The 136,422-nt window shown below is 58.9% G+C and overlaps 4 protein-coding genes and 1 long non-coding RNA gene across 9 annotated transcripts; 3 read left to right on the top strand and 2 right to left on the bottom strand.

The window, feature by feature from the left end:
• Positions 1-35,919: 35,919 nt before the first annotated feature.
• Positions 35,920-38,790, bottom strand: LOC141581916 (uncharacterized). The gene is made up of 2 exons (XR_012514738.1): positions 38,572-38,790; positions 35,920-37,154 (listed from the first exon to the last, which is right to left on the bottom strand). It is a non-coding gene; the product is annotated as an uncharacterized LOC141581916 (long non-coding RNA).
• Positions 38,791-38,877: 87 nt separating this feature from the next.
• Positions 38,878-85,058, top strand: SLC38A10 (solute carrier family 38 member 10). Of its 2 annotated transcripts, XM_003931654.4 has the most exons (17): positions 38,878-39,304; positions 45,197-45,314; positions 49,782-49,827; positions 50,879-50,972; positions 52,418-52,561; positions 53,572-53,696; positions 57,300-57,402; positions 57,946-58,128; positions 61,622-61,733; positions 62,899-63,005; positions 70,309-70,465; positions 77,384-77,539; positions 77,856-78,344; positions 78,901-79,020; positions 80,340-80,363; positions 82,990-83,166; positions 83,397-85,058. In XM_003931654.4, the coding sequence occupies exons 1-17, from the start codon at positions 39,206-39,208 to the stop codon at positions 84,518-84,520; spliced, it is 3,378 nt and encodes a 1,125-aa protein (XP_003931703.3). In that variant the 5' UTR covers positions 38,878-39,205; the 3' UTR covers positions 84,521-85,058. The 2 variants fall into 2 exon arrangements, with proteins under 2 accessions (XP_003931703.3, XP_003931702.3); XM_003931653.4 differs by lacking the exon at positions 80,340-80,363.
• A 3,459-nt stretch (positions 85,059-88,517) lies between these two features.
• On the bottom strand, positions 88,518-90,491 carry NDUFAF8 (NADH:ubiquinone oxidoreductase complex assembly factor 8). The gene is made up of 3 exons (XM_003931655.2): positions 90,358-90,491; positions 90,135-90,245; positions 88,518-88,799 (listed from the first exon to the last, which is right to left on the bottom strand). Exons 1-3 carry the CDS (start codon positions 90,439-90,441, stop codon positions 88,770-88,772), a joined length of 225 nt encoding a protein of 74 aa, XP_003931704.1. The 5' UTR covers positions 90,442-90,491; the 3' UTR covers positions 88,518-88,769.
• A 208-nt stretch (positions 90,492-90,699) lies between these two features.
• Positions 90,700-100,775, top strand: TEPSIN (TEPSIN adaptor related protein complex 4 accessory protein). 2 transcript variants are annotated; one of them, XM_039476398.2, is made up of 13 exons: positions 90,700-90,827; positions 92,551-92,623; positions 92,928-93,019; positions 93,197-93,290; positions 94,734-94,801; positions 95,097-95,175; positions 95,309-95,380; positions 96,271-96,474; positions 96,782-96,944; positions 97,098-97,211; positions 97,327-97,405; positions 98,279-98,413; positions 99,193-100,775. In XM_039476398.2, exons 1-13 carry the CDS (start codon positions 90,780-90,782, stop codon positions 99,739-99,741), a joined length of 1,770 nt encoding a protein of 589 aa, XP_039332332.1. In that variant the 5' UTR covers positions 90,700-90,779; the 3' UTR covers positions 99,742-100,775. The 2 variants fall into 2 exon arrangements, with proteins under 2 accessions (XP_039332332.1, XP_039332334.1); XM_039476400.2 differs by lacking the exon at positions 96,271-96,474.
• A 6,137-nt stretch (positions 100,776-106,912) lies between these two features.
• Positions 106,913-136,130, top strand: CEP131 (centrosomal protein 131). 3 transcript variants are annotated; one of them, XM_010342316.2, is made up of 26 exons: positions 106,913-107,142; positions 109,375-109,568; positions 116,038-116,132; positions 120,407-120,521; positions 120,766-120,893; positions 123,018-123,131; positions 123,862-124,020; positions 125,422-125,539; positions 126,030-126,140; positions 126,289-126,457; positions 126,858-126,952; positions 127,521-127,712; positions 127,925-128,101; positions 128,707-128,832; positions 128,931-129,056; positions 129,811-129,927; positions 130,845-130,947; positions 131,699-131,900; positions 132,973-133,080; positions 133,203-133,320; positions 133,447-133,521; positions 134,478-134,620; positions 134,736-134,913; positions 135,025-135,188; positions 135,753-135,813; positions 135,885-136,130. In XM_010342316.2, the coding sequence occupies exons 2-26, from the start codon at positions 109,392-109,394 to the stop codon at positions 135,957-135,959; spliced, it is 3,246 nt and encodes a 1,081-aa protein (XP_010340618.1). In that variant the 5' UTR covers positions 106,913-107,142; positions 109,375-109,391; the 3' UTR covers positions 135,960-136,130. The 3 variants fall into 3 exon arrangements, with proteins under 3 accessions (XP_010340618.1, XP_010340619.1, XP_003931705.2); XM_010342317.2 differs by having other exon boundaries at positions 126,024-126,140; positions 127,536-127,712; XM_003931656.3 differs by having other exon boundaries at positions 126,024-126,140.
• The last annotated feature ends 292 nt before the right edge of the window (positions 136,131-136,422 follow it).

Genomic DNA, 136,422 nt, shown 5'->3' with positions numbered 1-136,422 from the left:
CCAGAGTTGTGCTCATTGCTAATCAGGCCAGCTGGGAGGAGGGGACCTGAGTACATCAGAGCACCCCTGAAAAGCCGTTAGCACGAACCAGGTCTACGGGGTAGGGGTCCCCCATGCTAATCAGGCCAGCTGGGAGGAGGGACCTGGGTACATCAGAGCACCCCTGAAAAACCATTAGGTCTCTGGGCTAGGGGTTCCCCATGCAGTTCCGCAGCTCTGCAGTCCCAGTGCTCAGGTGTAGGAACGTGGGGGTATGGGGGGAAGGCGAGGGCACCTTAGAAGGAGTTCCTGCACTCACACCCTGGCCCAGGCAGGCGGTTCCCCTCTGGCTGTGTGGCCTGGGCCGGAAGGGGTCCCCAGGGCCTCTCACTGACCCCGGAAAGGCCCCTGTGAGTGAGACAGGGAAGGATGTGGGTCCTGACCGGAGCTCCGGCTGGGCGGGGGCTGCGCCCTTGGGGAAGGGCCTGAAAGGAGAGCCAGGAGGCCTAAGCGGGGCCCAGCTGGGATCCAGGCGGCCGGTCCCAACTTCGGAGCCCTCCTTTTGGGGACAAGTGACCGTGGTCTTTTAGGCCCACCAAAGGGTGCATGGTGTTGGGGACCTTGTCCCCAGGACGTCCCTGTCTACAAGGAGCTGTAGCCCCAAATCTCTACATTCCAGAACTCTGGCTTTGATGGGCCTCGTCAAGTTGGGCTGGTGGGAAATGGGCGGAGCTCGGGGGTCTCTGCTCAGACCCCAGAGCCACGGCTGGGGGCCTGGCAGAACCGTGCCAGTGTCCACTGCTCTGTCAGTTCCTTGGCGGGGCCTTCGGAGCCTGTGGAAGAAAGCATCAGTATGTGACCCTCAGAGGACTTCGGTGAAAATGCAGAGGCCCAGGCCCAGCCCTGGAGAGTAGAGCCTAGGAGGTGTCTTTGGGATCACCAGGACCCTACGTGGTCTGACCCAGGCAGTCCAATAACCATGCCAGGAGACCTGGGCTGGGCGGCAGGGTCAGTTCTGGAGGGTGGATCCCTCCTCTCATGATGCGTTCACTGAATGGAAGGACAGATGGGTGGATGGATAGAATGGATTGGGTGGATGGTGGGATGAGTGGATGGATGGACAGGTGGATTAGTGGACTGGTGGACGGATGAGTGGATGTGGTGGGTGGGTGGATGGGTGGGTGGGTCGGTCGGTGGATGGGTGGACAAGTGGGTGGGGTGAATAGATGGGTAGGTGGGTGGTAGGGTGGATGGAAGGATGGATGGATGAATGGGTAGATTGGTGGGTAGATGGATGGATGGGTGGGTGGATGGATGGGTGGAGGAGGGTGGATAGATGGGTGGGTGGGGGAGGTGGGCAGATGGGTGGGTGGATGGGTAGGTGGGTAGCGTGGATGGATGGATGGATGGGTGAGTGGGTGGGTGGGTGGATGGATGGTGAGTGGGTGAATGGGTGGGTGGACGGGTGAGTGGGTGAGTGGGTGGTGAGTGGGTGGATGGTGAGTGGGTGAATGGGTGAGTGGATGGTAAATGGGTGGCTGGGTGGGTGGATGGGTGGGTGGATGGATGGGTGAGTGGGTGAGTGGGTGGGTGGGTGGTGAGTGGGTGAATGGGTGGGTCGGTGGGTGGGTGGGTGGATGGTGAGTGTGTGAATGGGTGGGTGGATGGGTGGGTGGGTGAGTGGGTGGGTGGGTGGATGGTGAGTGGGTAAATGGGTGGGTGGATGTGTGAGTGGGTGGGTGGGTAGATGGGTGGGTGGGTGGGTGTATGGTGAGTGGGTGGATGGGTGAGTGGGTGGGTGGATGGATGGGTGGGTGGGTGGGTGGGTAGATGGATGGGTGGGTGGATGGGTGGGTGAATGGTGAGTGGGTGGATGGGTGGGTGGGTGGATGGGTGGGTGAATGGTGAGTGGGTGGATGGGTGGGTGGACGGATGGATGGGTAGAGGAGGGTGGATAGGTGGGTGGGTAGGGGAGGTGGATAGATGGGTGGGTGGATGGGTAGGTGAGTGGGCGGATGGATGGATGGATGGATGGGGTGGATAGATGGGGGTGCGTGGATGTATGGGGGGAGGAGGGCAGATAGACGGGTGAGTGGGGGGATGGATATATGGGTGGGTGCATAGGTGGGAGGACGGGTGGGGTGGGTGGGATGAATGGATGGGTGGGTGGGTAGATGGATGGATGAATTGGGTGAATGGGTGAATTGGTAGGTGGATGGATGGATGAATGGATGGGTGGGGGGTGGATGCATGGGGGGGTGAGGGGGTGGATAGATGGATGGGTGGATGGTGGGGTCTTCCTAGGCACAGAGCAATATCCTCAGTCCGTTACAGGCCCCACTGTCTGTTGTCAGCAAAGTTGACTCCACTAACTCCACAAGGAAATTTCCCCTGGAGAGCCAGAGATCAGAGCCAAACCCTGAAAGGGGAGAGATGGGTGGAGGAGGGGGAGGGACTTCCTGCTGCTGCTATGGGTGGGGACACATGGGTGGCCCTGGGTGCAGCCCGGCCGGGCCCCGGTCCCCCAGCATTCCTGTATGGGTGAAATGTGACATTGTGAGTCTGGAGGAGCTGGGGCGTGCTCAGGGAGGCAGGGGCGAAGCTCACATTAGGGGTGAGAGCAGGGCAGGGCCACTGATGGCTCCTAGCTTACTGCCACGGCTGGGCAGGGCTTCTCCTCTCACCAAAGGGCGGGTGAGAGGCTGCCCTTTGTTGTGGCAACTTACCTGTGACCACTCGGGCCCTCGGCCATGCCCACTCTGAGTGGGGCTGACCCTTCCCAGGGCCTGGTACACTTGTGCTGGCCAAGAGCACCAGCCGCAGGCACCTCAGGGAGACTGCCAACCACTTTGTCCCTCAGCCACAGGGACACGGGGCAGGAAGGGAGAGAAGGAAGAGAAAGCTGGCACAGGCGGCACCTGGACTTGGTCCGTTTATAGCACTTGGGGTCCCCATAGCTGCCCTGCCATGGAAATCCCATTCGAGATGAGGCACAGAGAGGGTCAGTAATTTGCCCAAGACCACACAGCAGGATTGGAACTAGGTGTGTCTAAGAAGCCTACCCTTATCTAAGACACAATATTTTGCAGATTAATTAAAATCATCATCCCAGCAGGGCACCTGGCAGGTCCCTCCTCCTGCCCAGGATAGTGCCCGTGGCCCCGAGCTAGGTGACCTGGCTTCCCGGGCGAGGCAGACGGGGGAGAGCAGCTTCTCAGGGCCAGGGGCTCACACTCCACCCCATCGCTCTGGGGCCTGCGTCGGGCCAGGACGGCGGGGCGGCTCTGCCTCTAGGACATCCCTGGAAGAACACGTCCACGTTCGGCGGCACCTGGCTGCGGCCCGGCGAGACGCACCCTGACATGCCAGTCCGACGGTGACGTGAGGCGGGGAACTCGGGGCTCCTGGCCCCCCCGCTCTCCCAGGTGGATGGGTGGATGGGTGGACGGGTGGCTCCCCCTCGAGGGCTGGAGGCCTCGGTGCACCGGGTGAGGTCCCCATCGCGGCAGGTCATGTCCTGGCCTCGGGAAAGCGCTGGTGGCTTCTGTGGATTTAAGGGCGTCCTGCAGAGACAGCTATCCCCGAGGGGGTCCCGTGGGATATGGAGTGAGGGCGTGGATGGTGGAGGAGGCCACCGTCTCCCGAGCGGAGTGGCCTCCCCGTCCACACCCCAGCCTCAGGTCCGTGAGTCCCGGTGACCCTGCCACTGGCACTGCTTCTCCAGCTCCAGGACCCTCCGTCACGCTGCGCCCTGCTCCACTGTGTCCCCAGCCTCCCTGACCCCTGGCTGGCTCCCTCTTCTCGTCCATCCCAGGCCCACACCCGGCTGGATGACTCAGATGCGCTGATAGCAGTTCCCTGACTCCTGGGGAAGCCCAGCGGTCCCCTCCTCCCCGGCCCCACCTGCTGTCCCGGGCTGGAGTTGGCCATTCCCAGGCCACAGCACTGGGGGCGTCGGAAGGGCAGTGCTGGCCTCTCGGGGAGACCTGGGAGCCGGGTGGACGGCAGGAGGCCCACGGCTCCTCCCGGTCCCTCTGGGCGGGTCCTAACAGGTGCCGCAGCCGCCCAGCGAGGCCCTCGGCTCTACAGAATTGGCTGTGGGCCCCATCCTGGGGCTTGGGAATCTGCTCTTTTTGGATGTTTTCACCAATATGGAATTCGTTCCTACACTCAGTTATTGATCTGAGTGAAGGGGACAGGCAGGAGTGGCTGCTGGGCTGGAGAGGCGGGAGCCATGTGCGTGGGTCCCCACCCTGCTCAGACGTCGGAGGCTGGCCCTGTGCCCGTGCCTCACAGTGGCTTCTGCACCCTGGGGCCAGAGGGAAGCCGGAGGGCGGGAGGGAGAAGGGAAGGTGCCCTCGTCCACCTCGGGCATGCTCAAGGCCCTTCTCGCCAGTTCCGGGCGCCTTCTCTCCTCACCGTCTGCCTGAGGTGATGGCCCCTACTGTTGCCAAGATCTGGGGCATCTCCTTGGGCCCTGCCAGCTTCAAACCACCAACTGCCTGGTGGCCAGAGCCCACTGTGAAGTGGCAGGCCTGCACCCACGTGGCGGCTCCCAGCAGGCACTCTAGGGCCTGGCCAGAGGAAGGGTCCCTCTTCTCCCCACCCCGCTGGGAGTGCCCCGGTGCCTCTGTCTCCCAGCACTACTGGCTGCCGAGGGGATTGACAGCCAGTCCCACCTTTCTCCTGTGCCCAACTGGACCACAGGGCCACCCCATGCCCCAGGGCGCCTCAGCTGGACGCCTGCCATCTCTGGGAGCCTCTTCTCTTGCAAAGGTGGCCGGTTGGCTCCCTGGCCTTCCTGCCTGACCCATGGACACTCCCTGTGGTTTGAGGGTCAGGCAGCGTCCCCAACCCCGACATCCGGAGAGAGTTCCCTGTCTTGAGCTGTGCTCCCTGTGCACTGCCCCCAACTTCCAGCAATCAGGGTTCCCCTCTGCTCTCCAGTCTCCACTCTAGATGCTCAGAAAAGCGCAACATTTAAAAAAAGGCAAAAGGGTGGGTGGGTGTTACAGCTAAGAGGAGGCAGACGGTGACAACGGACCACTATGGGGGACCCTGGATAGGATCCTGAACAAGGTTTAGGGTGGTACTGCTCTGGTGGGCCACGGAGCTGGCGGGGACCTATACACCCCACAGGCTGGACCACGGGGCTGTACGGTGCTCTGTGTGGCACTGCATCTCCTCGGCCACGGGGTTGTGTGGCACTCTGTGTGGCACTGCATCTCCCCAGTGTGCTGCTGGTGACAGGCTGCAGCTGTCAGATATTTGATGCTAGAAGGTTCAGAGTGAGGTGTCAAGGTGTCTCCAGCTGATACTCAAAGGATACAGCAATTTTACGTGAAAGGGGAGAAAGACATAAGACAGGAAGCCAATGTGACAAAATAGTTTTTAACAGGGCTGCTGAGTACAAAGTCGGTTATGTACAGAGATACATTTTGTTTGTGTAGATGTAAAGACACTTCCGTCCGGGCATGGTGGTCCATGCCTATAATCCCAGCCCTTTGGGAAGCCACGGAGGGAGGATGGCTTGAGCCCAGGCTGGGCAACACAGTGAGATCCCGTCTCTACAAAAAAATGCAGACATTTGCGGGGCATGGCGGTGTATGCTTATAGTCCCAGGAGGTCAAGGCTGCAGTGAGCCCTGTTCTTGCCACTGCACTGCAGCCTGGTCAACTGATCGAGACTCTGTCTCAAAATATTAATAATAATAAATACATTTGACCGTAGGTGCTGGAAGTGAACCCCGACTGACTGAAGCCGGGAGCAGGCGTTTGGCTGGGGCTTGCAGCAGGGAGGGCCGGGGACAGCGCCGTTCAGGCCCCAACAGCCACGCTCCAGGGTGGCCCCACCACAACTCCCGTGTCCCTTGGCTCAGCGTTCAAATTCCAGGAAAAGAGCCCCGATGGCCTGGCTTGGTCCAGGGCTGTGGCCCGTGGCAGGTCCCCAGAACCACACCTGCCGCTCCAGGGGCCCCCAAGGCCATGTGACCTTCGTGTGCACAAGATGGTAGAACTCATGACCTCATCCGAGCCTCCCAGCCACTGTGAGTACAGCACTGTCAGAGTCATTCCCACTCCGCGGAGGAGAGTGGAAGTGTTGGGTATGTAAACGCTGTGCCCGGGCTGTCCAACCAGGGAGTGGGGATCTGTTCCTTGCCTCGAAGGCAGTAGCCTCACACCAGAGCGCAGCAGCCCCACCCCGCCACCCGCCCCAGGTGCCGGGGCTCCACAGGCACAGGAACATTCCCCAGCATCAAAGCCCTCCAACCCTGGTGCCAGCCACGTCCTCACAGCACTTACGGACCAGAGCCAGAGGACACCTGCGGACAGAGGGCCTGCACCAGGCTGGGTACATTGCTGATGTCCGTGCTGTGTGCTGACAAAACCCAGACCTCAGGAGAGGGGTAAGCGGGCCCGGAGGGGTCGCAGCTACTCGGAGCCCGAAGCCGGGAGGAGCTGAGCCAGATCCCCCCACCGGGAGGCGGCTGTTCTGCACCACACAGGCCTACTCCCCGGCGTCACCTGGCTTTGCCAGGGCGGCCGACCCAGCCAGCCAAGCCTCCTCCACCTGCCCCACAGGTGACCCTGTGCCGCTGAGGACAAGGCATCCTGGGTCATCTCTGCTGATTAGAGTAGCCCTCGGCTGTGGTCTGGAGGCCCCCGTTCTGCCCCTGAGATCCCAGTTGGCCCATAGAAGCCCCCCAGGCTCCCCCAGGGGTCCAAGGAGGCCCGTGAGGCCCATGCTCGCCCAAGGTTTGCCTTCTGCCTCCTGTAATTTGCTTTTCTTTTTTTTTTTTTTTTTTTTTTTTTTTTTTTTTTTTTTTTTTTTGAGACGGAGTTTCGCTCTTGTTGCCCAGGCTGGAGTGCAATGGCGCGATCTCGGCTCACCGCAACCTCCGCCTCCTGGGCTCAGGCAATTCTCCTGCCTCAGCCTCCTGAGTAGCTGGGATTACAGGCACGTGCCACCATGCCCAGCTAGTTTTTTGTATTTTTAGTAGAGACGGGGTTTCACCATGTTGACCAGAATGGTCTCGATCTCTCGACCTCGTGATCCACCCGCCTCGGCCTCCCAAAGTGCTGGGATTACAGGCTTGAGCCACCGCGCCCGGCTGTAGTTTGCTTTTCAAATGCATGAAGGAGACCTCAGCACCAGCAGAAATATGACGTGGCCTCGTGGGAGCGTGGGAGAGCCGGGACGGGGTGGGGAGGAGCAGGGACCCGGGGACAGGGGCTCTGGGTTCAGCCACCAGACCCCATGGCCTCAGCTTCCACTGAGGGTCAGGAACTCCAGGCAGGGGCATGGAGCAGCTCAGAAACCTTCCTGGGCCCCTTCCCTGGGCAAGAGTCAGGCCAGGAAGGTGAGGGCTGGGCCCCGTTCTGCCTGGTGCAGAGAACATGGCCTCCCTGGCCGGAGCCTTCCACCCTCCTTCCTTGCCGTCTGCTCTTGGGCATGCCCCGGCAGCAGCACCAAGCCCTGTTGGTTCCGCATGCTGCTGGGTACCCCTTCCTCCTGGTGTACATTGGAAATGGCTGGCAGCTCGGGACAGGGGCCTCGTATTCTCTGAAAAGGATGGCTGGGCTGGACCCCGGGATTGACTCTCAGGCCCACACCATCCGAAGAGTCCTGTACTCTTGTTACCAATTCGGATGCCGGCCTGTGCCTGCTGCCTGGCACCTCGGAGCGGGCCTTTCTGCCCTGGGGGTGTGGGGAGGACCATGTCCCTCCCCGCCCAGGGTCACGCCTGCCTCCTGTCAGGACTGTGAACACTGCGTCCCCACCAGCTCCAGGAATACGCGTGGGGCCAAGCCTAGGGGGGCTGTCTTCACATCCCTCAACCCTGGGTCCCCACGGCAGCCCACGGCGTTGGCTTTTCAGTGGCCGGCGTGGCCGGGGCTGGGCGCCTCTGCATTTCGCTCTGCTCCCTCCCCTGGCGCCTCCTCTGCGAGGCCTCTGCGGGCTCTGGATGCCGGAGGTCCCTCGCTGGGCCCTCCAGGGCAGGTTCTGTCTTGCTGCTGCCAGGACCCTGCCCCTCCTGTCCTCCTGGAGAGAATGGCAGAAGAAAGCCGTGAAGCCGGATTGCAGCGGCCCCGCCACCCCACCAGGCCCTGCGGCAGGAGGGGTCCCCTGGGAAGGGACTGCCTCACTCCTGGGAGTGTTCCTGGCCTCTCTCCCAACAGCCACCCCTCTGCTGCAGGTAAGACGGAGATGCAGGGGGTGCCTGGGCTTCGGTGGGCTTAGGTGGGGAGGGAGGCTCCAGGTCTCAGGAGCCCATGGACGCTTGCTGACCTGATGAACTCTGAGAGATGAGTCACTTAGGTCTAGGGAGCTGGTGCAGCCTACCTGAGGCCACGAAGCCACTGGGCAGAGGAGGGTGGGAACCCCAGTCCTGGGCCCACAGTCAGCTCGGGTGCTTCCCAGGGAGAGCAGAGCCTGGGGCCGGTGAGCAGGACACTGGACGCCAGTTCCGGCCCGGAGAGGCAGCTGCTGTATCAGCGCTGCAGAGAGCGCCAGGCCGGCCTCAGACACCCTGCCCGAGGCCTGTGTGGGGGTGGAGGGCAGCCACTCGGCCACACCTGTCCCACTGCAGGCCCTGGGGTGGGGTTTCCTGTCTGTGCTGGAGCTGGGTCAGGCTTCTCACTTCGCCTGGGGCGATGGCCCAGCCAGCCGTGAGTCACCAGCCCAGCCTGCAGGCATGCCTGACAGACGGGCTAGACTGGCGGGAAGGGAGCTGGGCTGGGAGTCTCCTAGCTGGGCCTGGGCCAGCTCCTGCCTGGGAGAGGAGGGAAGTGGCCTCAGGCCTCCAGGAGAAGCTCCCACCTGGCCCAGACACGCCTCCCTCCTCCAGCGGCGCAAGTGGGCGGAGGGCCAGCTGGGCACCTGGGAGGTGGGAAAGGTGGGGGAGGGGAGGGGAGGGGATTTCCGAACCGTATTCACCCAGGCCTGGGCATCCCAGACCCCTTTTGCTCCACGCTGCTCTGTCATGTCACGGCCTTCTTTTCTCCTGGTCTGAAGTGTTAATATCTGCAAAATTGCGGACTTCATGTCTTGGCTTTGCTTTTCTAACACACACTAAAATAAATCATGCGTGTTTTACAGCGTGTTGGGCCATCTGTGGGTCACGGCAGGCCCTTTTGGCCTGGGGGCAGGCCATCCCTTCCTGTAGGGTCCAAAGAGAGCCTGAGTCCCTGGCTGGGCTAACCTGGGCAGGGATTTTCCCGAGGCGCAGCCCCAGAGCAGGGAGGCTGTGGCCTTGAGGAGAGGCTGAGTCCCCAGCCCAGCCTTCCTCTGGTCCCCAGAAGCAGCCTCGCCCGGCAGCCTGGGTCTGCCAACCTGGGGACAGTGTTTAGGGCAAGGGGACCAGGATGGGCCTCTCTCCAGCGTCACACATTAGCCCACACCTCTCCTGGAACTGCCCCCATCAGAGTCCCTTGAGGCTCCTCTCCAAGTCCCCTCCTCCATACTCTGTGGCCCCGGGTGGCCCTGGCCAGCCTCTCCTCCCTGGCCTTGCCATCCTCATACACGGCTTGTCCCTAAGCTGCCTTGGCTCCCAGGGTGCTCAGTGAGGCTGTGGCCGATGGCCATGAACTCTTACAAATCAAGGGAGACCCTCGAGGCCCCGCCCCCACCCTGGCCCGGAGCCAGGTGTCCATCAGGAAAGGGCTGCTGCAGCCCTGCAGAAAGGCACAGAGGGTGCCCTGTGGGAGAGAGCCCCACCCTGCCGCCCAGCGGCTGTGGATCGCCTGTGAGCTCAGGCTCTGGGCACACGGGATGCCCCCACCCCTGCCTGTCCACCTCTTGCCCAGTCCCTGTGCTGTCAAAACCAGTCACGTGATCAGCGCAGGGCACTGCATGCTTCCTACAGGGCTGTGAACTCTGCCCGTGCCAGCCCTGCCCCTGCCGTGGACGTCGGGGAGTGACTCGGGGGGCGGATGCACCGGGTGAAGGGTGGAGGCTCCTGGCAGGTGAGGGGGGGCTGGGACCGGCCCCGCTGAGATCCCTGCTGAGGTTGATCTGTGCGGTCTCCCCCAGGCAAGGCTGTGGCTGGGCCAGCTTTGGACCCCCACTGCCTGCCAGTGCTGGCTTTCGCTGCCGCCGGGATCACAAGTAACCCTCTGAGAGGCAGACGCTACTCTGTCCCCGGATAAAGATGAGGAAACTGAGGCACAGAGTGAGGCAGCTTCCGCTCAGATCCCGCAGCTGGGGAGGAGCAGAACTGAGGCCCTCCCGGCAGCCCCGGCCGCTTTGGTCCCCCTGCCAGGCTGAGTCCGGGCCGTGTGGTCTCAGAGGCCACCGCTCCCACCTCACTGCTCCTGGCTGTTCCTCACCCAACAGGCCCCATCTTGGTGCAGGAATAGATACAAAATTCTTTTCCCTAGAAGGTTAAACTCTGGATTGAAATAACTAGTGGGGTGTGATGGCCTCCCAAATAGTGGAGCATAGGCCTGGCGCGGTGGCAGGCACCTGTTCCCATATGACTCCGTGACGCCACTCCCGGGTATGGACCCTAGAGAACAGAAGACAGGGGCTGGCGCAGACACGGGAGCGCCAGAGTCCACCGCATCCCTGGTCACAGCCACCAGGAAGGAGGTGGAGCTCCCAGTGCCGTTGACCGATGAGTGGACAGACACACAAGACGTGGTCCAGCCACACACGGAACAGTGTTCAGCCTGGAAAAGGAAGGAAATCCGACACCCGCTACCGCGTGGATGGAGCTCGGGGGCGTTATTCGAAGTGAGGAATTCCAGAGAAAAAGGGACACGGTGTGGTTCCACTTCTGTGCAGCAACTAGGACAAGCCACTGGCAAAGACAGACAGTAGGTTCGGGGTCCCCAGGGACTGGCAGGGGCAGGGGTGGGGGATATTGCTTAATGAGTACAGAGTGTCTGTTTGGGATGACGAAACGTTCTGGAACTATTAACAGAGAGAGGGGCAGTTGCGCCACTCTGTGAATGGACTCGATGCCACTGAATGGCACACTTGAAAATGGTTCTGGTGGGGCCAGGTGCGGCGGCCACGGCTGTCACCCCAGCACTGCGGGAGGCTGAGGCGGGTGGATCACCTGAGGCCAGGAGTCTGAGAGCAGCCTGACCGATAGGGTGAAACCCCATCTCTACTAAAAACACAAAAATTAGCCAGGTGTGGCAGTGTGCACCTGGCGTCCCAACTACTCAGGAGGCTGATGCAGGAGAATTGCTCGAACCTGGGAGGTGGAGGTTCCAGTGAGCCAAGATTTCGCCACTGCACTCCAGCCTGGGTGACAGAGTGAGACTCCATCTCAACAACAACAACAACAACAAGAAGAAGGGGAAGTTGTGCAAGGCCAGGAGGGGTCTTCCTGCAGCGCCCGACAGGCAGGGCGACTCTCAGGGTCAGGCCCGTGGGCAGCAGGGGTAGCAGGCAATGCCTCCACTTGGTCTTTTTTCATTTTTAGAGACAGGGTCTTGCTCTGCTGCTCAGGCTGGAGTGCAGTGGCCCAACCATGGCTCATTGCAGCCTCGAACTGCCAGGCTCGAGTGATCCTCCCATCTCAGCCTCCCAGGTAGCTGGGACCACAGGCATGCGTCCCCACACCCAGCTAATTTTTGTATTTTTAGTAGAGATGGGAGTCTTGCTGTGTTGCCCAGGCTGGTCTCAAACTCCTGGAAGCAAGCAATCCGGCCACCTCAGCCTCCCAAAGTGCTGGGATTACGGGCGTGAGCCATGGCTCCTGGCCCACTTCGTTTCTTATTCAAAGGCTGGATGGAGAAGAAGGTGAAACCGTCAGGACGTGGAAGGCTGGGGTCAGCTTCGGTCTCCTCCTGCGCCCTCCTCTGCCTGCTCTCGGGCTGCTGGGCGGAACTGGCTGAGGCTGGTCGGGCGGCCTCCTTCCTCTGGCCTGCGTCTTCCACTTCTTTCCACCACCGGGGACCCCTCGGAGGTGGACCCTGGCCTCGAGCATGTGCTGGCGGGCATGGCCTCCCCTGTGGCTGAGGCTGAAGTCTCGCCTGGTTGTGGATTGGGTTTTGGGGGCCCCAGAGTGTAGCCTGAGCCGGAACCTGCTCCTGTTGCCACGGGTCCTACAACCCTGGCGGCCACGTGCAGGCATCACCCTTCAGTGTCTGTGCCAGGAATGACAGCTGCACATGTGTCATGAGATACGCAGGCTCACGTGGCACTCGGCGACAGCCAGGCATCAGGTGATATCAGTTGTTTGGGGATGGTCCAGCATCCCCCAGCATCTCAGGGTCCCCCAGAAGGAAGGGGCCTTGTCAGCCGAGGTTGCAGGGGTGTGCCTGGTGCCTCGGCACAGTCGGGTGGGCAGCATGGCTGGCCACTGTAAAGGGGAAGCCACGGTCTCAGATCGAGGTGGCTCCTGGTCGGAGCACAGGTCCCTGGCCATGCCACGAGGCATCTGCCTGCTGTCGTGGGGCACCCGTTGTGACCTTTCAGGTTTACTCTCCAGCTGTTTCCCAGCTGTGCCGCCTCGGGGCAGGCCGCCTCACTTCGCCCATCCTCACTGAAATCTCTCGAGCTGAGGTCATCCTGGATTAGTGTGCCCTAAATCCAATGACAAGTGTCCTCAGGAGAGAGGGAAGAGACGTCGGGGAGGAAGGCCTCTCCAGGACAGAGAGATCAGAGTGTTGCCGCCGCAAGCCAGCGACCACCGAGAACTACCAGCCGCTCCCAGGAGCTGGCAGAGGCAGGAGCAGATCTCCCTCAGAGGCTCCAGAAGGACCCAGTTCCATGCCACCAGGACTGCGGGCTTTTGCCGGTGGCACTGCGAGGCAATAAAGGTCTGCTGCTTGAAGCTACCAGGGTGGTGGCCACTTGTCACAGCAGCCCCAGGGCACTCACAGGTCACTCTCAGCACCACTGCTGCAGGACCAGGGACAGACGCGGGAAGTCGAATCACCACTGCGGAGTGACCAGTGGGTGCCAGGACTTCAGAGAGACTCACTGAGCAGGTGGCCCGGGCACCAGGTAGGGAAGGGTGGGCAGGGGGCTGTACTCTGGCCAGGCAACCTCCAAAGCCTGAAACTGGTTTCCCCTCCACAGTGGCGGCCACCGACAGCCTCCCAACTGTGCTGAGGTGGCAGGCCCCAGGCACACCCTTGCAACCTTGCTGGTGAGGCCCCTTCCTTCTGGAGGACCTGAAATGCTGGGAGATGCCAGGCCACCCCCAAACTCACAAGGAATGCATCTGAGACCCTATGTGAAGCCCATGCATGTGAAGCCACTGTTATGCCATCTTTCCTGCCCGTAGGCACCCCATTTACTCCCAAGTTCAAGCTCAAAGGCCGCCATGGGGGCCCCCTGGCTCCGGGAGAAGTCAGGGCTGCCTGCTGCCCCTGCACTCACCAGGGGAATGTCTGCTGTCCCTGCCCCTTGAGGCCTGGGCCTGGCTGCTGGCTCCCTGAGGAGGGCCTGTGTCCGACCCAGCTGGGTTCTGGGGTACAGGCCACTGGGCAGGGACCCGAGTGCAGGAGGCCCAGGCCCGGGGTCCAGGGCCAGGGTCCTCAGTGAGCTTCCGTTTCCTCCTCAGCTCTTCTGAGCACTGGAGGAATCACTTCAATCACAGTCGCTAAAGGCCTTGGTGGCCTTGAAGGCTGTCTTGCAGTTTCTGTGGGTGGACGCGCAAATGTTCCCGGCACCGGTGAAGAGGGTGACTTCAGGGTCACCATCTCAGGACGGAATGGTCAAGGTGGAGAGAGGACCCTGGATAGACCCCCAGTGCGGCCCCCCTCTCCCTGGCTGACGCTCTCGGGCCTGGGCCAGCTGTAACATGAGGGGCTGTTCCTTCTGGCTCTGTGTCCAGTGTGAAGTGAGGCATCACAAAGAGAGGAGGAGCCAGCACTTGTCCTGACAATTCCTGCCCCAACAGGAAACAGGCCCCGGCACAAGCCACCTGGCCTCGGTCCCAGCCCGGGCACCCGGGTTCACGCGCTGGGCTGCCCGGTCCCAGGGTGTGGAACCGATTTATTCGGTAGCTTCGCCGCTGATTAGTTGCAGGTGAGTGCATGGCACGTGGTTTGTGTTGTAACAATATTTTGGGACAATTAGATTGAAACCACATTGCTGGCGGCCCCGTTGGCGGCTGGCTGCGGCGCTGCACTTTCTCTGCCCTTTGTGGCTCCCGGCTGGCCGGGCCACCCCCACCCCTCCTGGGACCTCCCCATCCTCACCCCCACCGGGGCTCCAGACCCTCTTTCTGACCTCCAGCTGACCTCGGCCGTCAGTTGTTCCAGAAAACAGCTGCTGGGAGATTTCCCAGGGCAGGTGGGGAGGGGGTGACCTGGGGGACCCACGTGGGATTTTGAGGACGGACGCCCCCCAAGACGGTCTCCGCAAACCCCCGTCTCTACCCTCAAGGAAGGGCCCCCAAGCACCCGCTCCTCGGCCAACAGCCGCTCTGCGTCCACTGCATCCTGCCAGTGATCCCCGAGTGAGAGGGGCCAGCCAAGGCCAGATGTTCTGGGCCCAGCTCAACCACCGAGGGCTCGGTCCAGGGCTCCCTCGGCCCGGACGCCAGCGCCACCCAGAATCCCCGCAGCGGGAGTCCGGCCTTGCACCTGCCGCACAGGGACTGAAGGCTGCAGGCTCCCGCCGAAAAGCAAGGCCTCGCGGGCTGCCACTCACAGTGCCCCTCCCACCTGGGGCGGGCGCACGGCCCAGCGTGCAATCCCAGGAGGCTCCGCGCCTGTCACGTGACTGGGTTTAACAGCGCTGGGCCAATCAGCCTTCTCAGCAGCGGGACTCTGGTGCCAGCAGAGGGCGCTGTGGTCTTTGGTGCACCTGGTGGGGATGGGGTAAGGGTGAGGGTGGAGGTCAGGTCAGGGTCAAGGTCAGGGTCAAGGTCGGGGTCTGGGCCAGGACTGGACTCGTGGGCCCCGCTCCTCGGGCTGAGGATGAGGAGGAGGGGCCGGTACAGGGCCCCTGACCTACTCCCACCGGAGACCTCAAGTGCGGCTTCCGTTTCCGCGCAGGGGGCGGTTGACTGCCGGGGCTGTGCCGGGGACTCAGTGCCGGTGAAGGAGGGTTGAGCGGGGCGCAGGCAGCGGGCGTCCACCTGGGGAGCCCATGCTCGCCTTGTGGTCCGACTGCCCGCAGCCGGCGCCCCTGAGCACAGGTGCGGGCTGGTTTCCAGGCCAGCGTGTGGAACCGGGGCCGACCCACCATGGGGCTTCCTACGCGAGACCCTGTAAGGTGCGCCCCACGGGGAGGTCCAGATTGAAGCGTGAGTGAGACATGGGGCGGGGAAGGTTGTGGTCAGAGCGATGGGCAGAAGGGAGGCGGAATTGCGGCCCCTAGAAGGCGGGTGGGCACCGGGAGGGAGCCAGGCTTCCGGGAGAGTCCTGCAAGGGCGGCGGGGCATTGCCGACTGGAGCCCACCCCCTCAGCACAGGTCTGAGCTGGTCCCACATTGATTACTCCGATACCGTTTGGAACCCTCAAATATCACATCATTTCCAAGAGGCCCACAGTGTCCCGGCTTTGCTGGTGCCTTTCCTCACCTGTGTCTGTCCCTGGGGGTCCCGGCTGGCCGTGGCTCACGCAGCCTCCAAGACGGCTCCTGTGGTCGGTCCCTTTTCCCACCACACTGGTTTGCAATCTTTTTTTTTTTTTTTTTTAGGTGGGGTTTCACCATGTTGGTCAGGCTGGTCTTGAACCCCCGACCTCAGGTGATCCGCCTGCCTTGGCCTCCAAAGTGCTTGGATTACAGGCGTGAGCCACCACGCCTGGCCGATTTGCAATCCTTGTCCATAACGTAGGCACCGGGTCACCATGGCCGCAGGGGGTACTGGGAAATGCAAATGCAGCCTGCACCCAGGGAGAAGGAGCATGAATGGGGTCCCCAGAGCCCCGGTGGAACAGGTAGCTGGGCCTCACTGGCCAGGGTGCAACCTGGCTCCATCTCCCTGCTGGGCAGCCTTGGCCTCTGCCTACAGCCAGCTCTCTCCCTTTGAGACCCAGCTTCCTGCATGTGGGCTCACGGCCTGGGTTCCGGAGCTTTTGACAGACGGGAGTGCTGTGAGTGACAAAGTGCCTTCGGGTGCAGCATGAGCGTGGTCTTCCACCCAGACTCCTGAAGGGCTGCCGACCCAGTAGCTGCAGGACATGGCAGCTTCATGTCCTGCATGGCTTCAGTGCCGCAGGTGGACAGAGGTGTCTGTCTACACAGCTTTCCACAAATCCCTGAAGGCAAACGTGGCTGGAGTGGAGAAAGCCGGGGGCCGGGGAGGGGGCAGGGGGCGTGTGAGCCTGGGTACGGGCTCCATCACACTGGTAGCTCCTAAAAGTAAATGGGGGACTTAAGCCATTGTCACTGGGATTATTAAAGGAAACCGTGACGTAGCCCCAAAGCCACAACCAGGAAGAAATCTATTGCACAAAATGTTTGACATTTCTGTGTGATAAAGACATCGTCCTTTTTTATTTTATTTTATATATATATATGTATATATATATATATATATATATATATATTTTTTTTTTTTTTTTTTGAGACGGAGTTTCGCTCTTGTTACCCAGGCTGGAGTGCAATGGCGCGATCTCGGCTCACCGCAACCTCCGCCTCCTGGGTTCAGGCAATTCTCCTGCCTCAGCCTCCTGAGTAGCTGGGATTACAGGCACAGGCCACCATGCCCAGCTAATTTTTTGTATTTTTAGTAGAGACGGGGTTTCACCATGTCGACCAGGATGGTCTCGAACTCTCGACCTCGTGATCCACCCGCCTCGGCCTCCCAAAGTGCTGGGATTACAGGCTTGAGCCACCACGCCCGGCTATTTTATGTTTTTTTAATGAAACAGAGTCTCACCCTATCGCCCAGGCTGGAGTGCAGTGTCTCCATCCCAGCTCACTACAACCTCCGCCTCCCGGGTTCAAGTTAATTCTCCTGCCTCAGCCTCCAAGTAGCTGGGATTACAGGCACACACCAAGATGCCCAGGTAATTTTTTGTGTGTTTTTGATAGAGATGGGTTTTCAGCATGTTCGGGTCTCAAACTCCTGACCTCTGGTGATCTGCCTGCCTTGGCTTCCGAAAGTGTTGGGATTACAGGTGTGAGCCACCAAATGCAGCCAAAAAACATCATTCTTAACAAATGTCAAAACACAACACACTGGCCGGGCACGGTGGCTCACGCCTGTAATCCCAGCACTTTGGGAGGCCGAGGTGGGTGGATCACGAGGTCAAGAGATCGAGACCATCCTGGTCAACATGGTGAAACCCTGTCTCTACTAAAAATACAAAAAATTAGCTGGGCATGGTGGCGCGTGCCTGTAATCCCAGCTACTCAGGAGGCTGAGGCAGGAGAATTGCCTGAACCCAGGAGGCGGAGGTTGCGGTGAGCCGAGATCGCGCCATTGCACTCCAGCCTGGGTAACAAGAGTGAAACTCCGTCTCAAAAACAAACAAACAAACAAACAAACAACACACTAACATCAGCAGGGCAGACAATATCAGGTGTTAGTGAGGATGAGGAGGAACTGGAACTCTCATACTGTGGTCGGCGGAATGTGAAATGGTGCAACCGCTTCAGAAAGCAGTTTGGCCATGAGAGAAAAAATTAAACACACACCTACCGTGTAACCCAGCCATCTACTCCTAGTGTTTACCTCGACCTTATACCCAAGTGTTCATAACAGCTCTATGTTACGAACTGGAAGAAACAGCCCAGATGCCCACCAGCAGGTGAGGGGTGCACACACAGGACACCCAGACTGGGGGGCTGCTTGGCGATTGGGGGGTAAAACTGCGTGGAACAGCACGGATGAATCTCAAATCGCCATGCTGAGCCAGTGAAGCCAGTGTGTGCTGCTGACTCCATTTCTATGAAATTCTAGAAAGGGCAGAACTAATCCCAAAAGTAGACCCATGGTTGCCTGGGGCTGAAATTGGGTTTGAGATTGAAAGGAGCCTGGAGGAACTTTCTGGGTTTCTGAGATGCTGGGTAGGTTCTCTCTCTCTCTCTCTCTCTCTCTCTCTCTCTCTCTCTCTCTGTGTGTGTGTGTGTGTGTGTGAGTGGCAAGATCTCGCTGTGTCACTCAGGCTGGAGTGCAGTGGCACAATCACTGCTCACTGCAGCCTCAAACTCCTGGACTCAAATGATCCTCCCCTCTCAGCCTCCCAAGTAGCTAGTGTTCTGTGTCTTGATTGTGGGGGTTCCACAACTGTCAATATTTGTCAAAACTCATCCAACTGTACACTTAAAATGGGTGCATCTTCTTGTATCTAGAGTGTCATCTTGGCTGGGTGCGGTGGCTCATGCCTGCCATCCCAGCACTTGGGAGGCTGCAGTGAGTGGGTCACCGAGGTCAGGAGCTGGAGACCAGGCTGGCCAACGTGGCAAAACCCCGTCTCTATTAAAAATACAAAAATTAGCTGGGCATGGTGGTGGGCACTTGTAATCCCAGCTACCCGGGAGGCTGAGGCACGAGAATCGCTTGAACCTAGGAGGCAGAGGTCGCAGCGAGCCGAGATCACACCATTGCACTCCAGCCTGGGCGACAGAGCGAGACTCTGTCTCAAAATAAATAAATAAAAATAAATAAATAAAATATATCTCAAGAAAGCTAGTTAAAATTAAAACCCAAGGTTCTATTTGTCCCCTATCAGATGGCAAGGATTGAATGACCGACAGTATTTAGCTTTGCCACAGAGGCGGGGAAACAGGTCGTCATCCCCGGCCGGGGAGGGATGTGTACATTGGCACCCATTTGCGAGGCCATTTGGCAATATCAGTCATGATTTAAAATCTGCATAGCTTTCACCTGGCAATTTGTCTTCCAGGAATTTTATCTTCCAGAGGTTCTTGCATAAGGGCACAAGCTACTTGAATAGAGACGTCCTTTGCGGTAGCGTTTTGTTATGTAGAAAAGTCAGAAGCAAGCTGAATGTCCAACAGTACAACTGGCCAAATACGTATAGCTGACCAACCATCCCAGCGTGCCCAGGGCGATCCCGGTATTCGTACTGAAAATCCCAGGTTCTGGGAAACCCTGTAATCCCCTCTAAACGCACCAGGGTGTGGACAGGCAGAGAAATGCTACAAAGTCATGAAAAATGGCATGTGGGTCTCTGTCCCACTATAGAAGATGTTCATGGGATAGTAATGAAATTAAGCCAGACGCCAAGTTGTGAGTGGCAGGTATGGCAGGACTGGATTTGTGTGTGGATTCGATGCATGTAGCTTCCACCTCTCCGCATGCGCAGAGGGCCTGGGCGTGGGAACCCGGAGCAGGCGGTTCACAGACGCCTCTCTGGAGCCTGGGGTGGGAGGGGTTGCTACTTTTTGCTTTAAATCCCATTGTGCCATTGGCTTCATTTTCTTTGTGTGTGCATGGATTTTATAATTAAAAAAATATTTCCTAAAGGAAGTGCGACCTTGATCTGCAGTGAAAGGCAGGTGGGTGGGGCTGTGGTCACGGCCGCAGTAAGGCTGACTTGGGGGTCCAAGGCTGCTGAAGCCTTTAGCAAGGGAGGGAGATCGGAGCCGGAGGGGCATCCCAGAGGCAAGGTCCGGGGCAGGCGGCGGCCACGGACTCCTCCCCCGGGGTGGAGCCCTTGCCCGGGGCCAGCTTCTGGCAGCCGCTCTAGCCCCTCCTGCGGCAGGCAGCCCCTGTCTGGACCAAAACACCGCCAGCCTGGGATTGTTAAACAAATTGACTGGCTGGGCCCTGCGCCCGGCTAATTCCTGTGTCTTAATGAGTGGGAAGATGAGGTTTTATTCATCACTGGGGCTTTAAAAATTGCAGTAAAGTGGCCCACTTTATAAAGAAAAAATCAATAGCAAAAAGAAAACAGGAGTATGTAAATGGACAGGGTGACAAAAAGCAGGCCAATTACCCCAAAATGAGACGTAGTTATGGCTCCATTAACTCAATTATATTTTCAAAAGGATTTCTTACGAGGCCCCCACCCCACCCCACCCGCACACGCCTGTAATTTTTACATCAACTTCAAGCCATTAAATTGCATTAAATTATTTTGTGGGAGAGAGAGGCGTGTTTGGGAAGACAGAGCTGCGGGCGGCGCTGTCCGGCTCCAGTGGGGGGACGGGGATCAGGGCAGGCAGGCAGGGAGCCCCCACGAGGGCCCGTCCAGGGGGCAGGCTCCAGCAACTCAGTCCTGGGAGGTGAGAGGAAGAAGAGCCGTGGGCTCTCCTGGGTGTGGAAGACCAGGGCCCAGCTGGGGACAGCCAGGCACTTGGTCATTCCCGAGCCCCTAAGTCCCCATGACATGTTTATCCCCAGATGGTTCCCTACACTAATCCACACCACAGATGAGCAGCCCCAACTACGCCAGCTCACACGTGGGCACGTAACCTTGCTGGCTTCCTGAGTTTTTGTTTGTTCCATTAGAGTAAGAAAATTTAATTGTTGGAGCTAGGGAAAAATAAATTTGTATGAAAACACATCAGAATGGGGGACTACTCGGGTATGTTTGAGACTTATCCTTGGCCGGGCGCGGTGGCTCACTCCTGTAATCCCAGCACTTTGGGAGGCCGAGGCGGGTGGATCACGAGGTCAAGAGATCGAGACCATCCTGGTCCACATGGTGAAACCCCGTCTCTACTAAAAATACAAAAAATTAGCTGGGCATGGTGGCACGTGCCTGTAATCCCAGCTACTCAGGAGGCTGAGGCAGGAGAGTTGCCTGAACCCAGGAGGCGGAGGTTGTGGTGAGCCGAGATCGCGCCATTGCACTCCAGCCTGGGTAACAAGAGCGAAACTCCGTCTCAAAAAAAAAAAAAAAAAAAAAAAAAAGAGAGAGACTTATCCTTTTTCTTTCTTCTTCTTTTTGAGACGGAGTCTTGCTCTGTTGCCCAGGCTGGAGTGCAATGGCATGATCTCGGCTCACTGCAACCTCCGCCTCCTGGGTTCAAGCCATTCTCCTGCCTCAGCCTCCTGAGTAACTGAGATTACAGGCACCCACCACACACCCGGCTAATTTTTGTATTTTTAGTAGAGACGGGATTTCACCATGTTGGCCAGGCTGGTCTCAAACTCCTAACCTCAGATGATCCACCCGTCTTGGCCTCCCAAAGTGCTGGGATTACAGACATGAGTTGCCACACCTGGCCTGATGGGTATTTTTCATACCACCCCTTGCAGGCACAGAGTGAGTCCCCAGAACTCAGGGCTTCAAAGTGACACTGGGCATGACTCACTTGTTCAAGCACGGATCACCCTGCCCATGCTGGGGAGGCCGTGAAATCCCAGAGTCCATGCACAGCTCCTGGCCAGTTCTATAAATGTGCCCAGCCCTGAGGCAGTGTCTGTAACCTGCTTTTCCCTATCAGTCAGGCCCTGGGGAGCTCAGGCCTGCCCTACATAAGTCTGCACCTGGGCCACAACGGCCTGAGCAGTTAATATCATGAAGTTCAGGCAGAGTGGAGGAGGAGGAAGAGCTGGGATGTGGAGAAGACCCACAGACAGATCCCTGGGCAGAACGCTGAGGGCCATGTGGCGAGGGTCAGTGGCGGCCAGGGAATATAAACCCATGGTGATGGACAAACGATGCAGAATTGGGCTGAGCAGTGGGGCTGGGGGGACCCCGAGGTGAGAGCCAGGGCCCCTCCAGGGCTCAGGGCCAGGGAGCCAGGGCTGGCACAGTGACGCTTAAACCACAAAACAGAAGAAAACAGATCTGCCCATTCTGCCTTCTGGATGTCACACCTATGCGGCCAGAGGACCTGCACAGGACAGGGCCCAGGGCCCAGAGAGTGGGCCGACCTGGGCAGGGTGTGCAGGCCGGTTCTGCAGGGCTCCCCTACAGGGTCCCTAGGGCGCCGGCCCTGCCAGGGGCTTTAGGAGCAGCAGTGAGGGAGGAGGGAGAAGGCGGCCGAGGCAGAGGTACCCCTTCCGGCCGGCTCCTGCGGGGCTGATGGCTCTGCATGGCCGCTTCAGGTCCTGCAGCCTCCACGCTCGCAGAGCGCCCCAGACTGGCAGAGCCCATGCAGCCACAAGACGGTCCCCACTTCCCTGGCAGCCAGCACACCCTCAGACCCAGTTTGAGGGTCTGGGGCAGCAGACTGACAGGGTTAGGTGGGGAAAGACCACTTGCATGATGTACGCATGTGTGTATATGTATGTACATGTGTGTTTGTGTGTGCATGTGTGCGCACATGTATGTACATGCCTTTGTGTGCATGTGGATGCATGCGTACGTGAGTGCATGTGTATGTACGTTTGTGCGCACGTGTGTGTGCATGTGTGCATGCATGTGTGCACTGTATACACATGTGTGTCTACCTGTGTGCATGTGTGTGTGCATATGTGTTCATGTGTATATGGGTGTATGTGTGTGTTCGTGTGTGTATGTGTATGTGTGCATGTGCATGTGTGTACGTGTGTGTGTGCATGCATTGTGTGTGTGCATATGTGTTCATGTGTATATGGGTGTATGTATGTGTTCGTGTGTGTACGTGTGTGTGTGCAGGTGCATATGTGTACGTGTGTGTGTGCATGTATATGCACATGTGCATGTAAGAGACAATGATATGCCCTCAACTCTCGTTGCCCCCACAGCAGCCCCTCAGGGGAGCCATGGACCCCAGCGTGTGCTCCCAGGTGGACGGCGAGGCCACTTATAACAGCCCTCATCCATGCAACACCTTGGAGGATCCCGGGGCAGGACAGTTGGTGCCACGTGCTGGGCCCAGAGGAAGGTCTGGAGGTCCCAGGAGAGGGAGTAACACCTGGGACTGGGCAGGGCAGGGTGAGGGGAGGCTGCAGCTGGGAAGAGGAGAGACCTGGGCAGTTCTGGGTCCCCAGTGGCCTCAGCTGGGGGAGCTGGCGGGTGCTGGGGAGAGCGTGGGTGGGTCCATCCCCACAGCCCTGCCCTGCTCTGCCAACGCTCCTTAGCCTGTGCCTTGTTACCATCCCAGGCTTTGGGTCCTCCCGACCCTCCTGAGCCTGAGGGACCCCCTCTCAGCCCCCGGCTCTTAGGACAGAGCCTGGCTGTCCTCCCTGGCTGCCCGCCATCCCTGGGCTGGAGCGCCAGCCTCCTTCCCACTCCCTCAGCCTGTCCGTCATCTGCCTGCTCCTGCTGGCAAGTGGCCTCTTGGCCATGTGCTGAAAGAGCCGTTGTTCAGGAGGGGATGGAGGGGAGGGCTGGCTGGTCAGGCCTGGGTACGGGTCAGACCCTGGCGTGTGCCAGTGGGTGGACTCGGCTGTCCCCTGGGGCCAGCTGGGCCGCCCGCAGGACCCAGAGGCAGCGTGGGGCGGTGGGGAGGCCTGAGAGTGGAGAGGCCTCGGGGAGCTCAGAGGCTGCCCGCCTCTCAGCGCCTCCCTCCCCAGCTGAGCCCGAGGGCGGCGGAAGAAGCTGCATTTTGCCCGGTCAGCTGCTGCCGCCTCTCGTCCAGTGGAGACTCTGGGGGAGGGACACATGGGGCTCTCTATGCGACCAAAGAGGCCCTGGAGAAGGCGCTTCCCAGGGCAGCCGTCATGGCGTGGCCCCTGCGTGCCGTGGCTGTAACGCAGTGCTCCGGGGCTGGCAGGGCCTGGGTGGGGGGACCAGGCAGAGCTGGACACCGGCGAGCCTCCCCGGGCGGCCTCCCGAGCCTGCCGGCCTCCCTGGCCTCAGCCATAAGATGGGTTGAGAGAGAGCAGAGGCTCCCCACCGGGGCTGCGGGAGGAACATCTGAGCCGGAGGCCCACCTGGCTCTTCGCGGCCCCAGGAGGCCAGAGGTGCCTCTGCCATCAGAGGAGCCAGCCACAGGGGCCTCCCACCCTGCTCCCAGGCAGGGCCCCGGTGTTTCCAGGCCACCCGGCGCTGGGGGAGTTGCAGGTGCTGCGGTCACCTTGGAGGGGGTGCAGCCCGTCCACATCGGCTCTGTGTCCCCCCTCCGCGCCCCCACAGGCTGGTGTGGCTGAGCCCGGGCTTCTCAAGGTGAGGAGAGCGTCCTTGAATGTCCGGCCCCCGCCACCCAGGTCTGTGCACCAAGGTCACGGCTGTGCAGGAAGAGGGGAGGGGGGCGGGAGGTTACAGTCTGGAGGGAGGAGGGAGGGCAGGAGGGAAATAAAAAGAGATTACATTTTTTAAAAGGTGCGGTGCTCTCGCTGTCTGCTGACACCGCCCTGGTCTCCATCCATTTTATAGCCTGACGGGCCTGAGCAGCTGGGTCTCGTCCGTCAGGGGCATGCGAAGGGTGCGGTGGCGAGTGGAGCCCCCAAAGGAGTCCTGGATGGGGGCCACCCCTCCCAGGGCCTGGGTTCCTCTGGGGCTGTAGGGGCCTGCAGGAGGCCAGCCCGGGCCGGGCGGGGCTGCTGTGCGCAGGTGGGATGGATGGAGGGAAGCTGGCCCGGGGCAGGCGGCCACTATCTGGGCCCATCTATCCCCCTGACAGGTCAATTTTCTCTCGTGTTTTACAGGAGCTTTCAGGGCAGGAAATGTGATCGGGCAGCTGATTTATCTCCTTACCTGGTCTTTGTTCACAGCCTGGCTCCAGCCCCCCACACAGCTGCAGGCCCGAGGACGTCTCCCCAGGGGTCCCCACCTCGGCCTGCTAGGGGGACTGTGCTGAGCCCAGCTGCTCTGTGAGATGAAGATAAGAAGTCAGAGACATGAAGGGCCTGCCTGGGGCGGTCTGGCTTTCTTGAGAGGGCTGCACCTGGCTCCCTCCTCCCTCTCACCGGCAGCCTGCGGGTGCCGAGGATGAAGGGGCTGTGGGCAGGGGTGCGGGGATGGCGGAGGAGGGACTCCCATCTCCCCTGCGGGTGCCGAGGATGAAGGGGCTGTGGGCAGGGGTGCGGGGATGGCGGAGGAGGGACTCCCATCTCCCCTGCGGGTGCCGAGGATGAAGGGGCTGTGGGCAGGGGTGCGGGGATGGCGGAGGAGGGACTCCCATCTCTTCCTCCTCGTCCTGTTTTCCACCTGTTAGGTCGACTTTGGTTTCTAGGACTTCAAGTTCTCTCTTGATGGTGGCAGAGTCCTCAGATCACTGGTGCGGACAAGGCTGGCACGGGGACCTGCCCAGCTCAGCCTGTGCCCTCCGAAGGAGGCAGGTCGGGGGCCTCAGCAGCCGCCCTGGCCACCTCTTGAAATAGTGAATGTCCTTCATCTTCAGACAACAGGTTCTGATCTTATTACAAGGCATGGAAGTGCTCAGAACGGTTCAGCTTCCTATGCCCCCCACCTCTGCCAGGAGCGACCCCATCTCCCTCAAACAGAATTCTGGGAACCTGGGGCCAGGGGGTTCCTGTGCCTCCCCTGACAGCTCTGCATGAGTTTGCCACGCACTTGAGTGCTGGCCTAGGCTACCAAACAGGCAGGACACCAGCCCTGCCCCGCCCCAGCCCCGCCCCAGCCCCGCCCCAGCCCCGCCCCAGCCCCGCCCCAGCCCCAGCCCCGCCCCAGCCCTGCCCAGCCCACCCCTGCCCCACCCCGACCCGCCCAGCCCCAGCCCTGCCCCAGCCCCGGCCCCGCCCAGCCCCAGCCCAGCCCTACCCTCGTCCCCGCCCCACCCCAGCCGCAGCCCAGCCCCCAGCCCCAGCCCAGCCCCAGCCCAGCCCCACCCTCGTCGCCGCCCCACCCCAGCCCCAGCCCCGCCCCACCCTCGTCCCCGCCCCACCCCAGCCCCAGCCCCACCCAGCCCCGCCCCAGCCCCGCCCCAGCCCCGCCCACCCTCGTCCCCGCCCCACCCCAGCCGCAGCCCAGCCCCCAGCCCCAGCCCCAGCCCAGCCCCACCCTCGTCCCCGCCCCACCCCAGCCGCAGCCCAGCCCCCAGCCCCAGCCCAGCCCCAGCCCAGCCCCACCCTCGTCGCCGCCCCACCCCAGCCCCAGCCCCGCCCCACCCTAGCCCCAGCCCCACCCAGCCCCGCCCCAGCCCCGCCCACCCTCGTCCCCGCCCCACCCCAGCCGCAGCCCAGCCCCCAGCCCCAGCCCCAGCCCCAGCCCAGCCCCAGCCCCAGCCCAGCCCCACCCTCGTCCCCGCCCCACCCCAGCCGCAGCCCAGCCCCAGCCCCGCCCACCCTCGTCCCCGCCCCACCCCAGCCGCAGCCCAGCCCCCAGCCCCAGCCCCAGCCCCAGCCCCAGCCCCAGCCCCAGCCCCAGCCCCAGCCACACCGGGGCCAGAGCTCCTTGTGCAGAAGCCTCTGCCTGGTGCGCAGGTGTCCAGGACACACCAGTCGCTTGACTCCCCGTCAGGCAAACACACACATCAAGTCCTTGCAAGCCAGGGCTGTGCTGGCATCTCCAAGATGAGGGAGTCCCGGTCCTGACCACAGGGCTCCCTTGACAGGGGAGATGATAACTCAGCCGCCTGGGGGGCTATCGTGGGGTGTGCTGCCTCCTTGGAGACCCCACTCCTGGGCACGGGGTTCTGCCGAGACCCTGGCAGGAGGCCACCCACAGCTAAGTGGTCTCCTCGAGCAGCAGGAAGCCCCAGACCAGCCCTAAGGGAACTTCCCAAGGCTCGGCCGGTGCCTCTTGCTGCCATTCCCCAGGTCTTCTCCCGGCCCCTCTCCCAAGCCTTGAGCCATAGCTGACACTTCTAGAAAACTCTTCACTGAGTAACTGGCTGGCTGCATGGGTGGTGGGGAGTGCAGTTGCCCGGGGCCTGGAATTGGAGGGGCCTGTGGTGAAGGCTGTCCTGAAATTTTTAATAATTTTACCTCTGAACTTTTTATTTTTTTGAGGCAGAGTCTCACTCTGTTGCCCAGGCTGGAGTGCAGTGGCGCCATCTCGACTCGCTGCAACCTCCACCTCCTGGGTTCAAGCGATCTTCCTGCCCCATCCTCCCAAGTAGCTGGGATTACAGGTGGGTGCCACCATGCCTGGCTAAATTTTGTATTTTTAGTAGAGATGGGGTTTCACCGTTATTGGCCAGGCTAGGCTTAGACTCCTGGCTTCAAGTGATTCTCCCACCTCGGCCTCCCGAAGTGCTGGGATTACAGGCATGAGCCACTGTGCCCAGGCCGAATTTGTGAGGTTTGATTGGATGGCGGAGTGTGCCCACGAAATAAACAGATGTGGCGGCTGCCATTCTTCGAGGCCACATTTGCAGAGCCCGTGGTGCTCCGAGAGCACTAGATCCAGCGGCTTCGACTCGTGGGGGGTTCAGTGAGACGGGAATTGAGGACAAGGGTGGCATGCCCAGGAGAGGGGTGGGGCTGCCCTTCCGTGAGAACCAGAAATCACTCCAATCACAGAAAGGCCACTAGTGGCCTGAGTGGTTCATGCCTGTAATCCCAGCACTTTGGGAGGCTGAGGTGGGAGGATTGCTTCAAGACCAGCCTGGAAAATACAGGGAGATCCCATCTGTGTACACCCACAGGTGTGCACACACGCACGCACACACACCATACACCTAGCCAGGTATGCTGGCTCTCGCCTGTAGTCCCAGCTACTCAGGAGGCTAAGGTGGGAGAATCACTTGAGCCCAGGAAGTCAAAGCTGCAGTGAGTCATGATAGCGCCACTGCACTCCAGCCTGGGCAACAGAGCCAGACCCCACCTCAAAAAAAAAAAAAAAAAAAAAAAAGACAAGAAAACAGTTGAGTTAGTTTTGTGTAGAGTTATGCTCTTTGGAATAATGGAATCTGTGTGCATGTACCAGCTATAAAATACAAACTATGTGATCTCAGCAATTTTGCTTTTATTTGCTTTTTATTTATTTATTTGTTTATGAGACAGAGTCTTACTCTGTCACCCAGGCTGGAGTGCAATGGCATGATCTCGGCTCACAACCTCCAACTCCTGGGTTCAATCGATTCTCCTGCCTCAGCCTCTGGAGTAGCTGGGACTACAGGTGTGCGACACCACACCCGGCTGATTTTTGTATTTTTAATAGAGATGGGATTTCACCACATTGACCAGGATGGTCTCTATCTCCTGACCTTGGGATCCACCTGCCTTGGTTTCGCAAAGTGCTGAGATTACAAGCATGAGGCAGCACGCCCAGCCAATACTTTAACATTTGACATTTTCTTTACTTTAGAAGGACATCGAATAGCAAATAAACACCCTGGCTAACTTGGCCACGAAAGGAAAGGCAGGCCTCTCCTGCCGGTGCGTTCACGGAGCCTTTTCCTGCCTTCTGAATAAGGGGCCGGGAATTCTCGTCCTGCGGAGGCACCCCAGATTGTGTGTCAGGCCCTGCAGATGGCAGAGGGGACTGGTTCTTCCTCGTGGAAAGCCAGGCCTGGACACCTCTTGGGAATGGCCTGTTGGGGTGACCCTCCCACACATAGCCTGGAATCCTGGCCAGCTGAGCCTCCATCCGCTGAGAAATCAAGGTGACCCTGTGGCTCAGCCTTCAGGGGACGCTCGCCACCCAAGAGGGCCCTCTCAAGACCCCCTGTTCAGGGCTGGGGCCCCCGGGAAGGGTTGAGGCAGCTTCCAGGGCTCTGTTCTTCCCCAGGAGCTGGGCCTGGGAGCCGGCTCTCCTCATCTCCCCGCAGGCCTCTGCTGCTGCTCCTGGCCGCCATCCACCCCCCGACACCCCACCCAGATGCTGAGAGCAGGATACCTGTCTGTGTGGGCTTGGGAAGGGGAGGAAGCCTGGCGGAGGGTGGGGGGCTGAGAAGCAAAGGCTATGTGGGAGAGGATTGTGTTGATTAAGCGCCTATTGAGTGCCAGGCTGGGGGAGGGATTCTGCATTGATTAAGTGCTTACTGAGTGCCAGGCTGGGGGAGGGATTCTGCATTGATTAAGTGCTTACTGAGTGCCAGGCTGGGGGAGGGATTCTGCATTGATTAAGTGCTTACTGAGTGCCAGGCTGGGGGAGGGATTCTGCATTGATTAAGTGCTTACTGAGTGCCAGGCTGGGGGAGGGATTCTGCATTGATTAAGTGCTTACTGAGTGCCAGGCTAGGGGAGGGATTCTGCATTGAGTAAGTGCCTACTGTGTACAGTGCTGGGAGAGCAGTTCTGCAGTGATTAAGCGCCTACTATGTGCCGGGCTGGGGAGGAGTTCCACACTGATTAAGTGCCTACTATGTGCCAGGCTGGGGGAGGGGGTTCTGCATTAATTAAGTGCCTACTGTGTGCAGTGCTGGGAGAGGAGCTCTGGAGTGATTAAGCGCCTACTGTGTGCTGGACTGGGGGGGGGGCTTCTGTGTTGATTAAGTGCCTACCACATGCCAGACTGGGGGAAGGATCCTACATTGATTAAGCACCTGATTAAGCACCTACCGCGTGCCAGGTTGGGGGAGGGGGTTCTGCATTGATTAAGTGTCTGCCACGTGCCAGGCCCTTTGTGAGTTTCACTTAATTTCTTGCCACAGCCATGGGAGGGGAGCGGTTAACACTATTTCAGATGAGGAAACCGAAGCTCAAGTGAAGACGCTTGTCCAGTCCCGTGGCGTTGGAAGGTGGGGAGGGGACGCCAGCCTGGGCTGGGGAGAGCTAAGGCAGCTGAGGCTTGGAGCTTTGCGGGGCCTGGAGTGCTGTCCTCCCGCCTCCCGCCTTCATTCAGAGCAGCAGACCCTATAGCACCTGGGGCCTCTCCTGCCAGTTTCTGACCACGGGATGGGGCCTGCACAAGACATGAGTCTGGGTGTCAAGTGGGAACCGGCAGGGCCCAGCCAGGCCTGGCACACGGTGACTCTGCCTGCCCTGTGCGGCAAGAGCCAGCCTCTCCCAAACCTCGCTGTCCACCGGCGCCCACCACCCCTGCAGCCTCTGCTTCCTGCCCCCATGAAGGCAGCCTTCTCCCGGGGGCTGCTCCAGCCCTCCACCGGGGGAGCGAGTCGAGGGGCCTGGGACCCTACCTGCGTTCTTGTCTCTATCTGTCCTCGGCTGTCACCAGCTTTAATTACCCTGGCTCCATATCCCTAGCCCCTGCGCAGCTGGAGCGCCTCTAGGCGGGTGGGCAGGGCCCCTCGCCCGGGCATGCCACGGCATTCCTGCATTCCTCCCCAGGGCCCACAACCAGCCCTGCAGGCCTTGGGGTACAGGGAGCACGGGGGGCGGGCAGAGGGGGGCGAGGCTGCTAGATGGGGAGCCTGGAGACAGACCGCGGGTGCCCCAGGACTCCCAGCTGTGGTTCCTGCATCCCCTGCCACCCTGCCTCACAGCCCTGCCCCCCAGCCTGGCAAGAAGTCAGTGACTCATCATTCGGGCCCCTGGGGCTGCCTGGAAGGGCTCAGGGGCTTCTCACAGCAGGGAAGGGAAGGCCAGGGGGAGCCTTCCACGGTTGGGGGCAGTAAGCCACCCAGAAAGCCCCTGCAGGTGGGACCATCTGAGGTTGCAGCCATCCCCACCCCTTGGGGCAGGCCCAGCCTCTTGCTATCTGGACAAGCCCCAGCTGGGGTGCATCTTCTTGGGGAGACCCTCTGCTTCTTGGCTGCTGCCCTGGGAGGGCCAGTCCTGGGGAGCCCCCGCCCGGGCTGGGTGGGCCAGCTGCAGAATGGCAGCTCCCCCTGCAGGGGCCGGGGAGGAAGTGGGGGGTGCTGCCCACCAGCCCGTCCCCACCCCAGACTTCTCCCAGGATCTGCCTCCAGCTCTGAACGTGAGGGGCTGCCGCTGGTGAGTTTCTCTGGGGCCTGAGCGGTCACTGCCAGAGCTGCCCAAGCCCCTGTGTCTGAAAGGGCACCTCTCCACCTCTGTGTTTGGACAGTTCTCCCCTTGCGCCTGGAATTTTCAGAAAAGGAAGAAAATGTACATGAAAGCAGGCTTTTTTTTTTGAGACGGAGTCTCGCTGTGTACCCAGGCTGGAGTGCAGTGGCGCGATCTTGGCTGGCTGCAACCTTCGCCCTCAGGTTCAAGAGATTCTGCCTCAGCCTCCCGAGTAGCTGGGACTACAGGTGGGTGCCAACCACACCCAGTTAGTTTTTTGTATTTTTCGTAGAGATGGGATTTCACCATGTTAGCCAGGATGGTCTCGATCTCCTGACCTCATGATCCGCCTGCCTCGGCCTCTCAAAGTGCTGGGATTACAGGTGTGAGCCTCTGTGCCCAGCCGAAAGCAGGCTTTTTATCTTGTTGAATGTTCCAACACCCTCACTAGTTATATGATGGTCATGGGAGATTCAAGGGTAAGTTTCCTCCTGGTGGCCTGAGGGAGGCAGGGTACATCCTGCAGGGTCCCTATGAGGACCTGGGCTGAGGGTGGGTTTGAGCAGAGGCTGACATGGTCTCACCCTCTGGGTGCTGTGTGGGAACAGACATGGGGAGGCTAGGGCGGAAGTGAGAACATTACGATCCTGGAGAGAGGTGAGATAACCCGGATGGCGGTGGAGACAGGAAGTGGGGAGAGGTGGTCCAAATTATGGGTATCTGAGCATGGACCCAACAGAATTTCCTAACAGATTAGATGAGGGGTGTGATTGGAAGGGAGATATCAAGGATGGTTCCATACCAGCTGCAGGAGCTCCAGCCATTGCATCTGCATTCCAGGCAGCAGGAAGGAGAAAGGAGGGAAGGTAAAAGACTATTGAAAAGCTTTCAGCCGGGGCAGGGCATGGTGGCTCACACCTGTAATCCCAGCACTTTGGGAGGCTGAAGCAGGAGGATCACTTGAGGTCAGGAGTTTGAGACCAGCCTGGCCAACATAGTGAAACCCTGTCTCTACTAAAAATACAAAAAATTAGCCGGGCATGGTGGTGGGCACCTCCCAGCTACTCGGGAGGCTGAGGCAGGAGAATCGCTTGAGCCCAGGAGGTAGAGGTTGCAGTGAGCTGAGGGTGCCATTGCACTCCTACCTGGGTGAGGGTAAAAAAAAAAAAAAAGAGAGAGAGAGAGAGAGAGAGAGAGAAGCTTTCAATCGGGCGTGGTGACTCATGCCTGTAATCCCAGCACTTTGGGAGGCTGATCACTTCAGTGGATCACTTGAGCCCAGGAGTCTGAGACCAGCCTGGCCAACATGGCGAAACCCTGTCTCTACAAAAAAAAAATTCGCCATGCGTACCTGTGGTCCCAGCTATGACTGCACCACTGCACCCCAGCCTGGGTGACAGAGCGAGACCCTGATTCAAAAAAAGGGAGAAGGGAAAGGAAAAGGGGAGAAAGGGAAGGAAGAGGCCGGGGCCGGGCCTTTCGGGGGGTCATGAGGTCTGCCCAGCCTTCTGCTTATGCGGGTCAGGCTGCAGTCACAGGACCACGCCTGGTGCAGGCGAGGACGGGAAGGTGAGCGCTAGCTGGGCCACGCCACGGAGACCACAAGGCAGTGTGGCCGGTCCGGGTGTCAGCAGCTGCAGAAATGAGGCTGGGACACGTGGTGCCTGGTGACGCCAGGGGAGTGTGGGGGCCACAGGGGACTGGGCTCACCTGGACCTACCATGGGGGCTGGGGAGGGAGATGAACCTGAGGGGTGGGAGGGCCAGAGAAGGCGCATTTTCAGAGGTCGGGAGCCCAACAGGGACCCCCTCCAGCCATGGGACCACTGCCCTTGGGGCCGGGGGGTGCTGCCCGGGGGGGCAGAGGGCAGAAGAGGCCAGGAAAAGCGAGTGCCCACCTGCCAGTCCCCAGGGAAGGAACCAAGCCCAGGCCCCTGAACCAGAGCGGCTGCGCCACACGGGAGCAGGTGAGGGACCCTGGTGGGTGTCCCCATTCTCCACCTGCAGGCATCTGTGGGAGCGAGGCCATGCTTGTCCCTGCGCAAGCTTTAATGGGGGACATTCCTGTCGTTCTCCGACAAGTGCCGCACATTACATGGGTGTCATGAGCTGGGCTCCCTGAGAGTGCGCAGGCAGCTCAGGCATTCACGGGGGGCAGGGACAGTGAGGGGGCACCAAGGCCTCACACCCGGGCGGTGGCCTGGCCTGCAAGCGCCTGGATGTGCGTTGCGTGAGCTTCCCAGCCTGCAGGAACAAGGTTCGCAGACTGGGGAGTTTCATACCACAGACACCGCCTCGCATTTCACGAGGCCAGAGCCCATCAGGGTGGCTCCAATGCCAGGACCCAGGACTGTCCCGAGCCTCCCCCTCTTCCATGGGCTGAGGCCATCCTTGGCATCTGTTGGCTCTGGCCTCATGTCCACACGGGTCCTCCCTGTGCACATTGGTGCCAAAACAAAAAAAGCAGGCTTCGGCTGCCCGGGCCAAGCTCTGCCCACCCCGGCACTCGCGAGCCCTCCCACCTCCTTTGGGCATTCTTTTCTGAAGCAGGCCAGGGCTTGTGGGGGATTTCACCGCAGCTGGGCCCCGCATTTCTTTGGTGGGGTTTGCGGCAGGGCAGAGGGTGCCTGCATGCGGTGTGGGAGGAGGAGGAGCCTCATCACAGGCATGCCGGGGGTGCAGCAGCCTCATGCTGTCCGAGACTGAGGTTCCCAGAGACCGCAGAAGTCGGAGCCAGCCCTCCACACCTCTTTCCAGACGGTGCCCAGGGCTGCCATCCCTGTGACCTAATGGAAAGCTGTGGCCCTTGCAGCAGCCATGCCGGCGGTGGGAGCCCCAGAGCAGGCTCAGAGAGGGTCCAAAGCATGCCAGGGTGACATAGCCTTGGTGCTCAGGAAGCCACACCTGGCTCCCATGGGACAGTGACGTCCCATTAGTTCTGGCGATCGCACTCGTGTGTGGGTGTCGAGGCTGGAGGGTGGGGGCTGGAAGCCGGCATCGGTGCCTCCTCCCCTCCCCTCCTGCTCACACTTCATCCCAAAGCATTTAGGCCAGATGTGCAATACGCCATCCACCCACACATACACCATGCACACACATGCACAACACACCAACCACTCACACATGCATCATACACACACGCACAACCACTCACACATGCATCATACACACACACGCACAACACACCATCACCCACACATGCACCATGTGCACACACACCATGTACACACACACGTGCAACGCATCATCCACCCACACATACACCATGCACACACACGCACAACACACCAACCACTCACACATGCATCATGCACACACACGCACACACCATCACCCCCACACACCCCATGCACACACACACAAACCATCCACCCACACACCATGTACACACACATGCACAATGCACCATCCATCCACACATACACCATGCACACACATGCACAACACACCATCACCCCCACACACCATCCACCCACACACCATGTACACACACATGCGCAATGCGCCATCCATCCACACATACACCATGCACACACATGCACAACACACCATCACCCACACACACACCATCCACCCACACACCATGTAACCACACACGTGCAACGCACCATCCACCTGCACATATACCATGCACACACACGCACAACACACCATCCAGCCACACATGCATCATCCACACACTCAATGCACCATCCACTCACACAAACACAGCATCCACCCACATATGTACCATGCACACACACAAACACACCATCTACCCACACATGCATCATCCACACACATGCAACGCACCATCCACCCCCACACACAACACACCATCCACTCACACATATACCATGCACTCACACCATGCACACACACACGATGTACATAAGACACGCCAACACCCCACCCACACATGCACCATCCACCCACACACGCACCATGCACACACATGCACAACAGCATCCACCCACATATGTACCATGCACACACACAGGCACCATGCACACACACTCCCTATACACACACACGCACCCCCCACATCATACATGGCCATACCACACACAGTATACATACACACACATAGACACATGCACCCTACACACACACACACACACACACCATAGATATAACACACCCCACACATACCACACACACCCCCCATAAATACACACCTCCGAAACATCTCTTCTTGCTCTGTCCAGCGGGAACTGAGGAGCCAGGAGCACACCCAGCACCCAGATCTCAGCTAGTAACCCCCTCCCCTCAGCCCCTCCCAGAAACCAGGGCTCCTGGGAGAAGTGGCTGAGCCCAGCCTTGGCAGGAAAAGCACAAGAATGTCCACGGAGCCAGGAAGCAAGAATGCTGGGAGCACAGCAGGACACACGGAAGGACCCAGGGCCAGCCGAGGGGGCTCCCTGAGCATCATCTCAATAGCGACAGTCACGAGTCCTGACCACGGAGTAAGATAGGAACCCTGAGCCCATACTGATGAGACTGAAAGCTCAAGAAGCCCCAGGATACTGAGTTTGGAAGATGCCCCCACCCCTAGAAAGCACTCACAGTTCTAGAGAAGGGGATGCTGGGAGGAGAAGCCCAGCCCAGCAGATGACCGGAAGCTCACGAGCCTTGGGCCGCACGGCCACTGTGCACCACAGGTGGGACGCGGGGCCTCACTTCTGTGGCAGAGACACGTAGCCCGAACCTTCCCATGAGGGTGGCGGGCAGCATCGCGGCCCCCGAGAATGTGCACCCTAGTCCCGGAACCTGTGAATATGTGACCTCACATGGCAAAAGGGACTTTGCAGATGTGATTAAGGTTCCAGACCTTGAGACGAGAGATGATCCTGGATTATCTAGACGGGCCCCATCTAATCACAGGAATCCTCAGAATCGGAAAACCTCAGCTGGGCCGGAGAGGAACAGGTCTGGGTCCTTCCCATGGGGAAGGTAGGGAATGGGGCTGTAAGCAGGCGACAGGAGGACTTCAGAAGCTGGGGACGGCCCAGGGGACAGCCTGCATGAAAACAGGAACTGTGGACCTGTGACCCTAAGGAGCTGGACCCAGCCAACGACCACAGAGCAGGAAGCACTCTCTCCCGAAGCTTCCAGAAAGGAAGGCAGCCAGCTGACACCTCAGTCTGACCTCCAGAACCCAGCCGGAATGAATCTGTGTTGTTTAATCGGCTTAGTTTGTGACAATTTGTTTAAAAAAAAAAAAAAAAAAAAAACGACTGCAATGAAAAGACATCAAACCCCAATTGAAGGATATAGGGTTGGTTATCAGGCACCGAAATTCCTCAGAACAAACAGCTGAACAGGAAAAAGAGCAAAAGGAAGCATTTCACAGAAGAAAAATGGACAACAAAAACGTGAATGAACCATTAACCTCATTTGTAATTAGAGCAAATTAGAGCCACAGAGATTTCATTTCATTCACCGTATTGCTACAGCCGAGACCACACTGGACCAGCTGCTGTTTTTGTAAATAAAGTTTTATTGGAACACAGACATGCCCACTTGTTTACATATTGTCTATGGCTGCTTCTGACCTGCAATGGCAGAACTGAGTATTTGTGAGACCATTTGGCATTGCGAGAGACTAATGACACAACTGAATATTTGAAAGAGAACATTTTGCCTGCAGAGCAAAAAATATTTACAATCTGACTCTTTCTAGATAGTTTGCCAGCCTTTGATATAAACCAGGAAGAGCTCTTACAGCTACTTTGAAGAGCAATTTGGCAATATCTCGTGAAATTACAGGTATGCATATGCTTGATTTTGCGATTCCACTGCCAGGTATTGACCCCAGAGAAACTCTAACAAATACACATGAAGGAGGCAGGTATGTTTACCGCAACACTGTTTCCAAGGCCAGCAACTGGAAACAGCTCAGGTGCCCTCAGTGGGAGAGTGGGTGCGTATCTGGGATATTTAAGAAACGGAGCTCCACAGAGCAGCAGGCAGGGGACTCAGAGCACTGCAACATGATGGCGACTCTCGGAAACAAAGTGGAAGGAAAAAGAAAGTTGCAGAAGGGCACATATCTGTAATTCAGTTTTTTTATTTTGGAGACAGAGTCTCCGTCACCAGGTGCCAGGTTGGAGTGTAGTGGTGTCATCTCAGCTCCCTGCAACCTCCGCCTCCCAGGTTCAAGCAATTCTCCCGCCTCAGCCTTCTGAGTAGCTGGGATTACAGACGCCCGCCACCATGCCAGGATGGTCTCAATTTCTTGACCTTGCGATCTGCCCGCCTCGGCCTCCCAAAGTGCTGGGATTACAGGTGTGAGCCACCGTGCCTGGGCTCTGTAATTCAGTTCTTACAATCGTCCAAAGTAGAAAAGCGCCCTATCCCGGTACACTGCTGAACTAGTTAGGCTACAGCTTTGGATTCATGAAACAGCGGCCAAAATAATGGTGAGTAGTGCAAGGAGCGGGCTTGTCTCTCCCTCCCGGCACAGTGGGGAGGAGGTAGTCATGGAGGGGCACGGCGGCTTGGTTCCATGAGCTGTCCAGGGACCCAGGATCCTCCTAGCTTGGTGCTGCACTCTGCCATGGTATCACGCTGCCTGCACTGTCCGAGACGGCTTCCTCCCATCATGTCCGGGTTCCAAGCAGCAAGATGAAGGGAACAGCAAACACTCTCCTAAGAAATGCCCTAGACATTTGTCCCGTCGTTTCTGCTCACTTCTTATTGTCCAGAACCCTGCCTGCCAGGGACACAGGAAGTATATTCTTTATCCTAGGCAGTCATACGTGCAGGCCAATCCGTATTAATTTGGAAAATGGAATAAACTACTATCAAGAGACAAATGGTTGGCTGGGCATGGTGGCTCACCTCTGTAATCCCAGCACTTTGGGAGGCTGAGACAGGCAAATTGCTTGAGCCCAGGAGTTCAAGACTAGCCTGGGCAACATGGCAAATCCTCATCTCTACAAAAAAATTTAAAAATTAGCTGGGCATGGTGGCACACACCTGTAGTTTCAGCTACTGAGGGTCTGAAGTGGGAGGATCACTTGAGCCCAGGAGGCAGAGGCTGCAGTAAGATGAGACTGCGCCACTGCACTCCAAACTGAGCAACAGCGCGAGACTCTTTCAAAAAAAAAAAAAAGGTAGACCTTTAAAGAAAACAATGAATTGATAAAATCTGGATATGTGCGTATTTCATTTATATGAAAGCAAATGGGCTGGGTGCGGTGGTTCACACCTGTAATCCCAGCATTTTGGGAGGCCAGGGTGGGTGGATCATCTGAGGTCGGGAATTCTAGACCGGCCTAGCCAGCATGGTGAAACCCCGCCTCTACAAGAAATCCGAAAAATTAGCTGGGTGTTGGGGCGGGGGCGCCTGGAATTCCAGCTACTTGGGAGACTGAGGCACAAGAATAGCTTGAACCCGGGAGGCGGAGGTTGCAATGAGCTGAGATCGCACAACTGCACTACAGCCTGGGCGACAGAGCAAGACGCTGACTCAAAAAAATAATAAAAAAAGAATCAGCATCTATTATTTTGCTTGGGAATTTAATTCGTCTTTACCCTGGCATTTCCTCTTGTTCTTCTCCTGAGGGTGGGCACTGCCTCATCTGGCTGAGGAACTGGCCTCTGTTCTAAGACACCTGGTCCAGCAGGTGCTGCAGACACAGCCTCCCTTCCTCCGCCCTCCTCCCCAGCCCTCTGGTATACGCGCTGTCAGCAGACTCAGAGTGAGCTGCTAGGTGCCAGGAATCCACAGGTCCATCAGGACCCTTCTCTGTTCTCTTTGCTCCCCGGCCTCCATTTCTACCCCAGGAATTCTTATTTGTCCTTCAAGCTCCAGCCTAGAAGCCACCTCCTTCTGGAAGCCCTCCCGGGTTTCTCGGGTCATGAAAGCCTCCACCCCTCCTGTCCCCTCCCGGCATGTGCCTTGCTCTTTCCGTATGAGAAGGTGAAGTTCTCCACGGCTGCTGCTCTGGGCTCGGCTCTGAAGCGCACCGCGTCCCCTTAGAGCTCTCCGGCCTCAGCGAGCGGCCGAGCCTCTCTGTGCCTAGCGTGTCATCCCTACCTCGTAGGCGCTAATTCCTCAGAACAGGCTAATTTTCGGCTTCCCCCCGCCCGTGCCCCGGCACCGAGCACTCGCCCCCAAATCGGACCTGGGGGTAAAGACGGAAAAGGAATCCTCCAATCTGCTCCTCCCCGGAGGGCGCAGGGCCTCCTTTTCCTTCCAGTCCGCGACTGCCCTTCCACATCGAGGCCTAGCGGGGCGATCCTTTGCTGTCCAGCTCCAGCTGAAGCGGGTCCTTGGCCACAGCTCTGCAGGACCACATGGGAGCACCGGCCACCTGCGCGGCCGCAGGGTTCCCCCGGCCCAGTTTCCGCCCGCCCTTCCGAGCCCGCCTCTCATTGGCTCGCGTCCCACCAAGTCCCGCCCCCTCCGCCGTCACTTCCGGGCAGCGGAGCCCGCGGAAGGCGGAAGTGTGAGAGCCGCCGGGCGGCTGAGTGTGGCTGAGGTGGCCTTAGCCGGCTCCGCGGCTTTTCCGGATCTGGGCTCGGAGATTCGCGGGAGAGGAACGCATGGCCCTGAGGCGGCAGCAGAGCCTGGCGGAGTCCGGAGGTTGACGTCGCCCCCGCTCCGGCCCTCGCGGCCGCCTCCTCGGAGCAGCCTCCGGGGCCCGCGCCCCCGCCCGTCCCCGCCCCGGCGGTGTTCTGGACGTTGGGACCTGGGACCTTGGCCTCGGGCAGGGCTCCCGAAGCCGGCTGCAGCCCGGCGACCCTAGACCTCTCACCATGACCGCGGCCGCCGCCTCCAACTGGGGGCTGATCACGAACATCGTCAACAGCATCGTGGGGGTCAGCGTCCTCACCATGCCCTTCTGCTTCAAGCAGGTGAGTCGGGTGGGCCCGGGGGTCACCGCCCTCGCCTCCCCCGCGGAGGGGGCGTCCGGCCGGGGCCTCCCGGTGAGAGCGCCCGCTGGGGCGGGGCTTCGCGGGGGGCGCAGGCGGCCGCGGACGGGCGACCCTCGGGGTCCCGGCGCAGTCCCCGCAGCGAAGCCGCGGACGAGAAGCGCGCGGCGTCGGCCCCGGCAGCCCCCGGCAGCCCCCGGCAGCCCCTGGCCGCTCTGGCCGGAAAGTTCCCCACACTCGGAAACTGGGCTCCGAAGCAAAGCGTAACACGGCAAAACGACCCTCCGGTCAGTGTGTTCACGCGTTATCCTGTTTGTAAACACGCTGACGGCCGCCCCTGTCTTCGGAAGCACACGCTCGCGCCTCCCAGGCCTCGGGTGCAGGTGGATGCAGACATCCAGGTTGTACAGCTCAGATCCGTTTCACAAAAACTGCACCTTCGGCCGGGGCGGCGGCCCACGCCTGCGATCCTGGCACTTTGGGAGGCCAAGTGGGTCACCTTAGGTCAGGAGGTCAAGACCAGCCCGATCAGCATGGTGAAACCCCAGCTCCACTAGAAATACAAAAATTAGCAGGGTGTGGTGGCGGGCGCCTGTAGTCCCAGCGAGCTACTCAGGAGGTGAGACGGGAGAATCGCTTGTAACTGGAGGCGGAGGCTGCGGTGAGCTGAGATGGCAGCGGCAGCGCTGCAGCCTGGGCAGCAGAGTGAGACTCCGTCTCAAAAAACAAACAAAAAAACCCTGCACATTTGACCTAATGTGTTCAAACGTTACCATAGTTGAAAAAAATCATACACAAAAAGTTTAGTGTCATTCTAGCATTGAATAACACGTGAAAGAAAATGGCCATTTCTTTTTTTTTTTTTTTTGAGACGGAGTTTCGCCCGTGTTACCCAGGCTGGAGTGCAATGGCGCGATCTCGGCTCACCGCAACCTCCGCCTCCTGGGTTCAAACAATTCTCCTGCCTCAGCCTCCCGAGTAGCTGGGATTACAGGCACGCGCCACCACGCCCAGCTAATTTTTTTGTATTTTTAGTAGAGATGGGGTTTCACCATGTTGATCAGGATGGTCTCGATCTCTTGACCTCATGATCCACCCACCTCGGCCTCCCAAAGTGCTGGGATTACAGGCTTGAGCCACTGCGCCCGGCGAAAATGGCCATTTCTAAGTGGCATCTGTTTAATCCACAAGAAATCAACATTTAGTGCTTTGGAAAAGGGAGGCTGATGGAAACGTTACCATGTAGGTAGAAAAATGAAAACAAGATGTATATTTTGAAACAAAATGTTTAATTTTAGATGAGTAAACACTATGTTTTCCGTATTTATTATCTTTGGGATAAAAATATCCAAAAAATTTTTTTCAGCCTGGGCAACATAGTAAGACCCCATCCATAAAAAAAAAAATTTAAAAGGTAACTGGGCATGGTGGTGCACACCTGAAGTCCCAGCTGCTTGGGAGGCTGAGGCAGGAGGATCACTTGAACCCAGGAGTTTGAGGTTACAGTGAGCTGTGATTGCACGGCTGCACTCCAACCTGGGCAACACAGCAGGACCCCAACTCTAAAAAAAACCTTTTTTTTTTTTCTTTGATGAGGGAATTTTCAAGCCCTCCCGGAGATCCCTGTAGGCTGCTATGTGTGAGTCGTTTGCCTGATATGGTTGGTGAGCCCGTGGGGGGAGACAGGGCTAGATGCCTCCAGAGCCCCCTGGGTGTGGAGAATTCCAGCTTTGTGCCAGCCACCTCTGGGTGTTTCTGGAACCACTACATGTCCCAGTGTCCACTGTGACTTGCCTGGTAGCAGAACTGCATTTTGGGAGGTGGAGCGGTGGCTGGTCCTCCTGCAAATCAAAGGCTGTCATCTTTGTTTCTTTGTTTTTTCAAGACGGAGTTTCACTCTTGTTGCCCAGGCTGGAGTGCAGTGGCATGATCTTGGCTCATTGCATACTCTGCCTCCCGGGTTCAGGTGACTTCTGCCTCAGCTTCCCAAGTAGCTGGGATTATAGGCATGTGTCACCATGCCCGGCTGATTTTTTTTTTTTTTTTTTTTTTTTGTATTTGGTAGATAGGGTTTCACTGTGTTGGTCAGGCTGGTCTCGAACTCCTGACCTCCAGTGACCCACCCGCCTCGGCCTCCCAAAGTGCTGGGATTACAGGCGTGAGTCACTGCACCCGGCCCCAAAGCCTGTCAGCTTTGACACTTGTTGGTTAAGTGCCACTATGGAAGGGGCTCTGGTTTAGACACCTGTGAAAATACGTCTCAGGGCCCAGACACCCCAGCTGCCATGTGGTGAGCACTCGGCCCCTGCCAGAGCACGTGCTGATCAGCCAGGCATCTGCACAGACCTGTCGGGAATGAAGGACTAGAGACGTCCCTCCGCGTCCTGAGGGCTGCTGAGAGGGAGGCTCAGTTGCTCTGATCTGGCTGCAGTGTCCCCTCCACAGCAGCCTCCTCGGACTGGAGTGCAGGGAGAGGCCAGCAGGCGATTCGGGGATACGTGTGTTTAGTGTTCGGCAGCCTTGTCACTGAAAAACTTTGGTTTAGGGCCGGGCGCGGTGGCTCATGCCTGTAATCCCAGCACTTTGGGAGGCCGAGGCGGGTGGATCACGAGGTCGAGAGATCGAGACCATCCTGGTCAACATGGTGAAACCCCATCTCTACTAAAAAAATACAAAAAATTAGCTGGGCATGGTGGCGCGTGCCTGTAATCCCAGCTACTCAGGAGGCTGAGGCAGGAGAATTGCCTGAACCCAGGAGACGGAGGTTGCAGTGAGCTGAGATCACGCCATTGCACTCCAGCCTGGGCAACAAGAGCGAAACTCCGTCTCAAAAAAAAAGAAAAAGAAAAACTTTGGTTTAGTGTTGGCTTTTTGTTTGTTCTAGTAGTTTCGATACTTAAAAAAAAAAATACATCTATGGCCGGGCGCGGTGGCTCAAGCCTGTAATCCCAGCACTTTGGGAGGCCGAGGCGGGCGGATCACGAGGTCGAGAGATTGAGACCATCCTGGTCAACGTGGTGAAACCCCGTCTCTACTAAAAATACAAAAAATTAGCTGGGCATGGTGGCGCGTGCCTGTAATCCCAGCTACTCAGGAGGCTGAGGCAGGAGAATTGCTTGAACCCAGGAGGCGGAGGTTGCGGTGAGCCGAGATCGTGCCATTGCACTCCAGCCTGGGTAACAAGAGCAACACTCTGTCTCAAAAAAAAAAAAAAAAAATACATCTATATGGCCAGGCGTAGCGGCTCATGCGTGTAGTCCCAGCACTTTGTGGGGCCTGAAGCGGGTAGATTGTGAGGTCAGGAGTTCAAGACCAGCCTGGTCAATATTGCAAAACCCCATCTCTACCTAAAATACAAGAATTTGCCAGGTGCGGTGGCAGGCTCCTGTAATCCCAGCTACTCCAGAGGCTGAGGCAGGAGAATCTCTTGAACCCTGGGGTGAGGGGACAGGTAGAGGTTGTAGTGAGTTGAGATCACGCCACTGCACTCCAGCCTGGGTTATAGAGTGAGTTTCCGTCTCAAAAAATATCTATATATAGGCCGGGCACGGTGGCTCACACCTGTAATCCCAGCGCTTTGGGAGGCTGAGGTGGGTGGGTCACCTGAGGTCAGGACTTTGAGACCAGCCTGGCCAACGTGGTGAAACCCTGTCTCTACTAAAAATACAAAAAATACAAAATACAAATAATGCAAATACAAAAAATACAAACACACACACACACACATAAACATTTTATTGAAGTTTAACATACAAAAACGTGTACGCCCTTCAGATGTGCTGTTGACGAACTTTCCTATGATGAACAAACCCATGTGATTAAGGAGTGCCCCCTGTGGCCGGCCTGCCCCGGGGCACGCTGCTGACCCCTGGTAGCCCGCGGTGGTGCTGCCTGGTTGAACCAAGGCGGGCCCATCCTGCCGTGCGGGTCTCTGTTGCTAGTGTCTGGCTGGTGCTCCACTGTTTGCTACACTACCGTGTGTGTGTGTGTGTGTGTGTGTGTGTGTGTGTGTGTGTGTGTGTACGTACTTTACCCCCGTGAGGCGGGGAGCTCTGTGATGCCCTGAGGAGCTGGCCAGGCATTGGCGAGGGGTGCGTTTCTGCTGGGTGTGTTCCTGTGTGGAGTGGCCGGGCCTCAGGGTGTGTGCTCAGCTCTGGAGCGGCCATGTGGGGGCAGCGGTGCGTGTCTTTTCTGCTGGAGCCATTCTGATGAGTATTTGGTGAGATCGCATGAGTTTTTGTATTACTAGATTTACTTTTTTTTTTGAGACGAAGTCTTACTCCATCACCCTGGCTGGAGTGCAGTGGAGTGATCGTGGCTCACTGCAACCTCCACCTCCCGGGTTCAAGAAATTCTCCTGCCTCAGCCTCCCAAGTAGCTGGGATGACAGGTGTTTGCCACCACGCCCGGCTAATTTTTTTGTGTGTGTTTTTAGTAGAGACAGGGGTTTCACCATGTTGGCCAGGCTGGCCTTGAACTCCTGACCTCAAATGATCCACCTGCCTCAGCCTCCCAAAGTGTTGGGATTAGAGGTGTGAGCCACTGTGCCCAGCCAGACCTATGCGTTTGGCAGTTTTAAGTCTGCAGAACAGAGTGGAAAGTGCAGAGTCCGCTCCGACCCCATGGTCCTGCCAGGGTCACATGACTGATGTCTTGCACGAGTGTGGCGGTCCTTGTGTTTTAAGTGTCACCTTGATGGAGGTAGTAGACATGCAGGAAGGCAGGAAGATTCACTCTGTTTTTTTTTTTTTTGTGAGACCAAGTCTTGCTCTGTCGCCACGCTGGAGTGCAGTGGTGCAATCTCCACTCACTGCAACGTCCGACTCCTGGGTTCAAGTGATTCCCCTGCCTCAGCCTCCCGAGTACCTGGGATTACAGTCGCCCACCATCATGCCAGCCTCATTTTTGTATTTTTAGTAGAGATAGGGTTCACCATGTTGGTCAGGCTGGTCTCAAGCTCCTGACTTTGTGATCTGCCTGCCTCGGCCTCCCAAAGTGCTGCTTTTCCAGGCGTGAGCCTGGCTTGTTCAGTCTCTTTAGGGTACAGGCCACAGGCTTGCTGTATACCCACCACAGTCAAACACAGAACGTACAGCTCCATACCCTAGAGGGCCCCCACGTGTCCTTTGTCATCAGCCACTCTCTGCAGCCCCAGCACCTGGCAACACTGACCTGTTCCCTGGCCTACAGGTTTGCCTTTTCTGAGCATCCTGCAAATAGAAAGACACAGTTTGTACCTTCAGAGTCCCGCTTCTTCCACTCAGCATGGTGGGTTCGAGTCACATCCATGTCCCTGTGGGTGTCGCTAGTCATCCCTCCTTACTGCTGACTAATATTCCCATACTGAATGGACCGCACTTTCTTATCTATTCACTGGTTAAAGGACATTTGGGTGGTTTTTTTAATTTCTGCGTTGCGGATTGGCCTGCTGTGAACATTGGCACACGGGCTTTTGCATGAACACATTTTTACTTCTCTTGGGTAAGTAAATACTTAGGGGTGCAGTTCACCACCAGGTCGACAGGAAGTGTCTATTTAACTTATGAGAGCGGCGAGAATGGCATTTTTAATCTCTTCCTTCCAGAATGCGTTCGCTCCTTGTAGCTGTGGAGCCAAGTGGCTAGCCATGGTGCACGTAGGGCATGTGCAGAGAGCAAGGGCTGTCTCAGGACGTCAGGAGGTCTGCAGAGGCGCCCGGTGCTCCGCACAGCAGCCGTGGGTCCCTGGACAGGCGCGGCCAGCACACCAAGGAAATGGCCCTTTCAGTGCTCGGAAGCTTCACCCTAGGCAGGAGACCGTGATGGCGTGGGGCCTGGGGGAAGGGGATGCTCGTGAGGACCTCTGTTGACGCCGGTTCCTGTCTCCGCCCTCTAGTGCGGCATCGTGCTGGGGGCGCTGCTCCTGCTCTTCTGCTCCTGGATGACGCACTGCTCGTGCATGTTCCTGGTGAAGTCGGCCAGCCTGAGCAAGCGCAGGACCTACGCCGGCCTGGGTGAGCACCCTCCTGACCGCTGGCCTGGACCGGGGGCAGGGGCCTTACGCCTTTTGTTTATTTATTTCTCTACTTTATTCTTCAAGAGTTCCTTGGATAGCAGGGTTTTTTCTTATTTTAAAATGGAATGGCACCGAAAAATTAGCCGGGCGTGGTTGCATGTGCCTGTCCTCCCAGCTACTATTTGGAAGGCTGAGGTGGGAGGGTCCCCGGAGCCTGAGAATCTGAGGTGGCAGTGAGCTGTGATCACGCCATTGTACTCCAGCCTGGGTGAAATAGTGAGACTCTGTCTCAAAAAAAATTAAAAATTAAAAAAAAAGTAATGCAGTTTTAAAAAATGCTGGGCGAAGTTGCTCATGCTTGTAATGCCAGCACTTTGGGAGGCTGAGGCAGATGGATCATTTGAGGTCAGGAGTTCCAGACCAGCGTGGACAACATGGTGAAACCTCGTCGCTACTAAAAATGCAAAAATGAGCCAGGTGTGGTAGCAGGCACCTGGAATGCCAGCTACTCAGGAGGCTGAGGCAGGAGAATCTCTTGAACCCAGGAGGTAGAGGTTGCAGTGAGCTGAGATCACGCCGCTGCACTTCAGCCTGGGCAACAGAGTGAGACTGTCTCAAAAACAAAAACAAAAACAAAAACAAAAACCTGTTCCCATGATCACATGCTTCACAATTGGAGTGACACAGAAGGATATGAGGCTTCAGGCCTCCCTGCCGCCCTGTGTGCCTGCCCACTCCCACGCAGGTCCACGCAAGCTTCCTCTTCTAAACTCAGGCCAAGGCAGCCGTCCTTGCAGTCCTGGGGCAGACCTGCTCGCTCTGTGTTTCTCCTGGACACCGGACGCCTTTGCCCGGGGCTGCCTGAAGTGAGCCTGGCTGTTCTCCCCACTCGGAATCCCATGGAGGCGGCTCCCCGGGCCCAGGCTGTGGCAGGGACTCAGGCTCCTCTCCCAGGGCCTTTGTCCTCCTGATGCTGTTGGTGCACGTCTGTTTCCTTTAGTTCTTTCTTGCTTCGAGACCATTTCAGCCAGGAGAGAAGGCTGCCCTTTCTGCTTCACTTCACTGTGGAACGTTTTCTACGTCGTTTGTCTTCAAGGGCGCCATCCCTCAGCTTCCTGTCTGCCCACCGGCTTCTGGCCCGCTGTCTCCTGCCTGCTGCAGCCTCAGTGCCCCTCGGCTCCACATTCCGTTTTGGGGGAATCCAGCGTGGGTGTTGAAATTGCAGCATCCGTGTTCTCAGGAGGTGGCCCCGGGGGTTCCGGTGAAAATTCCTGGCCTTGTGATGAAGGCTCCGGACCCTCCAACCTGTGTGTGGCTGGGACATTGGGTCCTCCCTGCAAAAGGTCATTCTGGCCCTGGGCTCGCAGCTCCCATAGCAGAGTGAGGAGGCAGGGGTGAGGGGAAATGGTGTTTAGGGGTCCAGGGGGCCTGAAAATAACACCTGCGCGGGCCGCACGTGGGTCCTGCCTCCTGCCTCCACTTCCTCCTGGTCCCCTTCACGTTGCCACGGAGAGTTCTGCGTTTGTTTCTGCCCTCAGAACCGGGAGATCCTTTCCTGATGAGGATTTCCCTGGCAGTGTGTTTTCTTGTCGTCATTTGAGGAGGTGAAGTTCACCGTTCAGTCTGATCCTCAGTGAGATGGCCTAATTCAGCTTGGGATGAAACATGCCTACCGAAGCCAGGAGGCCAAGCGCGCGGGGCCCTTCCTGGGTCTGAGCCGTGGCCTGCAGAGCGCCCTTTTCTCCCCAGTGAGGTCTCTACGGGGCTTCTGTAGCAGAGACCCCAGCTCCAGTACTTGGCTATGTCCTGAAGAAGATGGGTGACCCACGGCTGCAGAGGCCCCCGTTTCTGATAGCCAGCTGTCTGATCATTCATCGAAAGTCCCTGAAGAGTCAAACCAGTTTGGCTGCATGTGAAAGATTGGAAGGAAATTGCTGGATAGACGCTCTTCTGTGCCCCCTGGCGCTCCCACCTGAGCTTCCCGGCTTGAACTGCATGGGGTGACCGCAGTTCACTTCCGCCTGCCGGAAACAAGAGTCTAGAACCCCACCTGGGTCTCAGGTTATGCCTTCGACACCAAGCGCAGTGGCCTGCTTTGTGAACTCCGGGCCGACGCCCGTGGGCCCGGCTGCTCTCGGCCGTGGTCTGCCCTGGCTCATCTGGGAAGGGGGGAGACCTGCGCTGGGAGAGGCGTCCCTGGGGAGGGAAAGAACTCCGGGGCTGAGGCGAGCCCAGTCTTGAGGAGCTGTGGGTTTGTGGCGTGATGGTTGCTTGGGTGGTTAGCCTGGGGAGGTGGCCGCTGATCACCTACCCCTCCCCGCTCTCCTCCGGGGCCGTGGAGGGTGGACTTGGCCAGCCTGGAGAGGTGTAGTTTTTTGTTGTTACTGGTATATTTCTTTGCTGTTTTCAGCAGTTTCTCACTGCTGCTTCCCTGCCCTGTGTATCTTCCGTGGACGTGGACTTTCCTAATTCCCTCTTCAGAAGATACACAGATACATCAGTCATTGGACCTCCTTCAGCTGTCGTGGCCCCTGGTGAAGCTGTTCTGAGCCCCAGACCCTACCCTGTTGAGAGTTATGACCTGGACCCCAGCATGCGTGGTCTGGCCTAGAAGCTGCCTCCCCCAGCAGCAGCGACCGTGCGGCCCCTACGTGGCCTCTGAGTTCTTGGTTGTGAGCAGCGGTGTCGTGGGTGCTGCAAACGTCCCATCGTCAAGTGGTCCAGGCTTCTGTGGCTCCTGTGCTGGCTCGGGGAGATCTGGTGAGGCCTGGCCAGGGTACCACCTGCATGGAGGCCGTGCCCTCAGCTCGCTGCTCACAGACGCCTCCACCCTAGCAGGAGCTGGCCGGCACTGTGAGTCTACACTCGGGGGAGGACCAGGTCCCCGGGGCCTCGCTGGGCGCTTCAGCTTCTTCCTCCGTTTCGTTGTGCCAGGCAAGGCGGGATGCGAAGGAGTGGGGTCGGTCTGACTGGGCCTGGTGTTTGAAGCTGGGGAGGAGAAGTTGCCGAGGGATTGACACTGGGAATGGTGGGTGTGCGTTAGCCCAGGTGGGGAAAAGAAGGTGCACGGGGCCGTGTCTCAGCATGGCGGGCTCTCAGAACGTTGTCCTGGGAACCAGAAGGGAGTGTGGCCCTGACTTCCTAGAGGGCCTTCCATTTTCCCTGCCAGCAGCAGGCACGTTTTGGAACCTTCTTGGGCAATATGCTGTAGAGACTCAGCTTCCTTTTGGAGAATAAAAAGGCACGTGACAGCCAGGAGCACCTCCACGTTTGGAGGGTGAGGTCGCCGAGGATGTGGAGGGCATTCTCTGGTGACAGCGGGGCCTGGGCTGTGGGCTACTGAGGGGACTTCTGGAGTTCTTAGCGTTCGAAGTTCTCCAAAGCCTGAGGTCTGCCTCTGGGGCCCCGCTTGGGTGTCCGTGTTGTGGGCTGGACTCCAGGGGTGCCAGGCTCCGAGCCGCAGGTCCAGAAGGGCCAAGGTGGGCCCCGGGGGTGGGGGTCTCCGCTGCTCCCCGGCTCTGGTGTTTAGCCACGCTGAGCTTATTCCTAAGTAATTTAAAGTAACAAGGAGTGTTTTTTGGACTCACTCATACTAATTGGACTGTGTGTTTCCTGCTTTCCAAAGCTAGTCAGAGGCCCCGCAGCCCATGTGAGGGAGGAAAGCCGGGGCAGGAAGCTGGGGCTGCCGACGGGGTGGGGCTGTCCTGCCACGTGCACCTGTCTCTGGGTGTGCCTTAGAGCCGAACTTCCTTCGCCCTCATCCAGCCGGGCTGTGGGGGAAGCACAGGGGTCACCAGACCACTGCTCAGGGCCTGAGAGGGACCCTGCTGAGTCAGCGCTGTTTCTCATCTGCTGCAGAGAATCCCCTTGTCAGGAAGGTTCCTCCTGTGGTCGGATGCCCGTCAGGGATGCGTGCTCCTCATCAGCAAGGCTCCTGGCTGTCCACATGGACCCCATAAGCCCAGGGTTCTCGTCCTCTCCCTTCCTGAGGCACACACTTGAAAGGGTGCTCTGTTTTTTCTGTAAATCACAACCAAAGGGACTCCCTCATAGTCCCTCTGGTGCAGGCTGTGGTGCTCAGGCACCTGGGGCTGGCACCGAACCCTCTGGGCACCTGCAAGCTCTGGCAACACCATGCGGTTCAGCCATGCCGGGCTGTGGGGTGCTCTTTCCAGTGGGCCCCCAGTGGTCACCGGTGGGGAGGATGGTGCATTGCAGGGACTTGTCTCTCTCTGTCTTTTAAAAAATCAGATTGAGTGAGGAAGATCCTTCTTCCTGTCCTCTCACTCTGTCTTTGTTTCTTGTAGTTTCATTTCCCGGGGGCCAGGATTTGAAACACCCCCTGCCTGGAGCACCTGCACCTTGGGTTTCTGTGAAATCTTGGCAGCTATGCTCAGTAGCTTTTTTCTGGATGTGCTTCTCACGCTGTTGGATTGAGTGTTCCTTCTCTTTTCTTTTGCACTAGCATTCCACGCCTACGGAAAAGCGGGCAAGATGCTGGTGGAGACCAGGTAAACCCAGCCCTCCTGCGCGCCTCCCTCCCCCGTGCCCAGACACTGGGGACCCTCCCAGCGGGAGTGAGCCTTTCACTCCCGGATTCGCCTATAACTCACGTTTCTCAAGAGTCGCTAAATATACAAAATTCCAATTTATTGTACCTTTCAGTGTTGCAAGAAAAATTTAAATATGGAAAACTCCAAGAACACGGAAAATAGGCCTCCCTCATTGTAGTTAATCTCTCAGCAGAGTTCCATACTCCGCCCCTGCCCCAACACTGCTGCACAAAGGTGGCGTTCCGTTGCAAATGTCATACTTTTCTTCCTTTGGAGTAAAATTTCCTGAGATGAAAAAATGTATGAGATCAAAAAATTGCTGGGAGATTGTACTTGTAGGCTTCTAAATTAGGAAATTGTAAACTCAAAAGAGCAGCCGTTTTTGAAAGCAGTGGATTATTCTTTTTTTTTTTTTTTTGAGACAGAGTTTCGCTCTTGTTACCCAGGCTGGCGTGCAATGGCGCGATCTCGGCTCACCGCAACCTCCGCCTCCTGGGTTCAGGCAATTCTCCTGCCTCAGCCTCCTGAGTAGCTGGGATTACAGGCATGCGCCATCATGCCCAGATAATTTTTTGTATTTTTAGTAGAGACGAGGTTTCACCATGTTGATCAGGATGGTCTCGATCTTTTGACCTCGTGATCCACCCGCCTCGGCCTCCCAAAGTGCTGGGATTACAGGCTTGAGCCACCGCACCCGGCCGGATTATTCTTTTAACTTGACTAACATCGTAGGGCTTTTTTTTTTTTTTTTTTTTTTTTTTTTGAGATGGCATTTTGCTCTTGTTGCCCAGGCTGGAGTGCAGTAGCATGATCTTGGTTCACTGCAACCTCCTAGGTTCAAGTGATTCTCATGCCTCAGCCTCCTAAGTAGCTGGGATTACAGGTGCCTGACACCACGCCTGGCTAATTTTTGTATTTTTAGTAGAGATGGGGTTTCGCCATGTTGGCCAGTATGGTTTTGAACTCCTGACCTCGGGTGATGGCATTTCCTGCTCCCTCTTCCCTGCAGCATGATTGGGCTGATGCTGGGCACCTGTGTCGCCTTCTACGTGGTCATCGGCGATTTGGGGGCCAACTTCTTCGCCCGGCTGTTCGGGTTTCAGGTAAGGATGTGTTCAGGTTTCTGGATTGTTGTTGAGATGCTGACGGCTTTTCTGAGGCCCTCCGTGGGATCCTGCCAGGGACCGAGACCAGGGCGCTGGTCGGGAGATGCTTCTGTCGAGCTGCTCTCAGTCCAGGGGCTTAGGGGAGTGCAGGGGCTTTGCTGGGGTCACATCTGTGAGAGGTGTGGGGGAGGAAGCCAGGCAAGCCGAGTCTGACGCTATGTGGATGAGGGCGGGGTGGGGGAGCCTCAGACCCAGGCACCGTGCAGAGCAAGTCTCTGCCAGCCCGAGCTGCCCATTGGAGGGCAGAGGTGGCCAGGCCATTGGGCATCTCTGGCTTCTGTGGTCACCCAGGTTGCTGGGTGGATCCAGAGCCTCTGCTGCGGGGGCTGTGGACTCAGCACTTCTTGCGGGGACCTTGGTGTGGCCTCCTCCATGCTTTCCCCCCGCCATGGACAGGCCACACCACAGAGAGGCCACCTGATGGACAGGGAGAGACACACCTGTCCCTCCCTGCTGGGGAGCACGGCCCCTTGCTGGGTGGACGGGCATCATGGCAGTTAGGGTGCTGACAGTGTAGAAAGGCTTTCAAGCCGGGCGCGGTGGCTCAAGTCTGTAATCCCAGCACTTTGGGAGGCCGAGGCGGGTGGATCACGAGGTCAAGAGATCGAGACCATCCTGGTCAACATGGTGAAACCCCGTCTCTACTAAAAATACAAAAAATTAGCTGGGCATGGTGGCGCGTGCCTGTAATCCCAGCTACTCAGGAGGCTGAGGCAGGAGAATTGCCTGAACCCAGGAGGCGGAGGTTGCGGTGAGCCGAGATCACGCCATTGCACTCCCGCCTGGGTAACAAGAGCGAAACTCTGTCTCAAAAAAAAAAAAAGAAAGGCTTTCAAAGGCCACAGTCGAGGCAGGGGTGTCCTCTCCAGGAGTGGAATGTACCAGATCTGTTCCGCGTCATAGAATATTCCAAGAAGTGTCCAGGGAGCCAGGCCCCCTCGTCGTCTTCTGAGAGTCTCCCCGTTGGGCCTCCCATTTTCTGTGCTTCGCCTTGACCTCAGTAGAGCTTCGGGCCTGCCCTGCCCGTACAGCACTCTGCACCTTTCCCACCCACCGCCCAGGGCCGCTGACTCTGACCCGCGACTGCTGTGTTGCAGGAGTGTTGCCTCCTGCGTTATGGGGCTACTGTCCCCTGCTCTGCCTGGTCTTGCTCTGGGCTGGGCTGGGCTCCAGGGAAGGGAAATGCTCAGTGTCCAAGGTTGCACAGCACCGCGGCTGCGAGAGCGGTTTCCTGGCGAGCGTGCCAGCCTCGGACCCGCCAGCGTCATTTACCCGGATGCCGTTGGCTTTTGAGCTCGGGGCGCTCCGCTCCGTGGCAGTGCAGAGAGCCGTGTGGTGAGCAGGCCCGCACTGTGGCCAAGGCCCTTCCTGGCTTCCCACAGGTGGGTGGCGCCTTCCGCACGTTCCTGCTGTTCGCGGTGTCGCTGTGCATTGTGCTCCCACTCAGCCTGCAGCGGAACATGATGGCCTCCATCCAGTCCTTCAGCGCCATGGCTCTCCTCTTCTACACTGTGTTCATGTTCGTGGTGAGTCTGCAGTGCTCGCGGGCGCCCACTGAACGGCTGCTTCTGACAGCAGGCCTGTGCCCGGGTCTGGTGTGGCCGCTCCTGGGAATGTGTTGGAATGAGCAGGATATGCCATGAAGTGCCATTCATCTTGAGGCCACTGGGCACCACGGGGCAGACGGGGCTGGGTGGACCCAGGTGCGGTTGGCTGGCGGGAGAGGCTGGGGCTCAGGGCGGGGTGGCTGTGAGGCTGGTTTCATGTCATCCACGCAAGGAGAAGGGAACACCAAGTCCACTTGCTTTGTGCAGAGATGTCTTAGGTGGGGTTTGTGACCAAGGCTCACAGTACCTGTGTTGTTACACAAGGTGGCAAACCATTGTTTTTCTAAATAAGAATTGATAACAGGATGGACTGGAAGCCAGCTGTGAACAGGAAACTTCCCAGAGCCCCCAGTGCATCCTCCATTCTCTGCCTGGGACCTACCCATTCCCTGGCGAGGTCAGAAATGACCCTTCTGGAGTGGCCGGAACCTGAGTTTGCAGCGGGTTTGCACCTGGACAAGGGCAGGTGGTCACAAGCCAGGATCTCCGGTGTTCCTCAGCTCTGCCAGCGAGGCCTAGCCCAGTGGCAGCACCTCCTTACTCTTGAGATAGCCGTGTCATTGGTGGGCGTCTTTTGGAAGATGTCCATTTCTGGCACAGTAGAGGATGGAGGGGCCTGCGCGTGCGGGAAACCACCCTCCGTAACTGATGGAAACTGGGGCTGCGTGCGCTCGGTGGTCTCCCTCTGTCTGTACCAAGCTGCCCCCTTGCCAGATCAGCTGCTTTGCTAACTGCAGGGTGAGCCAGGGTACTCTGAGGCAGGGGCAGGAATTCAGAAATGCGCGGTGTCCCTGCCTCCAGCTGGCGGTCCGGGGTGCCAGGGGCTGGGCTGTGGGTGGGAAGATCTGTGTTCCTCTCCCACTCCTTCCCAGCGGGATGCCGATTCCGCCTGCGTTCTGACCGTCTGTGCTCTCTCCCTGCCCCTGCAGATCGTGCTCTCCTCTCTCAAGCATGGCCTCTTCAGCGGGCAGTGGCTGCGGCGGGTCAGCTATGTCCGATGGGAGGGCGTCTTCCGCTGCATCCCCATCTTCGGCATGTCCTTTGCCTGCCAGTCGTAAGTGTCCCGCTGTGGCCCCTGCTGGAGGTGGGTTCTGTTGGGGAGAGGGCAAGCTGCTGGCAGACCGGACCCTCTGTCTTTCCCGTTTCCTGTGATGGCTCTTTGCTGGCTGCTGAGGTGATGTCTTGCTCAGTGATGACCTTTCCCCCTCCAGGTTGGGGGAGATGGTTATATCTTCATCGAGTGGTAAACCGGCTTCCTTCCTGGGATGTGTTGGGGGCTAGCTGGTGGGCGTCCCGGGTTTGCCAGATCCCCACAAGCAGAACGTTGGCTGTGGGGGATACAGCAACAGCCCAGCCATCTGACGGCACCGTCCCAAGCATGGTGCCAGGACTGAGCTGTTCCGAGAATATTTAAAAGGAAGTTGCAAAAACATTGACTTCAGACGGCTGCTGGATGCGTCGGGAGGCTGCATGTGTGCGTGAGCCTGCTTCTCTGGCACGCAGCGCTCTGTAAATGCAGATCGGGCTCTCCCATAATTCCAGCAGCATTACCTTCTCCACCAAAATGACAAGAGTGGGTGATTCATGCCTGGTTGGAACATGCTAACCGGCTGAAAAGAGAGGCGTAAATCCGGCGCGGACGGGAAAAGACCATCGGTGTGCGGGGGGCTGGCAGAGCAGCCCCGTCGCGTTAGTGGGCATGCACTGAGCCAACCGTAAACTAATGTGACAGATGAAATTTGTTCATACCGCTGTGTTTACACCCACACGCGAGATCCAAATCGTCATTTCCCACTTAGCATCTCTCTTGGCAGCTCCGTCTCCACCAGAACGCGCCCCAGTCTTGCTGTTTAATATCCATTATGATCGGGGACAGAAGCCGCATTCTTCCGCCGTGTACCTAGTTACCAGTTGCCCTTTGTGTCTGCGTGTTTGCATATTTAGAAATGCATCTGCAGCTGGGGTTTTGGTGGTGGCCACATAGTAGCCAGTGCGTATGGGTTGGGTTTGCTTCTGGAATCAGGTGCTGGGTTCTGAAGCACTGGGGTGTGCGGCCCGCCAAGTGCAGGTTTCCTTCTGCCCTCCCCCAGGGCGTGCAGGCCACGGGTTCACCCCACGTTCTCCGGAGCAGGGATGCCCTGCCAAGTGCAGGTTTCATTCTGCCCTCTCCCAGGGCAGGCGGGCCTGAAGATTCACCCCACGTTCTCTGGAGCAGGGACGCCCCTCCCTGTGGTGGCCACTGCATTGACCTCCCCATCCCTGAACCCAGGGATGTTTGCTGAGAGCAGACAGCTCTTCCCGCCCACAGCGTCACTGCACCAGCGTGCCTGTCTGCTGGTGTGGGTGGCTGGCCGTGCCATCCACCTGTTTGATTGATCTGGATGCCAGCTGGGGCCAGGCCTCCCCTGTGTCTTCAGTATCTGGCCCTTTCTGGTAAACATATACCTGGTTATGCAGAATGGTTGGTCTAGGCCCAGAGAAGTGGCTGCCGCAGGACTGAGCCCAGGAGGCCCTGGAGGGCAGGGTCTGTCTGGAGACCGGGGTCCCCATCTTCACCATGGGGCAGAGAGGCACACACCCGAGAGCTACACGCAGACAGCTGCACTGACTGTGGAAGGCCCTGAGCCTCAGAGGCTGCCTCACAAGGTGGACAGGCCAGGGATGCTCTGTGGGCCGCGGGCCGGCGCTCAGCACCTCCCCCCATCTGTCGAGCTCCTTTGCAGGTGACCAGGAGGTTTGGTGGCTCCTGCCTTGTTTCTTTCCAGGGATGATCCTGGGGGTTCCTGGGGTAGGTGGTCAGGATTGGAGAGGAGCCTGGGGCTTGGCCTTCCACCCTGGCTATGCCACGTGCCTGGGACGGCCCTTCCCACAGTATCCATGGCTTCCTTGGGGGGTCACTCCCTGCAGTGTGTGTTTGGGTCTGGGGGAAGCATGTGTCATGGGACTCCAGCACTGGTCCCCTCAAGCCAAGACCCTCTTTGTGGACTCAGCTCTGGCCAGAGGACAGTTTAGCACTGGGGAGTTCACGCCGCAACACGGCCTTCTCTTGGAGCTGTGTGTCTGGGGCCACGGAGACCTCTCGGGTGTTTCTGACTTCTCCACCAGCCTCCTGGGGCTGCATGCACGTGTCGGCCTCTGAGTTCCCCTCTAGCCTGGGCCGGGGGAGGGCGTGTGTCCTGCAGAGTGCCCTGAGTGCTGCTGATGGCACGCCACGCCGAGGGCAGCCTGATGGGATGGTGCGCTAGGACCGGGCAACAGGACACCGGCAGCTGCTGGCAGGGCCTTCTCACTTGTCCTCGTCAGTCTGCTGGGTTCCTTTTTGCTGGAGATGGAGTCCAGCTCTGTCACCTAAGCTTGAGTGCAGTGATGCGATCACGGCCCACTGCAGCCTCGAACTCCCGGGCTCCTTCCTCAGCCTCCCAAAGTGCTGCTATTCAGGCATCAGCCACTCCGCCTGGACTGGTTTGTTTTTTAACAAAGTCAGGATGTCTTGTTTTTCTTTCACTTTCTTCAAGGCGGTTTGGGATTTGGATCTGCCAGCCGCTCTGCTGGTCCGTTGACTGGCTGCTGGCTTTCTGCCCTTCCCCTGGTCCACCCAGCTTCCTTTGTGCCCTTGAGCCCCTGCCCCAGGATGGCCATGGCCACGGCCACCGAACATCCTCGGAGCGGCCCCCTAGACTCCCCACTCGTTTAGCTCCCGGCAGAGTGGCTCTCACCTGTGCTCTGGGGTGAACTGCCTGGCCCAGCTCCATCCTCTCCGGTTACACATGGATAGTCCATGGCACCAGCCTCTCCCGTCTCTCCCGCCCTTCTCCGGGGGCCCAGGTCCCCGTGCACATCCTTGGATGGGTCTGTGCCTGTGCACGGCTGTCACATCCTGGCTTGGCCAGTGGCTTGGGTCCCTCCCACCCCCAGCAGCAGCACGCTCCTGGCACGAGGCGTGGGACTGAAGCCAGTTTTCTCGTCACACGAGTGAGAGGCTGCAGTGGGAAGCGCGCCCTGGCCTTCTCCTCGTCTGTGCCGACTCCGAACCCGCCTGCGCGGAGGCGCTGAGATGGGCCGGCCCCTGTTTTGACAGCGATTCTCTGAACAGCTTCCTGCCGCTGCTTCCCCTGTAAACTAACTGCGTTGACTCTCGGTGCCCCCTTGCTGGCGTGGAGCAGCAGCCTGGTGTCCCGGAGCCTGCAGGAATGTTCGCAGGTCACACGCTCTGGGGGTGTCCTGCGTGGACGGCGCACGCTCTGGGGGTGTCCTGCGTGGACGGCGCACGCTCTGGGCGTGTCCTGCGTGGACGGCGCACGCTCTGGGGTTGTCCTGCGTGGACGGCGCACGCTCTGGGGGTGTCCTGCGTGGACGGCGCACCCTCTGGGGGTGTCCTGCGTGGACGGCGCACGCTCTGGGGGTGTCCTGCGTGGACGGCGCACGCTCTGGGCGTGTCCTGTGTGGACGGCGCACGCTCTGGGGGTGTCTTGTGTGGGGGCCACTGTAGCGCTCCTGTCCTCAGCACCATGACATCCTGGCCTGAGTGCCAGGACTCAGTGTTCGCGGAATGTTGCGTGAAGGAAGGTCAGAGGCTCCTGGCGGTTCCTGGGAGCAGCACCACTGGGGAATGCATACCTCTCTTGGGTCCGCTGTGAAATGGCCTGTTTTTATACAGCCAGGTGCTGCCTACCTACGACAGCCTGGATGAGCCATCGGTGAAAACCATGAGCTCCATATTTGCCTCCTCCCTCAACGTGGTCACCACCTTCTACGTCATGGTAAGAGCCTCGCCACGCCCTCTCCACACCTGTGTCATGCCAGCGCGATGTGCTGTGCTGCCCTGTGGGACCGCCTCAGGCACACCCCTGGCTCTGTGTGCTGCCAGCTCGTTCTCTCTGTTCTCATCCCGGTGTCTGGAGGCCGCGTGGGGACCTGGGACAGCTCCATCAGCTTCCGTCATTCCAGGACCAGCCCCATGAGCCCGGGTCCACCCTGGGCCAGGAAACTCTCCTGCCCTGAGGAGCCTAGCACCAGGGCTGCTCCCCGAATGCTTCAGCCCAGCCACTCTTACTGTCTCTCTGTACTCTCTGTACCTCTGTTAATTCTCTGTAGAAACGGCATGTTCCCTACAGAAAGCGGAGATTTTAAGAAGGAGGCTGAATGGTGGAAGGCCGTCTCTTGCAGAGCTTCACTGTTAGGTGGACTGAAGGCCATTCTTGTGCGCAGGGCACAGGTCTCCCCCCATGCCCTGTCCACTGTCACAGGGGCCACACAGACTGGGAAGTCTGTCTGCTACGCTGCCCTTTCTCTTCCTCCAACAGGTGGGGTTTTTCGGTTACGTCAGCTTCACCGAGGCCACGGCCGGCAATGTGCTGATGCACTTCCCCTCCAACCTGGTGACGGAGATGCTCCGTTTGGGCTTCATGATGTCAGTGGCTGTGGGCTTCCCCATGATGATCCTGCCGTGCCGGCAGGCGCTGAGCACGCTGCTGTGTGAGCAGCAGGTGAGACTCCCAGGGCGCTCTCCCGATCGTGATAGCACAGGCCAGGCTCACTTCCCATGAGCTCCCAGCTGTCCCGAACCAGAGAGAGAGCAGGAAGGTGGGGATTTGCTTCAGAGGAGTCCTGCAAGGCTGGAAGCTGGGGGTGCCTACAGGACCCAGATTGATGGGCAGGAGCTGATAACGGTGAGTCTGGAGACTAGCACTTGGAGTTCACTGCGTAGTTCTCATTACTTTTGTGTAACTTTGAAAAATTTTAACAATGTAACGAAAGCTTTTTGAATCATAAGAGAGGCTGAGTTTGATGTAGGCCATAGTGGTGGTGCCTTTGGTCCCAGCTCCTCGAGAGGCTGAGGTGAGAGGATCGCGCGAGTCCAGGAGGTTGAGGCTGAGTGTGATTGCGTCACTACATTCCAGCAGGGGCAACAGAGCAAGACCCTGTCTTTAAACAAATTTTAAAACTAGGCTGGGTGTGGTAGCTTACCCTTGTAATCCCAGCACTTTAGGAGGGTGAGGTGGGAGGATTGCTTAAGCCCAGGAGTTCGAGACCAGCCTGGGCAACATCGCTTGACCCCATCTCTACAAAAAATTAACAAAAATTAGCTAGGGGCCGGGCGCGGTGGCTCAAGCCTGTAATCCCAGCACTTTGGGAGGCCGAGGCAGGTGGATCACGAGGTCGAGAGATCAAGACCATCCTGGTCAACATGGTGAACCCCGTCTCTACTAAAAATACAAAAAATTAGCTGGGCATGGTGGCACGTGCCTGTAATCCCAGCTACTCAGGAGGCTGAGGCAGGAGAATTGCCTGAACCCAGGAGGCGGAGGTTGCGGTGAGCCGAGATCGTGCCATTGCACTCCAGCCTGGGTAACAAGAGCAAAACTCCGTCTCAAAAAAAAAAAAAAAAAAGAAAAAAAAAAAATTAGCCAGGGATGGCTGTGCAGGCCTGTAGTTCCAGCTACTCTGGAGGCTGAGGCAGGAGATCACTTGAACCAAGAGTTCAAGGCTGCAGTGCGCCGTAACCCTCCATCGTACTCCAGCCTGGGCTACAGAGCGAGACCCTGTCTCTAAAAAAGAAAGAAAGAAAAATTAAAAGTGAGGCTGGGTTTTTTACGTATGTAGGCAAGGCAGATACGTAGTTCTTGATAAGAAATTTTCAACTGTAGGAGGAACCAGGAGGCTGTCCCGGTTCTCTCCGTGCAGAGCTAACCATGGAAGGCACGCTGTGCTGTCCTGCGCCCCGAGCGTGGGGTGCAGTGTTGGGGGAGCCCTGCCCCATCCAGGTTCCCCACCTGCCTCCCCTTGGGAGCTCTGCCAGGTGGCCCATCCTCTTCTGTCTGGCAGCCTGAGATCTGTGAGCCTGGTCTGTCCTGTCAGCTGGGACTCCCAGTGGCTAGAGGCGCAAGTTCCTCTTGAACTGTTTCAGCCAAGGTGGGTGGAGTGGTCTCAGAGGACCCTGGGGAGAGTCCATCAGTCACGGTGGGGGTGGTGGGTCTCCCTGAGCCTTGGGAGCAGCAGCACCGGGCTCACTGTCCATGTGGCCAGGTACACGGTCACCACAGCCTGGTGGCGGTCATCTGCCTCCTGTGGACTTCCTCCAGACACGTGCCTTTGGCTTACAGCAGTGGCTAAGCACCAAGGACTGGGCGCCTCCCCCACGTGCTGGGGCTCCTCTCTTCTGAAGAGTTCAGGCGCCTAGGCACAGGCGAGGCAGGATCGAGGAGGCAAGGGCAGAGCCCATCATCTGGCCATGGGGTCCCCCCGCTCTTCCGGCCAGGCCCACTTTCACTGTTAGATGTTTTGTGCCTGAGCAGCATGTGTATTTCTGTACATGACCCATTTTTACGTTGTTGAGAAGGTGACAGTGGCATGAAAGGTGTTGTGAATCAAGTAGGAGAGCTCGCGCGCATCTCTCCACCCCAGTGGGGGTCTGGCTGTGTGTCCTCCGTCAGCGCTCGTGGCTTCTCTTTTCCCCGAGGTGCAGCCACGGCCATTGCACCTGCTGTCTTGTCTTCAGCCCGTGTGCCGTGAGCCTTTCTCCACAGTCCCTAGACGCCTGTAGGGGCTCTGCTCCCTTGCTTCTCTGCCTGTCGTGGGGGCCTGGGCACACTGCTCCTTCACCCTTGACCTCTCGTGGATAATTGTCTCACGACAGTCTTCGTGCTAAAGTCCCCTCTCCCCTTCTCTGGTCTGTTTCATAGGCAAATTTCCTCTTGTGTGATGGACCTAACCCTCACCTCCCTGGCCTGTATACAAATTATTGCCCTAAGGCCCATAGGAAATTCTGGCTCCAGCTCCCGCAGTCTATCCTGTGTAAAAGTCCATTCTGAAAATGGGATGCTTTGAAATTGCAGTTCCAGAAAGTTCTGCAGTTGTTTCCCAGCCCAGGGATAGTCATCATGGTCAGCTTGTCCTGTGTGTTAACTCATTTGGTCCTTACCATGGCTGGATGAGGAGATGCTTCTGTTTACAGATGAGGAAACTGAGGCACAGAGGTTAAGTCAGTTGCCCAAGGCACCAAGCTGGGGCTGGTGAGCGGCAGAGCAAGGATTTGAGACAGGCAGCCTGGCTCCTGCGTCCTGTACTGGATCACAGCCTGGGGCTCTGGGGCAGGTGGGGATGAGGCCATCTACCCTTGGCTCTGCCACCTCCTCCCTGTGCAGGGCAGTAGAGTCCTGGCTGCACCCTGGAGCCAAAACAGGCACTTGCAGTTTGGTGACGCCTCATCATGCCCTTCTCTCCTCTTCTTCCTGGACTTTGAAATTGCTCACTGCTTGTCGCACATCTGCTGGAGATGATGAGAACACGGCCATGTATGTGTGTGAGTGTGAGTGACTGTGCGCGCATGGGGGTTCTGCCTGCACCCTGAGACCTGTACGCAGGGGCGGCGCTGTGCAGCCTGTACTCTGCTCGCCATACTTCTGGGCACTTAAAAAACTCTTGTGGCATTGCTCTAAAAGCAAAAACGAAAACGGAAGGACTCGTTACTCACATTTCAAAACGAGGTTGTAAAATTTACAGCCTGTGCCTAGGGTGAGAAGCCCTGTTGCAGGTTCCTGTTCAAGTGGCTCAGCCAGATCTGACTGGGCTGGTCAGGCTCACCTGCCAGCTGAGCGTGCACCCGGCCTCCCGTGGAGATGTGCCTGGTGCATCTGGCCTCACGTGGAGAGTCCGGCCTCCCGTGGAGATTTGCCTGGTGTGTGCCCGGCCTCCTGTGGAGATGTGCCTGGTGCATCTGGCCTCCCGTGGAGATGTGCCTGGTGCGTCTGGCCTCATGTGGAGATGTGCCTGGTGCGCCTGGCCTCCCGTAGAGATGTGCCTGGTGCGTCCGGCCTCACGTGCAGATGTGCCTGGTGTGCCCGGCCTCACGTGGAAATGTGCCTGGTGCGTCTGGCCTCACGTGGAGATATGCCTGGTGCGCCCGGCAGAGCTTTTTCGGGCGTGGTGGAGGAAATCAGTCACGTCAAAGCCTTTTTGTTTCTATTTTCTTTTATACAGCAAAAAGATGGCACGTTTGCAGCAGGGGGCTACATGCCCCCGCTCCGGTTTAAAGTACTTACCCTCTCTGTGGTGTTTGGGACCATGGTCGGTGGCATCCTTATCCCTAATGGTAAGGCTGGGGGTTGCTCCAGTGCCGGGCAGTGGGACCCAGGGGCGCCGGTGTTCAACCAAGACCTGCACAGTCATGAGCTGTCCTCTCTGGTCTCCTAAAAATGTCTAGAGACTGTGTCATTGGCCCACAGAGAAGGGGAGGAGATAAAATCTGGCAGCTTGATGGAACAGCAGACACCCATTGACACCTGGGCAGAGAGGGACTGCAGTGCCAGGACACAGTCCTGACTTGTCAAATGACCCATCATAGAACAGCGCATTCTGTACCGTTGACCCTCGACTTCCGGTTTTCTTGGTGCTTTACCAGGGGGAGCGTTGAAGGCCCTGAACGTGTTTATGTTACCCAGATGCACCCCTACCTAGTAGACAAAGCAGAGCTCATTATCATCAGGGGAACCCGCATGCCTCCCCGCAGGGAGCATCCCTAGAGGTGATCTGTCTGGGCTCCTGCCAGGGGGTTGCACTCTGGTAGCATGCGCCAGGCCCTGGATTTTACAACCGCCCTAGGTTAGGTCCTGCCCAGCCTAGGGCCACTCATGGTGCAGCAGGTGGGAGAGGCAGCGTGGGAACTGGTTAGTGTGGAGCCCACATCTGGTGTAAGCAGAAAATCCCTAGTGTCTGCCTCTTTTTTTTTTTTCAAACAGAGTCTTGCTCTGTCACCCAGGCCGGAATGCAGTAGCGAGATCTTGGCTCACTGCAACCTCCACCTCCTGGGTTCAAGTGATTGATTCTCCTGCCTCAACCTCCCAAGTAGCTGGGACTACAGGCATGCACCACCATGCCCAGCTAATTTTTGTATTTTTAGTAGAGACGGGGTTTCACTATGGCCAGGATGGTCTCAAACTCCTGACCTCATGATCCACTTGCCTCAGCCTCCCAAAGTGCAGGGATTACAGGCGCGAGCCACCGCCCCTGGCCGTGTCTGGCTCTTTGAAGATGAACGATTAGAGAATTCTCCCCGGGAGCCCAAATACACTGTTGGAGGAATCAGCTGGCAGTTGGCAGGCTTATCTGGCACAGAGGGCATCTCTGCTCCCAGCTCATGCCTAAATGGCCTTTCCTTCAATGCTGACTTACTCACCCATATGCTGGGCAAAAGCTCAGGTTCCCTCCTGACTGGCACCCTTTCCTGCTCATCCCTTCCTGTCGCTTCTCTGTCCTAGTGGAGACCATCCTGGGCCTCACGGGTGCAACCATGGGAAGCCTCATTTGCTTCATCTGCCCGGCACTGATCTACAAGAAAATCCACAGGAACGCGTTTTCCTCCCAGGTAGGGGACGCTTGCGGGGAGGCCTGGACGAGGGCTGATTGGTATGGGCTGGGGAGAGGTGGAGGCAGAAGGAAGCCCCTGTTCAGCGTTTTCAGATGGGTTCTGTCCAGAAACTTAAAACCCACAAAAGGGACTTGGTCCAGTCAGCCTGGGAAACCCTGGGTTCACAGGGTGCATGGTCTTTGCTCAGCCGGCCTCACCCAGCTGCTCACCAGCTGTGCATCAGGCTTTCCTGAGAGCTGACTAAGCTGAGTTTTAAGCACTTTCCCCGTGGTGTTTTTGTGGTGACTGACTGTCCATGGACCTGCTGCCAACTCTGAGTCCCCTCCCCAGTCGCCCACCCCTAAGGCCACCAGCACTTTGGTTCCTGGTGTGACCCTCAAGGGGCAGTCTGTGCATGTGGGTGGCCGACGGTGCACGTGCATGCACATGGGTGTTCCTTTCATTGTGACACAGCTTCCTGCTGCTTTTGCTTCAAGTCCCTTGCAGGTCAGGTTGCTCCAAGCCGTGGGCACAGAGCTGCCTGGCTATTTTTAGCCGTTTCATGGTGTTCCGTGGCAGGAAAATTCCACAGTCTCAGTCTCTGAAGGAGTCACCTCTCCAGTCTTTTGCTTTTGCAGTCACAATTGCGATGAGTATCTGTGTTCATGAGCATCGTGAGATATTTGAGCACACATCTGTAGGAAGCCTTCCAGAAACAGAATCCTGTGTCAGGAGTGTGAGCGTTTACTGTAAACATGGTGGCTCTACCCAAGTGCCTGCAGCGTCGCTCCCAGCCCTGCTCAAGGCCTCTGTCCCCAGGCCCGGGACTTCTTCATTCTACCCTGGCGGGAACCTGGGCGTCTTTTCATGGGTTCAGAAGCCGCTTGCGTTTCTTTTTCTGTGAGCTGCCTGTGTTCTTCGCTTGCTTTTTATGGAGTTGAGCTTTTTTCACTGGTATATATGGATACTTTTTTTTTCTTTTTCTTTGAGATGGAGTCTCGCCATGTTGCCCGGGCTGGAGTGCAGTGGCGTGATCTCAGCTCACTGTAAACTCTGCCTCCCGGGTTCAAGAGATCCTTCTGCCTTAGCCTCCTAAGTAACTGGGAATTACAGCCACATGCCACCATGCCCGGCTAACTTTTGTATTTTCAGTAGAGACGGTGTTTCACCATGTTGGCCAGGATGGTCTCAATCTCTTTACCTCGCAATCTGCCCTCCTCGGCCTCCGAAAGTGCTGGTATTACAGGCGTGAGCCTCTGCGCCTGGCCTAATTTTTTGTATGTTTAGTAGAAACGGGGTTTCACCATGTTAGCCAGGCTGATCTCAAACTCCTGACCTCAGGTGATTCACCCACCGTGGCCTCTCAAAAGTGCTGGGATTATAGGCGTCGGCCACCTCTCCTGGCCTCTGTTGATACGTTTTTAAAGGGTATGCTATATATACAGCTACCATAAAGCCCATAATTCTTATATACAACCTGGTAAGTTTTTACAAAGTGAACCACATGGAACCACCCTCCAGAGCAGACATAGGACATCCCAGCACCCAGAGCTCCCCATGGTTGTCTCACTATCATCCCCCCCTACCCTGTACGTCACTGCCCATCTGTCTGCCAGCATTCCAGAATGATCCTGCCTGTCTTTAAGTTGGTAGATGGATTCTTACAGTGTATGTTAGAATACACGTCCATGTGTGTCAGCCACTTTCTCAGCATCTCGCCTCACTGCAGCCTCCACCTCCCAGGTTTAAGCAAGTCTCCTGCCTCAGCCTCTGGAGTAGCTGGGATTACAGGTGCTTGCCACCACACCCAGCTAATTTTTGTGTGTTTAGTAGAGACATGGTTTCACCATGTTGTCCAGGCTGTTTTCGAACTCCTGACCTCAAATGATCCGCTCGCCTCAGCCTTCTAAAGTGCTGGGATTACAGGTATGAGCCACTGCGCCCAGCCCCTTATGCAGCCTCCACCTCCCAGGTTCAAGCTATTCTCCTGCCTCAGCCTTCTGAGTAGCTGGGATTACAGGTGCGTGCCACCATGCCAGACTAATTTTTGTATTTTAGTAGAGATGGGATTTCACCACGTTGGCCAGGCTGGTCTCAGACACTCCTGACCTCAGATGATCTACTCACCTTGGCCTCCCAAAGTGGTGGGATTACAGGCGTGAGCCACTGTGCCCGGCCTGTTTGTTCTTTATTTTGAAAGTCAGAAAAGCTGAGGGTCTCTCTAGTCCTACATGAGGCTGGGGCTTTGGTCCCACTGCCCCAGAGCCAGGAGGGAGCTGGAGCAGCAGGCAGCTTAGAAGGTGCCTGAGGGTCACTCAGGACAGATGCCTGGGGCACAGGTGGCCACCTCACAGGGTTGCACCCAGAAGGCAGTAGTCCCCAAAGGGCCTGGAAGCTGGCTCCTGATCTTGGAAAGATGTAATGAAATGCACACTGTGGCTCTCAGACATGAGCCACCGGTGGGGCATCTGCCTGTAACCAGGGGACCCCCGAGGCCTGCTGAGGCTCAGGCCCTTGCTGGGTGGGTGCCTGGATGCTAACTGGGCTGCCCTGAGACCCACGTGGAGGCACGTGGTGCAGAGTAGCCAGAGCCCCGGCCCACAGCCATGCTTTTCATTCCTGGAGTGTGGAGGGCGAAGTGCCCATTCTACGTGTTTGGAGTGAAAAGTGGGTGTTTTCTCCCCACCTCCTGGGGACTTCTCTCTGCCTTGGAGTCAGCAATGCCTTGTGTGTCTGGAGGCCCTGATCACTCCTCCAGGGGAGGGTGTTACGATCCGGGCAGTGCGTGGCCCTTGGTCAGGACCCTGGATTTTCCAAGTTCAAGGGAGACGTCTGGAATGGGTTTGCATTCCTCCTGCGCCGCTGTGTTGATCTGACGGCTGCCGAAGTGAAAGTCACGGGTGCTCTGAAAGCAGGTGTCTGGCATGCCGGTCCCGATGAGTTACTGCATCCTCAAAGCAAGTTCTTTGGCTGTGCAGGAACCTGTGCCAGAAGGCACAGGGGAGAGGCTGAGCTGGGGCTCCAGGGGCTTCCCCTGCCACTGAGGCTGGGCAGCCACTGTGCTCCCCACAGCCCCCCGCCCCCCAGTTCCCAGCTGTCCGTCTGTGCAGAACTCCACTTACACCCTTATTTGGGATTCCGAGGGAACTACGGACCATTCTCTTGTCGACGTCACATGTTCCATGGTTAGACTGCAGTGGCAGGACGAGCACGGGGGAGCCTGGCCCTCACGCTGTCCTCAGGGCTGCAGCGCCCGCTCCACTCCATCATGTCTGCAGCCCAGTCCACGGGAGAGTTCTCACAGCTGCTTGGGGACTTCAGTGATCCCTGTGCTGTTTCCAGATGCCCAGCCCCCCTGCAGCATCTGCTGCTGCTGCCGAGTCCATGTTCCCGCCCTGGCCCCGGCACAGAGGCCCAGCACGTGACAGCCCGCAGACTGGATGTGGTCACTGCACGACTGTCCCCTCATGGACGAGGCACGGACACACACCAACACAGATGCCCATGTGGTCCCCTCCAGCTGGGTGGCGCTGCTGTCTCTGCCAGAGTGTTTCTTTTTCGTTTTAGACAGAGTCTCTGTCACCCGGGCTGGAGTGCTGTGGTGCAGTCTCAGCTCACTGCAACCTCTGCCTCCCGGGTTCAAGCAATTCTCCTGTCTCAGCTTCCTGAGCAGCTGGGATTACAGGCACGGGCCACCACGCCCAGCGAAGTTTTTGTTTTGTATTACTAGTAAAGGCAGGGTTTGACCATGTTGGCCAGGCTGATCTCTAACTCCCAACCTTGTGATCCGCCCACCTCGGCCCCCCAAAGTGCTGGGATTACAGGCGTGAGCCACCGCACCCGGCCACCAGGGTGTTTCTTAGAGGAAAGGCTGAGTGTGTGAACTGTGATGTTGTTGCCTGGGACAGCGGCTGCTCGTGCTCAAGGCAGTGGTCACTGGCGAATGCCCCACAGAGCCTGACAGCCTGGAAGTGAGCGAGTCAGGACGAGGAAAAGTGGGGATGGAACCTTCTAGCCTGTGGGTGTTCCCGGGTGTCACCATCTCAGTGTTCAGGGCTGCTCTGCCACTCTCACACAGGGGCTTGTCCTGAGCGGCATTTCGCTGGCCGTGCTGCGCTGCCTGGTGTCTGGTGGGGGCCCAGGGACAGCTCTCCTGATGGGGACCCCCTGGGGCAGGAGGCCGCAGCAGGCATGTGCGTGGCAGCGGGGCTTCCCAGACCCGCCTGTCTGGAACAGTCCTGCCCTCGTCCCAGCCCAAAGAGTCCACGAGGGCTCCCTGTGTACGGTGACCTTAAACCACCACTTCTCCGGTGTGTTTAGAGATGTTCTTGGACTTGGGGCTGAATTCAGGCCCCAGGTGCTTCCCTGAGAGGTGGCAGGCGGTGGGGGTCCCCGTTCCGCAGTTTCGGAGTCCCCTCCCCTGCTGACCAGCTTCACACTCGGCTCTCTGTGGGTCCTCGGTCAAGTGTGTTCTCCGTGTGCCTCTGCCCTTTCCAAGGCCCATTGGCCCTGGGTCTTCCGGGAAGCCTGCTGTCTTCCAGCATGGGGGAGGTTCATGTGTGTGATTTTAAGCTCAGAAAGTTGGGGGTTGAAAGAAATCATTGAAGTCATGGAGGTGTTTCTTTGGCCTGTCAGTCTCCATGGATATTTTAGATGAGGTCCACACTGAAAATAACCTAGCATAGGAGTTCGAGAGCAGCCTGGCCAAATGGTGAAACCCGGTCTCTACTAAAAATACAAAAATTAGCTGGGCATGGTGGTGCACACCTATAATCCCAGCCACTCAGGAGGCTGAGGCAGGAGAATCGCTTGAACCTGGAAGGCGGAGGTTGCAGTGAGCTAAGATCACGCCCTTGCACTTCAGCCCGGGCAACAGAGCAAGACTCCGTCTCAAAAAAAAAGAAAGAAAGAAAATAACCTGACATGAAACGACCAACCAATGTCTTTATCTTTGGGTCTAAAGTGTTGGAGGCCTGGAGGGGCTGCTCCTGCTGCGCTCCCTGGCGGATGGCAAACCCGGGGCTCTGGGGTTCCACCTGGGGAGTCGTCCACCCTGACCTGCCCATGTCCTGGAGCAGAGCTGCTTGCCCTTCCTATTTAGGTGCTCTCACCAGGATCCCCTAGTGATCGCCTTGGTGTTACAGGAAGTCCAAGTCGGGAGCTAAGTTTTTTGGTAGCTCCTCAGAAGGGAATTTGGGCCATCAGCTGGAGAAGTGTGAGAGGTACTTGGCGTGCGCAGCTGTGTCCAGTTAGAGAAACTCGCCCGGGATGTCCCAACAGGGTTCCCACAGTGAGGGGGGTGGTTCCCAGGCTTCCAGACAACACAGTCTCCTGTCTAGGCACCTTCCTGGTGGGTCAGATTAAATTTCCATCTGGATCCTTTACTCCAAGTGACCCAAGCCTGGCCTCTGCCCTGTGCTGGCTGGCACAGGCCTGTGTGGGAGGGCAGGGCCCTGAAGATATTGGTCCAGGGGCAGCTGTGGTGTAGGATGGGTCACAAGGGCTGTGAGGAGCCCCTAAGGCCTGCCTCTGATGGCCTTGCCGTCTGGCATCAGGCTTCCAAGCCATGGCCATCCGCGTCACCCACTGGCAGCTGGCCTTTCCACACCTGCTCTTTACATAGGCCTGATAGCCTTGGGAAATTGGAAGTTTCTTTTTAAAATTACCGTAAGACTGTGTTGGTCACCTTCCAGACACCACCATTGCTCTGGGACTCTTCCCTCCTGGGAAGATGTAACGTGGCTGAAGGGGCATCTCAAGTGGAGAACATGGGGCCAGGGCAGGGGCAGAGCTCTGTGGGCTGTCGAACCTGCAGGTCCTGCTGGGGCCTCCAGAACACACATCAGACGGTGTCCCCACATGCACCGGGGCAGGCCTGCTGTCGCCACAGGCTCCAGCCAGCTGTGGTTACTGCCAGAGGGGCCTTGGGCTCCCTGGGCATCCCATGAGCCAAAAGGCCCCTGCAGCCAGGCTTTCTGCAATGAGCCCACTGACCCTGGAGCCGCAGCCACACCTGGCGTCCGGAGACGCTGACACAGCCCAGGTTTCCGGGTGGCAGAGAAGGAGGTGGAGGAAGCCAGCTCCCGCAAGGTTGTCCTTCAGCCAGCTTCGGAGAGCATGGGTCCTTCCGTGCGGGGACCGTCTTCTCTAATTGCGTTGGACCAGGGAAGTCTCAGCAGTTCTTCTGAGCTGATTTTCTTTTTTTTTTTTTTTTAAAGAGCCAACATACCTTTCAGAAAGGGATTTTGAGTTCTGGCTCTGAGACCACAGAGGCGGAATGACACAGTCCCTTTGCTCTACCAGAGGCCACCTTGCCAGCGCGCCCAGGCTCTGCCGAACCAGGAGTTGGCGCTCCCCTGGGGAGAGCAGCTTGCGCTGAGCTGGGCCGGGCGGGAACCGCAGCACCTGCGGCTGTGGCCTTGGCCACGTGAATGACGGGAGGAGCGGGCCCAGCGCATTCACTAACATAGCAGGGCGGCAGGAGCTGGGCCACACGGTATAGAGGTTGTCAGGGTCACTGAGGCAGCACGCGTGATGCTTCTAATCGGCCAGAGGGGGCCTCCGGGAGGGAGGACGAGGTCACGCAGGGAGAGGCCTCGGCAATAAAGACTGCCTGGCGGTCAGCTCACAGAGTGACCTTGATGGGCACCACACCACAGCTATGGAGAGGTGGAGGTGGTTTCTGCCCCCGCCCCATGCATGGTGCCAGCTGTGGTGACTGGGGCAAGTCCTTCGTGCCCACGTGGGCTGTGTCCACTGCACAGGGCCGGTCCTGCGGGTTGTGTGGGAGCGCTCGCTTTGAGGACAGCATGGATGGGGGCTCTCAAGGTGGGCGGCCACCTGGAGGCCCCTGCTCCTCTCCCAGGCAGGTCAGCCCGGTGCTCAGCCTCTGCTCCTCTAAGGCTCCTCATGTCCCTGCAGCTTCCGGAAGCTGCGCTCCCTCCTGCTGGGCTTTCATAGCTGGCATGCTCCCACACATGGTTGGCCCATGACCCCAGCTGGCATGGAGGGCACATCAGCCACAGGTTGGATGCCAGGAGTGCCACCGTACTCTGACTGACAGCGCCACATTGGGGCTCAGGCCCTCTCTCAGTGGTCAGCAGCTTCACCGATAGGCGGTCCAGGTCTCCCCAGGAGTGGCCACCTGTCCTCAGGCAGGGCCGACTGCACGCCCGTTCCCTGATCGGGGGACTGTGTCGTGCCCACCCTCCCACCCTCCTCGTACCTCACCCAGTCCCTGCCTCTGCCAGGCCGGTTTTATAGCCTGGGCAGGGGTGGGGGCCAGCTGTGACCCCCGCCCCTCGGGTCTTTGTCTCCTCAGGTGGTGCTGTGGGTCGGCCTGGGCGTCCTGGTGGTGAGCACTGTCACCACGCTGTCTGTGAGCGAGGAGGTCCCTGAGGACTTGGCAGAGGAAGCCCCCGGCGACCAGCTTGGAGAGGCCGAGGGTCTGAAGAAGGTGGAGACAGTGCGGCTCTCAGGTACGCGGGTCTCGGGTACGAGATTCTCCCGTGTGTGCCCGGCCCTGGCCCTCGGAGCCTTCTCAGGCTTCTCCGAGACTGGGCGTCTCCTGGGTCCGGTCCAAAGATTGCGCTCATCTGTCCAGCGGCCTCTGTCCTGTGTGGGTGCAGCAGATGTGGGGGGCGCCAGCCTTGTCCGTGACGATGCTCTGTGTATGGAGGCTGGCTGTGGCGTGGCCTGTATGCGGGGACCATGGGACAGGAGGACTAGGGTTTCGTTTCTGAGTGTTGCTCACGTGCCGTTGATTTAGCTTTGAGGATAGAAGTTTTGAGCCAGTTTTCTCCTGGACGGTGTCGGCGACCAGGCCTCAGTTTGGTTTGCCGCTTCAGGTGAGTTACTACTAGTTTACCAGGACTGTGGGTGGGGTTATGACCGTGCCCCTCCTGCAGCTGCAGCCTGCTTTGGGAGGGGCCCGCGGTGCCCTATAACCTTGATGCCCCCAGCTGTGGCGAAGCCCCGGGGCTACAGAGATGCGCGTTTCATGAGTGTGGCTTTCCAGGGCACAGCGCAGCTCCGTGTGCCCGGGGGCTGCTGCATCCCCGACCCTCCCTGGCCTGGATGGGGAGTGTCACACAGGCTGGTACTGCAGCAGCAGATGGCCCCAGGCCCAGGCCTGCCAGGAGCTCTGAGCGGCCGGTGCTAGGCAGGCATGGGTGCTGGCACGTGGGTGCTGTCCACGACAACCTTCACGTTGGGGTCTTCGTCCCCTGGCAGCGGCTGTGTTTACGCATCTATACTGCCCGTGTCCACCACATCCAGCACATCTCTGCAGAGGCCCCTGCTCATGCGGATTCGCTGGGCGGCGTCTGCGTACCATCCTGGGAGCCCCAGTGGGGAGCAGCACTGGCTGTGTCCGGGGGTCTCAGGTGGCTGTGGAGGTGCTGGCCAGTGACTTTGCCTCGGGGTAGGGTCTCCACTTCTTAACAGAGAGGAGGAGAGGTCCCGTGGAAGGGACCCCTGGTGTTGGCTGAGCATCTCTCAGCTGTGGTGACCCTGGGGCTTGTGGCCATCTCTGTTCCGGGCTCCGCACTCCTGTGCCGGCAAAGTCCCGTCCCAGCATTGTCACCTCATACAAACTGCCCTGAGGGACACTGTCCCAGGGCCTCCCTGGAGCCGCTGTGCTTAGAGTTGCCGAGGATGCCTGCACTCGGGTGGCAAGGGCAGGCAGGGGAGCCCTGCCTTCTGGGTTTCCTGCAGCTGGCAGGGCAGTGCTTGGGGACAGCTGGGGTCACCAGAGAGAGAATGGCAGTGTTCTGAAGCTCCAGGTGGCCTCCCGCTGCCTTGCGCTGTATTTGGTAATTGGGACTGGACAGAGTGCACCTGAAGAGGAGGTGGTGGTTTTGCACCCGCCTCAGTGGGCACCCCAGGCAGGACCACGTCCTTGCTGTTCGTGTGTCTGGGCTAGAGTGGGTGCTGACATGGCACTGTTGGTGGGGTTGTGGTAGCCCAGGAGCTGGAGTCCAGTGTGCCGGGACGCTAGCCCTGGACAGTGAGGGGTGTCGACCTCGTCCAGTGGTGCCGGGCCACTGGGGACTGGACTTCTCGGTGCCGGCCAGCAGGGGCCCCCGTCTCCCAGTGCTGTGCGGCCTCCGCCTGCGGTCAGTGCAAGCAGCTGTGTCCTGTCATGAGGCTGCCCGGGCCTCTGGCTCACCTGGTGCCCTCTGAGGCCACATCTGGTTTCTATTTCTTCCATGAGGCTGTAACAAAACACATGGCCCCTCTCAGAACCACATGGTGCTTGTTTTGCGTGTCTCCAATTTTCCAGACCCCGGTGCCCCCGTGATAGATGGGCCGCCTTGTGGAGGCCGGGGTGGGGCCGAGGGGCCTGTGCTGATGCACGCTCCCTGTCGGACGGCTGAGCGGAGTTTTATTGGTCTCTTTGATGCTGCAGAGGCCAAAAATGGTACCTGCTGACTAGGTAAGAGCCCTGTGTGGCCCTGAGCTGTGGCTGTGAGTCCCACCCTTGTGCACATGTCATGGCGGCCACGCACAGCCTGGGCCCCACGTGTTGCCTTGCAGGCCGTGGCGAGCATGGTGGGTCCTTGCAGAGGCTCATGAAGACAGTTACCCATGAAAGCCAGGAGTCAGGGCACTCATGCCTGTAGCACCCTGAAGCTAGGAGTGGCCTCAGGTTTTGTGACATCTCCTTTCTTGGAGCTGCATGTCCCCTGTCCTCCAGATGCCTGCAAGCCCCCCGCTTGCTGCACAGGGTGGTACTGCAGGGCCCGCACCCTTCAGGACCCTCATCCCCGCTCCCCCAGCGGGACAGGCACAGCTGCACTTCTGCTTGGTGGGAAAATGAGGCCGAGCCTGGCTCAGAAGGGGCCCAGACTGTGGTGATACGGGGGGAATGAGGGTCTGCTGGGTGTCGACGGGTCATGCATGTTGGCACAGGGGCAGAGATAGCCACAGTCCTGTGCACTCAGGCCCAAGCGGGGGCACACATGGCCCCCACGTGTGGAGCCAGGTCACATGGCTCGACACAGGCCTGAGGCTGCAGGAGGCAGGGCCTTTCGGAATCCGGCCGGGTCCTGCACGGCCCGTATGGTTATCTCAGACAGTGGGACCAGCCCCGTGTCATCTCAGGACAGCCGCAGAGACATGGCATAGAATTACAGCAGGAGGAGAGGCATGGGGGACACAGCAGAGGCTGTGAGAAGGCTTCTCAGGGCCAGCGCCGTGGCTCACGCCTGGAATCTCAGCAGTGTGGGAGGCCAAGGCAGGAGGATCACCGGAGGTCAGGAGTTTGAGACCAGCCTGGCCAACATGGTGAAACCCCATCTCTACTAAAAATACAAAATTAGCTGGGCGCGGTGGCTGGATGCTGAGGTGGGAGGATCACTTGAGTCTGGAAGGTCAGGGCCGTAGTGAGCTGAGATGGCAGCCTGGGTGACAGTGGGACTGGGTCTCAAGAAAGAGCTTTCTTAGCAGGGCAGGCAGGGGGCGTTGTCCCCACAGTGAGGGAGAGCAGGGAGAGGCAGGTGGCCCTCGCCTCTTGCACCATTCAGTGCCCTGCTGAAGGAGTGGGAGCCTCCCACGTCCCCACAAGAGACTGCAGTGGTGCCCGCCGCGGCGGAGGCAGAAGCAGCGCTGAGGCGGTGCTGCCTGCTGAAGGCTGGACCAGCATGGCTGTGTCGCCAGCCCAGACACCCAGGAACCAGGAGCCAGATGGCCTGGGATTCCCCCTCACATTCGCAAGGATGAGACCATGAAGTCATTGGTCAGCTGTGTCCGGAAGACTGGGCTGGAAAGTGCAGCCCTTCATGAGCAGTGCTCTCTCATAGCAGCACTGAGGGAACATGAAGAATCAGCTGTTAGAAAGTTGCGTAAAATCAGGGACCAGCTTTTCCAGGTCATGTCGGCGGCCATTGTTCTTGCCTCTGGCCAATGCGGAGCGCTGGAATCCTGACCTCCTGAACTCGAGGCGGCACCTGAGTTGATGAGGAACTCCGTCGGCGGGGTGCCGGACCGTGTTGAAAAGTCACTGCGTCTGGGGGCAGTCTGACGTGACTGTCTCCATCTTTACTGATCACAGGGCACACGGAGCCACAGCGTGTCCACGCCAGCAGCCCACGGAGCCACCTTGCGGACTCAGGTCCAGACAGCAACGTCACTGGCTCCCCGCCTGTCTGCGCTGGCCTCTGGTCCAGGGTGGACACCAGCCTCGAATGTGGGGTTGGGGATGCTTAGATGCTCCCCCTTCCCCTCCAGGTCACCTCCTCCAAGTCACTGAGCGTGTCTCACTCCAAAGACAGAGCCTTGAGCCGTGGCCTTGGCAGCCTTGGGGCTTCTGCAGCTGGCCGGACGGCAGGGAGGCAGGTCTGAGGGGTCTGCCCCCGCTGTGGCCGGGTGGCGGCCTCCGTCATTGTTAGGAAGTTGTGTGTTTCTGTGGGCGCCAGGAGCTGGGAACCTGCCACCCCCGGCAGTGAGGAGCCACTGGGACAGGACGTAAAGGTGCTTTCCTGGCACCAGGCTCCAATGGAGCTTGTGGGTCGTGGTTTTTTCAACTGGAGGGTTTTTTTTTGTTTGTTTTTAGCTGGAGCCTCACTCTGTCGCCCAGGCTGGAGTGCAGTGGCACAGTATCAGCTCACTGCAGCCTCTGCCTCCCGAGTTCAAGTGATTCTCCTGCTTCAGCCTCCTGAGTAGCTGAGACTATAGGTGCACAGTACCACCCCCCGCTAACTTTGTATTTTTTGTTGAGACCGGGTTTCACCATGTTGGCCAGAATGGTGTCAAACTCCTGACCTCAAGTGAGCCTCCTGCCTCGGCCTCTCAAAGTGCTGGGATTCCCGGTGTGAGCCACCATGCCCGACCTGGAGGTGATTTTTGAAGCCGGATGAGGGAGGATGGCTGCCCTGTGGCAGCTCCCTCCGCTGGGTGTTGCTGGGGGAGTGCATGGGGCCATCCCCTCCGGCCACCGCCGGCTCCGCTGGGTGTTGCTGGGGGAGTGCATGGGCCTGTCCCCTCCGGCCGCTGCCTCCTCCGCTGTGGCTTAGCCGGTGTGCTGCTGGCCTCCTAGAAGAAATTCAGATGCCAGAGGTCCCCTCCCTCCCAAGGAGCTCAGTCATGAGCTGGCGGGGGGCACTCGCCACCAGGGCCCATTTCTGTCTTTGTGAACCCTGTGATCACGTTGAGATTGGACGTTTTTCAGTTGCTGATTTTGAGGTTTTTTTGTTAGTTTTACTGCAGCCAAGAGGCACTGCCGGCAAAGCATCCCTGACGCAAAGGTCGGCTCCATGTGGAAAAGTCTGTGTGCTGCTCGTGGACAGCTGCAGAGCGCCGGTGTGAAGGCCGGCCTGGCTGTGAGCGCAGCCCTCGGCTGGTCAGCTGCTGCTGGCGGCGGGGAGCCAGGACGCGCGCAGCCCTCCTGCAGGGGCCGTGGCGTTCCCTGGAGATTTTCCAAAGGGACCTCTGGGCAGCTCCTGGCTCACCGTGGGCACCTGCATCCCGTGGTTCCTACACCCGCACAGAGCTCCCCCTGGAGCCTCAGACTGGTCGTTCAGGGCCTGAGGAACGGAATTTTGCTTCCTGCTGAGACGATGACTCCTCACTTCCTTTGTTTTGCGGCCTTTTCCTTCCCCTCCCCAGCCTCCCTTTCTTAACTCATCCGCTGGACGGTCCTCTCCATTGATAGCTGTGGCTTGTTTCCGCGTGGGGCCTCTGCCGAGGCGTCGTGGTGTGATAGAGACCAGTATTTTTCACCTGCTTGGGCTTACTGAATTGGTCACTTGGGCTGGGCACGGTGGCTCAGGCCTGTAATCCCAGCACTTGAGAGGATGAGGTGGGTGAATCACTTGAGGTCAGGAGTTTGAGACCAGCCTAGCCAACATGGTAAAGCCGTGTCTCTATTAAAAATACAAAGATCAGCCAGGCGTGGTGGTGTGTGCCTGTAATCCCAGCTACTCAGGAGGCTGAGGCACCAGAGTTGCCTGAACCTGGGAGGCGGAGGTTGCAGTGAGCTGAGGTTGCGCCACGGCACTCCAGCCTGGGTGACAGAGCAGGACTCCATCTCAAAAAAAAAAAAAAACAAAAAAAAAAGTTGAGTTTGTGACTTGGCTAAACTGTAGAGCCCAGCGTCTGCTTTCTGTTACGTAGTTACATAGCAGGGTGGTACCTTCCCTCCACGGTTCGTCTAGGACTCTCAACTCCAAACTGACCGCAGTGTAACGGGGTTCCCTAAACTAACATATCAAGGCTGCATAGAGCTAAGATGATTGGCCCCATTTTTTCTCCTTTGTGAGGTGGTGAGACCCCATCTGCTGCTCTGAACTGGACTGTGTGAATTCTTCCCCAGACAGCTTCACCCGAGTACCCCTGGGCTGCAGCACCTGTCTCAGTGGACATATGACCTCGCCGGAACAGGAAGGTGGTGATGGTGGTGATAGAGGTGGTGGCGGTGATGGAGATGATGACGATGGTGATAGAGGTGATGGTGGTGGTGGCAGAGACAATGGTGATGATAGTAATAATGGAGGTGATGATTATGGAGGTGGTGGCAGTGATGCAGTGATGGTGGTGGGGATGGAGATGACAGTGGTGATGGCAGGGATGGTGCAGGTGATGGGGCAGCGATGGTGGTGGGGATGGAGGTGACAGTGGTGATAGCAGGAATGGTGTAGGTGATGGGGCAGCGATGGTGGTGGGGATGGAGGTGACAGTGGTGATGGCAGCGATGGTGCAGGTGATGGGGCAGCGATGGTGGTGGGGATGGAGGTGACAGTGGTGATGGCAGGGATGGTAGTAGAGGTGGAGATGATTGTGGTGATGGCACTGATGGTGGTAGGGATGGAGATGATGGTGATGGCAGTGATGGTGGCGGTGATGGTGGCGGTGATGGGGCAGTGATGGTGGTAGGGATGGAGATAATTGTGGTGATGGCAGTGATGGTGGAGGTGATGGCAGTGATGGTGGGGATGGAGATGATTGATGGTGGCGATGGCAATGGTGGTGGTGGTGATGGCAGTGATGGTGGAGGTTGACTGGTGACGCAGGTGATGGTAGTGATGGTGGTGGGGATGGAAATGATGGTGGTGATGGTAGGTAGTGATGGTGGAGGTGACGGTGATGGAGGGAACTGTGGGAGTCTGTCAGTGGGTTCATGTCGCCATCTGGTGGTAATGCCTGAGCATTACATGGAGTGTAGCTCTCCCTGCCCCCAGTTAGGTGTAAGTTGCATTTTGACATATTTTTGTTATGAATACACATGAAAAATGACAGTTTTCTGTGCTACGTAGCTGCTAACAATCAAACAGGAAAAAAAAAAAAATAACTGCCAGGCTCTGCCGTTTGGCTGGAAAATGTGGTCACAGTCCAGGGAGCGCCACCCTGCTCCTGGACCTGCCTGGCAGTGCTGTTCCCTAACTGTGCCCTGCTCCCAGCCCAGGATCCTGTCGCGGGAGTGGCCGAGGATGGCCGGGAGAAGCCGAAGCTGCCGAAGGAGAGAGAGGAGCTGGAGCAGGCCCAGATCAAGGGCCCTGTGGATGTGCCGGGGCAGGAAGACATGAAGGAGGCGCAGCTGGATCGCCCCGGGCAAGGTGCTGGGCGCTGGCTGCGGGGTGGGGACCGGGAAGAGGGGCCCCAGTCGCCCTGCAGTGCAACTCTTGGGGCTGTGTCTCTTCTTCCCTTCAGCGTGGCCTGAGTTCTGCTCCTGTCTGCCTTCTCTCAGTTGGGATGAGTGTCCTGCCCCTCCAAGAGCAGCTGTCCCTATTGTCGGGCAGCGGGGAGGCCGGCGGGGAGGTGGTGTCTATTGGCCTGTGTCAGCGCCGTTGGGAACCAGCACCCAGTTCAGATTCCCCGGGAAGGGAAGGTGGGGCCTCAGCCTGATCCCATCTGTCCCCTGTGCGCTTGCAGGGATTGCTGTGCCCGTGGGCGAGGCCCACCGCCATGAGCCTCCCGTTCCTCATGACGAGGTGGTGGTAGATGAAGGCCAAGACCGAGAGGCACCAGAAGAGAACAAGCTTCCGTCCAGAGACACGGGCGGAGAAGCTCCCGGGGTCCAGGGCCAGATGGCACCGCCTCTGCCCGACTCAGAAAGAGAGAAACGGGAGCCGGAGCAGGAAGAGGTTGGGAAGAGGCCTGGACAGGCCCAGGCTTTGGAAGAAGTGGGTGGTTTTCCTGAAGATCCCCAGAAAGTTCCAAAAGCAGATGGCCAGCCAGCTGTCCAGCCTGCAAAGGAGGACCTGGGGCCAGGAGACGGGGACCTGCATCTGCGGCCGCCGGCAGCACTGTCTGAGGAGCAGAAGGCCCTGGCAGTGGGTGAAGGGGAAAAGGCCAACGGGGTGCCACCACCAGGCAACGCTGCCGGGGACATGGGGCAGCCCGCAGAGGACAGTGACCATGGTGGGTGTCAGCCTGGGCTCCTCTCGGAAGACCTCCCCTCTTGGGCAGGGGAGGCTGGGCAGGATCGATGGTCTCTCCCTCTGTCCCCAGTCTCTCTCCTTGCACCAGATTAGTATGCAAATGGAGCGGCCCGGCAGCTGGTGGGGACAGGAAGGGGCTGGCGGCTGACAGCTCCTGTAATATCTGTCACACAGTTGTTTGCCAGACCACTAAATGTCAGGTGCCGTGCTGTGCTCGTGTGTCTGGGCGCACGCGGGGGGCGGCGGGGGCCGCCTGACAGGTAACACGTTAAGTGCCGTCTAAGCACTGGTTGGGACGGGTCTTGCATTTTAATTGCGAAGGCAGTTCACGTTGGCTCATTGCCACGAGCCTACGAGGTTGTTAAATATTTTTTTATTGCTTTGCTAGTAATCGTCAGGTAGAATATAAACTGTGCTGACGGGGGTGTCACTTTAGAAACATCTGTCACCTCCTTTTCACCATCCCTTGCCTTCTGTCCCCCCCATCCTCCCTTGACTTTCCTGCAAAACCTCCCGGGTCTTCACCGTGTGTGCAGGTGGGAAGCCTCCCCTCCCAGCGGAGAAGCCGGCTCCAGGGCCTGGGCTGCCGGCCGAGCCTCGAGAGCAGAGGGACGTGGAGCGAGTGGGCGGAGACCAGGCGGCCAGCCAGCTGGAGGGTAAGGCCTTGGGCCCCGGGAGCAGCAGCCCCTTCCCCCAGCCCTGGGGTGATGCCCAGACCATCCTAGGGAGCCCTGCCGGCTCCCGCTTCTCTTTCCAGCCGCCTGCTAAGCGGACCCCTCTGAGAGCTTCCTCCTCCCTTCCCATGAGCAACTTCCTTTCTGGCACCTCCCAGGGAATGTTTGCTCTCCCTTACTCCCCTTTAAACACTGTGGCATTGTCATGTGGCTCATGATTACCATCTTGTCTTACTCTAAAGCAGGTTTGTTCACAGTCTAACACTCGCAGTATATTAAAGCCAGCCAGGTGTGGGAGTGCCTACACCCAGATGTGTAGGCTGGTTTTAAGGCTGTGCCTGGAGGGGACCCGGTGTGGCGGTGGCTGTGCCCTGGCCCAGAATGTTCTCCTACACCCTCAGCCCTCAGAGCTCGGCTATGTTCATTTGCAGGGATCTGTCCCCTGAGCCTCCAGGAAAGCTTCTCATACCTTTGCTCTCCTGAGAATAAAGCTGTGAATACTCCTCCAAACCTTCCTGCCCCTTGGTCCCCAGTTAGTGGCTTTTTGTGACCCCTTTTTGTGGCTTCACACAGTTAGGGCTCCGCCTCTGCAGGGAAGGTAGCAGCAGCTCACTGAGGGTCTGCTGGGTTAGCCTTCCATGCCATGTCCTCTCCCAGGCGGGGTCACTCACCCTCTGAGGGTGTGTGGCTGAGCCCCCTCTCCCCAAAAGTCCCCTGCATTTGATGGGAGCATCCAATCCATCTCTCAGGATGCTCAGCCCTGCCCGTTAGGGGTCCACATGTGCCTCTGCATCGAGAGGTCTGTTCTGGGGGGTCTGTGTGGGTCACGTGGCACAGCCGCTCCGGCTCTGGGGCCAAGCCCCTGGGAGAGGGTCTGGGAGCCCTGGGCCAGCTTTGGCGTGGACAGTTCTTCCCAGGGCGTTTGTAAGACATGCACTTCCTCCCCAAGCACCTTGCCCTGTGGCTTCAGGACAGCCGGGCCCGAGGGAGGCCAGGTGCAGCAGCCACGTCCCAGCCGCTGCGGCCTGGCTTCTCACGGCGCAGCTCGCCGTCCCAGCACCTGCTGCGCAGCAGGCAGAGCCAAAAGCACGCCCCGGGCTCCCGGAGCTCTGAAGCTGCTTCAGAAGCTCACGCATGTGGGGTTTTGTCTCAGGCTTTAGTCTGGCTGTAGTTGTCTTTCCGGTTTCTATGCTCTGTTACCTGAACCTGTTTGATTCTTTTGATTTTCTTGTTTCTGAAAAAGACTTTTCACGGTTTCCTATTCTGCCTTTCTTCCGTATGCCTCTCAACGGGACGAACAGCTGAAATTAAAAAGATAGTAGCAGGTACGCACGGAAAGCAGTGTGCTGAAGTACAGAGCGTGTCTGAGGGTTACAGACCTGAGCGCCGCCCTGCGGTGGCACCCCCACCCCCGGGACAGCCCTGCTCGGGACACGTGCCGGACCCCAGACCGGCGCACACGCCCAGGCTCAGCCACAGCCCCTCGGGCGGGGTCCTGACTCCCACTCGGCTCCCTTGTGTTACAAATGCTGGGGTCCTTCTCAGCCCGCTGTGGCCTTGCCTGTCATTGGAGGGCGGCTGGCCTCTGCAGGTGTCTGAGGGCAGGCTGCTTGGGACAGCGGCTGACGGGTGGGCCTGCGCTGCTCTCACGGGCCGCCTTGAGAGATCCTGTGTGGCCTCACAAGGGCCTAACTCCATGCCGCCTGCCAACCTGGTCCTTACGGTCTCGGTGGGCTCTGGCTGTGGGGACAGCCAGTCTCCTACATGGTGCTTCACATGTGTCCCATGTGGCTTCTCCACTCCTTCCTCCCTCTGCCCTTTTCTCCCCCCTCTTCCTCTTCCCTCCTCCCTCCTCCCTCCTCCACCCTCTCCCCTCTTTCTCCCTCCTCCCTCCTGACACTCCTCTTCCCTCCTCCTCCTCAATCCTCTGGCCTCCTCTTCCCTCCTCCCTCCCCTCCTCCCTCCTCTTCCCACCTCCCTCCTCCTCCCTCCCCTCCTCCCTCCTCCCTCCTCCTCCCTCCTCCCTCCTCCCTCCTCCCTCCTTCTCCCTCCTCCTCTTCCCTCCTCCCTCCTCCTCCCTCCCCTCCTCCCTCCTCCCTCCCCTCCTCCCTCCTCCCTCCCCTCCTCCCTCCTCCCTCCTCCTCCTCCCTCCTCCCTCCCCTCCTCCCTCCTCCCTCCCCTCCTCCCTCCCCTCCTCCCTCCTCCCTCCTCCTCCTCCCTCCTCCTTCCTCTTCCTTTCTCCCTCCTCTTCCCGCCTCCTCTTTCTTCCCCCCTCCTCCCCCTCCTCTCTTCTGTCTCCTCCTCTCCTCCTCTTTCCAGCACCAGGCCAGGGCTAGTTCTGCGAGGAGCAGGTGAGGTCGTGGGGCTGCCGTTCCGGAACCCTGCTCTGGGGTACGGGGAGGTGTCGTCAGCACATGGGATCTCATCCTTGTACCACTGACCATTCCGTGTTGAGCCCCGTGGCACCCAGGGTGAGAGTGTGGCCCATGGCCAAGGTGACCGGTGTGCCGCCTGCGCTTCCTCGTGTGAAAGGAAGTTTGCGGGAGGCCCGCTTGGCCTGTCATGGCCTTTCCCTGCAGGCAGGCACCTGGTCCCGGTGCTAGCAGGGAGCTGGGGCTGCTGCTAGAGGGCTGGCCCTGTCCCCCACATCCGGGGGTCTGGGAGAAGGCTGACCCTGCTCTGTTCTGGCTGCTCGCGACGTCTGCCTGGCATGCAGGGCCCTCACTGAGCTGTTTGCTCTCACCACTCACAAAACATCCTTCTTGCTCCCCTGAACCTTTATGCCTTACAGCCCTAACCTGTCATTTTCCAGCGGTTCCTATAATAATTTGCAAACGTGTTACAAAAATGACATAAACCACAGCTGCTTGCAGCAGATTACTGGCCAGCGCTGAAGCGGGTCCAACTAGGCCTCCTGTAGCAGGTGTGCGCCAGTGTGCCCCGGGCAGGCCTGTCCTCGGGACCTTGCTGCCGGCGCGGGCCCTTAATTCTGGGTACACCAGGGCTCCCTGTCATGCAGGGCCTGCCCAGAATTTCCACAGTGGACGGTGGTCAGGACAGCTGGCTGGGGCCCCACTGATGCTCCAGCTCCCATGCTCCCCTTGAAAGAAGACAGCTTGTTTTTAAAATTCTCGTCTTGGAGGAAACTTTCTTAAAGTACAATATTCTTTTCAAAATATAGCTTATCATTTTTCTTCTCCCCTCCCTTTTTTTTGAGACAGGGTCTTGCTCAGTTGCCCAGGCTGGAGTGCAGTGGCTTGATCACCGCAGCCGTGACCTCCTGGGCTCAAGCCACCTCAGCCTCCCAAGTAGCTGGGGGTACAGGCGTGCACCACCACGCCTGGCTAATTTGCATTTTTTTTGTAGAGATGGGGTCTTGCTATGCTTCCCAGGCTGGTCTCTAACTCCTGGGCTCAAGTAATCTTCCTGCCTCGGCCTCCCAAATTGTTGGGATTACAGGCGTGAGCTGCTGTGCCCAGGCTTATTTTCTCATGTGCTTGTCCTAGAACAACTGAATGTGTAAAATGGGAAAATAAGGAAAAAACCCCACCTAGCCCAGTTAACCGTCCCTGACATTGTGGCGCATTCCTTTTGACTCCGTTGCTTTGGAAACTCATTTTCAGTGGGTAACAAGCAAGTTCGCTGAGGTCCCGTCGGTGCGCCTGCGGTGCAGCCAGTGAGGAACTGATACGGGCAGAGAGGCTGGCTGTGCGGGAGGGGCTGCTGGGGGTGTCCTGGGGGCAGTCAGGGCAGAGCCTCTCCTGGGCCAGGCCTGTGTGTCTCACTGAGCTGTCCAGACACGCTTCACGGTCAGGCTCGTGACGAGTGGTGGCGAGTAGTCCCAGCACGCTCCCTGCAGGTGACCGGTGTGTGGCCTTGCTGCGGGCCGGTGCCGTCCTTGGCCCAGCACGGTGTGTGGGCACCCTCTCACTGTGCGTTTTCCAAACCCAGAAGCTGGCAGGGCGGAGATGCTGGACCATGCCGTCCTGCTTCAGGTGATCAAAGAACAGCAGGTGCAGCAAAAGCGCTTGCTGGACCAGCAGGAGAAGCTGCTGGCAGTGATCGAGGAGCAGCACAAGGAGATCCACCAGCAGAGGCAGGAGGACGAGGACGACAAGCCCAGGCCAGGTAGGCGGGGCGGCAGGCGAGGGGGCGGGGCCAGGCAGGGGCTCCTGCGGTCCTGTGCGGCCTATCCTGAAGGGGGAGTCTAGGTTTTGGTTGCTGGTGTCAGCGGTTGCTATGGGTCTGAGGTCCCGTGGCCTGTCCTGAGGGTGGTTGCCAGCTTGCTGTTTTGAGTCCCTCCCCTGGCAGCCTATGTTCAGTGCCATGGCTAAACTGATGACTGACTTCATTTGCAGTGGGCATGCAGCCAGAGCCCGGGGTGGTGGCACCCAGAGGCCAGGAGGCCCCCGAAGGCAAGGCCAGGGAGATGGTAGAGAATCTGCCTCCCCAGCTTTTGGACCCTGCCCTCCGAGCTCCTGGGGGCCACCCCGCTCCATCCCAGGACCTTAACCAGCACTCCCTGGAGCACCTTGAGGGGCCTGTGGGCAGAGAGCCTGCTGGCCCTCCGGATGGCGGCTCTGACACGGAGCTGCAGCCAGCCCCGGCCAAGCTAAGAGACGGCCAGAAGGACGTCGCCCCCAGGGCAGCTGGCCCGCTGAGGGAGCTCCTCCCAGAGGCCACGGGGCAGGTGCCTGTGCCGGACCCCGCCGGGGAAGCCCGGGGCCCACAGGAGCGCCTTGCGGAGGAATTCCCCAGGCAAAATCAGGATGTTCCTGGCGGTGGTTCCCAAGAAAGGAAGAAACCTGGGAAGGAGGTGGCAGCCACTGGCACTGGCATTCCGAGGGAAGCCAACAGGCTCGAGGCAGGGCCAGGAGCAGAGACAGGGGACCTTCCCGCGAAGTCCAAGCAAATGAACCGAGGCCTGGGCCTTGCAGCAGGCCTGCCCGGCAAGGCGGAGGGAGCAGCCCTGCAGCCCCAGGCTGCGTTACGCCAGCCGGAGCGACGGGTCATCTCTGATGGCGAGCAGGGTGGACAGCAGGGCCACCAGCTAGACCATGGTGGTCACCTGGAGATGAGAAGGGAGGCCCACGGCAGGGACCATGTGCCTGTGTCCCACAAGCAGCCGGGAGGTGGGGAGGACACTGCTGTCCAGGAGCCCAGGCAGAGGCCGGAGCCAGAGCTGGGGCCTAGACGAGCTGCCCCCGTGGCCCAGAGGCCGGACAATGCCAAGCCCAACAGAGACCTGAAGCTGCAAGCTGGTTCCGACCTCCGGAGGCGGCGGCGGGACCTGGGCCCTCGTGCGGAGGACGAGCCGGCCCTGAAGGACGGGGTCATCATTGGCTTTAACCCCCTACCTGATGTCCGGGTGGATGATCTCCGTGGTGCCCTGGACGTCCAGCTCCGCCAGGCCGTCGGGGGCGCTTTGCAGGTGGTCCACAGCCGGCAGCTTCGACAGGCGCCCGGGGATCTGGAGGCCTAGCACCTGTTGGCCACGAGGGCCACGCCCGCCACCGCCAGCGCAGCAGCAGGTCTCCCTGCCACGTTCTGGCCAAACTGCAGGTCACACACACTCTTTCCCAGGGTTTCGTGTCTGAGGCCCTCACCAAGTGTGAGTGCAAGTATAAAAGATTGCACTGTCTGTGGCATTGTTTCCAGAATGTTCTTGCCGTTATTTGTCGCACCTCTTAGTCTGAGGGCCTCTAACCTCTCGACTCTGAGCTCACTACAGCCCGTGAGAAACGGCCTCCAGGGTGAGCTGGCTGGCGCGCTTTCTCCCAGGCTCAGGCCGGGGATCCGCTGCGTCTGGGGCCGAGCCTCCCGCTCCTGCGTGGAGCACGTCTTCATGTTGAGCTCGACGGGCGGCTGTGCGTGGAGGCACACGTGGCTGCCGATGGTCCCAGCACAGGCTACCGTGAGAGCCAGCGTCAGCCCAACTTCAGTGACTCAGAATGTTCAGTTTATTGATGTTTCCCACAGTGTGGTAGAAATCTTGAATAAATTCTGTGCCTTCGCCTGCCTGGGTGGGTGCCGCTTGGTATCTGGGAAGCACGGGGAGCGGGGCCGGGCTCCTGAGGGGCCTCCAAGGGGGGCTGGCTGGTGTCACCTTCTGCACTCATGGTTGGCACAGCCTCTGTGGTCTGTGTTTTTCGACACTGAGTTGTGGGCTTTTTAAAAACTAAGAACTACCACTGATATCTGATTAGTGACGTTGGTCCGGGGAAGTGACTGGAAGGAGAGCCGGAGGCTGGCCTCGGATTCTAGATGCACACAGCAGAGGCCAGAGGCTGCGAGGGAACAGCTCCGTGACCTGCGCCCCATGGTGACCTGACACCAGACGCAGTACAGTCCCAGAGAGACGCGGCGAGCGGGCAGACCCGCCTGTGCGGGGAGCTCGCCCAGCCCCCTGGGCCAGGCTGACGGGCATGCTGCCCTGCGACCAGGACAAGCGACACAGCCTCTCGCCTGGCGGGAGGAGAGGGGAGGGTGCCACTGTGTCCACAGCGCACGTGGCTGGGTGCTGCATCCCTGTGTCTGCGTCGGCTCGTCCTCTGGGGAGCGCGCGCCATGCAGGGCAGAGGACCTATGGGGGTCAGGGCCTGGGCTTGGGGGAGGCGTGTGTTGGTGAAAGTCCCTGTACAGAGGGCTGGGCCTCGGCCTCTGGTGGCGTAAGAAACTACAATAACCTTCAGGCTGGGCAGCCTCAAGACTGGAAATTGTTTTTTTTTTTTTTGAGATGGAGTTTCACGGTCACCCAGGCTGGAGTGCAGTGGGGTGATCTCTGCTCACTGCAACCTCTAGCTTCCAGGATCAAGTGATTCTCTTGCCTCAGCCTCCCAAGTAGCTGGGACTACAGGCGCCCACCACTAGTTTTTTGTTTGTTTTTTGTTTTAGTAGAGATGGGGGTTTTACCTTGTTGGCCAGGCTGGTCTTGAACACCTGTTCACGATCTGCCTGCCTTGGGCTCCCAAAGTGCTGGAATTACAGGCATGAGCTGCCACGCCTGGCCTGAGGACGAAATGAACTATAGGAAAGCTTCTGGAGGCCGAGTGGTGACTCCTGCTGAGCCCTGGAGGCTGGGAGGGGGATGAGGGGCGGGTACTGCTCAGCAGGCAGGAGGTGCCTCGCAAAGGCGGTTCAGTCCCAGTCTTTCTGTCCTTCATTAAAAACAATTCCAAGTGAACCACAGCTCAGTGATAAAACACCTCCCAGATACTCCCCTCAGACTGGAACTCCGTTTGTTCAATTGCTTGGACTGGGATTTTCATTCCGGCTGGATTTCCCCAAATATCTTAGTGTGACCCAGTTTTCTTTTTCTCCTCTGGAGGTTATTCTGGCCTCCTCCCCTTTCTGCTAACTGCTGCTGTTGGAGCAGGACAGGGCCGCCCTCCACCAGCACAGAGAGGCATCCGTGACGGCCCTCCTCTGCCGTCGCCCACCCTGCTGCACCCCGGAGCCCCTGCACCCCCGAGTCCCTGTGCCCCCAGCCACATGCAGGGTCACTTGCCCCTTGCTCGCTTCCTTCTTCCTGCCCACCCCCACCCCCATCCCCAGCCCAGGCGGCACCCCTCAGGGAAGGAAAGAGAAGCTTATTTCCCCAGAAGCCTGGCAGAACCCCGGGTGGGGCCTGGGGCCAGGCTGCGCTTTCTGAGCCACCTCGGACTGCTCCTGTCTGGTCAGTCCTGGTGCTGTCACCGGGCAGTGGAGCCTGCCTCCGGGGGCTCAGTTCCCGGGCAGGGCAGCAGGGACGGCGCTGCCCCTTCCCCGTGGGAACAGACTCGCACAGCAGGCTGGCCCGAGAGCCAAGGCACTCGCTGTCATTTGATGTGTCCCCCCAAAATTCAGGAGGTGCCTATGTGATAGCGTCGAGAGTGACTAGGCCCCAAGGGCTCCTTCCTGGCTGCAGGAATAGGAGCCTCACAAAAGGCAGCATGCAGCACGCAGGTCCTGCGCTCCCTTCCCCTCCGCCTTCTGCAGCCTCAGGACACAGCACAAAGGCCCTCCTCCGACGCCACGGCCAGTGCCTGGCTCTCCGGCTTCCCAGCCAGCGGAGCTGAGAAGTCAGGCTGTTCTTTGTGAATCACGAAGCCTCAGGTGCTTGGTTGGGGCAGCAGGAGTGGCCTAAGTGTGCCTGAAGCGGAGCACTGCATGGTCCTGGCGGCCTGGAATGGGCAGAAGCCCCCCACCGCCCGCCTTCCTGAGCTGTCCATCGGTGCAGTCCTGAGAGCCAGTGTCTCAGGGAGGAAGGGCAGGAGCAAAGGTGCAGGGCGCTTTGTAAGAAAATTTGGGGGGGTAGAAGAGGGGGGTCCCCAGGAGGCCCGAGAGCTGCGTTTGGAGGTGTGGGCCACAGGAAGCGGCAGGTCTGTCTGCCACCACTGCACACACACGCTGAAGGACAGCGGGGGTCGGGGGAGCACTGGCAAGGTCTGTGGGGAGGACGGGCGGGCCCACAGAGGAGGGGTGTGGAGGGAGGTGAGCAGAGGAGAGGGCATACGTGCCGTGAGGCTGGCTCAGGATGAGTGCTGCACGCTCGAGGGGGAAGGCAGAGGTGGGGGCAGCCGGGCCTCACGCTGCGGAGGTGGGTTAGGCGGGTGGGCCCGGGCAGGGCCTCTGAGTCTCCGGCCTATGCAGGGACAGGCTGCGGTGGCTTGGCTCCAGCAGTCTGGTCTGGATTTCCGTGGTTCCCAAGATGTGACTCTTTCCTGGGCCTTGGGACAAAAATCTAACACTCTGGAGACTTACAATGCCCAGCTCCAGCAGATGAGACAGCGGGTGTTTGACCCTTAGGGGAAACCAGGCTAATTCTGGGACGGCATGTGAGGAGGAAACATGGAGGTACAGACCTCAGCCCACGGGGCCAGCTGCTCGCACGGGCCTGGGGACAGGTGCAGGCCGCAACCCCAGGACAGCCAGACCTCCACGCTCGGGAGCGAAGGAACACCTGAAGCAGTCCCTGCCACGCCCGGCAGGTGGCGCCCAGGCCCCACAGATTCCCGAGTCTCCCTGTCGGCAAGCGCCTGGCCGGGGTCAGGGTGTCGCCCTTCTGGCCTTAGTTTCAGGTCCAGTGGTGTGACAGGGAAGGGGACGAGCGGGCAGCGGGCAGCAGCCATCAGTGACGTACCTGGGCTGCTGAGGCGGCGACCAACCCCACACCACAAAGGAGTGGCAGTGGCTGCTGGTGCCCTATGCAGGCCCCTCTCGGAGGCTCAGGCCCTTTTGTAAAGAGCCCCACCTTACCCCACGTCCAGGAAAGCCACCTTCAAGGACCCTGCCCCATGGGGTGTCCGTCCTCATCTTTGGTGTGTGCTATATACCTGTAGTGAGGTCTGCAGGCTTCACCAGATTCAGATTAAATACCTTAGTGAGACTGTTTTAAAATGGAGATTTTGAGGCACAGTATCCCTGAGTCCCAGCCCTGCCCTTTTTGGGGTAGAAGCCAGGGCCCATAGGTCGCAGTCTGCACACAGTAAGCCCCTCGCTGCAGGATCTGACAGAATCTTTATCGTTACATCATATTCTAAAGTCCTTACAGAGACAATGCTGGAAAACCAATTTCTGCTCTACCCACACCTCAACTTGCTGAGAAGAAACACAGGAGCTAAAGTCAGGAAGTCACATCTTTGCCATTCCTACTTCCTTTCTGCCCTGGGCATTCCACGTGTGCCACCAGGCGCCATCAGGACGAGGGCTCTGCACCCGCAGCAGCAGACAGGTGTGAAGCTCAGAACCTCCTAACAGCCTCCCTCCAGTGTCTTCTTGGCCTGCAAGATAAAGTGTTTTGTCTGAATGGCTTGCTTCCAAGTTAGACACAGCTTGAAAGAAAACGACCACACCAAATGCCTTGTTCTGCCAAATACCTTAGAGACTTCGGTGCTGGCCCGTGCTGGAGGCTCGACTGGTTGGAGAACCATGGGCTGGTTCCCTGGGTCACTGGTTCAAGGGACAAGAGCCTTGTGACACCATCACAGACCTCACTGCTGTACCCTCCTCTGACCCCCACCAAACGCCACATTTGGTCTCATGCTCTCATGAAGGGTAAGCAGAAGGTCTCCCCGATCCAAAAACTTTTTTTTTTTTTGAGACACAGTCTCACTCTGTTGCCCAGGCTGGAGTACAGTGGCGTGATCTCAGCTCACTGCAACCTCCACCTCCCAGGTTCAACTGATCTTCCTACCTCAAGCCTCCCAAGTAACTGGGACTACAGGTGAACACCACCATGCCTGGCTAATTTTTTTATTTTGTAGAGATGGGGTCTCTGTATGTTGCCCAGGCTGGTCTCAAACTTCCAGGCTGAAGCAATTCAGCCACCTCAGCCTCCCAAAGTGGTAGGATTATGGGTGTGAGCCACCATACCCAGCAAAGGTGCAACTTCTGATGAGTCGCCCACTCCTGCATCCAAGGCTGCTGGGGGCAGGCAGGAATGCAGGCTGTGGAGCTTTTATTCAAGTATCCTTTCTCTGGCCCAAATCTCTGGATTGGCAGCTCCCGGTAAACAGAGTCAGCACTGGCGTCACAGCCAGATACACTGAGTCGGGGCGCCCGAGGTGGTACCCAGTCAGGCTGACACTTACGGAAGCAGCCTCAGAATGACTTAAAGCCCCACGGTCAGGAAGCCCATCGTGCCAGTTGTGAGGGTGGCGGGGGCGGGGAAGAGGGGTGCCCGGGGTGGGGGGGGTGCCCGGCTGGGCAGGTGCTGAAGGAATCCACCGCCGCAGCTGCGCAGGGGGCTGCGAGTGCCGGGGAGGTGAAGACCCAGAAGGTGCTGGGTACTTGCTGGGAGTCCTGTGTCGGGTCGATACTGGCATGACACCCCTCGGCGGCAATGCCAACACGAAAACTTAACGCTTTTTACAAAGCGCCTTCTTGCACACATCCCCCATCCTTTCTGAGACTGGTGCCAGTCTCGCTTTACAAACACGCTGGCACAAACCCGGGACCGCCGAGGTTTCGCGGGCTCGTCGGCGGCTCGGTGGTTTGGTCAGCCCGGGTCTAAAGCACGCAGCAGCAGCTCAAACTTTGAACCAACAGGAAAAGCAAAGGCCGGGGCCCGCCGGCTCTTGGAGGGGAAGGGCTCGGAGGGGCCGGCGCCCACCTACCGCGGCGGCGAAGCAGCTCCGCAGGGCCTCGAACTCCCGCGCGCAGAGGTCCTTGCTCAGGCGGCCGCCCGGGGCCGTAGAGGCCTGCACGCACCTGCCGTACGCCGCGGCCTGCGGAGGGGACGGGCGCGGGTCGTGAGGTCCCGTCCCCGCCCTTCCCCCCCGTCACCGCCCCGCTCGGCCCTTCCCGCCCCGCAGCACTGGCCCGCCCGGGGCTCCTCACCTCGGCCCCGCAGGCGGCCAGCCGCTCAGGGAAGGAGCGGAGGCGGCTTCGCACCCGGCCCCACACCGCTCCGTTAGCCGACATGAGCCGCAGTGCCCGGAGCCCCTGGACGCCGCCATGTCGGGTCCGTCTTCTTCCGGTGTTCAGGTCCGTCCTCTTCCGGCGTCCAACAGCTTGATAGGCCGGCGCTTCCGCCCATCAGCGTCCCTGAGCTTTTTAATCGCCGTCTCTGGCCCTGAGCCCCCTGCAATTGGCTTTTGTCCTTGTCTGTCTCTGCCCTGGGACTTCGGATTGGCCTAGGCTCAAATTATTTACGAAGCCGCCCTCAGGGCCCGGCCCACCACGAGGAACTGGGCCACGGAGCCTGACGCACGCGCTGATTGGAGGGCCCGGGCGGGGCGGACCGCGAGGTGACTTGCATCATGGCGGCAGCGCCGCCGCTGCGGGACCGCCTGAGCTTTCTGCACCGGGTGAGTGGGGGCGGCCCGCCCCGGCCCCGGCCCCACGTGTCCCCTCGGGCGCCGCTCGCCCCGGGCCGGAGCCGTTGACCTTGCGTCCCCGCCCTGGGTAGCCGCTCCCGGCCCCTGAGCTGCCCGCCCGCCGCGCGGTCCCCGGGCCTCCCAAGCCGGACCCGCCGAGCGCGAGGGCGATGGGCACAGCCAGCCCCTGGGGAAGAGAACAGGCCTCGGCCGGCATTCAGTGGCCTCCGACAGGCGGGAAGGAGCGGCGGACCCGGTGGACGTGGAGCCGCTGCGTCCGCGCTGCCGGCGCCGGGTGGGCTCCGGTCCTGGAGAGGCACCCCTGGGTTGCCGAGAACACAGACGCCTCGAAGGGACAGAGAAGGACGCTGTTGTGAGCCCCTCTTAGTAAACGCTCTGAGAAGGAGAGGTCGGGGCCGGTCCCCAGGTGTCGTCCAGAGCAAACTGCCTTCTTGTCAGCCCTGGGCTTTCCTAGGCTGGACCTCAGAGGGGGCTGGGTGGTCCCAGGGCGCGGCCTTGGGCTGCCAGAAGCCTCGCTAGGGTTGGTCAAGCTCCGTGCAGGGTTTGGGCAGAGTCGTTCTGTGCTGCGTTCTGCAGTCGTCAGCTGTCACCTGCAGACCTCTCAGCCCCGCTCAGGGCTTGATGGGCAGAGTGTCAGTGATGTGTGTCCACAGCCTCGGGAAACACGTCAGGTCCACGGTTTTTTGTGTTGTCACTAGATCTCGGCCCTCATGAGGTCGGTCCCAGGCTTGTCCTCTTAAATACTCGTGAACTCTTCTGTTACTGAATAATGCCAGAATGAGTGTTTCCAATTTTCACCCCATAAACCACACAGCTTCCTGCCAGCAAGTAAGCGTGAAACAGATAAGTACGTCCGCATGAAGCGAACATAAAACACACGGTGTCGCCGGGCGCGGTGGCTCAAGCCTGTAATCCCAGCACTTTGGGAGGCCGAGGCGGGTGGATCACAAGGTCGAGAGATCGAGACCAACCTGGTCAACATGGTGAAACCCCGTCTCTACTAAAAATACTAAAAATTAGCTGGGCGTGGTGGCACGTTCCTGTAATCCCAGCTACTCCGGAGGCTGAGGCAGGAGAATTACCTGAACCCAGGAGGCAGAGGCTGCGGTGAGCCGAGATCGCGCCATTGCACTCCAGCCTGGGTAACAAGAGCGAAACTCTGTGTCAAAAAAAAAAAACAAAACAAAAAACAAACAAAAAAAACCACACGGTGTCACTTGGTTCTCGGGAGCGATGGAGCCAGCCAGGCCAAGCAGCTCTGTCACTCTGCCAATCCAGGCTCTAGGGAGGTGGGGCCATTCATAGTCCCTTGCGTGGAAAAGGGGCTTGCCTGGGCCTTGTTTGGCGTTGCTAGTCAGTAGGTAGGTCCAGGAGAAGTACTTTCAAAGAGCCTTACATGCTGGGAAGTACAGGGAGGCTGGGGCTGTGTCCTGTCTTATCCCAGGTGAGGCAGCCCCTCCCTGGAGAACCACCATTGATTTGCCTCTTCCCTGAGGCTGTTCGTCCCTGAAGGTTGAGGGAGGACCATGCTGCGGGCTCCCTGTGGCCCATAGCACCCTTCGCGTCCCTTCCCAGTCCTTTCTCTGGCCGCGTCAACAGCAAGAGGTGGGCCGTTTCCACCCCTTTGGGAGCTGCGGGCTCACCCTATGGGAAATGGCGCCTCATCACGGCAGAGGCTCTTGTTCCCTTTCAGCTCCCGATTCTCCTGAAGGGGACGTCAGATGATGATGTCCCATGTCCCGGCTACCTGTTTGAAGAGATTGCTAGTATCCTTCCTCGACGTCCCTGTGTGGGGGAGAAAGCGGATAGCAGGGTCCTGGTGTGGGGCAAAGGGTCACTGGGGGTTCTGCTGTCCCTGGAGGGATTTACAGCTCCTTTATCATTGAAACCAGTCACGGGTGGGGTCTGAAGGCTGCGATACTGATGGCTCGGGAGACCCTGGAAGCCCCAGCGCTCCTGACGGCAGCAGGTGCTTCCAGGCAGCGTGAGCTGGGAGGACCCAGGGCTGTTTCTCTGCACGGCCCAGCGCAGCCTTCATCATCTCCCTTCCCTAACCCGAGCGTGCCACAGAAATCTCCCACGAATCTCTGGGCAGCAGCCAGTGCCTGCTGGAGTACCTCCTGACGCGCCTGCACAGCAGCTCTGGCCACGGAAAGCTCAAGGTGAGCCCCTGCGTGGTCAAGCGTCAGGCCCGAGCCCCTGCCCACGGTGCTGAGACCAGAGGAGCAGATGAGCGGCACAGGGTGGCCGGTGGCTCTGTGCCCTTGGGGCGCCCCTGGCCCTGCCCTGGGTGTCCCGTGTCGGGCCTGCCCAGCGCTGCTGACCGCCCCACTCCCCAGGTGCTGAAGATCCTGCTCTATCTGTGCAGCCATGGGTCCTCCTCCTTCCTGCTCATCCTCAAACGCAACTCCGCCTTCATCCAGGAAGCTGCAGGTACAGGGGCACGCATACGCTCCAGAAGAGCCAGGGCCGTGGACAGTGGGGGAGGGTGGTGAATCCTCCGGTCTTGAGAAGTCAGCTAGAGCCCTCACCCTGGCCTGGTCCTGATCGCTGCCCCGCCTTGGGAGGGAGGGAGAAGGAAGGGTGGGAGGGAGGGAGAAGGAAGGGTGGGAGGGAGGGAGGGGGAAGGGTGGGAGGGAGGGAGGGAGGGGAAAGGGAGGGAGGGAGGTGGCTGGCAATCAAAGACAGGTTTTCTTTACTGAAAGCTTGAGAGGCGCTCCTGGCCGATGGTGGTCAGGAGCACTTTCTGTTACAGACTAAGAGCATATATTGGTTTTAGTGTGAGGGGCTTATCAGAAGCCACGGATGTTTGTGCGTGTGGAGAAGTTTATGGCAGGGTTGGAGTCTCTGGAGGAGGGGATACTGTCTTGGAGCAGACATCCTTCGGCCAGAGGGTGGTTTATCTCAGGGCTAGCATGTCTCTGGTCGGGAGGAGTTTGAATGTTTCTGGTTGGAGATGTTATTTGTGGTTTATGGGCATGTTGACTTTAGCTGTTAAACTGATGCTGTGTGATTTAGGCAGTTTTTTATGAGGTGAACTTTAGAATGAGGGGCTCGTCCAAGATGGTGACACTCCTGCTCTGTCACCGAGGAGGGGCAGTGTGGTGTGTAGGTGGGTGGCCCCGGCTCCTGCCAAGAATGGCAGCTGAAGGGTGATGTCCTGCTGGCAGGTCATCCAGCCACTGACTCAGCTTGTGGCCGCCAACCCTGGGCCCAGGGGCAGCCAGGGCATCGTCTGCAAATCACGGGGCTAGCCTGCCAGGGTGGAGATGGGCGGCCGAGGGGTGAAGGGGACTCGGCTGTGATGGAGGCGCCCACCTTCCCACTCATGGCCCTCCAGGGCTGCTCAGAGGAGCAGCTCTCAGGATGAGTCCCGAAAGGATGCTCGGCCCCAGGTGAGGCTTAGGGGGCCCTGGGGCCCCAGGATTTAAGGAAAGACATCCCAGTTACTGTGACTGGAGCTCGCAGAGCAGCGGAGCCTGAGACAGCTGACTGGGTATGGGCAGGGCCAGGTAGAGCTTTCGGGCTGTGATAGAGAACACTGCTTCCACCCTCCAGGCCCAGGGGAGCCTCTGGGGGTCCCTGGTGTGCGTGGGGCAGGTAGAGTGGGCGGCGGGGGGTGCCAAACCAGCTCAGACACAAGGCGTTGTGGGTCCTGGGGAGACGAGGTGGGTGCTGTGGAGAGAGACTCGCCTCTGTGGGGCTTGGGTGACAGGGAGCCAAGGGTCTGCTCAGGTGTGGCCTCTGCAGGGTCCTGGAGGAGGGGGTCCTGGTGGCGGGAGCGTGCCACCCTGGAGAGGGCCCAGTGTGCCACGACTCGCAGGGGCAGCAGCGCCAGGTTCAGCCCTGCCTCAACTTGCCTTTTCTGTTCTGCAGCTTTTTCGGGGCCCCCGGATCCTCTGCACGGGAACAGCTTGTACCAGAAGGTTCGGGCAGCCGCGCAGGTGAGCCCAGGAGTAGAGTCACTCTGCAGGGTGCCCTCCTCCGGTAGAGGGGAAGGACTGGGGCCTGGATGTCGGCTGGAGGGTTTGCCATTCTCCCACCAGGGGCCCCTGCCTCCCCTTCCGGCTGGGGGGTATGGGGGGTGCTCCTGCCTCCACTCCTGGCTGCTGGACACAGCCCATGTCTGGCTGAGTGGTTCAGGAGCCGTGTCCAGAGGACAGGATGGCGTTGGCGTGGGTGGCAGGGTTAGTACAGCAGCCCCAGCAGAGGGAGCTGAGGCTTCCGCCTCCCCTGCAGGACTTGGGGAGCACCCTGTTCTCGGACGCCTTGTCGCCGCTGCCTCCCTCCCAGCCTCTGGGGACCCCGCCGGCCACAGGTAGGTGACCGAAGGGACCGTGTTCAGCCCCGGCACTGGGTTTCTGCCTCCCCAAGTGTCCTGGGCATCTGTGCTGCCCGTGGGCAGGGCCGAGGGTGGGGCCGGCTTGCCGCTGACTGAGGACCCTCTGCAGGCATGGGCTCCCAGGCCAGGCCACACAGCACCCTCCAGGGTTTCGGCTACAGCAAGGAACACGGCTACACCGGTGAGTGGGAAGGCCCTGCGTGGGCGCCGGGTCCCAGGGCGCAGGGGTGAGGAGGGCGGGGGCGCAGGGCTGCCCACCTGCTAGCTACTGCCCCTGTTCCCTCCCTCACGCAGCCTCAGCCCTTCCTGGGGCTGCCCCCACTGTCACTCTGGCAGCCCGACGTGGGGGTGGGGCAGGTGGAAGAAAGCCGAACGGGAGGTCGGGGCGAGTCTGCTCTAAGAGAGGCCGAGGGCCATGGCCCTGGCCATGGTGGGGGTGACTCAGGTGGTCATGTGGGGAGCTGTTAGGAGCTGGGGCAGCTCCAGTGGACGACTGCTCATCAGTGCCAGGAGAGCCATGGGTGGCACCGCTGCCTGCAGCCGGGACCCAGCTTTCGGCCCAGCCATGCCCTGCTGCAGCCCCGGGGACGTGTCTAGCTGCTCACTGGCAGGCTGTCCCAGCCCGGCCATGCCCTGCCGTGGGCCCTGGACATGTCTGGCTGCTCGCCGCCAGGCTGTCATGCTGTCCTGCACAGCCCTGGGGCTCCTGCTGATGTTTTGGTATGGGGGCGCCTTCTACAGGGAGCTCACATGGGAAGGGCGGGTCCCTCCCAGGCCTGGATACCCCCTCTCTCAGCCAAGGCCGAGGCCAGGCCCCTTAGGACACCCTCACTCCCAGAGGACAGAGGGACAGAGGCCTAACTGCTGTGAGCTGGAGATATCCCGAGAATGCTAAACTGGAGTCCACAGGGAGCTTCCGGAAGGCCTGGTCCCTAGGAGGCCTCCATACCTGCAGTGTGTACCCCGACCCCCCCAAGCCTGAGCAGGGAGCCAGTGTGGGCAACCTGCTCTCAGAGGACCCGGGTGGGGCCACGCTGAGTGGCTGTCCCATCACCCTCTCCTCCGGTGCAGGCTCGGCAGGTGAAGTCTTCCTCTCCACCATCCAGAAGGCCGCAGAGGTGGTGGCCAGTGCCATGCGCCCCGGGCCCGAGAGTCCCGGTACCCAGAGGCTCCTGCCGCGGGGTGACGCCTACCAGCCTGCCGCGATGCCTGCAGCCAGCCGCAGGCCCCCAGCCCTGGGGAACCCACTCCCCGGGGCCAGTCCAGGTCCCCGAGGTATCAAGGCGAGGGCTTCTCCCCTTCACTAGGAGGGAAGGAGTCTGGGTCACTCCTTCCTGTCACCACTGGGGCTTTGCGGCCATTGAGGCACATGCCAGGGCCTCCCACACAGCAGGAGGAGCAGCACCAGAGGTGGAAGCAGATGCCCGTGGGGGCTAGTGTTTGCTGAAGCCGGAGCCAAGGCGGCCACCCATCCTCAGCTCAGGACTCAGCCCCCCAGGGCTCCTGGTCCGGGGCCCCGGGAGGTGGGCATGGGGCGGGCCTGAAGCCCCGGGGAGCTCACTTGCCATCCTGCTTCCTCCAGCTGTGAGGCATCGACCTGGGCAGGCTGGAGGGGGCTGGGACGAGCTGGACAGCGGCCCCAGCTCTCAGAATTCCTCCCAGAACAGTGACCTGAGCAGGGCCTCGGACTCTGGCAGCGACAGCCATTCAGGGACCAGCCGGGAGCCCGGCGACCTGGCAGAAAGGTGAGTGGGAGCAGCCGGAGTGGTCTTGGAGCCCCGCACCCCCCACCGCACCCTCCCAGCATGGCTCCGGCTCTTTAGGTTCTTCCCAGTGCACGCAGGGGCGGGCCATGGCTCCCACTCACTCACCCCTGACCTGGCCGTTCGCCCTGGCAGGGCCGAGGTGATGGCCCTGAGTGACTGTCAGCAGGAGCTGGGTTTGGTGAGGACCGTCACTCGGGGCCCACGTGCCTTCCTGAGCCGAGACGAGGCGCAGCACTTCATCAGAGCGTGAGTGCGCCTGGCCGCCCGCCCGGCTGCCCCAGCCCCAGCCCTGGGCGAGGGGCGAGGGGCGAGGGGCAAGGGGAGGGCCCCCACCCACCACCCAGATGTCCCTGCTGTGCAGGTGTGGGCTGCTCAACTGTGAGGCTGTGCTGCAGCTGCTCACCTGCCACCTGCGTGGGACCAGTGAATGCACGCAGCTGGTGAGCTGGGCGTGTGGTGCAGGGCTTGGCCGTGTGTCTGCCTGTGTGAACATGCCTGTGTGTGTGCCTGTGTGTGTGTGGCTGTGTTTGGGTGGCTGTGTTTGGGTGGCTGTGTGTGAACATGGTGAACATGCCTGTGTGTGTGTGTGTGGCTGTGTTTGGGTGGCTGTGAACATGCTTGTGTGTAAACATTCTTGTGTGTGTGCCTGTGTGTGTGTGCCTGTGTGTGAACATGTCTGTGTGTGTGTGGCTGTGTGTGAACATGCCTGTGTGTGCGTGTGTGTGTGTGGCTATGTGTGTGTGGCTTTGTGTGACTGTGAACATATCTGTGTGCATGTGTGTGTGTGTGGCTGTGTATGTGCTTGTGTGTGAACATTCCTGTGCATGCATAGCTGTGTGTGGCTATGTGTGAATATTCCTGTGTGTGTGGCTGTGCGGGCATATATGCCTGTGTGTGTGTATGTATGCCTGGTGTGTGTGCACGCCTGTGCATGTATACCTGTGTATACATTTGTGCACGTGTGTAGTGTGCACACACGTGTGTGTACATGACTGCATGTGTGTGCTTGTGTACGTGTGCACCTGTGTGTGTGCACGCACGTGAACATGTGGACACACTTGTGTGTGGGGGAGGCATGTGGAGGAATAAAGGTGAGGTGATCAGGGGCGGTGGACCATGTGCTTTTCGCCAGGGTCTGCCCAGGAGCTGGGGTGTCAGGCGGTAAGGACGGGTCTCTGGTGGAGCTGTCCCTGCTGCCTCTCGGCACTCGGGTCGTTGGTGAGGAGGAAGAGGAGGGAGAGAGATGGCCAGACAGGACTCCCGGCGTGGACCGCTGCCCCGTGGGTGCTGATGGTCCCTCCCTTCATCCGCAGAGGGCGCTGTCTGCCATCGCCTCCCTGGGGAGCGCCGACCTCCTTCCCCAGGAGCACATCCTCCTCCGCACCCGGCGACAGCTGCAGGAGCTCAGCATGGGCAGCCCGGGACCTGTGACCAACAAGGCTACCAAGGTGGGCAGCTGCAGGGACCACACGCACACTGCTGTCCACGGCCTCCCGCTCCTGCCCTGCGCTGGGTCAGCCCTTTCGAGAGTCCCCTCTGGAGTCCCTGTCCTGCTGGCCGAGGGACCTCGCCTCCCCGCCCCCTTCCTGACTTTCACCCCAGCTTCTCAGCACTCCCAGTGCACTAGCCGCTCCCTGCTCCTGGAAGCCCCCAACCTAGTCTGCCTTAATGTTCCTGCCGTTGTGTCTTGGCTTACACTCACGTCTTCCAGGAAGCCCTCCTTGACTGCACATGGAGTTAGCCACCCACGACACGGCTCAGGCTCAGCCTCAAGCTGAGCATGGGAACGGTCCCATTCATCTGTGTGCACTCGAATGCTCTGAACTGCCCGGAAGCCTCAGGAATCACACTGGGAGGTGTCTCCCCATAGCCAGTCCCTGGCACCCACCTACCTGTGGGCATCCCCAGCTGCTGCTTCCTCTTTTCCCTGTGGCTCCTGGAAACACGGGTCCTCAGTCACCCATCCCCAAGTCCTCCTGATCTGTCATCGTCCACCTGCTAGCTCACCCTTCAGTCAGAGCGGAGCAGGGTCCTGGGGTTGGCACCACCCTGGGTGACCCTCGTCAGGGGTTTCTGAAACGGGCACGCTGGAAGCACCCCGTGTCTAGCAGTTGGAGAAACACAGATGTGCCAGGCCCCGTGTGTTCCCACCACTCCCTCCAGCAGTCCTCACAATCCCCAGGGTTGCTCGGGAGCCTCCCTGGTTCCTCCTTCCTTCCTCTTTCAGATCCTGAGGCACCTGGAGGCCTCCTGTGGGCAGCTGCCCCCTGCCCGAGGTACCTCGGCCGAGCCTGGCCCCACGGCTGCCCTCCCAGGCCCGTCGGACCTGCTGACGGACGCTGTGCCTCTCACCGGGAGCCAGCGCTTCCTCCAGCCTCTGAGTTCAACCGTAGTGTCACCCCGGAGCCCTGCTCCCTCATCGGGGATGCCACCCAGCCCTGTGCCCACCCCGCCTCCAGATACCTCGCCCGCTCCAGCCCCCGGACACCCCAGTGAGGCTGCGACCAGACTGGCAGAGAGCAGGGGCTGGGGACCTGAGCAGGTCCCAGGCGACACGGACAGCCCAGAGAGAGCCCCCAGCAGCTATGCGTGGAGCCCCCACTCCTTGTTTGCAGGCATGGAGCTGGTGGCCTGTCCCCGCTTGGTGGGGGCTGGGGCTGCTGCTGAAGAGTCCTGCCCCGATGCCCCCTGCGCCCCCCGGACATCATCCCAGAGGACAGCAGCCGAAGAGCCACCTGGCCCAGAGCCATCAGCTTTCACATTCCTGAACGCCTGACCCAGTGGCCCGGCCCTGGAGTCTTTAGCTGCAGCTGCGGGCTGCGGGGTGGTGCTTCCTGAGCTTCTGCGACAGTCTCCAGGGCACCGGACCTGAGAGGAGGACCCTAGGGCCACCTCGTTTCAGATCTCCTCTGCCAGAGGCTCTGGCTCTGGCACTAGAATCCAGACACGGAATAGGCAGGTGGCAGGACCTCAGAAGTGCTGATCTCAGGGGTCCGAGGGGCAGCCCCTGCCTGTCTTGCCCTCAGACATGAGGTTTCTTGTGTGCATGTGGAAGCGACTACCTGGTTCTTTGTTTCATTTTGATCTCGGCTTCCTCCTTCCCCAGGAGCTCATGAGCAGCAACAGGCCACCACCTCCCGGTCCCATTGGGGTGGCTGGTTTGGTGCACATGGGTCGAGGGTGTCTTGTGCTGTCTGGCCTGTGGCCTGTGGCCTGTGGCCATGTCAGGTTTCAGGCCCCCGCGTGACCGTTTCCTGGGCTCACGCCTCGCCCCTATCCTGTGACGCTCCTTACACACGAAGCCTCTGGAACGTCCAGTCCAGCTCAGAAGCTTCCGGAGCACCGGGCTTTCCGAATAAACACTACTGTTTACACAAAGCCGGGCCGTTTACTTGTCTTCTTTTGTATATGTGCATCTTAATAAAAATACCATCAATAAGGAGCACGCGTAGGGGACGCCTTCCTCCACGTACGACGGGGGAGTTTCTTCTCGAAACATTTGGTAGGACTCCGCAGTGGTGCTATCCTTGGAGTTAACCTTCATTGCAAGGTTTTAAACCATGAAATTCAGTTTCTTAAGTGATAGCCTATTGGGGTTATCTAGTTCTGGCTTCGGTGGTCGGTCTCTCCAGGGGCTTGGTCCGTTTCTGGACGCCGCTGGCTGCGACTTCAGTTTTTTGTAGTGTGCCTTTACTGTTCTGTGCATTCCTGATGTTGCCCTTGGGTTTTCCCATTTTCTTGTCAGGCTGACTAGCAGTTTGTTAATGTTACTAGCTTCTTCAAAGAATAAACTTACTGTTTTCTGCTTCACTGATTTCTTTTTTTCAGTTTCCAATGTCACTAATTTCTGTTCTTTATTTTTCCTTTATTCTGCTCTGGGCTTATTTTTACTGTCTCAGTTTCTTAAGGTGGAAGCTTAGATTATTTATTCGTGACCTTTATTTCCTATCATGAGCAATGTAAACATCTGTCCCATTCATGGGCTGCATCTGATGAATTTTGGTATATTCGGATATTTATTCAGCTCAAAATATTTTTAAATTTCTCTCGAGACTTCCTTTTTGTCCAGTGGGTTATTTTAAAGCATGTTCTGTGATGATTTAATTCTGATACAGTTCGAGAACATACTTTGTATGATTTCTGTTACGTTGTTGAAGAATTCCGGCCAGGTGTGGCTCATGCCTGTAATCCCAGCACTATGGGAGGCCAAGGTGGGCGGATCACCTGAGGTCAGGAGTTTGAGACCAGCCTGAGCAATGTGGAGGAAACTCCATCTCTACTAAAAATACGGAGGCAGAGGTTGTGGTGAGCCGAGATCGTGCCACTGCACTCCAGCCCGGGCAACAAGAGCAAGACTCTGTCTCAAAAAAAAAAAAAAAAAAAAAAAAGATTTCAAGCCTCGGCAACATAGCAAGACCCTGTTTCTAAAAAAAAAAAAAAAAAAAATTAGCCAGGCATTTAAGTAGCCTGGCATTTTTAAATCCCCCCCCCAAAAAAAAAAAAAAAAAAAATGTAAGTAGCCTCAGCTACCCAGGTGGCTGAGGCAGGAGGATTGCTTGAACTCCAGAGGTTGAGAGGTTGAACCTCAGTGAGCTGTGATTGTGCCACTGCATTCTGGCTCTGTCACCCAGCACTGTGGCACAATCACGGCTCACCGCAATCTCTACCTCCTGAGTCCAAGGGACCCTCGTCACCCAGCACTGTGGCACAATCACGGCTCACCGCAATCTCTACCTCCTGAGTCCAAGGGACCCTCATGCCTCAGTGGCCACACACTGGTTTTATTTTTTATTTTTATTTTTTGTAGAGATGGGGTTCTCACTATGCTGCCCACACTGGTCTCCCAACTCCTGGCCTCATGCAATTTGTAGGGCCCTAGGGCCCCACAGGGTTGTGGGGTGTCCCTTATGCTGTGCTGAGGTGTAAGATCCGAGAATTAAAGAGACAGGACATTGAAGAACCGGTGAAGAGCGATGGGACTCGGGGGGGCCACACCACTCGTGAACGGAGATGGTGAGGGCCTCAGATGCCCAGGAGCATCTGTGTTTATTAGGTACAGCAGCGGCAGGGTCGTGAGTGAGGTCATCCTCTATAGGCTTAGTGATAGGGCATACATAATCATGCGAGTCACAAGTGAGGGGGCCACCCCATTATGTCACCTGGGCACAGAGGGGCTGTGTGCAGTAAGGGCCTGTGCCTTGTGCAGTAGTAGAGGGTCTCGTACAGAAAGGGGCTCCACCCCCATCAGGTCACCGAGGCAAGGAGGTGGGCTGTGTGCAGCAGGTGTCGTGCGCAACACTTCTTATCTGGGAGCTGGAGACTTCAGAGGATTTCTAGTAGGAGGATACTGTAAGCCAATGCAGTGGGAGCTGAAGACTTGTGCTCTTAAGATTTTTATGGGAGGATGATTTGAGCTAGCACAGAAGCGAGAAAAGACTGACAGGGTGTCCAGCCGCCGTGACTGGTCACACCAGAGGGTTCTTCTCCCGCGGTTACTTCCAGGATCTCAGGCCTGAGGCCTGCTTTCCACAGGAACTGGATGCGAGGTGCTACAGCTCCTTTCTCAGGAGGAGAGGCTCCTGCTCCAAGTCTGCCATACAGCGTGTGCCCTTTCAGGCAGGGCCGCCGCCGCCTGGGTCTTTGGTTCTTGTCCTGGTCCGGCTGTTTTCCCATGTACTGCTTCTGTTCTGTGACTGCTCTAGGCATTCCTCCTACTACAGACTATATATGGTTATACAGAAGGATTCTATAAATCACTAAATGTGTCGGTACAGCTCCGATTACAACACCTATATGATTATATAGAAAGATTATATAGAACTAGGTATGCTAGATATAAGTATTAAGTATGATTATATAAGCTAGATATATGTAAGCAGTAAGTTATACTTCAGGCACTAATTCTATAAACTAACATGATTATATAAAGGATTATATGAAGGAAATAGCTGAGTAATAACACCATAAACTAAGATATTCTTCAGGCACTAATTGTGCCTGGGGTCTGGACAGTTCTCCTTCCTCGGTGCCCATAGTGGGTGTTACCCACAACCTGTTTAGAAAAGTTTTAAGTTTAGTTTAGATTGCGAGGTCTGGCTCCAACCAATGGAAATCAGACACAGCAGTAAGGATGACCCCAAATGCATAAGAAATAAATATGTCTGCTTTTCGGTTGTTCATTGTAGTCTTGTGGCAAGATTTCTAGTGAGGGTACCCTTCCTACAGGAAGTAAAAATTGCCTTGCTGAGAGATCCTTTGTCCCAGTGCTGACTTTTCTTTGCAGCACTGAAAATTTACATATAACAATATGTGTAGGATATATATGCTGAAAACTACAAAAACTGATGAAAGAAATCAATGAAGATCTAAATAGGTGGAGAGATATACCACATTCATAAATTAAGGTGTCAATTCTTCCCAAATTAAACATCTACAGATTTAATGTAATCCCCATCACAATTTTTTGGATTTTTGAAAGATAGTGACAAGGTGATACTAAAATTTGTAAGAAAAGTCAAAGGAATTAGAATAGCCAAGGTAATTCTGAAAAAGAAGAGCCAAGGACTCAAAATACCTGATTTCAAGATTTACTATAGGCTGGGTGCAGTGGCTCACATCTGTAATCCCAGCGCTCTGGGAGGCCAAGGTGGGAGAGTCACTTGAGCCTAGGAGTTTGAGACTAGCCTGGGCAACATAGCGAGACCCCATCTCTACCAAAAACACAAGTGCAGGGATGAAGACGGTGAGGTATTGGTGAAAGGCAGAGGCATTGAGCAACAGACCAGTTCAGAATAGACCATATTGACAATTGCCTTCTACAAACAAGGTTCTTTTTTAGACATTTTTTGCATAGGTAGGCCCAATGAAGAAAGGACAGCCTTTCAACGGATGGTGCTGGAACACTTGGGCCTCTGCATGCAAAAAAGAAAAAAAAAAAAAAAAAAGGCCGGGCGCGGTGGCTCAAGCCTGTAATCCCAGCACTTTGGGAGGCTGAAGTGGGTGGATCACGAGGTCAAGAGATCGAGACCATCCTGGTCAACATGGTGAAACCCCGTCTCTACTAAAAATACAAAAAAATTAGCTGGGCATGGTGGCGCGTGCCTGTAATCCCAGCTACTCAGGAGGCTGAGGCAGGAGAATTGCTTGAACCCAGGAGGCGGAGGTTGCGGTGAGCCGAGATCGTGCCATTGCACTCCAGCCTGGGTAACAAGAGCAAAACTCCGTCTCAAAAAAAAAAAAAAAAACCTTGGCTCATACCTCACACCTTATGGAAAGTTAAAACTGAATCATAAACCTAAATATGAGAGCTAAAACGATAAGACTTCTAGAGGAGAACAGAGGAGGAAACGTGTCTCCGTTAGGCAATGTCATCTTATGTAAGACGTAAAAAGCACAAACCATGAAAGAAAAAAATTGGTCTTTATTAAAGTTAAAAAATTCTCTTTGGGCCAGGTGCAGTGGCTCATGCCTGTATGCCCACCACTTTGGAAAGCCGAAGAGGGTGGATCACCTGAGGTCAGGAGTTCGAGACCAGCCTGGCCAGCAAGTCAAAAACCCATCTCCACCAAAAATTAGCCAAGTGTGGTGGCATGCCCCTGTAATCCTATCTACTCAGGAGACTCAGGCAGAAGAATCATTTGAACCTGGGAGGCGGGGACTGCAGTGAACTGAGATCACGCCACTGCACGCCAGCCTGGGCGACAGAGAGAGACTCCGGCTTAGGGAAAAGAAAGAAGGAAAAAGGAAACAGCTTGGCAGTTTCCTTTTTGCTTGTTTTTGAGATGGAGTCTCACTCTGTCATTCGGGCTGGAGTGCAGTGTTCTGATCTCCGCTCACTGCAACCTCTGCCTCCTGGGTTTAAGTGATTCTCCTGCCTCAGCTTCCCGAGTAGCTGGGATTACAGGTGCATGCCACCAGGCCCAGCTAATTTTTTTTGTATTTTTAGTAGAGATGGGGTTTCACCATGTCGGCCAAAGCTGGTCTCAAATGCCTGACCTCAGGTGCTCTGCTGGCCTCGGCCTCCCAAGTGCTGGGATTACAGGTGTGAGCCACCGCACCCAACTGGCAGTTTCTTATCAACTATCATATGATCTAGCAACCCCACTCCTGGCTATTTACACACAAAAAAATGAAAACTTTTGTCGACAAGAAGCCGGTGAGTGAATGTTTATGGCAGCGTCATTCATAATTGCCAAGCACCAGGAATGATCTCTGTGTCCTTCATTTGATGAATAAAATAAGTAAATGTGGTTCACACCAGTTACGGAATACCACTGAGCAATAAAGAGGAACCACCGTGAATCTCAAAATGCAAAGTGGTAGAAGCCAGGCCCTTTTGTGTGACATTCTCGAAAGGCCGCCTCTAGGGATGGAGAGCAGAGAGAACTGAGCAGCCGCCACCAGAGGTCAGCAGTGGCAGGACAGAGGGAGAATGTTCTGTAAGTTACACAACTCCACTGCGCACCAAAAAATGTGGATTTTACTGTATATAAATCAAAGTTTTTATTTTTATTTTTATTTTTATTTTTATTTTTGAGACGGAGTTTCGCTCTTGTTACCCAGGCTGGAGTGCAATGGCGCGATCTCGGCTCACCGCAACCTCCGCCTCCTGGGTTCAGGCAATTCTCCTGCCTCAGCCTCCTGAGTAGCTGGGATTACAGGCACGCGCCACCACGCCCAGCTAATTTTTTGTATTTTTAGTAGAGACAGGGTTTCACCATGTTGACCAGGATGGTCTCGATCTCTTGACCTCGTGATCCACCCGCCTCGGGCTCCCAAAGTGCTGGGATTACAGGCTTGAGCCACCGCGCCCGGCTCAAAGTTTTTATTTTATAGAGCACTGGATTTTTTAAAAAGCAGCGGCAGGGGAGACCAGTGTGCTGTGACTTTTAGGGCAATGATGGCTTCCCTGGAGAGGACCCGGGCAGGATCCCCAGGGCTCCCGAAGGGAGGGGAGTCACAGAGTGGCTACACAGAGGGCCCAGCCTTAAAACTTTGGAGAAGGAGTATGGTGAGGTGGCTCAAAAGGCTGAGGCGGGCGGATCACTTGAGGTCAGGAGTTCGAGATCAGCCTGGCCAACATGGTGAAACTCCATCTCTACCAAAAATACAAAAATTAATCCGAGTCACGGCACTAAAAAAAAAAAAAAAAAAAAAGAAAGAAAGAAAGAAAGAAAAAAAGAAAAATTAGCCGCCGTGGCGGGCACCTGCAATCCCAGCTACCAGGGAGGCTGAGGCATGAGAATCGCTTGACCCTGGGAGTGAGTCGAGGTCACGCCACTACACTCCAGCCTAGGCGACAGAGTGAGACCCCGTCTCAAAATAAAACAAAACAAACAACAAATAACAACAACAAAAAAAACAAAGCAGAGAGCGAAAGAACGGGGAGGAGGTCAGGGAGGTTAGCAGGCGCCCACACGCCCTCGCGGTCGTACGGAGTAAGGAGGGGAGGCGCGCACGCGGGCGGGGACAGGGCGGCCAGGGTCGGCGGGGGAGTCCGGGGCAGCTGGAGTGAGGAGTCTTAGGGGAGTCCGGGAGCGCAGCCAGGCCCCGCGCTCCTCGCGCCCCACGTGGCGCCGTCCCTGGTGTCTACCACCAAGGCCCTGAGTGCCCCGCCCACACCTGCATTGCCCCGCCCATGCGAGCCCCGCCCACTCACCGATCACACCCCCGTCTCACGCCCCGCCCACAACCGCTCGGGCCCCGCCCCCGCCCGGCCAGTTCCGCCCGCCGCCTTGGCCCCGTCGCCTATATGACCCGCCCCTTTCCAGTGGCGTCCAATCGGTCCCCCGGCGCCGTCGCGTCCCCCAGCTATCCGCCGCTCCTCCCACGCTTGAACTTCCCGAAGGACAGCCGAGTCACCCAATGAGCTCCAGGGATGGCCTGAGCGGGAGAGTGAAGAGCCAATCCGGAGTCGGGGCACGCAGGGAAGGCGGGCCGGCGTGACGGGCAGGGGAGGTGGTGCCAGGCTGGTTGCTAGCTGCTGCCGCCGCAGCTCACTCGGGCCGCCTGGCCGCTTCATTGTCACTCGGCCTCGGGGCAACGTTGGGGGTCGCGGGGCGCCAGGTCGCCGGCCCGAGGTTTGGGCGTGACTGACTCCACATCCCTTCCCCGCCGGCCGAATCTGCGGGCCCAGCGCGCCAGGCTCGCTTCGCGGCTGCGCCCCCGGCCCGCGCAGGTGAGGGGGCCTGGGCAAGGGTGGCGGATGCAGGGCGCGCAGAGGTTGGGGGGGATCCGGAGCCTGCGCAGGTGGGAGGTCGTGGTCTAGTGTTGGGGATCCGGGGCACCCACAGGTGAGGGCGGACCTGGTGCCCGCGCAATTGTCGGAGGGGTCCAAGGCAAGTGAGCGGGTCCGGGGAGGAGAGGCTCGTGCCTGAGGGTGCGGGTCCCCACCTCCATCCCCTCTGGTCCCCGGGACAGCATGGAATCCAGTCCCGACGTCTCAGGCCCGGCTGCCTTAAGCCCTGGGGGAACTGGGGAGATGGGAGCTGCCCCGTGGACGAGTGGACTGCTCGGCGTGTGGGCTCTGGCCTCTCTGTCCGGGGTCGGGGTCGGGGTCGGGGTCGGGGTCGGGGTCGGGGTCGGGGTCAGCCCACCCTGGGCACCAGGTCCTGGCTCTGGTCATCGGTCCCCACCCCTTCAGGTCCTCGGAGGGACGCAGTTTTATCCAAGATGTAGTGGCCTCCTTTCATCTGTCCTGGAGGTTTCCAGGGAGAGGCCGCTTGCACGTGTGGCTGGGAGAGCAGAGCCCTGGGCTGCAAGGGCCTGCGTGGGTCCTGCCAGGGGTGGACAGTGCCCCGCAGGAGGTGTTAAGTTTTATCCACACAACCGGAAGTGCGTAACTGAGGACTCCAGGCTCCGCCTCTAGGGAGTAGGGGTATCCACCTCTCTGTGGAAGGCACTTTGGGGGACTCGCTGTGGGGTGCTGGGTGGGAGGAAGCCCAGGGCGACCTTGGGCGATAAGTTGGGTGCCTTCTGACTCACCAGAGGCCACTGTGGCAGGGAGGTAATTCTCAACGTTGGTCCCTTGTGCCAGCTTGTCCCATTCATCCAGTGGTTCAGTTCGCTGCTGAGCACCTTGCCCTGCAGGAGCCGCACAATTCGTAAACCAACTGTGTGGGGCCAGAGGAGGGGTCAGAGCCCCAGCGGGAGTGAAGAGTGACTGTCGGGTGCTCAGGGAAGGGCTCTGAGTGCAGAGAGGGAGTGTTCTGGGACCTGGAGGCAGGGGATGGGCGGGACCAAGCTGGCTTCGTTTGAGGAGCAGCAGGGAGCCCATGTGGGTAAAGCCACAGCAGAGGAGCAGGGCAGAGAAGCTGATGTGGTCCCAGAGAGCGCAGGGTCCGGTCTTGCAGGAGCTGGATGTGTGGACTCTGTTCTCCGTGCCTAGGAAGCTGCCACAAGGTTTTTAGCAGGAGCACGTGTTTGAGCTGAGATGCCTTCAGCAAGATCAGCTGAGGTGCCCTGTGGGGTTGTGGAAACGGGCTGGGGGCTGCCAGGGTTTGCTCTGCGACGTTCCAAAGTAGGGAACCCAGCATCCCCAAGTGTATCCCCGATCTCAGAATGCCCATCCCCTGTGGGATAACCCATATACCCAGTGAGTGCCCGGCCAGTGCAGCCTTGCCACCAGCGTCTTGGCTGGACCTCACACAACCCCTTTTTAAAACGTGTATGTTACAGGGCTAGGTGTGGTGCCTCACACCTGGAATCCCAGCACTCTGGGAGGCTAAGGCAGGTGAATCACTTGAGGTCAGGAGTTTGAGAGTAGCCTGGCCAACATGGCAAAACCTTGTCTCTACTAAAAATACAAAAATTAGCCAGGCATGGTGGCAGGCACCTGTAATCCCAGCTACTTGGGAGACTGAGGAAGGAGAATCGCTTGAATCCAGGAGGTGGAGGTGGCAGTGAGCCTAGATAGCACCACTGCACTCCAGTCTCGGTGACAGAAATGAGACTCCATCTCAAAAACCAAATAAATAAATAAATAAATAAATAAAATGTCCATTTTACAGAGGAAGAGAGTGGGGCTCGGGCAGTGGCTTTCTCGGAATTGCGGTTCGGGGTAGATGGCACAGCTGGTTTCACATCGACAATAGCCTGTGGCCCAGGCGCCCTCTGGGTGCTCCTGGCTTGTTCCCACACACGGGCCTTGCCCTCGTGCCCACCTGTCCATCGCCCAGGGCTCTCCTCCTGTGCCATGCGGTGGCGCTGGGGTCAGAACAGCTCACTTGTGTTCCTGTCGAGGAGCCTGCTGCCAGCCAGGGGTGCATAGGTGGTGGCAGGCCTTCTCGGGAAGTTTGGTGGCTGGTGGACCGAGATGTCCTGGGCTGGCCGAGGCTGGGCTGGAGGTGGTGGGTGCAGGGCCTGTAGTCTCCCCCAGTCCATCTCACTGCGGCTCTTGCTCCCCACTCAGGACCTGCCTTGTCCACCATGAAAGGCACCCGGGCCATTGGCAGCACCCCGGAGCGCAGCTCGGCAGGTGTGGACCTGAGTCTGACGGGTCTCCCTCCACCTGTGTCCCGGCGCCCTAGCAGCGCCGCCACCAACAAGCCCATCGTCCGCTCTGTCTCCGTGGTCACTGGCAGTGAGCAGAAGAGGAAGGCGCTGGTGAGTGCTGGGGCCTAGAGGTTCCAGTCCTGCCTCCTGGATGGCTTTTGTCCAGGTGGCATCTGACCCCTGGGGCCAGTTCCACATGTGAACATGTGCCTCCTATCTGGACAGGTTTGATCCTTGTGGCTGTTCCTGGGGGCAGGTAGGACTTGAGTCTTACAGACGTGGGTGCTAAACCACTAGACGGTCAAGGCCGGAGCCTGGATTTTTCCCACACCAGCCCCAGTCCGTCCTGTGCCACCACCCTTTGGATTTGTTTGAATCCTCAAAAAGTGGGGTTGACCCGTGGGGAGGGTGATGAGCTCCTGGTGGCCTTGGAGAAACCTACACAGGTGTGTGGGTGTGTGGGCAGAACGACCACTGTGGGAGCTTCGGGGTGAGAGCTGCCTTTCCTGCCCACCTCTGGGAGTGGGGAGGAGGGTGGGTGGTTCCCGGCCGGGGGCTGTGAGGGGCAGGGGGCCTGCTGTACCATGAGTTGCTGTCTGCCAGGCCCAGAATTCAGGGGAAGGGAGGAATCGAGCCGAACCGTGTGGGTTGGGGCAGAGCCTGCCTGGAATCTCACCTGAGCTTCCAGAACAGCGAGGGCCTGGGAGCCTTGGCTTCCTGCCTGAGGTCCGTGCCAGGCAACACAGCAGGGCAGAGAGAAGCCTCATGGGGTCCAGAGGGCAGTTGAGGCTTCCCGAGCAACCCCTGGCAGGTCCAGGCCAGGGTTCCACTGTGAACAAAAGGCTTGAATCTCTCCCTTCTCCTTGAAAAAATTATTCCTATCTGCCCTAGAAGCTAGAGGTGGGCAGGGTGGGGGCCCACCAGAGGCCTAGCTGAGTTCCAGGGTAAGGGCAGTTGGGCCAGTAGTAGACCCTTGGGCCAAGGAGGTTCCCAAAGCCTGGGGCTGCAGGATGGGGACCCAGGATGTCCTGATGTGGCATTGTGGCCAGCAGGTTGTCTAAAGATGCGCTGTATCTCTAGGCGTTTACAGACATTAGCTAAAAATACAAATACGCTGCACTGTTTTAGCAGAGGGGTTGCTGACGGGCTAGCGCCGTCTGTGAGCCCTCTGCCTCTCCTGTTTGCAGCCCTGCTCCTGCGTCACTGGCCCCCTCACCCGCCTGCCTTGGCCCCTCCCAGTGCTTTTAAAGCCAAAGGCTCATGGACATGGGGCAGGGAAGACATTTGAAACCGCAGATCTGGGCTGGGTGCTGTGGTTCTTGCCTGTAATCCCAGCACTTTGGGAGGCTGAGGCGGGTGGATCACCTGAGATCAGGAGTTCAAGACCAGCCTGGCCAACATAGTGAAACCCGGTCTCTACTAAAAATACAAAAATTCCATTGCACTCCAGCCTGTAATCCCAGGTACTCGGGAGGCTGAGATAGAAGAATTGCTTGAACCTGGGAGATGGAGGTTGCAGTGAGCTGAGATTGTGCCACTGCACTCCAGCCTGGGCATCACAGCAAGACTCTGTCTCAAAAAAAAAGAAAGAAAGGACAGAGAAAGAAAAAGAGAGAAAGAAAGGAAGAAGAAAGGAAGAGAGGAAAGAAAGAAAGAAGGAAGGAAGGAAGGAAAAGAAAGAAAGAGAAAGAAAATAAATGAATGGCAGATCTGCTGTAGCGTGGAGACTGTTGTAAAAGTTTCCGGGCTTTCCAGCAGATGGTCATTTGGCGGCGTGGACGGGCTCTATCCATGGCTGACCAGGCACCTAACCGCACTCCCAGCCTTCCTGCTGGGAAGTGTCCTGTTATGAATAGCGGTTCAAAGCCAAAGCAAGTGTTAGTCATATCATCCCGCCTTTCCTTGGCTGGCACCGTCGCCCGCTCCTGCAGTGCTGAGTGGAGACTGCTCACAGCCCCCTCGTTCATGGAATGTTCCAGCTGTTCGTTTCAATGCTTTGAGCCACTCACTCGATCCAAGACGGCGCCACCCCTGCATGCCTGTCTGCCTTCTGTCGGGCACATGGTGGGTGGGAGGCCTGCACTGCTAGAGGAAAGGGACCCCCCGCCAGTGTGTGGCGTGGCCTCGGGCATTTCCTCTCGTCCGCCTGCCCGGCTACCACTCAGTCCCGTCGGCATTCCTGGAGAGCATTTGTTTTGGCCAGGCATGGCTTCACACCCCTACAAGGGAGCGAGTGATTCTCTTCCTGATGGTTGTTGCGGGTGGGGTAGGGTGCTGGCCCCTAGCTCGGGGACCTTCTCAGTGGCCATTGGCCTGGGGTTTCAACTCGACACCTTGTCTCCAAAGAGCTTCCTGAGTCCAGGGCCTGCTGTCCCGCTATTCCCTGGCCAGGATGTATCTGCAGTTCCTGCTGGTCTTCTGGCTCAAGAGATGTCGGTGCCAGACTGTAGAGGGTGCCTCTCCCTTGCCGAGCTGTGCGCCCACCTGATCCTCTTGTCGCCTAGCTCATTATTCACTCTGGATCCCTTCCCATAAAGAAAGGAGGTCTTTAAATCCCAGGAGCACAAGCTCACTGGGGAGCAGGTATCACTGCGCACGTGTCACGCCATGGGGGCCACTCGCCCCTCCTTGGGCGACATCACCCCCTCCTCCTTGCAGGTGGAATTTAGGGTTTTTAGTCTGTGACTTGATTTACATCTGAGCACCAGCGGTGCGTTTCCGCCTTGCTGTCCGTCAGGGAGCGGAAGTCCCTGAGTCCCTCCCCTGGCATCCCTTATCTTCCGCCTAGAGGCTGTGAAACTGACCCAGGAAAATTGAGGAAAGACTCTCCTTGTGTTTTGTGACCTTGGAGTTTTGGGGAGAGCTGGTCAGGAATTTAGCAGAATGGCCCCCGTTGGGATTTGCCTGATGTTTTTCTTGTGATCGGACTGGGTGGTGGGTGGGTTTTGGAGGGAAGACCACAGAGGCGAAGTGCTCTTCTCAGCCCGTCCCAGCCAGGGTCTGTGCTGTCCACATGCCCTCTCACGGGCGATGCTGCTGGTCTGGGTCCGGTGGCCAAGGTGGGGCGTCAGGCTTCTCCACTGCGAAGTTACCCATCCCTTGTGCTGTCTGGAAGGAAGTTACTTCGTTCAGTCCACACGGAAGGGGTGGGGAGTTTTGCTCACCCTCCTTGAGAGGAGAGCATCTGTCCAAGTTATTTGAAATTCTTTTTGTTTGTTTGTTCGATTCAAGAATTTTCTTCCTTAACCGTTATTTGAAATTCTTCTACACATTTGTCTGTTCATCCCCATTTATTAGTGTTTTTTTTTTTTTTTTTTTTTTTTGAGACAGTGTCGCACTCTCACCCAGGCTGGAGTGCAGTGGCGTGGTCTTGACTCACTGCAACCTCCGTCTCCTGGGTTCAAGCGAGTCTCCTATCTCAGCCTCCTGAGAAGGCTGGGATTGCAGGCGTGTGCCACCACACCCAGCTAATTTTTGTATTTTAGTAGAGACAAGGTTTCACCATGTTGGCCAGGCTGATCTCAAACTCTTGACCTCAGGTGATCCGCCCACCTCAGTCTTCCAAAGTACTGGGATTACAGGCGTGAGCCACCACGCCCGGCCCCATTTAATAGTTTTTCAAATCATTTATTATAATGGACTCGTGGATATTTATACTTCGAGTTATGGTTCAATACGAGTTTACTTATTTTGTTGCTGTAATTGTCACAGCCTTGGCCACTGGGAGCTTTCAGGTGGCTCCTCTGTCCCTGGGCCACGCCCATCACTTTGTCTTGTGAGCACATCCTTATTTTGGGCCCTAAAAGCTGCCCCAAGCGGCATCTTGTCTGTTTCCTCCTCCAGTCCTAGAAGCAGCCATTTCTTGGAGCCCCGGTTCTTTTTCTTGGAGAGTGGTCTTCCAGGCTGAGGTCTGGGAGCTGGCTGTGCCTGTCACTACTGGGCTGTTTCTGGGTGTTCTCAGCCAACAGAGCAAGGCAGCGTGTAGTGTCCACGCCAGCTATACATAGCAACCATCTGCTTCGCGGGCTCATACTGAGGTCTCTACCCTGCTCCGTCAGCCCATAGCCCCTCTCGCCCCTCGCGCCGCTCGCCCGTGCTCGCTGATTGTAACCTCCCCTCCAGCGCTGAGGACGCGGCCCTGCTGCCTGGTGTCGCTGGTTCAGCTCCGTGTGTGGGTAAGGTGGGGTGACAGAGGATGACCGGAACCCCGTGGGAAGAATACCACCAGTGCCGTGCCCTCTAGGCTGATGGGCTCCACTCCTACCCAGGGCTACTCGGGACAGCACCTTGCCCTCCGCCTCTGATTGTATTTCTAACCTACCTTCTCCTGTGGGTGAGACGGAACATCTTTTTTTTTTTTTTTTGAGATGGAGCCTCACTGTGTCACCAGGCTGGGGTGCAGTGGTGTGATCCCAGCTCACTGCAACTTCCGTTTTCCGGTTTCAAGCAGTTCCCCTGCCTCAGCCTCCCAAGTAGCTGGGCCTACAGGCACACACCACCACACCTGGTTAATTTTTTGTATTTTTAGTAGAGACAGGGTTTCACCATGCTGGCCATGATGGTCTCGATCACCTGACCTTGTGATCCACCCGCCTCAGCCTCCCGAAGTGCTGGCATTAGAGGCGTGAGCCACCGCGCGCGGCCTATCTTTTCTTACTTTTTTTTTTTTTTTTGAGACAGTCTCTCTCTGTTGCCCAGGCTGGAGTGCAGTGGCACTATCTCAGTTCACTGCAACCTCCGCCTCCTGGGTTCAAGCAATTCCCTGCCTCAGCCTCCTGAGTAGCTGAGATTACAGGCCTGTGCCATGATGCCCAGCTAACTTTTATATTTTTAGTAGAGATAGGGGTTTCGCCATCTTGGCCAGGCTGGTCTTGAACTCCTGACTTCGTGATCCACCTGCTTAAGCCTCCCAAAGTGCTGGGATTACAGGGCGGAGCCACCATGCCCGGCCATCTTTTCATGTTTTTAAGCTGCATATATTTCCTTTTCTATGAATCGTCCATGTTCTTTGCTGATTTTTCTATTTTTCTTTCTTCTTCTTCTTTTTTTTTTTTTTTCCCAGAGACGGGGTCTCCCTGTGTTGCCAGGTTGGAGTGCAGTGACACTATCGTAGCTCACTACAGCCTTGAACGCCTAGGCTCAAGTGATCCTCCTGCCTCAGCCTCCTGAGTAGCTAGGACTACAGGCTAGCCACCACGCCTGGCTAAGTTTTGTATTTTTTGTGGAGACGGGGCTTCACCATGTTGTGCAGGCTGGTCTCGAACTCCTGGGTTCAAGTTATCTGCCCGCCTCGGCCTCCTAAAGTATTGGGATTATAGGCGCGAGCCACCATGCCTGGCCACAAATCACATATTTAGACCCTCAGGCTGGCCCAAGACCCCTGGTAAGCAGACAAACTTTCCTCAGGTGGGACCTTTCAGGGTCTTGGAGCCCGCCTCCCGCTGCCCCTTCTGCCTCTCCCAGCCCCTCCAGCAGCCTCCACGTCACGGAGCCTGTGCTCAGCCCCTAGCCAGTCCTCTCCTCGACGACCCCTTTTCAGGCTCTCTCTTTGGGGCACTTGCCGTCCGATGGGCCCTGCTGGCCTTCCTGGGAGGCGTCTCATTTTTCCCAGAAGGATGGAGGCCTCCATGGGGCCCTTCCCCTCCTGCTGTTGTGCACCTCGCACCCCCATCCATCCTCCCGAACACCTTTCCAGCACCCAGCTTTGGGCCCCGAGAGCACAGCCCAGCTGGGATCGAGGGAGGAGTTGCCCGGAGCCTCTGCAGCCCCAGCGTGGAGAACAGGGAGGTGGGCTGCGTCTCGTGCTGGGCGTTAGCTTGCTTCCTGTTAGTCACTGTTTGTGGCCTGTTGTGGAAGACGTGACCAGGTCCGTGAGTCCTTTCCCTGGAGAAGCGGGTGTGCTCCCATGCGTGTGTGCTTTCTACCTCCAGACCTGGCAGCGGCCTGCCTGGCCGCCTTCGGCCCGCTCTGCCACCTCGGGCCGGGCTCCCTGCCTGCGCTTTTCTGTTCCGCTGTTTTAGAAAACGGTTTCCTGGTCGGGAAATTGTAACAAATGGTTAGGTGTCCTGGCGGGATCCATGTGTGTGGCTGCTTTCCTGGGTTTCTTTTTTTGTCTTTTTTTGGTTGGGCTGTTTGTTTTAGCTTAAGGATTCAGATTTAAAAATAAATCTGAAAGCTCATAGATCTCTTTGCCCGAGAAACTGGAGACCCGAGGTCCCATCCTGTGGTGGCGTGGGCACCTGGCCAGGATTGATATCACTGGTGGCCGTGGCATCCAGTGGATGACAGTGGCGACAGTCAGCAGCTCACCTCATGCTCTCCCTCTGCCGGGGTGGAGACCTCCTGCTTGATGTGGGGAGGGGCGGCTTCAGGAGGTTGGGGCCTCTCCCTGCGCTCAGGCCGGGCCTGAGCCCCTCACGCCGCCTTGCTGGCCCGCGCTCCTGCCCCTCTGATTACCTGCTGCCTTTGGGGCCGCCTGGGCCACCCCTCTGTCCTCTGACTCCAAAGCTGGCGGTGCTGAGCGAGCTGGTGAGGAGCCTTTGCTGCTGGATTAGCTGTTTCCTCCGTTCCCTCCTTGCAGGAGGCCACGGGACCTGGAGGCTCCCGAGCCATCAACAACCTTCGAAGATCCAGCAGCACCACGCAGGTTGGCCAGCCTCGGAGCAGCTCCCCAAGGTAACCCCAGGTCCTTGGTAACCCCAGCCCCCTCCGGGGACCTCCGGTGGCCCCCGGCTGCTCCTCCCTGCCTCCACTCTGCCCTTTCTTCAGCTCAGTGGGTCCTGGGCCCCTGCTGGGTGGGGAGGCCTGGACTGACCTCACGGGCCAGCTCTGTCCCACGCTTCCTCTGCACTGGGGCGGGAGGCCTGAGGCGGACACTGTCCTGCAGCACATCCCGCCTTCCTCCTGGCTGTCCCTGCGTCTGCTGGGACCCTGCCTGAGGGCTTCACTGAAGCCCTTTCTGGCTGCCCTGTGAATGTCAAACGCTGTCATTTGTGAGAGGAGGCGGCGCCATGACCCTTCTGAACCCCCCATGCTGTGAGCCCCCTGTTCCCACCTTTGCCCACTTAAGCTCTGCTGCTGCCCCTTGCGGCCTCCAAACCAGCAGCTGGGGAGGAGCTGTCTCGGTGGCCCCGTGGGTGTTGAGAGGAGTGGCGCCGGTGGTGGCCAGGAGCTTCTGGGGCGCACACTCTGTAGCCCAGAGCAGCAGGTAAGGCCCTGACACCACCTTCCACCAAGCCACCCCCAAGAGACCAGGGCACTCCTGTGAGTCTGTGGATCTAGTGAAGGCGGCAGCCACCATGCCCTGCCCAGCGCAGCCTTTGGGAGTTGCTCTCAGCTCAGGAACCAGCTTCGTGGGGTCCCACCAAGCAAGGGACTGCTGGGCCAGCTAGTTGTGTGTGTGTGTGTGTGTGTGTGTGTGTGTGTGTGGTGTGTGGAGTGTGTGTGTGTGGAGTGTGCGGTGCGTGTGTGGTGTGTGTGTGGTTGTTGGTGTGGTCTGTGTGGTCTGTGTGTGTTGTGTGTAGTGTGTGTGTTGTGTGTCATGTGTGTTGTGTATGGTTTGTGGTGTGCGTGTGTGGTTTGTAGTGTGTGTGTTATGTGGTATGTGGTGTGTGTATGTCTGTGTGGTTTGTGGTATGTGGTGCGTGGAATGTGTGTGGTGTGTGTGTTGTCTGTGGTCTGTGGTATGTGGTGTGTGTGTGGCATGTGGTTGTGTACGGTGTGTATGTGTGGTATGTGGTATGTGTGTGGTATGTGTGTGATGTGTTGCATGCGGGGTTTGTGGTGTGTGTGGTATGGTGTATAGTGTGTGTGGTATGTGTTGTGTGGTATGTGTGTTGTATGTTATGTGGTATGTGGTGTGTGTGGTATGTGGTTGTGTGTGGTATATGGTATGTGTTGTGTGTTATGTGTGGTATGTGGTGTGTGTTGTGTGTGTGGTTGCTGTGTGTGTTATGTGTGTTATGTGGTGTGTGTGTTGTGTGTGGGGTGGGGTGTGTGTTGTGTGTGGTATGTGGTGTGTGGTATGTGGTTTGCGTGTGGTGTGTGTGGTATGTGGTATGTGTGTGTTGTGCTGTGTGTGTGTTGTGTGTTGTGTGTGGTATGTGTGGTATTTGGTATGTGTGGTAGTGGTTTGTGTGTTTTGTGTGGTATGTGATGTGTGTGGTATGTGGTTTGTGTGTGGTGTATGTGGTTGGTGGTGTGTGGTGTGTGTGGTTGGTGTGTGTGTGGTGTATGTGATGGTGTGTGGTGTGTGGTATGTGGTGTGTGTGGTATGTGATGTGTGGTGCATGTGGTATGTGTGTGGTGTGTGTGGTATGTGGTGTGTGGTGTGTGTGGTATGTCATATGTGTGTGATGTGTGTGGTTGGTGGTATGTGTGGTGTGTGTAGTATGTGGTGTGTGTGGTATGTGTGTGGTTTGTGGTGTGTGTGTGGTGTGTATGTGGTGTGTGGTATGTGGTGTGTGTGGTTTGTGGTGTATGGTGTATGTGGTGTGTGTGTGGTGTGTGTGGTTTGTGGTGTGTATGTGGTGTGTGTGGTGTGTGGTATGTCGTGTGTGGTGTGTGTGGTTGGTGGTGTGTATGTGGTGTGTGGTATGTGGTGTGTGGTATGTCATGTGTGTGAGTATGTGTGGTTTGTGGTGTATGTGGTATGTTGTGATGTTTGTGGTTGGTGGTGTGTATGTGGTGTGTGTGGTATGTCATGTGTGTGGTGTGTGTGGTTGGTGGTGTGTGGTGTGTGTGGTTTGTGGTGTGTGGTGTATGTGGTGTGTTGTGATATTTGTGTTTGGTAGTGTGTATGTGGTGTGTGTGGTGTGTGTGTCGGGGGGGTTTGTATTTGCATTTTCTGGTTGCTGTGGTGAGTTTTGTTTCTAGTGCTCATGATCCAGCAGTTGGGTTTTGTCCACTTTCTTGCAGTGGTTCCCAAAATGTGGTCCCTGGGAACCTGCTGGAAGCATCTGCCCTCTCACTCCAGACCCGCTAGACAGGCTGGGCAGTTTTCAGAGCCCTCCAGGTGATCCTGCTGTGTGCTTGAGTCTGAGAACTAGGGGCCTCTGTTGTTATTTTTATTTTTGAGACAGTCTTGCTCTGTCGCCCAGGCTGGAGTGCAGTGGCACGATCTTGGCTTGCTCTGCAACCGCCACCTCCTGGGTTCAAGCGATTCTGCTTCAGCCTCCCAGGTAGTTGGGATTACAGACGTGCGCCACCACGCCCAGATAATTTTTTGCGTTTTTAGTAGAGACGGAGTTTCACCATGCTGGCCAAGCTGCTCTGGAGCTCCTGGCCTCAGCAGCTTTATTGACACACAATTCACAGGCCATACAATTCACCTATTTAAAGGGTACAGCTGGATTGTCAACTGTCAGTGTATTCACAGGTGTGGTGCAGCTATCAACACAGTCCATTTTAGAACACGTTTGTTACCCCAAAGAAAACCCCGTGTCGGCTGCTAGACACCCCCTCCCTCCCCCGGCGCCTGGCGACGGCTCCTCTGCGGCTGTCTCTGGATTTGCCTGTTCTGAGCAGCTCGTGTAACTGGAATTGGACAGCCTCCGACCCTCCTGTGGTGTGTGTCAGGGCGCCATCCTCTTTATAGGAGAATAATAGTCCAGCTTGTGCAGGGACCACAGTTGTGTTTTTATCACTGTATTTTCAAGACGGGGTCTGCCCTAGGCTAGAGTGTAGCGATGCTGACATAGCTCACTGCCGTCCCAAACCTCGAATCAAAGGATCCTCCCGCCTCAGCCTCTGAAGTAGCTGGGACCACAGGCATGCACCACTGTGCCCAGCTGAATTCCTTCTTCCTGCTGTGTTCCTTCCCTCTGTCTCCCTCCTCCCCCCTCCTCCCCCTCCTCATTATTTTCCTCCTCCCCCTCCTCCTTCTCCCCCTCCTCCTTCTCCCCCTCCTCCTTCTCCCCCTCCTCCCCCCTCCCCCTCCTCCTTCTCCCCCTCCCCCTCCCCCTCCTCCCCCCTCCTCCTCCCCCCTCCTCCTCCCCCTCCTCCCCCCTCCCCCTCCTCCTTCTCCCCCTCCTCCCCCTCCTCCCCCCTCCTCCTCCCCCCTCCTCCTCCCCCTCCTCCTCCTTCTCCCCCTCCTCCCCTCCTCCTCCTTCTTCTGTTCCTCCCCCGTCTTTCTTCTTCCTCTCCCTTCTTTCCTCCTCCTCCTCCTCCTTCTCTCTCTCTGTTTCTTTTCTTTTTTTTTTTTTTGTGGAGACAAGATCTCAGTATGTTGCCCAGGCTGGTCTTGAACTCCTGGGCTCAAGCAATCCTCCCACCTTGTCCTCCCTAAATGCTGGGATTACAGGCATGAGTCACCACCCTCAGCCAGGCCACAGTTTTGATCCCAACTGATCAATTGTGTTTGGTGCAGCTGTGGCCTCCCACTGGGCAGGGTGGCAGGAGACAGTGGCCACCAGCCCACGCCTTCCAGCTGTGCTTCCCCTTTCGCTCTGAGCAGCAGACGTGTGTGGCTCTTTGTTCACAGGGAAGAGGGTGGCAGCAGAGGCAGCCACGGTGTGTAAGGCCCTCCGTGGGCAGCTGGGTGCACTGGCTCACGCCTATAATCCCAGCACTCTGGGATGCCAAGGTGAGAGGATCTCTGGAGCCCAGGAGTTCGAGACCAGCCTGGGCAACATAGCCAAGACCTTGTCTCTACCGACATTTAAAAAAAAGAAAAAAGGAAAAACAAACATGGCCCTTGTCCCCAGAAACCTGTGATCAGTGTGGCTGATGAAACTCACAGGTGCTTCTGATGGAGGCTCACTCTGAAGGCCCGCTCCACCGAGGAGCCCTGGCCAGGTGCGCTGGGCAGATCGGGGCTTTGGGCCTGGAAACAGAGTCGCTGCTGGTACCTGGGCCCCTCCGTCCTGGAGGGACCTGCCCTGTCTGTGTGCCTGGTGTCGGCTTCCCGGTCGGTGACTCTTTCCTTGCATGCCGCCCTCTCTCGGACACAGGTTGACAGAGCCCACGGACTTCCTGACGCTCTTCGAGGGCAGCCCCAGCGGTAGAAAGAGGCTGGGCAGTCTGCGCGCAGCCCCCAGCGAGAAGGGAGCCACCTGGAACGTCCTGGTAAGGGGGTGTGCGGCGGCTCGTCCTGGTCTCATAGATGGGGTTGTGGCCTGGTTCCTAATTGCAAAAGGCACCATGGGGAGGTGTCAAGACTTGACCCTGACATGACAGACCCTGTGACATCCACCTGCCTGTGCAGGGAGTCGGGGGCTCCTCCTGCTTGTGGGAGAGGTGGGGCTGGGCAGGAAACGGGTGGGGTGTCTGGGTGTGTGCGGGCGGCATCATGGGCTGCGCTGTCTGACAGGATGACCGGCCCCGGGACTTCACCTTGCCCTCCAATGCCCTGAGTTCCAGTGCCCTTGACTCACCGGCGGGCCCTCGGAGGAAAGAATGCCCCGTGGCCCTGGCCCCCAGCTTCACTGCTAACAACAGGTATGGCCTGTGCACGGGCACCCTGGGAGGCTCCTAGCGGGAGACTGCGTGTATCTTTGTCTTGTTGATGGCTGGTTCAGGGTGCTTTGGACTGAATGAGTGAATGAGTGAGTGCGTGAGTGAGGGAGTGAAAGAATGGCTTTCATTCTCCAAAGGCTCAGGGAGGAGGCTGCCAGGTGGCATCTTGCACCTACGGGGGACTTGGCCCAGCTTTGGCTCTTGAAGAGTTTTGGGCCTTAGGGAGGCTCATGTGAGGCTGGGATGGTGGGGTCCGGAGAGGGGCCTTGTCTGAGGAGCCTTGTTGGGGGCCTGGGGAATCCTCAGAAGAAATGGACTCCAGGCGGCTGCCTCTGAGCCTTCAAGGAGAAAGAGTGCTCCTTGGGCTAGACCTCAGGGGACCCATGAGAGGAAGGGACTGGGGACACATTTTCCACTGGCATTTAGAGCCTTCACCAAAGGAGTGGTCTCAGGAGAGACCTTGTGGTTTATTCACCAGGGTTGGCATAGGAAGAATTCTTGTGTTTGGGTTTTTTTTTTTTTTTTTTTTTTTTTGAGACAGTATCTCGCTCTGTCACCAAACTAGAGTGCGGTGGCACAGTCTCGGCTCACCACAACCTCCGATTCCCTGGTTCAAGCAATTCTCCTGCCTCAGCCTTCCAAGTAGCTGGGATTATAGGTGTGTGCCACCATGCTCAGCTAATTTTTGTATTTTTTTTTAAGTAGAGAGGGGATTTTACCGTGTTGGCCAGGATGGTCTCGACCTCCTGACCTCGTGATCTTCCCACCTCGGCCTCCCAAAGTGCTGGATTACAGGCTGAGCCACCGCCCCCAGCTGAATTCTTGCTTTTTAATTTACTTTTTAAGTTAGAGACAGGGTCTCATCTGTCACCGTGACTGGAGAGCACAATCATAGCTCACTGCAGCCTTGACCTCCTGGGCTCAAGAGATCCTCCCCTGTCAGCCTTCGGAGTAGCTGGGACCACAGGTGCACACCACCATTCCTGGCGAATTTTTGAAGTCTCGCTGTGTTGTCCAGGCTGGTCTCAAACTCCCGTGCTCAAGCAATTCTCCCTCCTCGGCCTCTCGCAAAGCCCTGGGATTACAGGTGTGAGCCCCCACACCTGGTTCTAAAATTTACCTTAGCATTTATCGAGTGATACGTGCACACACAGCCCACGTGTCAGCAGCACCACAGGCTTCACATGGTAAATAGCAGACCCACTGCCCCTCCCACCCCCAGCCTCTGCTCCCCAGGAGCAGTGTCTTTCAAGTTATCTCTTCTAGTGTTTTCTTGAAAACATTTATGAATACATGCTATGCTGCTCATTTGTGAGCAGCTCAAAATCAGTCATGGTAGGAATACTCACACCACCCAAACTGGTAAGTGGGCCCTGCTCCGAGAACCAGCTGTGGAACGTTTGTGAGTGCAGGCTGGTGCCAGGCATGGACTGATGTGGGCGCAGGCTGGTGCGGGTGCAGGCTGGTGCCAGGCATGGGCTGGTGCAGGTGGGGCTGGTGAGGGTGTGGGCTGGTACTGGGCATGGGCTGGTGAGGGTGTGGGCTGGTGAGGGTACAGATGCAGGATGGTGCTGGGTGTGGGCTGGTGTGGGTGTGTGCTGATGCCAGGTGTAGGCTGGTGCCAGGCATAGGCTGGTGCAGCTATGGACTGTAGGCACATACGGGCTGGTGAGGGTGCAGGCTGGTGAGGGTGTGGACTGACGCAGGTATGGGCTGGTGCTGGGTGCGGGCTGGTGCAGGTGTGTGCTGATGCTGGGTATAGGCTGGTGCCAGGCATGGGCTGGTGCAGCTATGGGCTGGTGGCAGGTGCAGGCTGGTGAGGGTGTGGGCTGGTGCTGAGTGTAGGCTGGTGTGGGTGCAGGCTGGTGCCAGGCATAGGCTGGTGCAACTACAGGCTGGTGGCAGGTGTGGACTGGTGGCGGGTGTGGGCTGGTGTTGGTGTGGGCCATGGAAGGGGCCTGGGGACACCAGGCTGTGCTGCTGCCAGCATGTAGCAAGCACTGAAGGCTTCTGTCCCCACCCAGCCCGTGCCTCGAGTGTCGCTCTGAGATCTCAGGCGTCCTCTCCGGAGGCCTGACTGGTCCCGTCTCTCTTCTGGCCTGGCAGGAGCAACAAGGGAGCCGTAGGCAACTGCGTCACCACCATGGTGCACAACCGCTACACCCCCTCGGAGAGGGCACCCCCACTCAAGAGCTCCAACCAGACCGCCCCCTCCCTCAAGTAAGGTCTTCTGGGGAGGCCGCAGGGCTGCTAGGTCCAACCTCGGTCAGAGCACAGTTCTGCACAGAAAACCTCGTGGAGCCGCCCCCCGCCTGGCTCCTCATCCACGTCCACTGCCCTCTGCTGTTCCCGGGTCAGGAGCTTCCTGCAGAGAATACAGCACGGATTTGGTGGCACAGTGAAGCCATCCTGGGGTCCCCAGGAGGATGCCAGGGCTCATCCAGAGCCCAGAAGGCGTCATAATGGGTTGCCTGAGCAGAGCAGAGGAGCCCCCCCGAGCCCACTGCATGGTCTCGCTGGACTGGGGATGGCCCTGGAGGTCTCTCAAGTTTCCCTCTATTTTTAGTAGAGACAGGGTTTCACCATGTCGGCCAGGCTGGTCTCGAACTCCAGACCTCAAGTGATCCACCCGCCTTGGCCTCCCAAAGTGCTGTGATTACAGGTGTGAACCACCGCGCCTGGCCTCTCAGTGTAATTTTAGTGAGAACTTCTTACAGGCAAAGAGCTGGTTACCCTGGAGCTTTGTCAGGGCACAGGTGGTGCAGAGGCCAGGATGTGGCATGGGAGAGCTGGCCTGGCACCTGCTGCTGTCTGCCTCCCCACTGGCTGCCGGCCTGCCAGCACACCTTCCAGACTCAGTCCTGGGACTCCCGAGAGCGAGCGCCTGTTGTCTGTGGGCCCAGCCGTTCCCCAGGCGCTGAGACGGGGCTGCTGTCTTCTTTCCTGTTAGCAACATCCTCAAGGCAGCCACCCGGGAGGGCAGCGAGAGCAGCAGCTTCGGGAAGCCACCAAAAAACATCTCCAGTGCCACCCACTCAGCCTGGAACAACGCTGGGGGCGCCACGAGCCTGCCCGGGCGGAAGGAGGTGACAGAGGAGGAGGCCGAGAGGTGACTGCTCTCGGGGTAGTGGGGGCCTCAGGCCAGAACATGGGTGGGCAGAGGTCAGGGTCTGGGAGGCTCATACCTCTGGGGATAGAAATTTCCATTTAATAATTCTTTTAAAATATTGAGACTGAGCAGACCCGTGTGGCGTGGTTCTGTTGACATAAAACACCCAGCAAAAGCAACTTTATCGGAAGGAAGTCCAGGGCTGGTGTGGGGTGGCAGGAGGGCTCCTCCAGGGGCACTGGAACATTTCAGAACTGCACTGTGCCGATGGTCACACAGCTCTAGATTTGCTAAAAATCATTGACTTGTACACGGAAAATCGGTAGATTCTGTAGTATGGAAATTATATCTCAGTTAAACTGCTAATTAGAACAACGTTAAAGGCAAAGAAACTACAAAATTGAAAAAAGCCAAGTCCCAAAGCTTGAGGGGGTGTGGGCGGAGCCTCCTGTGGTCCTGACTGTGGGGGCTGTGCCCCTGACGCTTGCCCCTGGGGAGCTGGGGGGGGGGGGTTGGGCGGAGCCTCCTGGGACTGTCGTTCCCAGTCAGGGGTCAGGAGAGTCCCCGGGACTTTTGGAGCCTCCCTGTTATGAGGCCACCACTTCCTCTGGCTGGGGAGGCAGTGGGTGGCAGGAGGGCCCCGGAGGGGAGACGGGAAGCCCACAGCTCCTCGAAGCCTCTGGCGCTGCCCAGGGCAGACCGCCCCTGAGCTGCCGCCCACCTGTTCTGGGTTCTCTTTTGGTGCTTTTGCTGAGAGAATCCACATGTGGTCCCAAGAGCCACAGGGAAGCCTTGTTTTATTGGATCAGTTTTACTGAGTACAATTTGTATACAAAAGGTGCCCATGGTAAATGTGCAGTTTCATGAGTCTCCACCAGGGTGTGTAGTGCTGTCTACAGCCCAGCACCTTCCCCCGCCCCCCGCGCCCGCCCCGCTCCCATCTTGCTCCCGTCTTCCCTCAAGCTCCCCCCCACCCCGGGGTCTGGCACCAGCAGCCACCAGTCTGTTCCCTCATGGCCCTGCCTTCTCTGCCCACCTTCTCTGTGTTGCCATGGACTGGGGCCTGCGCTGGCCTGAGCCCCGGGCTAGTTGCCTGTGTGTAGGGTCCTGGAGCCAGGTCATGGCCATTGGAACCATTTGAACCATCCCCACTTTCTGGCGATTATAAATAGGGCCACACAGGCCTGCTGGATAGACGTTTTCCCTCCCTGGGCATCTTCCCAGGAGGAAGGTTTCGGGTTTTAGTGGAGCTGGTCCAGGAGGGCAGGTCCTGCCTTGTGAAAAGGAGTACTGTGTGGCGTCGCTGGCGTCTCTCTCCCCGGCTGGACCTTCCACCGGCAGCCAGCTGGCTCCTGCGGGGCGCTGGTCCTGTCTTGGCCCTGAGCCCTGCTCTCTGGGCAGGTTTATCCACCAGGTGAACCAGGCCGCTGTCACCATCCAGCGCTGGTACCGCCAGCAGGTGCAGCGGCGCCGAGCAGGAGCTGCCCGCCTGGAGCACTTGCCGCAGGCCAAACGGGAGGTCAGTGTGGGCGTCAGTCTCTCCACGCTCCCCGGTGGGTCTGGCCCAGAATCTCAGGGCTCTCAGTTTCTGGGACAGGTGGAATCGAAGCCTGGGATTGCCTGTGGGTTCTGTCTCTGGGTGCAGCACCCTCCCTGAACCTGGGTCCCTGCGGACAGGATGGTCCTCACTGGCTCTCATCAGGGGCTGGGTGTCAAGAAACGCCTGCTGGGTCCCTCCCAGGCTGGAGTGCCTCAGGAGAATGCTCCATGGGGCAGAGCTGTCTCTCTTGCGCCACAACTGCTGGACACCTGCGACACTGGGCTTGTCCTCTGTAGAGCAGAGAGACGGCAGGTTCAGGGTCTTGTGGAGTCTCACCTTCTCTGCTGGCCCTGAGATTCCATGAACTCTAGCGGGCTCCAGGGCGTTCAGGGGGAACCCCCGGTCTGGGTCTGGATTCCGTGTTCCAGATGTGTACACCACATGGCACTGGCTTTCTTGGCAGGAGCAGCGGCAGCACCTGGGCGAGGGCACCCTCCTGGACCTGCACCAACAGAAAGAGGCTGCCAGGAGAAAGGCCCGTGAGGAGAAGGCATGCCAGGCCAGGCGAGCGGCCATTCAGGTGCCCGGGCTGACCACGTAGGGACCGTTGGGCCTGACTGGGGGGCTACTGCTGGGGCTCCCTGGGCCCTGGGATGCTCAGGGCAGTTCAGCTGGGAGCTTGGGTCGTCCTCTCCCGGGGATGGCACTCAGCGATGCTCCCACTGCAGGAGCTGAAGCAGAAACGAGCTCAGAGAGCCCAGAAGGCTTGCACTGCTGAGCGGGGGCCGCCCGAGAATCCCCGGGAGACCACAGCGCCAGGGATGCGGCGGCCTGCTCAGGAGCCGTCCACCACGCTGGGTGGCACTGCCCACCAGGCCCTCAAGGCCAATAACGCTGGTGAGAGTGGCTCACTGCCCACCCTGCTCTGGGGGGTGGGCTGCAGCCAGGAAGGAGGTGCAGCCCGTGCGGAGCTCCCTTGACCCCCTGTGTTGCTCCCATGTTGGCGGCCCCAGCCCTCAGAGTTAGGGGCCTTGGCCCCCAGCTGCCCTGACGAGGGTGCCGAGACCTTGACAGACAAATGGGCCTGGACATAGGGACCCTACGGAGCAGAAGGCCTGGAAGGTGGGGTGGCACTCTGCCCCCACAGCGCACACCCAGAAAGCTGTGGCTCCCCAGTGGCTCCTCTGCTTCTGGGGTCACCTCTGCCTCCCCCATGCCTGGCTCCTTCCCAGGGGCACCTCCAGAGCTGCTATCCCCATAGGATGGCACCGGTGAGATGGTGTGTTGTGCTGTGCAGGTGCCGGCCTCCCCGCTGCAGGCCCTAGAGACCGATGCCCACTCACCTCTGACTCGTCTCCAGAACCACAGCAGCCTCCGGAGGACAGGATGCAGGTCTGGGCATAGCTGTCTTTCCCTCACTTGTGGTTTTGGCTTCAAGGGCTGCATCCATGCCAGGGGTGTCCTGATCCCAGCTGACCCCAGCCCCTCCTCTGCTGTGGGGCCACTCGTGCCTGTAGAGGCCACCCAGGAGGGGTCTTCTTGCTCTGATGCAAGGTGCTGGCTGTTCTGGGGGAAGCCTTCACTGGGGTGGAGTCCTCTTGGGTTTGTGCAGATTCCTGGGGTTGGGTGCCCTGCAGCCTCATCCATGGAAGAGGAACTTCTGGCTCCGAAGAGCGGTGTGACAGTTCCCAGCCTGCTCAGTGGTGGGGCCAGGTGGCTTACTGCCCACTTTCCTGGAGTGGGGTACTGGGAGGAGTCCCTGGTGGCTGGAGATACTCTGGGTTTGAGCAGCTGCAGAGAACGGGTGGGAAAGTCTGAGGCCTGGCCTCACCTTCCAGGGGCCAAATGTTGGGATTGGGGAGCTCCGGCAGTACCTTCCGGGGTCTGCAATTGGCTCCCTACGTGGGGCTGTCTCGGCCACTGGCAGCCTTGCTGCATCTGTCCCCCTGCTCTGTTGCAGGGTGTTCTCACCCAGGATGCAGCTGGGGACAGCCTGGAGATGGTGGCCCCAAGCAAGGGCAGTGCCAAGTCTGGGGGGCCGCTGGAGGAGCTGCTGCACACACTGCAGCTGCTGGAGAAGGAGCCAGAGCCGCTGCCCTGCCCCAGGGTCCATCGCAAGAGCAGATATGCCTGGGCCAGCGAGGTGGCCGAGGTGTGCCCCTGCCCTGCCCAGCCTGGCCGCTGGCGTATCCTCACAGCATGCAGTGGCTGTGGGGGTTGGGAAAATGGGGTGCCAGGGCCCCTCCTTACTTTGATCAGTACCCTCCCTCCCAGAGCCCAGCCTCGGCTGCCACCCCTGCCCCCGGGGACCCCCAGTCCTCAGGCTGCCCTGATAATCCCCAGTGCTGGGCTCCTGTCCCACAGGAGGATGACGCCAGCTCTCTGACAGCTGACAACCTGGAGAAATTTGGAAAACTCAGCGCGTTCCCTGAACCCCCTGAGGATGGGACGCTGCTCTCGGAGGCCAAGCTGCAAAGCATCATGAGCTTCTTGGATGAGATGGAGAAGTCGGGGCAGGACCAGCCGGACCCCCAGCAGGAGGTGGCCCCTCGCCAGACTGCACCTGACCCCCGGGGGAGGAGGTCCCTCACCAGCCCCCACCTGGTCCCTCACCATGTACCCACCCGGGTTATGTAGCCCGCCACGGGGCTCTCTGATGGTAGAGGCGGCAGGGCCAGCATTCCCCATGCTGCTGTTCCCCAGCCTCCTGCCCCCACCCCGAGCCTCCTCCCCGAGCCCTGTGTGGGTGGCCAGTTGTGGCCTCCAGAACCCTGCTGTCCCCTGGGCCGCTGGTTGGTTTGTCCTGGGTGAACACCAGTGGCCAGGCTAAATGGAGCAGTGACGTGAACTTTATTGCCGCAGGGCCAGAAGCTCAAAAGTGCATAGAACTTTTTAAGTGGTCTGTTTCTTACTCCTGAGGCCATGGCCCCGTTTCCTGTAGAGTAATGAAACGACCTCTGCCGGGTGGCCTGCCGCCTGCCACCTGCCGCCTGCCGCCTGCCGCCTGCCGCCTGGCTTCCCAGGGGCTCCTCTGCATGCAGGGGCTCCTCTGTCTCCAGAGGATAGGGCTTCAGGGCATTGTGTCAGGTCCTCGGCGGCCTCCCTGTCCTCTGCCACTGCTGCCTGATGCGTGGCTGTGTCTGCAGGGGCAGGTGCCACAGGCGGGGCCGGGACCCCTGGAGCCAAGGTCCGAGGTGGGCACGTCTGTGATGCGGCTGAAGCTGGAGGTGGAGGAGAAGAGGCAGGCCGTGCTGCTGCTGCAGAGAGCGCTGGTAACGCCCCGCACTGCTCGCCCGCGTCCTGCGGCCCCTGCCCGCCGAGGCTGGGCCTGTGGGTCCCAGCGTCTCCCTCCTCTGCCTACACCCTGCAGGCACAGCAGCGAGACCTCACGGTCCGGCGGGTCAAGGAGACAGAGAAGGCGCTGAGCCGGCAGCTGCAGCGGCAGAGGGAGCAGTATGAGGCCACCATCCAGCGGCACCTGGCCTTCATCGACCAGGTGAGGGGCCGGAGACTGCAGAGGCCCAGACCCAGCACGTGGCTCGCAGAGACTTCCAGAGCCGGGGGCTTCCCATGGCCCAGGAGCTGCTTCTGCTGTTGGAGGCCACACGAGTGTCCACTGGACGCATTCCAAGCCTTTCCTGTGCCATTCCCGGATGTCCATGCCCTGGAGAGGTCCCGCCTGTCTTTACCCAGAGCTGTCCCGAGGCAGGGTAGTGGGGGCGTCTGCTGGCCCCTCGGCTCGGTCGCAGCCCTGGTTGGATCCTATTCTTTTTTTTTTTTTTTTTTTTTTGGTTTGGATCCTATTCTGGAGAGAACTGTAGGTCTGGGGTCCATGAAAAAAGCAGTGGCCTCCAGGGGCTGCTTGGTGGTTGTCACAGGTCTGTCCTGACCTAGGGTCTGGCCTGGGGCTGTCGGTGAAGCTGGTGTGGTCCTGGTACCCTTTGGCAGGCAGTGGCCTCCTCCAGGGCTGGGTGATAGGCATGAAGGACCTGCCCTCATCCCAGGAAGACCCTGACACCACTGTTGGTGGTGGGCTGGGGCTTCTCTGATACCTGCCGGGTGAGGACGGGCTGGCAGATGGAGGCCTGGGCCTGAGTTTGCACACATGCCCTCCCACTGGCCCCAGAGCCCCCCACGAACCTGGGGGGCGCGGCCCCAGGGGAGGCGAGGGGAGGCGCTCTTAGCCTCCCTGGGAGGCTGGGAGGATCTCCGTGAGGGGTCCTGCCGCCTCACCTCTGGTCACGACGCAGCTGATTGAAGACAAGAAGATCCTGAGTGAAAAGTGTGAGGCTGTGGTGGCCGAGCTGAAGCAGGAGGACCAGAGGTGCTCCGAGCGTGTGGCCCGGGCGCAGGAGCAGCATGAGCTGGTGAGGCCTCACTCCCCATTATCGGCTCCCCAGGCCTGGCTCACAGGCCGAGCATAGCCGGCACGGCTCACAGAACAGGGCCGGACTTGGAGTCCTCATCCTGCCTCGGAGTGTCAGGGTCACAGGGGTGGCTGGGGCTGTCTGGGGGCACCGCGGCACCGAGCTGGTCCCCTCCTGCCTCTCTAGCTGCCAGGCCCTGGGGCGGGGCCGTGGGCCTGGTGTGAGTGCTCCCCTGCCACAAATGTGGACGCCCAGTTTCTGCCTGGCCACAGCACAATGGCCATGGACCCAGGAGCCTCTGCACGGCCTGCCCCACCACCGGGTCCCTGGGCCACGGGCCCTGCTCTCTCTAATTGACCAGGTGTCGGTCGAGCACTGATGCCTGGCTTCCCTCCTGCTGCGTGGGCAGGAGCTGGTTCAAAGGCCCACTCGCTCCCCAGGGGCTCAGCCTCCCTGGCTGTGCTTCCCACCAGCTTGGGCAGCAATGGTCCTGAGCCCAGGCTCTGAGTGGGAGTTGGCACTGGCATTTTTAAATCCCTGCACGTGACCGTGGCTGACAGCTGAGGCTGAGGACTTCCGGTTACACAGCAGAATGCAGGCTTGGGCTGTCTGGCAGGCAGCCATACCCCTCTCAGGGGCAGGGCCTCTGCAGGCTGACGGCTGCCCTCCCGTGTCTTAGGCCACAAGGTGTGTGGCAGGCGGGCCTGGGCCTCCTGCCTGGCCCTGGGTGCTGGGGAGGAGCGGTGGCTCTCTGGAGCCACATGTGTGTCTCGGGGCAGCATACACACTCACCCACGAGCGCCGGCCTTGTGCTGGTGATCCTGGAAGCCTGGCACCTGCCTGTGCCCACGGGGTGGCGAAGGGACGAGGTGTCCTTCGCATAGTTTCTTCCTGACCTCCTGTGCTCCTGCTTGTAGGAGATTAAGAAACTCAAAGAAATAATGAGTGCCACTGAGAAAGTCCGCCGGGAGAAGTGGATCAGTGAGAAAACCCAGAAGATCAAGGAGATCACTGTTCGAGGTGTGCCGTCCCCTCCCAGAGCCGGCAGGCGTGGGCGGGCGCTGCGGGGCTGGGCTGCTTTTGAGAGAACCATAGCTTCAGGCACTCATGTAGCCTAAGACCTTCCCGGGAGAAGTGAGTGCTCATGCCGGACCACCCCTACGCGGCCTGCTTCCTCTGCAGCCTCTGCTGGGATCCTGGGGGCAAGTGGGCTCCACGCAGGAGGCTGGCCCAGCCCCCAGCACCGAGGCAGTGGCCTGAACTGAGGGGCTCAGTGCGTCGCTTCCTCAGGGCTGGGCTGGGGGAGGTTGGGAGTTTGTGGGTGACTGTGGCACCTGGCCTTGCCATGGGAAGCAGAGTGAGCCACAGGAGGAGGCAGGTGTGGGCGGGGCAAGGGGGCTGGAGGTGTGTGTCGGGGTCAGAAGGGACCTCGGGCCGTTGTGTGGGGCTCCATGAGGCCTGGTCCTCTCGCTCTGGACACCTCTGCCAGGGTGCCTTGGAGCTGCCAGTGGGAGCACCAAGGGTGTGGGCGAGCCCTGAGCCCCACAGGCTGAGAGAGGCGCCGTGGCCCTGCGGGCACCTCCCCACCTCCTGGGAGTCAGACTTGGCTGTGCTTCGGGCTGGGTCTAAGGAGGCCCTGGGAGGGCAGGGTACCCCGGGGCCTGAGACAAGCTGGTCTTGTGCCAGGATTGGGTTTCTGGGCTCCCCTTCGGCTGGACTTGGCCCGGCCTGTGTGGTGGGGTGTCTCCTGTAGCTGGTGCCCCGCCCCCAGGCCTAGAGCCGGAGATCCAGAAGCTGATTGCCAGGCACAAGCAGGAGGTGCGGAGGCTCAAGAGCCTGCACGAGGCGGAGCTGCTGCAGTCCGACGAGCGGGCCTCGCAGCGCTGCCTGCGCCAGGCCGAGGAGCTGCGGGAGCAGCTGGAGCGCGAGAAGGAGGCGCTGGGCCAGCAGGAACGCGAGCGCGCTCGGCAGCGGTGGGTGGCGGCCCCAGGCTTGTGGGGCCGAGAGTCTCAGGGTGTGGAGTCAGGGCAGCCTTGAAGGCCGGAGCAGGATTCCCTTGTTGGGGTGGGCGAGGGTCTCGGTGCGGCATCAGGGAGGACGCAAGGCACTTGGGGCCCTTGGGGCCCTTGGGGGCTTAGACTCGTCAGCTGGGCCAGCGGCCTCGGGCGCACGTCTGCAGTCCCTGCCCACCAAGGTCTGCGGGTTCTGCATGTTTCCCAGGGCTAGGGCTTGGAACCCCCACCAGACGTCCGCTGTTTCAGAGCTGGCCCCAGAGCAGCTAACCTGTGGATAAGCGGCCTTGAGGCCCCTCCAGCTCTGACCCTGGGGCCCAGGGACGGTCTCATTGCTTTCATTGGCTTGGGGTCTGAGGGGTGACTGCTGCTGTCACATCCTGAGCCCTGGGGGCTGGGGACGTGCCCAGTGGAGGTCAGGGTCTGTTGGCCAGGGGGCCAGGGCGCAGCCCCTTCCGCGCTGTCTGCGCCTCCAGGACAGAGCCTGGGAGCCATCCGCTCCTCTCCGGCCTGTTGCCTGTGGCGCGAGGTCCTCCCCGGGTGCAGCTCCGCTGGTCTCCCGGCCTCTCCCCGAAGGTGGGGTCAGGATGAGGGCCTGGCTCGAGCTTGCTCAGGTACCCTTGTACCCTCAGGCCAGAGGCAGGGGAGGTAGATGAGGCCCCGCCAGGCACCTGCCTCCAGCCCTCCATGCCAGCCTGGTAGTGCTGAACAGGGCAAGACTGGCACATGGGCTGAGGGAAAAGGGAGCCCAGACACGGCTCCGCAGCCACTTCCCAAAGCGCCACGAGGGCCTGGAGCTCAGGGAGTGGCAGCGCTGGGCTGACGGGCAGGGTCCTTGTGGCTTTGCCTGCCCCTGAGGCCTTCCCTGCTCCTGGGCTATATGGCTGAGGGGGAGGGTTCAGCTCCAGACTGGGCTGCCAAAGGGCTGCTCTCGAGGTCTGAGCCAGGCCTGTGTCTGGCCCGTCCCCTGCGGTAGGTGGGTACTGGGACCGCCTGTCCCTGCACCCGTGAGCCAGTCCTGCCCGTCCCACAGGTTCCAGCAGCACCTGGAGCAGGAGCAATGGGTGCTGCAGCAGCAACGGCAGCGTCTGTATAGCGAGGTGGCCGAGGAGAAGGAGCGGCTGGGCCAGCAGGCAGCCAGGTGTGCCCAGGGGACACGCCCTTGCCCAGGGACCCTCACTCGCTGACCCCTCACCCACTGTCCTCTCCCGTCCTTGACTCCTGGCCTGCTGACCCCCTCATTTGCTGACCCCTTGGCCACAGGCAGCGGGCAGAGCTGGAGGAGCTGAGGCAACAGCTGGAAGAGAGCAGCTCTGCGCTGACCCGAGCCCTGCGGGCGGAGTTTGAGAAGGGCAGGGAGGAGCAGGAGCGCCGGCACCAGGTCTGGGTCGGCGAGGCTGCTTGCGGTGGGGTCGGGGAGGGGAAAGGAGGTTGATTGGGGGGATGGGGGCGGCTGGGTAGGGGCCGGGGGGTGGGGGCTGACTGGTCTCTTACGCCCGCCCCCCAGATAGAGCTGAAGGCCCTGAAGCAGCAGCTGGAGCTGGAGAGGCAGACGTGGGAGGCTGGCTGCGCCAGGAAGGAGGTGGGGACTTGGGCGCCCAGGCGGGCAGGGGCTGGTGGCTCCTGGGGTGGGCTCTGCTGCTGTGGCGTCCTGGGGCCTCGTTTCTGGGAGTCACATCTGCTGCATGTGGTTGTCTTCTGAGCTGATGCTGAGCATGTTGCTTTCAGCCCACCTTTTGTGCAGACTCTGGAAGGATCCAGGGTGCCTGGGGCGCATCCTCTGTGGTCCGAGAACAGGCATCATCCCCCTTGCTAGGGGTGGCTATGCCCATGCACCCCATAGCCAGCCCACTGACACTCAGATGTACAGAGAGGCACACGCACAAAAGGCTCCCCTTAGCCTCTGGGGCCTTCCGAGGGGGTGGCCTCTGCCACGGTGACAGTGCCACACACATTGTCACCAACCATGCCCACCATGAGGCCACTGTGCAGGCTGACCATGCTCGTCACCTGGATGGATGTCACCCAGCAGCCAGGCAGGCTGTGGCAGTGGATGCCTCCGGGCTTAGGAGGACGTGCCCGACGCAGGCCTGTGGGGCCTGGGGCTGGGCATGTGAAATTCCATAGGCGTTTCAGTTGCTTCTAAGAGGTTGCCTGGGTGGGCTCTCACTGCCTGGGCTTGGGGACCCAGGCCCTGCCCTCAGCAACATGGCAAGTCCGACTTCCTGGCCCATCTGGTAGCAGGTGGTGGCCTCAGGTCGTCATGGGCTGTGGGTCTGAGGGAGGGGACCCTAAGCTGTGTGTTGTAATGGTCTCTGGCACGCCTGTGCCCACACTGGGTCCTGATGACAGGATGTGGTGCATCCCAGGGCAGGAGTCTGGAGAGGGGAAGGCTCCTTGCCCCGCTGTGGCTCAGAACCTGGAGCCCTCCAGGCCCCCCCTGAGGCTGGCCCTGTCCCCCGCTCAGCTTCCCACATCCACTGCCTTTTGAGGGCCGGCTCCCAGTGGTGACCCCCAAGGCGGCACGTGTCCCCCCAGGAGGCGTGGCTGCTGAACCGGGAACAGGAGCTGAGGGAAGAAATCCGGAAAGGTCGGGACAAGGAGATCGAGCTTGTCGTTCACCGGCTGGAGGCCGACGTGGCGCTGGCCAAGGAGGAGAGTGAGCAGGCTGCCGAGAGCCGGTGAGGCCTGCCACGAGGGGGCACGGCTGGGTCGCCGGCTGGGGGGGCCCGGGAGCCGAGGTGCGAGGACCCCTGTGTGTGCGGGCTGCAGTGACCCCGCCCTCCCCCACGCCAGCATCAAGCGCCTACGGGACAAGTATGAGGCAGAGCTCTCGGAGCTGGGGCAGTCGGAGCGGAGGCTCCAGGAGCGGTGCTCCGAGCTGAAGGGCCAGCTCGGGGAGGCCGAGGGGGAGAACCTGCGTCTGCAGGGCCTCGTGCGGCAGAAGGAGCGGGCGCTGGAGGACGTGCGGGCGGTGAGCGAGTGGGCGGGCGGGCGACGGGTGGGCAGTGGACGCCCCAGGCCCCTCCCGCTTGCACGCAGCCACTGGCTGGCAGCTGGCTCACCGCCTCCTGTGGCTCCCCAGATAAACCAGCAGCTCACCAGCGAGCGCAGCGACCTGGCTCAGGTGATTCGCCAGGAGTTCCAGGACCGGCTGGCAGCCTCCGAGGAGGAGACGCGGCAGGCCAGGGCCGAGCTGGCCGCGCTGCAGGCCCGGCAGCAGCTGGAGCTGGAGGAGGTGCACCGGAGGTGGGCGGCCGGGGCTGCAGGGCTGGAGGCGGAGGCGGGGCAGGGGAGCGGGCAGGACCCCAGGAGGTGCAGGCAGAGCGCTATGGGCAGAGGCGGGTAGGGTGCCACGTTTGGGGCCCAGGAGACCAGGATCTGTTTTCCTCCCTGGCACTTAGTCCAGGGTGTCGGCCATCGGGTGTTGGAGCACCCGAGTGCATCAGGTCTGGGCCTGGCCAGTTCTCCAGGGAGGCAGCTCCCGGGGCCCTGGGCTGGGTGGACAGGCGCTGACAGAGCCAGGGCGCTGTGAGGTTCCCAGCGAGCGCCCTCCATGAGGGTCTTGCCTCCTTCCTGTGCCACCTGCTGCCAGGGCTGAGAGGCAAGTGTGGGCAAGGCTTCCCACCCCATCTGGTATCAGGCCTCCCCAGGGGTGGCCAGGGTCACTCATATTGGGTCCTGACTTACAGCAGGTGGGTTCCCTGGACACCTGCCTGGGCCAGCCACAGGAGTCATGGTCAGCAGGGCTGGGACCGGGCTGCCCCGTGCACTGTGAGTGCTGCAGGCGACCCCACCACGTACCCCCCACAGGGTGAAGACAGCCCTCGCGAGGAAGGAGGAGGCCGTGAGCAGCCTACGGACACAGCATGAGGTGAGTCCCTGCGGCCAGCCCTGTGGGACCCCGGGACCGGAAGCGGGCCTGACCCTGCGGGTGTGTTGCAGGCTGCGGTGAAGCGGGCCGACCACCTGGAGGAGCTGCTGGAACAGCACAGGCGGCCTGCACTGAGCAGCAAGTGACCAGGGACACCGGGACACATCCAGAGACGGAAGGTGGAGGACAGTGGGTGGACTTAGACCTGGAGGTCACGGGGATGCCTGCCTGCCCCCCACAGAGGCCGGTGTTGGAGACGCCAGCGGCCAAGCACCTGTGGCTGCATTTTATCAGTAAAGGGGCCGCTTTTTTCAGTGCCTCGAGTGACTGCCTTGCCTTCTCTCCTGGGCTGGAGCCCACCCAAGACCCCCTGAGCAGCCAGGCGTGGGTTTGGCTCTCTCCCTCCCATTTCCCTCTACAACCTGTGCAGGCTGACCAGGAAATCATGAGGATTGGCCATCCGCCCCCCAGCTAGCAATCCCCAGCACTCAGCCAGCAGCCCCTCAGCACTCAGCCAGCAGCCCCCCAGCACTCAGCCAACAGCCCCCCAGCACTCAGCTAGCAGCTCCCCAGCACTCAGCCAGCGACTCCCCAGCACTCAGCCAGCAG

The sequence above is a fragment of the Saimiri boliviensis genome, chromosome 17, assembly GCF_048565385.1.
Source record: "Saimiri boliviensis isolate mSaiBol1 chromosome 17, mSaiBol1.pri, whole genome shotgun sequence".
In the NCBI taxonomy this organism is placed as follows: Eukaryota; Metazoa; Chordata; class Mammalia; order Primates; family Cebidae; genus Saimiri; species Saimiri boliviensis.
The sequence above is the reverse complement of the archived record's forward strand: the minus strand, read 5'-3'. Positions and strand labels throughout refer to the sequence as shown.

Bases quoted from the DNA above. Each gene is read 5' to 3' on its own strand.
- CEP131 (XM_003931656.3), top strand. From the start codon at position 109,392: ATGAAAGGCACCCGGGCCATTGGCAGCACCCCGGAGCGCAGCTCGGCA. The intron at 126,141-126,288 runs GTGCCCGGGCTG...CTCCCACTGCAG, and splicing joins CCAGGCGAGCGGCCATTCAG to GAGCTGAAGCAGAAACGAGC. The intron at 126,953-127,520 runs GTCTGGGCATAG...GCTCTGTTGCAG, and splicing joins CTCCGGAGGACAGGATGCAG to GGTGTTCTCACCCAGGATGC.
- TEPSIN (XM_039476398.2), top strand. From the start codon at position 90,780: ATGGCGGCAGCGCCGCCGCTGCGGGACCGCCTGAGCTTTCTGCACCGG. The intron at 92,624-92,927 runs GTATCCTTCCTC...AGCGTGCCACAG, and splicing joins CCTGTTTGAAGAGATTGCTA to AAATCTCCCACGAATCTCTG. The intron at 97,212-97,326 runs GTGAGTGCGCCT...CCTGCTGTGCAG, and splicing joins GCGCAGCACTTCATCAGAGC to GTGTGGGCTGCTCAACTGTG.
- NDUFAF8 (XM_003931655.2), bottom strand. From the start codon at position 90,441: ATGTCGGCTAACGGAGCGGTGTGGGGCCGGGTGCGAAGCCGCCTCCGC. The intron at 90,246-90,357 runs GTGAGGAGCCCC...TCCCCTCCGCAG, and splicing joins TGGCCGCCTGCGGGGCCGAG to GCCGCGGCGTACGGCAGGTG. The intron at 88,800-90,134 runs GTAGGTGGGCGC...TTTATCTTGCAG, and splicing joins GGAGCTGCTTCGCCGCCGCG to GCCAAGAAGACACTGGAGGG.
- SLC38A10 (XM_003931654.4), top strand. From the start codon at position 39,206: ATGACCGCGGCCGCCGCCTCCAACTGGGGGCTGATCACGAACATCGTC. The intron at 53,697-57,299 runs GTAAGTGTCCCG...GTTTTTATACAG, and splicing joins ATGTCCTTTGCCTGCCAGTC to CCAGGTGCTGCCTACCTACG. The intron at 63,006-70,308 runs GTAGGGGACGCT...TTGTCTCCTCAG, and splicing joins GGAACGCGTTTTCCTCCCAG to GTGGTGCTGTGGGTCGGCCT.